The following is a 141,728-nucleotide window of genomic DNA, read 5'->3' on the forward strand; positions in this document are numbered from 1 at the left end:
AGTTACTTCTCAGCCCTTCCTGGTCTCAGATTTCCTGCTTAATGTTACACATTATGCGGTTAGCTTTTTACAATTTGCGGTTGTTCTCTAGATTGCCTTTCTTTGGTAATACACGGATAAGCTTTGCTTAACACAAAGGAAGTAATCTTTCTAAAATTGCTGACCAGATCATTAAACGACTAGCCAGATTTCACAAGCCGAATGCTGCGAGGAGACGTGCGTCGTTTAAAGGCTTGGAAAAGAGCCGCAACTCTGCACAGCAAACTCCTGATAATTGGGGATTTAACGAGGCTGCAGATTGCGAGATTTATTTCCGTACAGTCATAAAGCATTTTTTTTTTAATACTATGAGATAAGGTCTAAGAAGGGAGGATTCTCTGGATTAAGATGGGGTATACAGAAGTAGCGAAGTTGATTTTGCCATGGGTCGTAAGAACTTGAAATATTCTGTTTTCCAAACTAGAAAAAAGTTTACTTGGATATTCTGATTACTATCGGGGAATTACACACACAGTTCGGTTGTTTTTATTGTGCACCATGTAATACCTTATTTCACCCACTTTAAGGGAGGATATTAGCGAAGGGAATGAGGATGTCGAGTCCATATGGGTTGAAATTCATGGAGGGAAAAATGGTAACAAAATTCTCATTGGGGTCTGTTACAAACCCCCAAATATAACAGAAAGCATGGAAAGTCTACTTCTAAAGCAGATAGATGAAGCTGCAACCCATAATGAGGTCCTGGTTATGGGGGACTTTAACTACCCGGATATTAACTGGGAAACAGAAACCTGTGAAACCCATAAAGGCAACAGGTTTCTGCTAATAACCAAGAAAAATTATCTTTCACAATTGGTGCAGAATCCAACCAGAGGAGCAGCACTTTTAGACCTAATACTATCTAATAGACCTGACAGAATAACAAATCTGCAGGTGGTCGGGCATCTAGGAAATAGCGACCACAATATTGTGCAGTTTCACCTGTCTTTCACTAGGGGGACTTGTCAGGGAGTCACAAAAACATTGAACTTTAGGAAGGCAAAGTTTGAACAGCTTAGAGATGCCCTTAATCTGGTAGACTGGGACAATATCCTCAGAAATGAGAATACAGATAATAAATGGGAAATGTTTAAGAACATCCTAAATAGGCAGTGTAAGCGGTTTATACCTTGTGGGAATAAAAGGACTAGAAATAGGAAAAACCCAATGTGGCTAAACAAAGAAGTAAGACAGGCAATTAACAGTAAAAAGAAAGCATTTGCACTACTAAAGCAGGATGGCACCATTGAAGCTCTAAAAAACTATAGGGAGAAAAATACTTTATCTAAAAAACTAATTAAAGCTGCCAAAAAGGAAACAGAGAAGCACATTGCTAAGGAGAGTAAAACTAATCCCAAACTGTTCTTCAACTATATCAATAGTAAAAGAATAAAAACTGAAAATGTAGGCCCCTTAAAAAATAGTGAGGAAAGAATGGTTGTAGATGACGAGGAAAAAGCTAACATATTAAACACCTTCTTCTCCACGGTATTCACGGTGGAAAATGAAATGCTAGGTGAAATCCCAAGAAACAATGAAAACCCTATATTAAGGGTCACCAATCTAACCCACGAAGAGGTGCAAAACCGGCTAAATAAGATTAAAATAGATAAATCTCCGGGTCCGGATGGCATACACCCACGAGTACTAAGAGAACTAAGTAATGTAATAGATAAACCATTATTTCTTATTTTTAGTGACTCTATAGCGACAGGGTCTGTTCCGCAGGACTGGCGCATAGCAAATGTGGTGCCAATATTCAAAAAGGGCTCTAAAAGTGAACCTGGAAATTATAGGCCAGTAAGTCTAACCTCTATTGTTGGTAAAATATTTGAAGGGTTTCTGAGGGATGTTATTCTGGATTATCTCAATGAGAATAACTGTTTAACTCCATATCAGCATGGGTTTATGAGAAATCGCTCCTGTCAAACCAATCTAATCAGTTTTTATGAAGAGGTAAGCTATAGACTGGACCACGGTGAGTCATTGGACGTGGTATATCTCGATTTTTCCAAAGCGTTTGATACCGTGCCGCACAAGAGGTTGGTACACAAAATGAGAATGCTTGGTCTGGGGGAAAATGTGTGTAAATGGGTTAGTAACTGGCTTAGTGATAGAAAGCAGAGGGTGGTTATAAATGGTATAGTCTCTAACTGGGTCGCTGTGACCAGTGGGGTACCGCAGGGGTCAGTATTGGGACCTGTTCTCTTCAACATATTCATTAATGATCTGGTAGAAGGTTTACACAGTAAAATATCGATATTTGCAGATGATACAAAACTATGTAAAGCAGTTAATACAAGAGAAGATAGTATTCTGCTACAGATGGATCTGGATAAGTTGGAAACTTGGGCTGAAAGGTGGCAGATGAGGTTTAACAATGATAAATGTAAGGTTATACACATGGGAAGAGGGAATCAATATCACCATTACACACTGAACGGGAAACCACTGGGTAAATCTGACAGGGAGAAGGACTTGGGGATCCTAGTTAATGATAAACTTACCTGGAGCAGCCAGTGCCAGGCAGCAGCTGCCAAGGCAAACAGGATCATGGGGTTCATTAAAAGAGGTCTGGATACACATGATGAGAGCATTATACTGCCTCTGTACAAATCCCTAGTTAGACCGCACATGGAGTACTGTGTCCAGTTTTGGGCACCGGTGCTCAGGAAGGATATAATGGAACTAGAGAGAGTACAAAGGAGGGCAACAAAATTAATAAAGGGGATGGGAGAACTACAATACCCAGATAGATTAGCGAAATTAGGATTATTTAGTCTAGAAAAAAGACGACTGAGGGGCGATCTAATAACCATGTATAAGTATATAAGGGGACAATACAAATATCTCGCTGAGGATCTGTTTATACCAAGGAAGGTGACGGGCACAAGGGGGCATTCTTTGCGTCTGGAGGAGAGAAGGTTTTTCCACCAACATAGAAGAGGATTCTTTACTGTTAGGGCAGTGAGAATCTGGAATTGCTTGGCTGAGGAGGTGGTGATGGCGAACTCAGTCGAGGGGTTCAAGAGAGGCCTGGATGTCTTCCTGGAGCAGAACAATATTGTATCATACAATTATTAGGTTCTGTAGAAGGACGTAGATCTGGGGATTTATTATGATGGAATATAGGCTGAACTGGATGGACAAATGTCTTTTTTTCGGCCTTACTAACTATGTTACTATGTTACCTGCAGAAGTGCTGCAGCAAAACTGTAGGCTTGATAGTGGCTTTCCTTGAATATTGCAGCTGATTATTGTTGATCTCAACTGCAAGAGAGCTTGTAATAAGCATATTTTTAAGGGATTTTATAACAAAAAGGCATTGCCAACTTGGCGAACTCCTTTTAGAGTATTTTAAGGGTTTTTCTCCACATTTGCCTGGCTCAAATGGATGTTTTTAAAGGAAAGGTGCTCTTTGAACCTAAGGTGCTCCAGTGCCGCCTCTTTGGAGGACTCCACCAACCCAACAAATTACTTGACCTTGGATTCCAAGAGTGGTCTTCAATAATACATAAAACACCATCAAAACAATAAAAGATCATTTTTCAACACTTGTTATCATCTACCCTCACATTGATCTTAGGGCTTATTCAATGCTAAGCACCAGAATTAAAGTTGTCACTTGGAGAACAGTAGTAATCCTCCATAAGGACCTTCCATCTCCCATAATCACAAGAGAAGTCATTCTCCGCACTTTACACATCGACATCAGATCCTCGACAGAGGTCATCTAACAGCAGCAGATAAGGACAAGTGTGGGAAACGAGACTGCACTCTTCCTGGCCTTTATATACCATCGCTCATAGGAAGAGAAGATCTTGAGTCCTTTTACTTCCTCCCTCATCTTATCTGTAAAGCAGACATTACACTATAGAACATAATTCAGTGCTACAAGTGCATCATAGTGTTAATAAAAGATCATCATTTCAAGTGAGAAAATATTGCTATACAGTGGCAGCATTATAATATATTATAGTATTGTATATTAGGGCAGTATTATAGTAGTTATATTCTTGTACATAGGGGCAGTATTATAGTAGTTATATTCTTGTACATAGGGAGCAGTATTATAGTAGTTATATTCTTGCACATAGGGAGCAGTATTATAGTAGTTATATTCTTGCACATAGGGGCAGTATTATAGTAGTTATATTCTTGCACATAGGGGCAGTATTATAGTAGTTATATTCTTGTACATAGGGGCAGTATTATAGTAGTTATATTCTTGTACATAGAGGCAGTATTATAGTAGTTATATTCTTGCACATAGGGAGCAGTATTATAGTAGTTATATTCTTGTACATAGGGGGCAGTATTATAGTAGTTATATTCTTGCACATAGGGAGCAGTATTATAGTAGTTATATTCTTGCACATAGGAGCAGTATTATAGTAGTTATATTCTTGCACATAGGAGCAGTATTATAGTAGTTATATTCTTGCACATAGGAGCAGTATTATAGTAGTTATATTCTTGCACATAGGAGCAGTATTATAGTAGTTATATTCTTGCACATAGGAGCAGTATTATAGTAGTTATATTCTTGCACATAGGAGCAGTATTATAGTAGTTATATTCTTGCACATAGGAGCAGTATTATAGTAGTTATATTCTTGCACATAGGAGCAGTATTATAGTAGTTATATTCTTGCACATAGGGAGCAGTATTATAGTAGTTATATTCTTGTACATAGGGAGCAGTATTATAGTAGTTATATTCTTGTACATAGGGAGCAGTATTATAGTAGTTATATTCTTGCACATAGGAGCAGTATTATAGTAGTTATATTCTTGTATATAGGAGCAGTATTATAGTAGTTATAGTCTTGTACATAGGGGGCAGTATTATAGTAGTTATATTCTTGTATATTATTATTATAATTATTTATTATTATAGCGCCATTTATTCCATGGCGCTTTACATGTGAGGAGGGGTATACATAATAAACAAGTACAATAATCTTGAACAATACAAGTCACAACTGTTACAGGAGGAGAGAGGACCCTGCCCGCGAGGGCTCACAATCTACAAGGGATGGGTGAGGATACAGTAGGTAGGGAGTATATAGGAGCAGTATTATAGTAGCTATATATCTGTACATAGGGCAGTATTATAGTAGGTATATTCTTGTACATAGGGGGCAGTATTATAGTAGTTATATTCTTGTATATAGGAGCAGTATTATAGTAGCTATATTTCTGTACATAGGGGTAGTATTATAGTAGTTATATTATTGTACATAGGGAGTAGTATTATAGTATATTCTTGTACATATGAGGCAGTATTATAGTAGTTATATTCTTGTACATAGGAGCAGTATTATAGTAGCTATATTTCTGTACATAGGAGCAGTATTATAGTAGTTATATTCTTGTACATAGGGGGCAGTATTAGTTATATTCTTGTACATAGGAGCAGCATTATAGTAGTTATATTCTTGTACATAGGAGCAGTATTATAGTAGGTATATTCTTGTACATAGGGGGCAGTATTATAGTAGTTATATTCTTGTATATAGGAGCAGTATTATAGTAGCTATATTTCTGTACATAGGGCAGTATTATAGTAGTTATATTCTTGTACATAGTAGTATTATAGTAGTTATATTCTTGTACACAGGGAGTAGTATTATAGTATATTCTTGTACATATGAGGCAGTATTATAGTAGTTATATTCTTGTACATAGGAGCAGTATTATAGTAGTTATATTCTTGTACATAGGAGTATTATAGTATTTATATTCCTGTACATAGGGGCAGTATTATAGTACTTATATTCTTGTACATAGGAGCAGTATTATAGTAGTTATATTCTTGTACACAGGGAGCAGTATTATAGTAGTTATATTCCTGTACATAGGGGCAGTATTATAGTAGTTATATTCTTGTACATAGGGGCAGGGCAGTATTATAGTAGTTATGTTCTTGTACATAGGAGCAGTATTATAGTAGTTATATTCTTGTACATAGGAGCAGTATTATAGTATTTATATTCCTGTACATAGGGGCAGTATTATAGTAGTTATATTCTTGTACATAGGGAGCAGTGTTATAGTAGTTATATTCCTGTACATAGGGGCAGTATTATAGTAGTTATATTCCTGTACATAGAGGCAGTATTATAGTAGTTATATTCTTGCACATAGGGAGCAGTATTATAGTAGTTATATTCCTGTACATAGGGGCAGTATTATAGTAGTTATATTCTTGTACATAAGAGCAATATTATAGTAGTTATATTCTTGTACATAGAAGCAGTATTATAGTAGTTATATTCTTGTACATAGGGGCAGTATTATAGTAGTTATATTCTTGTACATAAGAGCAATATTATAGTAGTTATATTCTTGTACATAGGAGCAGTATTATAGTAGTTATATTCTTGTACATAAGAGCAGTATTATAGTAGTTATATTCTTGTACATAGGGGCAGTATTATAGTAGTTATATTCTTGTACATAGGGGGCAGTATTATAGTAGTTATATTCTTGTACATAGGGAGCAGTATTATAGTAGTTATATTCTTGTACATAAGAGCAGTATTATAGTAGTTATATTCTTGTACATAGGGGCAGTATTATAGTAGTTATATTCTTGTACATAAGAGCAATATTATAGTAGTTATATTCTTGTACATAGGGAGCAGTATTATAGTAGTTATATTCTTGTACATAAGAGCAGTATTATAGTAGTTATATTCTTGTACATAGGGGCAGTATTATAGTAGTTATATTCTTGTACATAGGGGGCAGTATTATAGTAGTTATATTCTTGTACATAGGGAGCAGTATTATAGTATTTATATTCCTGTACATAGGAGCAGTATTATAGTAGTTATATTCTTGTACATAGGAGCAGTATTATAGTAGTTATATTCCTGTGCATAGGGGCAGTATTATAGTAGTTATATTCTTGTACATAGGGGCATTATTATAGTAGTTATATTCTTGTACACATGGAGCAGTATTATAGTAGTTATATTCTTGCACATAAGAGCAATATTATAGTAGTTATATTCTTGTACATAAGAGCAGTATTATAGTAGTTATATTCTTGTACATAGGGGCAGTATTATAGTAGTTATATTCTTGTACATAGGGGGCAGTATTATAGTAGTTATATTCTTGTACATAGGGAGCAGTATTATAGTAGTTATATTCTTGTACATAAGAGCAGTATTATAGTAGTTATATTCTTGTACATAGGGGCAGTATTATAGTAGTTATATTCTTGTACATAAGAGCAATATTATAGTAGTTATATTCTTGTACATAGGGAGCAGTATTATAGTAGTTATATTCTTGTACATAAGAGCAGTATTATAGTAGTTATATTCTTGTACATAGGGGCAGTATTATAGTAGTTATATTCTTGTACATAGGGGGCAGTATTATAGTAGTTATATTCTTGTACATAGGGAGCAGTATTATAGTATTTATATTCCTGTACATAGGAGCAGTATTATAGTAGTTATATTCTTGTACATAGGAGCAGTATTATAGTAGTTATATTCCTGTGCATAGGGGCAGTATTATAGTAGTTATATTCTCGTACATAGGGGCAGTATTATAGTAGTTATATTCCTGTACATAGGAGCAGTATTATAGTAGTTATATTCCTGTGCATAGGGGCAGTATTATAGTAGTTATATTCTTGTACATAGGGGCAGTATTATAGTAGTTATATTCCTGTACATAGAGGCAGTATTATAGTAGTTATATTCTTGTACATAGGGAGCAGTATTATAGTAGTTATATTCTTGTACATAGGAGCAGTATTATAGTATTTATATTCCTGTACATAGGGGCAGTATTATAGTAGTTATAGTCCTGTACATAGGGGCATTATTATAGTAGTTATATTCTTGTACACATGGAGCAGTATTATAGTAGTTATATTCTTGTACATAAGAGCAATATTATAGTAGTTATATTCTTGTACATAGGGAGCAGTATTATAGTAGTTATATTCTTGTACATAAGAGCAGTATTATAGTAGTTATATTCTTGTATATAGGAGCAGTATTATAGTATTTATATTCCTGTACATAGGAGCAGTATTATAGTAGTTATATTCTTGTACATAGGAGCAGTATTATAGTAGTTATATTCTTGCAAATAGGGGGCAGTATTATAGTGTATTCTTTTTAAATGGTGGCTTAATTAATGGAGTTATCCTGTACTTTTATAATGTTCATCTATTCTGAGATTAGATCAATGGAAGATGGATGGGATCAAACACCCCACCGGTCAGCTGTTATCACCCCTGGAGGCGGATGGTATAGTGTACGGAGCAGCACACCACAGCTCCGTATACACTTTAGCGGCTGCTTCTCAGTACGAGCAGATCTACATTGCTCAGCAGTGGCCACTGATCAGTGCATGGAGCGCTGCGGTCTTCCGTTCACATGCAGGAGCCGATCAGTTGGGGTGTGGTGTGTTGGACCTCCATCTATCTTCTACTGATGACTTATCTTGTGGATTGATCATAAGTAGTGATGGGCGAGCATGTTCACCTCTCGATCAGGGTGCTTGGGTACACGTCGAGTATCGCAGGTGCTCTAGTGCTATGCTGGAGTCCCCGCCCAACGTTTCGCAGCTGTCGGACCGCCAATAAACATGCAGGGATTGCCCGCCCGCCATACACGGTAATGCCGTAGTTATGTTTATTGTCGGTCTAACCCCACAAAACACTACAGTCAGCCTCCTGCTTGATAACAGGGAGCAATAGACTTATTACTTTTGATTCAGGGTTAAACTTTTAATGGATCATATCACACACATAGTAGCAACGCGTCAATGCAAAGCACAGTGGCCCAGCCTCGAAGGTGCAGCAATGCTCCCCCACAAGGTACCAATTGTAAAGCGTGGCAGCCTTTGATAAAAGCAGGTCAAGCTGTTTTCTGTTCTTCTAACCTTGGAGAGACGTTCGCGAAAGCCAAGTAGTTACTTTCAAGCAGGATAATTTGAAGCACAGCAGCGGGAATCTGTTTCAAGCCCGGCCAGGCCCTCCGCTCTCTGCCAGGAAGAGTATAGACGTTTTCTACACCTCTACCGCACAAGGTGATGCCCGCGAGTGTATTACCCCCATCTTCTAACCGGCTGTGGAAGGGAAAGACGCGGACATTGAGGCTAAAAAAAACACACAAACTCCGCGAGCGCTGGCACCGGGGGGATCACTACTATTGGGCAGCCGCCATTATTTTGACTGCACAAAACATTTTGGAAAAATAAAATTGAAAAATTAGATATTTTGAAAAATATTTCGGGATTCGAGACACTTCCAGTTCGAAAAAAAAAAACTTGATTGCGTTGTTTCTGCTTGCATATATATATATTTTATAAAAGGTATTTGTGTAATGTCAGAAAGGTTATGCATTCACAGAATGAAGAGTTTGTTGGTGTCGGATGCGGAGAGATAAGGGTTTTATCTTCAGCTCTCCGGAGTTATCTGTCGGAATCACTTTCGCTATCTTCCTTTTTGGCCCGGGGTTTCGGCTTTACGCTCGCCTCTCCATCGCTGTCCTTGTCCCAGTCCTTCATGGACGCCCCCATCATGAAGTCATCGCGGAGAATATTCCATTCTGATGCCTTTTCTGTTTTCACAGAAGCCTGAAATGAGAAAAGAAATGGAAATTTATGTCAAAGTGCAGAAAAGTAGGCATCACATTACAAAAATATACAAATACAGTGATAAAAAGGCATTTTGCATTTAGCGGTGTGATGTAAGAGCTGTGCTCATCGAACAGCGGCAATACGTCTGTCTATGCAGCTCTCTCTCCCCTCTCACAGCGCGCAGTCTCAGACACAAATACTGCAGCTGCATCTCACTCCTCCCTGCGTAATATTTACTGTATCACCATAAAGACTGTTTTTATGATGAAGAAAGTTTCTGAACATCTACAGAAAACAAACTGGGAAGGAAAGAAGGACCACAGACTGACAGAAGGTAAGGAAGATGCCATGTTGCTCTAAAACTGAAATGTTTAATGTGTAAATTACTTTTTTAAAATCCTTTTTTCCATATCATATTTTGCATTACAAATAATAAAAAAAAAAATCTTGCATTTCTCAATTTCTCACCCTGACCACTGGGAGCCGTTTTAGACTCTTTCCTGTTCTTTCAGGAAACAACACATGAATATGAGCCGCAATGAACAGACTGGCCCTATCTTATGTATAGAAGCATCTAATGAGAGTGTGCAAAGGATCTTGTGCAGGAAAGGGGAGGAGGTGAGCTGTGACATTGCCTGTTTTGCGATTGGTGGATCCTGTGTTATCAGCTGTATATTAGGTATTAAATGTTAGTCAAGCCTGCTTCTGCTGATAAAGGAGACTGCTGAAATGCTTCCTGAAAAAAAGAGGAAGTCTCAAAAAAAAAAAAAGCCTCAGGGGCTAGTTTGAAAATTGTAAAATTTCTATTTTTTATTAATAAAGAAAGTGATATGGAAGAAAATAAATTACCAAAAGTTTTTGAAACGTTGAAGCAACACAAGAGTCTGATTTCTAACCTTCTGATGATAGTTTACCTTTATATGCCAATTTACAATTATGGGTTCAAATCCCACCAAGGACAACATCTGCAAGGAGTTTGTATGTTCTCCCCGTGTTTGCGTGGGTTTCCTCCGGGTTCTCCGGTTTCCTCCCACATTCCAAAGACATACTGATAGGGAATGTAGATTGTGAGCCCCGATGGGGACAGTGATGATAATCTATGTAAAGCGCTATGGAATATAAGCAAAGCACAATAATGAGAGGCAGTCCTAAGGCCGCTATAGACAGGATGATGCAGGCCATTAAGCGACCGCCGGTCGGCTATGTACAATATCGACAAACATTCTATGTGCACAAAACTATCGTTAATACGATTATCTTCTGCACATAAGAGTATAATGTTCTCGGCAGCACATCACCAGTTTACACGGAACATGTGCGGCCAAGGATTTGTATACCGACATAAAAATAGGGAATTTAAATTGTGAGCCCCATTGGGGACAGTGATGATAATGTGTCCAAACTGTAAAGCGCTGCGGAATATGTTAGCGCTATATAAAAATAAAGATTATTATTATTATTATTATTATTAAAGTGATGCCTTGACGGGTAAGGTATGCATCCCGAAACCTCATACTGTAATACAGGCATTAAAGGGAACCTGTCACCCCGTTTTTTGAGATTGAGCTATAAATACTGTTAAATAGGGCCTGCGCTGTGTGTTCCTATAGTGTATGTAGTGTACCCCGATTCCCCATGTATGCTGAGAAATAACTTACCAAAGTCGCCGTTTTCGCCTGTCAATCAGGCTGGTCAGGTCGGGAGGGCGTGGTGACATCGGTGGTTCTTCCTCAGCTTTACGTTGGTGGCGTAGTGGTGAAGACACAGCGCGCGATCTGCGCTGTAATCCCTTGCATCGGTGGGGGCGGCCATCTTCCTGGGGCCGCGCGTGCGCAGATCGAGTGCTCTGCTGCACGGGGCTTCAGGAAAATGGCCGCGGGATGCCGCGCGTGCGCATTAGAGATCGCGGCGGCCATTTTCCCAAAGCCGAGATGCAAACTCGGCTTTGGGAAAATGGCCGCCGCGATCTCTAATGCGCACGCGCGGCATCCCGCGGCCATTTTCCTGAAGCCCCGTGCAGCAGAGCACTCGATCTGCGCACGCGCGGCCCCAGGAAGATGGCCGCCCCCACCGATGCAAGGGATTACAGCGCAGATCGCGCGCTGTGTCTTCACCACTACGCCACTACGCCACCAACGTAAAGCTGAGGAAGAACCACCGATGTCACCACGCCCTCCCGACCTGACCAGCCTGATTGACAGGCGAAAACGGCGACTTTGGTAAGTTATTTCTCAGCATACATGGGGAATCGGGGTACACTACATACACTATAGGAACACACAGCGCAGGCCCTATTTAACAGTATTTATAGCTCAATCTCAAAAAACGGGGTGACAGGTTCCCTTTAATCAATTTTATTCATGGATGAGAAACACATGTGTATATACCATGTTCAGAAACCACATCAGTCACTAAAAGCTATCTGGAGTAAAACAGTAAATAGCAGAGAGGGAGGAGGGAGATGCAGCTGCAGTTTTGCTTGGTGAAGTGAGTGAATATAGGGAGATATCTTATTGGCTCAGACTTTTAAAGCATTATACCAGAAATCCCAGCCATCCAACTGGTGCATGTGAAAAGAATCACCATAAATGCATACGTTATGCACCCAATGTGGCTGCGCTCCATTTACTGTACTAATGAATAAATGCTCTGTAAATGACCATCAGTAGTACCACAGAACTATGTTAATATCATGGATTTTGGTGAATTGTTTTTCTTATACCGTTGCTTCGTTCTGCTCCCTCTTTTATTCGTCCTGAAAATTGACAACTGGGTGTTACCGTTCCTTTTGGCAACATGGGGTGCCAGATCGTCTGACCCGGACAGCAGTGTCTGGTCGGTGCGTAGTGAGAAAACTGAATTAGAAGGAAAAGAGTAACCAACACCAGGTCGTCAATCGATTCAATAATTTCCAGGAAGGATAACAGAGGAACAGCAAAATGCAGAATTCTAAAAAAAAAAAAAAAGATGCCCTTAAACTGGTATTTTATGGGGTTTATAAGTATTTCCTAACGCAGCCGTGCCATGAGAGCGCTGTCATCAGGAGCTCGGCATTTATTAGAGGCGCCACCAGGCACTCTCCACTGCCGCACAAATAACACAATAGTATTATGTACGGCCGGCGTTAACAGCAATTTCAGATTTCACCTCCATTTTTTCCTACTGTCCAGGGATCGGGAAGCGCTTGACCTGCACACATAGTAGCATTCCTATGCTCTTCCATAAAGATATTTCCAATGACCTATGTTTAAAGAATAAATAGAATTTGCCAAGAAAGTGTTAACGGGAGCGAGAATCCCGCCAATGTGATACCACAGCGCCATCGTGTGGTCAATGAGCCAAGCATTCCACCACACGGCCGGCAACACCATATCTCAGAATGACCGATACATGTTGTGAGCCACACAAATCTCCATTCCTAGATCTACACAGACTGACCCACGACCCCTCAAACCCCTTAGGTCTACCCCCCACATAATATCCTGGGCTCCTCTAAAGACGCTCTGGTATTTGCTTGTAAATAGTCAAAATCCAAAAAGGGGTCAACATGTGTAAAAGCTGTTCCCCTTCTTTGCACAGCCTTGTCATTGCCGGCCTATAAAACACACAAGGTCGTCTATTGTCTTCTCCTGCCCTTCTTCACAAGTGGAAGATAAAGATCCCCATCAGTGTGTGGATTTAGCGTCCTGCACCTGGTGGACATTCCATCATCGAGGCTCACTCCCATGTTCCCAGTGCAAATAATGGAAAGCTAAACTCCGACCATCCAGATTGGACAGATATTCTTTAACCAACAATGGTGTAAAATATCACAACCAAAAATTAGGTCTTCAGAAATAAATCTTCTCAAGATGACGGATTAATTTATCTTCATGCTACATCCACCAAGAGAAGATTCTGCAACCTTTGTCATGCCCAGCCAGATGACTAGCAGTCACATTCTGTGTGTACGTGGTAAAAGTGGTTTGTAGGAAATCCACTTTGGACTTTGGTCAAAGAACGCCAAAACACTTTTCTAAAAGAACAATTCACCGACTATCTTTGATTCACGAGAGGAAAGAAACCTAAATATCAGCATGTGCGACTACGTTCCGTTTTAGTCTGTGCCCATAACTGTACTGAACGGCGCACAGAATGTGAACTCTACAATGTGGTGGCAGTAGAGAACTACACACGTGGACTGGAGCTAGGGTCACCATTTTCTGCCATGACAAGTCCATGAATTGAGACGTTGGCGTGAACTTAGTCAATTCTGAGCGAACAAAAAGAGGTTCCCGTGATCAGCACGCTTACTTGCCTTTTAGAACAGAGAGGCTATAAAGAAAGATCCTTGCTCTAGAAGGCCAAAAACATCCATGGGCAGACCATTGATGTTCCTCACCCCCTGGCTGCTGTTCGGTAATTGATCACATAATGGGTTCCCTTTTGAAAGGATACCTTTTTTAACCAAATGGTTAAACGTGGCCTTTAGATCAGGTAGAAGCTTCCATCCAAAGCATTATCCTGGTTTGGGTACATAATGAGGACACCCAGGACTTTGGGAAAGGCAACCATGCTGGAGTGGATGACCATGACCATCAGCAACAATCACAGAAAGCATGAGCACAACTCTGAGAAGACTTAAAACCCAAGGAGATAAAGACCCAACGTCCGAAAGAATCTCATCCTGTGGTCATCGGGAGTCCAACAAAACTTCACTCACTTGAGCACTATTTTAGGAGGACACTTCGGTATTTTTATGTTTAATTAGCTGTGTCAATTTGCTGGAGCCTAAAGGGAGGCATTCAAGGAAAGAATATATTGTCCTGTGTACACAAGCCAGATAATGAAGGTAATCCCTGACTATGCAGAACAGAAGGCAAGAGGAATCTCTGTTTACATGAAATGTGAAGAAGTAACATGCTACACTGTCTCCAGACCTCCTCACCTATAAAACCAGTAATGAGGGAGACAATGAGAAGGGTAGACCACCCAGAGACAGACTGGACAATGTGGATTCCAATTACATGGATAATCTGGAATTTCTTCAGACTTTAAAATGATAGAAACCTTGTTTTAGTTTCGGTTAAGGGGCAAGAAGATAAGAAAACGTTCACCTTGTAAAGAAAAAATGCAAAAAAACTCAAAAACAACCAACCCAACATTTTTTCTTTAATTATCAATATACGCATCTCAATTTGGTGCAAATGTCCTCTTCCTAAACATTAGGACTAAAGGTACCGTTACACTAATCGACTTACCAACGATCACGACCAGCGATACGACCTGGCCGTGATCGTTGGTAAGTCGTTGTGTGGTCGCTGGGGAGCTGTCACACAGAAAGCTCTCCAGCGAGCAACGATGCCGAAGTCCCCGGGTAACCAGGGTAAACATCGGGTTACTAAGTGCAGGGCCGCGCTTAGTAACCCGATTTAAAAAAAGGTCTTGATCATTCCCCAACGACCAACGATCTCCCAGCAGGGGCCTGATCGTTGGTCGCTGTCACACATAACGAGATCGTTAGCGGGATCGTTGCTACGTCACAAAAAGCGTGACGTTGCAACGATATCGTTAACAAAATTGTTATCTGTGAAGGTACCTTTAGGTTGGATTCCGACATCAGGGTACAAACTGCGATGCACGGACCAGCTGCAGGTCTCCTGACCTGAAATTGACAGCCACATATGTGCCTGTGAGGATTTTAAGGTCGGGTTTGGAAACACTCAGGCCATGACACAAGGATGGAGAAGGTGGATCTATGGGACCGAGAGACAGAGCAGAGCATTAATTGACTATGGGACTACCCAACTGATGACGTATGGGTATGTCATGGCGATCGTGCGTGGCATAGGAGCTTTGCCCCGAAAATAGGTATTTTTGTGTACTCACCGTAAAATCCTTTTCTCCAAGCCATTCATTTGGGGACACATACCGTGGGTGTATGCTGCTGCAACTAGGAGGCTGACACTAAGTGATACAAAAAAAGTTAGCTCATCCCCTGCAGTATACACCCTCCTGCTGGCTCTCAGCTAACCAGTTTGATGCAGAAGCAGAAGGAGATCAATTACAGTATATGAGCGTATAGCATGTCACATTATATATGAGAGTATAGCATGTCAAATTATAAAACAAGGTCAAGCTAATAATAGGGTGGGAGCTGTGTCCCCCAATGAATCGCTCGGAGAAAAGGATTTTACGGTGAGTACACAAAAATCCCTATTTCTCCTTCGCCTTATTGGGGGACACAGACCGTGGGACGTCCCAAAGCAGTCCCTGGGTGGGGACAACATCAGATCAGGCCCTGTGTAACCACTACTTACAAGTGCGACACCGCGGCCTGCAGAGTCCGCCTGCCCAGACTCACATCTGTGGAAGTGTGGGAATTATCGTGCTTCAAGAAAGCATGCGTACTGGACGAATCCACCAGCTTGCAGGCGTGCTTTGCCGACGCCAGGTGTCTAGAACCCTCGATAGACAGGGGAATAGGCTGACATCTAACACGGAAGGACTCCTGGATGGTGAAACTAATCCACCAGGCTAACATGGCCGATGAAACGGCTAAACTCTTCCTGTAAACGACAGGAAGCCTTCCTCTTACCGTCAGGAAGCCCAAATAAAGCGTCCAACCTTCGGAAGGACGCCGTCCTCGTCACGTACCTACTCAGGGCACTCACTTCATCCAGAATATGGGGAACTCATTCCATTTTGTGGACTGGTGCCGAAAGAGATGAGGGAAGAACGATGGCCTCATAACAATGGAAATACAATACCACCTTGGTAACAAGGGACGAGGATGGCCTGAGGACAACCTTGCCTTGAAGGTAATAAGGGAAAAAAGTCTGAAAGAACAGAACAGCTAGCTCCGAAGACTCATCAGGAGGAGGATATCGCAGAGAAATAAGGGCGACCTTCCCTGATAGTAAAGTCTGTCCGGATCAAAAGGAGTCTACCGCAAAGGTACCGTCACATTAAGCGACGCTGCAGCGATATAGGCAACAATGCCGATCGCTGCAGCATCGCTGTTTCGTCTCTGTGTGGTCGCTGGAGAGCTGTCACACAGACAGCTCTCCAGCGACCAACGATGCCGAAGTCCCCTGGTAACCAGGGTAAACATCGGGTTACTAAGCCCAGGGCCGCGCTTAGTAACCCGATGTTTACCCTGGTTACCATTGTAAATGTAAAAAAAAAAAAAACAGTACATACTTACATTCCGGTGTCTGTCCCCCGGCCTCAGCTTCCTGCACTGTCTCAGCGCCGGCCGGCCGTAAAGCAGAGCTGTGACGTCACCGCTGTGCTTTACGGCCGGCCGGCGCTCACAGTCAGTGCGGGAAGCTGACGGCGAGGGGACAGACACTGGAATGTAAGTATGTACTGTTTGTTTTTGACATTGACATTCCGAATGTCAATGGATGCCAGAAACTCCACCTTTTTCTGTTGAAGTAATGCCTGAGCGGGGGAACTCCATCTGAAGAAGGGAGGACCTTGTCAATGGTTGTTAGAAGTTTGAGGTCCAGGATCGGTCTTACTTTTCGTTCCCCTTTTTGGAATCAAGATCCCTTAGATCTAGACTGTCCTGGAGAACCCTTCCACTGCTGGTTGGGTCTGTAGGAAACATACGATCCTTTGTTAGTCTCCCGCTCAAAAGATCTGATTGGCCAGTAATACTGTCTTTGGGAAAAGGTTACTGGTGTGAATCAAAGTAGTTAAGGTCTCCAGCCAGGAGACCATTGCTCTAGCAATCCATGCGGAGGCTAGGAAGGGTAGAGTGCTGAAGCCGCAAGACGGAACGAACCAGATTTGCTATCTGACAGTCCGTGGTATTTATAATTGATGATACATGGGGCAGGGATACTGGTAGGTATACCACAGGAGATTCTACCCAGTTAATCTGCCAAGTGGCAGAATGCGCGGCTGCATCCAGCAGGTCATAGTCTCTTGCCATCTCCTCTTTTCACGGTGCAGAGTTAAAAATTAGGAACCCCGATCCACCATCCTCTTAACAGGGAAGTGGAGAGGGATCGTCCGCCTCCTTGCATCATCTGCTAAATAGTGGTGATGCAGAGGGGGGTGCTCGGATGCCAAAAAGGGTGCCTCTGTACATCCACAGAGTTCAGGTCTCTGGGTGGACAGGACAGGTTGTCTGGTGTTAGGCCTGGATGCAGAAGAGGATACATGGAGGTGACACTCCGTGTGCTCGTCTGTTGATGGTGTGGGGAGTTTGGTGCCCTTTAAAGGACCCGTCGCCCTTAAAAATCAGACGAGGCATGGAATCCCACGTAGAGGCTTCTGTCCAGTGAATCGCTTTTCTGGACTGAATGGCAAATGCTCTACGTGGGAGTTTAGTCTCCTTATGAGGGACACTGCGTAGTCTAGAGCAGAACCAGAGTCCTTGTCAATGTACAGAGATTGGTTGATGGTATAAATAGGCGAGTCCATCCTTTACTGAAGCTCTGGCAAGTCCAGGTCCAAGGCAATATCCGATCCATATTCAGAGCCTTGTTCTCAGCAAATCCTTGGGGAGAGATTAGGAAATGAAAACTTCCGTTTCCTAGATGCCTGTACTTTTCTAGACGCCTGTACGTTTCCAGAATACTCGCGGCCCCTGCTAGCTGACGGCTCCCATGTAGGAGAGGGACCATGTTTATCGGTCCTGCGAGCACTTCGAGCCAAAGAGGGATCACAGAGGGATTCAATCTCTTGGTCAGAAAAACCATGGATTGCGGTCAGTGACGAAGTCCACTGAGGGAACTAGGTACTCTGGGATAAACTGGGATTAGCGGTGGAGGGCTCCTGAGCTCATTTAGGGTGACCGGCTTTGGATTGGTCATGTGCTGTTAAAACCAGGGAATACTGGTCACGTGCCTTTAAGACCAGGGAATACTGGTCGTGTGCCTTTAAGACCAGGGAATACTGGTCATGTGCCTTTAAGACCAGGGAATACTGGTCATGTGCCTTTTAGACCAGGGAATACTGGTCATGTCCCTTCAAGACCAGGGAATACTGGTCAAGTGCTTTTAAGACAAGGGAATACTGGTCATGTGCCTTTAAGACCAGGGAATACTGGTCATGTTGCAGAGCCGTTGTGCCCCTTTAATGCAAAGTCGTCGCCCCTGTGTGAGCCGGCCGGGTGGACCAAGATGGCCACCGGGAATTGCAGAGGTGATAAAATCTCGCAGAGAGCGAGAAGCGCCAATTCGGGGGGTGGAGCCACTAGACTTCCATGAATAGGCCCAAGCCGGGGCCTAAATTTCTGCAGCCAGCGGGAGCGATACCAGCAGCAGTAGTGAGGGCGTTGTAGTGGCCGAGAAAAACTGAGCGCTTCCGTGCCAGGCGAGAAGCGCCAGAACGGCGGGCAGAGCCGCCTTAGGGCGCCATAGTGCGGGTGCGGCTTCCGGGGTGCGGCCTACACATCAGCCGAAGCCGGGGGCTAAATTTTTGCAGGCGGCCGGAGCGTTACCTCAGGGATGTGGAAATACAAAAGACAAGAAAAAGCACAGGCCAAGAAATGGGGGATCACCAAGATATAATGCAAATACACAGCTTTATTAAAGGTACAACATGGAACAAAGGACCATTAAAAACATTTAAAAACACACATAGTGTGTAGGCCGGGTTGGATCCCTTTTTGGATATACTGTGGTGCCCCCATATCTTTGTATTATACCTCAGGGATGTGGGCCACAGGGAAGTCTGAGACTGCCTGTGAGCATGTGAATATCCCGCTGCAGAGGTCCATCGCTGACAGGATCCACCCACCATCAGTGCGCGTCCCGGCATGGAGCCGCCGTGGATGACTGAGTTTGTTCTGCTGCAGGTCGGGTATTGCAGCATGGACGGTGCAGGGATAGAGGGATAAACCTCAATCCATCACCCCTTTGTAAGGCTACGTTCACATTAGCGTTGCGCCGCCGTGCGTCGGCGACGCAACGCGCGACGCGCGCAAAAACGCGCGCGTTTTGCAACGCGTGCGTCGTTTTCCGACGAAAATCGGACGCACAGAAAATGCTACATGTAGCGTTTTCTTGCGTCCGACGCTAGCGTCGGAAACGACGCACGTGGCGAAAAACGCCACCAAAACGACGCACGCGTCCCCTATGTTAAACATAGGGGCGCGTCGCCGCTGCGTCGCCGGCGCAACAGCGACGCACATTGGCGGGACGCCAATGTGAACGTAGCCTTAGGGAGGTGGAGAGGAACCGCCCGTCTCTTTGTGCCATCTGCTTTCACAGAGGTGGGACAGTGGGGGCTGCTCGGACGCCATAGAGAGGGGCCTCTGTACATCCACGGAGTTCAGCCCCCGGGTGGACAGGGCCAGTTGTCCGGCTATAGGCCTGGCTGCAGAAGAGGGTACGTGGAGGCAACACTCCATGTGGTCGCCTGCTGCTGGTGTGGGGAGATCGGTGCCCTTGAAGGAACCGTCGCCCCTAGAATCAGCCCAGGCATGGCTTCCCACGTCGCAGGAGAGGGTACGGAGAGGAGACACTCTCCGTGCTCGCCTGTTGATGGTTCGGGGAGATCGGAATCTTGAAAGGATCCGTCGCCCCATTCGTCCGTGGAAAAAATAAAATCAAAAATGTAAAAGGTAAAAATAAAATAAGAAAGAGTTTTGGGTCTGAATAGCAGACCCGTCCGTGTGCCTCCTGCAGACACTAATCAAGAACTGGTTAGCTGAGAGCCAGCAGGAGGGTGTATACTGCAGGGGAGGAGCTGAGAGCCAGCAGGAGGGTGTATACTGCAGGGGAGGAGCTGAGAGCCAGCAGGAGGGTGTATACTGCAGGGGAGGAGCTGAGAGCCAGCAGGAGGGTGTATACTGCAGGGGAGGAGCTGAGAGCCAGCAGGAGGGTGTATACTGCAGGGGAGGAGCTGAGAGCCAGCAGGAGGGTGTATACTGCAGGGGAGGAGCAGAGAGCCAGCAGGAGGGTGTATACTGCAGGGGAGGAGCTGACAGCCAGCAGGAGGGTGTATACTGCAGGGGAGGAGCAGAGAGCCAGCAGGAGGGTGTATACTGCAGGGGAGGAGCTGACAGCCAGCAGGAGGGTGTATACTGCAGGGGAGGAGCAGAGAGCCAGCAGGAGGGTGTATACTGCAGGGGAGGAGCTGAGAGCCAGCAGGAGGGTGTATACTGCAGGGGAGGAGCTGAGAGCCGGCAGGAGGGTGTATACTGCAGGGGAGGAGCTGAGAGCCAGCAGGAGGGTGTATACTGCAGGGGAGGAGCTGAGAGCCAGCAGGAGGGTGTATACTGCAGGGGAGGAGCAGAGAGCCAGCAGGAGGGTGTATACTGCAGGGGAGGAGCTGAGAGCCAGCAGGAGGTGTATACTGCAGGGGAGGAGCCGAGAGCCAGCAGGAGGGTGTATACTGCAGGGGAGGAGCCGAGAGCCGGCAGGAGGGTGTATACTGCAGGGGAGGAGCCGAGAGCCAGCAGGAGGGTGTATACTGCAGGGGAGGAGCCGAGAGCCGGCAGGAGGGTGTATACTGCAGGGGAGGAGCCGAGAGCCAGCAGGAGGGTGTATACTGCAGGGGAGGAGCCGAGAGCCAGCAGGAGGGTGTATACTGCAGGGGAGGAGCAGAGAGCCAGCAGGAGGGTGTATACTGCAGGGGAGGAGCTGAGAGCCAGCATGAGGTGTATACTGCAGGGGAGGAGCTGAGAGCCAGCAGGAGGGTGTATACTGCAGGGGAGGAGCTGAGAGCCGGCAGGAGGGTGTATACTGCAGGGGAGGAGCCGAGAGCCAGCAGGAGGGTGTATACTGCAGGGGAGGAGCTGAGAGCCGGCAGGAGGGTGTATACTGCAGGGGAGGAGCTGAGAGCCGGCAGGAGGGTGTATACTGCAGGGGAGGAGCTGACAGCCAGCAGGAGGGTGTATACTGCAGGGGAGGAGCTGAGAGCCGGCAGGAGGGTGTATACTGCAGGGGAGGAGCTGAGAGCCAGCAGGAGGGTGTATACTGCAGGGGAGGAGCTGAGAGCCAGCAGGAGGTGTATACTGCAGGGGAGGAGCTGAGAGCCAGCAGGAGGGTGTATACTGCAGGGGAGGAGCTGAGAGCCGGCAGGAGGGTGTATACTGCAGGGGAGGAGCCGAGAGCCAGCAGGAGGGTGTATACTGCAGGGGAGGAGCTGAGAGCCGGCAGGAGGGTGTATACTGCAGGGGAGGAGCTGAGAGCCGGCAGGAGGGTGTATACTGCAGGGGAGGAGCTGAGAGCCAGCAGGAGGTGTATACTGCAGGGGAGGAGCTGAGAGCCAGCAGGAGGGTGTATACTGCAGGGGAGGAGCTGAGAGCCAACAGGAGGGTGTATACTGCAGGGGAGGAGCTAGGAGCCGGCAGGAGGGTGTACACTGCAGGGGAGGAGCTGAGAGCCAGCAGGAGGGAGTATACTGCAGGGGAGGAGCTGAGAGCCAGCAGGAGGGTGTATACTGCAGGGGAGGAGCTGAGAGCCAGCAGGAGGGTGTATACTGCAGGGAAGGAGCTGAGAGCCAACAGGAGGGTGTATACTGCAGGGGAGGAGCTAGGAGCCGGCAGGAGGGTGTATACTGCAGGGGAGGAGCTGAGAGCCAACAGGAGGGTGTATACTGCAGGGGAGGAGCTGAGAGCCAACAGGAGGGTGTATACTGCAGGGGAGGAGCTAGGAGCCGGCAGGAGGGTGTACACTGCAGGGGAGGAGCTGAGAGCCAGCAGGAGGGTGTATACTGCAGGGGAGGAGCTGAGAGCCAGCAGGAGGGTGTACACTGCAGGGGAGGAGCTGAGAGCCAGCAGGAGGGTGTATACTGCAGGGGAGGAGAGAACTTTCTTTGTATCACTTAGTGTCGCCTCCTAGTGGCAGCAGCATACATCCACGGGCTGTGTCCCCCAATGAGGCGAAGGAGAAAATTACAAAGTAATAAAAAAATAAATAAAAAATGATACCCATAAAAACAAATATTTAGGTAAAAAAACAAAACAATACACATATTTGGCATCACCGAGTCAATTAAAACAAGTACCCATACAGCTCCATCAGCGGAAAAACAAAAAAGCTACGGTAAGTTCAGAGAAGAGCGACCAGGATGGTGAGCGGACTGCAAACTATGTCCTACGAGGAACAGTTACAGGATCTGGGAATATTTAGCTTGCAAAAAAGGAGGCTAAGAGACTTAATAGCGGTCTAAAAATATCTGTAGGGCTGTCACAGTGTAGGGAGATCATCATTATGCTCATTTGCACACGGAAACTGAATGGGAGGAGACACATTAGATATTTGACAAACTTTTTGTCAGTGATGGTGGTCAATGAGTGGAACAGGCGGCCATGAGAGGTGGTGAGTTCTCCTTCAATGGAGATCAATGGAGGTTGGACACGATGACCCTGGAGGTCCTGTCCAACTCTAACATGCTAAGCTTATTGTTTTTGCCCATAGAAAGTGATGTTACGTTTGCTGAAAGCAGCGGTCTTTTTCATATCCTGTGTCTTAGCACAGCCGGCCGGACCGCTAAGGACACCAGACAATCACAATACAGACTTAGGACTCATCTCGTGATGTACTGAAGCTTCCGTGGAAAATCTAGAAGCTATGGAAAAACCACAAAAGATGATCCACACTAAGTAGAGTGGACTTCGGTGTGTAGATTTGCTCACGTGGACTGCCCTAAAACCACCTCGTCTCACTCCATGGCTTGATAAGCCTGCTCACCAACTACTCTACATACACAATGCCTCCAGATATCATGTACTTTGGCTGTAGCCACGGGAAGGGAATATATTATTTTTGTCTCAGGCTTACAGGAAAAATGTTCTTGTTCTGAGCTCATGGATTTTGCTGCAAATTTTGTCTTCCCTAAAGAACTCAATCGGCAAAATATTCAACAATGCAACAAAAACGGACATACTGCACCATTAATGTGCCGCTGTAATCCATTGCCGAATTTTCGGCCTGAAAATCCGGACAGAAAATTAGATCGACTTCAGTTCATGAGAATTTACTGTTCAGGTCTCACATGGAGAAAAATATGTGCCCCCTCCAAGTGACACTTCCAGGAGCTTTTCTGACCTACCAATCTACATCCATGGATGGTAATAAGGAGATGGTGCCTCTGCGGATATAATGGCTCCTGCTCTTCAGGGAAGGATTTCTACAAGATTCTGGAATTTTTGCTCCTTCATCCAGAAGAGTACTCGGGAGGTCAGACCGTGATGTTGGGGGAGAGGCCGGGCTCACAATCTCCGGTCTAGTTCATCCCGAAGCTGTTGGATGGGGTGAAGGTCAGGGCTATTTGTGACCGGTCATGTTGTTCCAAACCAACCCTATCTGAATGGACCTTGTGAACTGGGGACAGTCATGGGGAACAGAAAAGGATCTTCTCCAAACTGCCCCAACAAAGCTGAAGCTACAATTGTCCACAAAATCTTGTGCTGAAGATTTCCCAACACTGAAGTGAAGAAGCCTCGGCCGCCCACTGAAAACCAAGGCGATCGCATTATCCTCCTCCACCATCTGTACAGGGGGGTACAATGCAGTCAGGGGGTAACGTCCTCCTGGGATCACCAAACCCAGACTCCTCCATCAGACGCAGAACATGTCTCCTCCAGAATCCAGTGGTGGTGGCTTTACGTCACTCCATCGGACGCTCGGTAAAACGACATGCAACGCAATTTGCAGGCATTCTTAAAGACAAAAAACTGGCACAAAAGTCTTCATAAATCCCGCAAAAATTGTTAGGGGGAAAAAAAAAGCCAACAATAGGTTAAATATTCCCATCTTCTGGCACCTAACTTTACTTAACCTCAAGAAAACGATGAGCCGTCAGCAGGAGGAATTGACTAAACATCTAACATTTCCAGTAGCCAAGAAGCAAGTCATCAAGAACACGAGCAACATGAGACCGGGGTAGTATAAAACAAAACCAACGCATGACATGAAAACGATCAGATAGATGTATTACCCTCTTAGATGGAAGTGACTTCATATACCCCCCAAATACGGTTTCTGGAGCAGAGATCTTGGCCAGCAAGAACGTGCGTGTTTGATCTGATTCATTCTTCCCCAAAGGGCCACAAATAAATTAAGTGCCGAGAACCAAAAAAAAAACCCCACAGAACACAGTAAAGACCCCGGGAAAGACAATGACAAAAAAAAAGCAATAGGTTGTATGAGGATAACGAAATGTCTTTATAAAAAGACAGGATGATCTGAAAGGGGGAGCGCTGGCCCCAGTCCCAAATATAATGAACACCATATGGGCACTGCGCTCGTGGGTGAAGGGGCAAAGAACATAAAGCAGATATTCATCAGATGCTGAAAATATAAACGGGGTGTAAACAGCACTTCTGGTAAAGAAGCACAAAGGAGATCGACAGAGGCAAGATGGGCAGAGCTGGGGGGAGACTCCTTGGGAGTTTTGCAGCTTTATTTCCCCTCCGCGTCTGGCGCCTCAGCCCAGCAGGCGCGATTATGTCATTATAATGCGCACACTGTACCAATGCGCAGAGGAATGGCAGAAGTGAGTATTTTTTTTTTTTTAATGTGGGGCCATAATACTGTATGGAGCACTGTGGGGGCGCATTATACTCTATGGAGCACTATGTGGGCCCATTGTACTGTATGGAGCACTATGTGGGCCCATTATACTATAGGGAGCACTATGTGGGCCCATTATACTATAGGGAGCACTATGTGGGCCCATTATACTATAGGGAGCACTATGTGGGCCCATTATACTATAAGGAGCACTTTGCAGGGCCATTATACTGTATGGAGCACTATGCGGGGCCATTATACTGTATGGAGCACTGTGGGGGTGCATTATACTGTACTAGATGGTGGCCCGATTCTAACGTATCGGGTATTCTAGAATATGTAGGTAGTATATAGCACAGGATACGTACTATATTGCACAGTGATGTAGTATATAACACAACCGACATAGTATATAAGAGAGCTACATAGTATATAACACAGCCACGTAGTATATTGTAGAGGCACGTAGTATATTGCACAGCCACGTAGTATATTGCCCAGTGACGTAGTATATAACAGAGGCACGTAGTATATTGTAGAGGCACGTAGTATATTGCATAGCCACGTAGTATATTGCCCAGTGACGTAGTATATAACAGAGCCACGTAGTCTACTGCACAGCCACGTAGTATATAACAGAGCCACGTAGTATATTGCATAGTCGACGTAGTATATAACACAGAGCACGTAGTATATTGGACAGTCACGTTGTATATTACCCAGCTACATAGTATATAGCACAGAGATGTAGTATATAACAGAGCCCACGCAGTATGTAACACAGCCCACATAGTATATAGGAATGTGAGCACTATATGAGTGGTTAAAAAAGACTTAAAATAAAAAAATAAACATATACTCACCTTCCGAAGGCCCGTTGTAGACCTGGCGCCTGTGTGCGGTGCACGCGGCAGCTTCCAGTCCCAGGGTTGGTATGAGCGCAGGACCTGTGATGACATCGCGGTCACATGACCGTGACATCATGGCAGGTCCTTCTCGCATAGCATCCTTGGCACTGGAACCTGCTGCTTGCACTGCCAAGGACAGCGCACCATATTGGAGGGTGAGAATCAGCTTTTTTTTATTATTATTATTATTATTATTTTTAACATTAGATCTTTTTACTATTGATTCTGCATAGGCAGCATCAATAGTAAAAAGTTGGTCACACAGGGTTAATAGCTGCGTTAATGGAGTGCGTTACACCGCGGTCCATTAACCCTGGGTGAGCGCTCAGCGCTGACTGCAGGGCACTAAAAGACTATGGCCGTTGCTGATTGGTCGTGGCAATGGTCGACTTGGATTTCCATGACAGACAGAGGCCGCGACCAATGAATATCCGTGACAGACAGGCAGACAGAAAGACGGAAGTGACCCTTTGACAATTATATAGTAGATGGAGCAGTATGTGGTCCCATTGCACTGTATGGAACACTATGCGGGGCCATTATAGTGTATGGAGCACTATCTGGGGCCATTATAGTGTATGGAGCACTATCTGGGGCCATTATACTGTATGGAGCACTATCTGGGGCCATTATAGTGTATGGAGCACTATCCGGGGCCATTATAGTGTATGGAGCACTATCCGGGGCCATTATACTGTATGGAGCACTATCCGGGGCCATTATACTGTATGGAGCACTATCCGGGGCCATTATAGTGTATGGAGCACTATCCGGGGCCATTATAGTGTATGGAGCACTATCTGGGGCCATTATAGTGTATGGAGCACTATCTGGGGCCATTATAGTGTATGGAGCACTATCTGGGGCCATTATAGTGTATGGAGCACTATCTGGGGCCATTATAGTGTATGGAGCACTATGTGGAGCCATTATAGTGTATGGAGCACTATGTGGAGCCATTATAGTGTATGGAGCACTATCCGGGGCCATTATAGTGTATGGAGCACTATCTGGAGCCATTATAGTGTATGGAGCACTATCTGGGGCCATTATAGTGTATGGAGCACTATCCGGGGCCATTATAGTGTATGGAGCACTATCCGGGGCCATTATAGTGTATGGAGCACTATGTGGAGCCATTATAGTGTATGGAGCACTATGTGGAGCCATTATAGTGTATGGAGCACTATCTGGAGCCATTATAGTGTATGGAGCACTATCTGGGGCCATTATAGTGTATGGAGCACTATCTGGGGCCATTATACTGTATGGAGCACTATCTGGTGCAATTATACTGTATGGAGCACTATCTGGGGCCATTATAGTGTATGGAGCACTATGTGGAGCCATTATAGTGTATGGAGCACTATCTGGAGCCATTATAGTGTATGGAGCACTATCCGGGGCCATTATAGTGTATGGCGCACTATGTGGAGCCATTATAGTGTATGGAGCACTATCTGGGGCCATTATAGTGTATGGAGCACTATCTGGGGCCATTATACTGTATGGAGCACTATCTGGTGCCATTATAGTGTATGAAGCACTATCTGGGGCCATTATAGTGTATGGAGCACTATCTGGGGCCATTATAGTGAATGGAGCACTATCTGGTGCCATTATACTGTATGGAGAACTATGTGGAGCCATTATACTGTATGGAGCACTATGTGGGGCCATTATAGTGTATGGAGCACTATGTGGAGCCATTATACTGTATGGAGGGCTGTGTGGGGAATACCGTGTTTGGGAGCACTTTTGTTTGCATCATAATTTAGTATCTGTATTAGTAAAGGTTTTTTATCCTTTGTTATATTAGGCCATTACCTTTTTACTGCTCTTACATTCCACATTATATTATTCCAATATTTTATTAAAATATTTATTAATTAAAATATACTTTGTGTTTTTTTGGGACAAAGCTTGTTTAAATAAGAAAAAGTTCATCGTTGTATTTAATAAAGGAAAACTTCCTCAATTGTAGACATTTTTTTAAATAAATATCAAGGTTGGCCGGCGACTTTGTCCGAGCTTTTAATTTTGGCTCTCTATGTATACGAGTTTGACATCCCTGATTTAGTGGATACAAACCACAGGCATAAAGGAAAGGCTGGAGAACATTTTGTGACTTTTTAAAAAGTTGCATTTGATGAAGCAGCTGAAAATATCTGGAAACCTGAAACCCTACCCACAATGATGGACAAAAAAAAAAAAAGTGAAAAAAACAAACAAACAGGCTAAGGCGTATAAAAGGCTTAAAAAAGGTGCAAATTAAAAAAGTAAAGTGCAAATGAAAGATAGGTGAAAAACACCAACAAATATATTAAAAAGAAAAACAGGAGCAAACGCCGTAATGATTTGGGCCTCGGATGTTTCACGCTTTCTTTTTTTGCCCACCATGGTGCCCATTTATACCGCCAGATGTGACTACTCTATTCCCATACAGTTTGTGTATTGTTGCAGATTTGTAAACTTCCGTTACTGATCTGTTGGGGCCAATGATGGGGAACAAGCGTTCTTCCAAAAAGTGGCGTTGCATAACAAACTGCGGCCACTACAGAGTTAATAATTTGGTGGCCCCAGAAGCAGAGCGGGTTCTCCCGGCTACTGCGGTGAAGTGCAGCTCTTGGAGCCACATAAACCATCGCTGCAATACCTAGAACATGAAACGGCTGCCACCGCCATTGTACAAATTAACAGAAGTGCTGTGTGATGTGGAGGCGCGGTCACGGTAATGTACTCCTGATGAACACGCCGTCCGGCTCTCTTGGCTCTAGATGTGAAGCGCGGATCATAGAAGCCATAAAGTTAATGAAATCCAAAGCTCGAGACGGCACAATCCGTAATAAACTCTTTCAAGGTGTACTGGGAACAGGCGCAGATAACGCTGGAGCCGCCGCTCGCTCATTATGCAGGAAACTACTTTCCTTCAGGGTTTCACGTAAAAGCAAAGAAAGCTCTGCTGCAACTTCCAGATAGAAGACACGATCAGATATTCTGTGCACTCTGATGGATGTCAGCGACAAACAGTGCTGGCCATAACAGAGGCTGCAAATGGGGAACTCACCCAGCAGAGGCTGCAAATGGGGAACTCACCCAGCGGAGGCTGCAAATGGGGAACTCACCCAGCAGAGGCTGCAAATGGGGAACTCACCCAGCAGAGGCTGCAAATGGGGAACTCACCCAGCAGAGGCTGCAAATGGGGAACTCACCCAGCAGAGGCTGCAAATGGGGAACTCACCCAGCAGAGGCTGCAAATGAGGAACTCACCCAGCAGAGGCTGCAAATGGGGAACTCACCCAGCAGAGGCTGCAAATGGGGAACTCACACAGCAGAGGCTGCAAATGGGGAACTCACCCAGCAGAGGCTGCAAATGGGGAACTCACCCAGCAGAGGCTGCAAATGGGGAACTCACCCAGCAGAGGCTGCAAATGGGGAACTCACCCAGCAGAGGCTGCAAATGGGGAACTCACCCAGCAGAGGCTGCAAATGGGGAACTCACACAGCAGAGGCTGCAAATGGGGAACTCACCCAGCAGACTCTGCAAATGGGGAACTCACCCAGCAGAGGCTGCAAATGGGGAACTCACCCAGCAGAGGCTGCAAATGGGGAACTCACACAGCAGAGGCTGCAAATGGGGAACTCACCCAGCAGAGGCTGCAAATGGGGAACTCACCCAGCAGAGGCTGCAAATGGGGAACTCACCCAGCAGAGGCTGCAAATGGGGAACTCACACAGCAGAGGCTGCAAATGGGGAACTCACCCAGCAGAGGCTGCAAATGGGGAACTCACCCAGCAGAGGCTGCAAATGGGGAACTCACCCAGCAGAGGCTGCAAATGGGGAACTCACCCAGCAGAGGCTGCAAATGGGGAACTCACACAGCAGAGGCTGCAAATGGGGAACTCACCCAGCAGAGGCTGCAAATGGGGAACTCACCCAGCAGAGGCTGCAAATGGGGAACTCACCCAGCAGAGGCTGCAAATGGGGAACTCACCCAGCAGAGGCTGCAAATGGGGAACTCACCCAGCAGAGGCTGCAAATGGGGAACTCACACAGCAGAGGCTGCAAATGGGGAACTCACACAGCAGAGGCTGCAAATGGGGAACTCACACAGCAGAGGCTGCAAATGGGGAACTCACACAGCAGAGGCTGCAAATGGGGAACTCACACAGCAGAGGCTGCAAATGGGGAACTCACACAGAAGAGGCTGCAAATGGGGAACTCACACAGCAGAGGCTGCAAATGGAGAACTCATAGGGAACCGTCCACAGATTTCTCAGGACCGGACACAGACTGTCCACTGAGGAGTCACGGGATGCAAGATCCGAGAGGCCAGTAGAGAGGGACAGAGGAAAGGCCTTACACAGGGCATATTCACAGATATGCAGAATAGTGAGTGCAGCTCTTTGGTATAATACAGGATGTAGCTCAGGATCAGTAATGTAATGTATGTACACAGTGACTGCACCAGCAGAATAGTGAGTGCAGCTCTGGAGTATAATACAGGTTGTAACTCAGGATCAGTAATGTAATGTATGTACACAGTGACTGCACCAGCAGAATAGTGAGTGCAGCTCTGGGGTATAATACAGGATATAACTCAGGATCAGTAATATAATGTATGTACACAGTGACTGCACCAGCAGAATAGTGAGTGCAGCTCTGGGGTATAATACAGGATGTAACTCAGGATCAGTAATGTAATGTATGTATACAGTGACTGCACAAGCAGAATAGTGAGTACAGCTCTGGGGTATAATACAGGATATAACTCAGGATCAGTAATGTAATGTATGTACACAGTGACTGCACCAGCAGAATAGTGAGTGCAGCTCTGGAGTATAATACAGGATCAGTAATGTAATGTATGTAAACAGTGACTGCACCAGCAGAATAGTGAGTGGAGTAGTTAAAAAAACGGGACCCCCATTAAAAGCTAATAGCTTGTCAGCAGCCGTGGCCAGTGGACGGATCTGTGAGACCCCTTCTGTATCAGGCGTGTTTGAGTATCTATTCCTCAGTAATTTTCAGGGGACCACACAAACAGAAACCATATGACACAATGTTTCTGTGGTAATTGGATCACGCACGGCTCCCTGGCATCTGAAAAGCACTTAGATGAAGTAACGCCAACCCCACAGAGGTGTAAGAGGGGCCAAGTGCAGCCCCCGAGTCTATGGATCACACAGTGTACCCATCAGCGCTCGGTGACCGCCGCGCCACCGGGGAACGGTCATGCAGATCTGGTCTTTGTACCGAGCATTCTCCCGGACTTGTGTAGGATCTGCAGCGGAGATCGGAGGGAGCAGAGCTGCGGCCATTATCAGAAGCGTTCGCTCACGGGAGGCGCCGCTCGCTGCCAAGGGGAATGTACGGAAAATCCCGGTGACTACTCGGCACTTGTCAAAAGGGCGATCATGACACGTTCTGGTCAGTGCTGTAAAGTGAAGGAACAGGGAGAGATGAGACGGAGCCTTGTGTTGGCAGTGCCCACCCGAGGAGGACAAGCTGGGCTTCGTCATAGTTGGTGCTTAAAGGGGTATTACATAGACATCACCGATCAGTGTAGCGCTCATGTGCATGGGGCAGTCGGGAGAAACAGTCATCTGCATCTGAACGTGAACGGGGAGCTACCGATGGTGGTCGTTCTACCCCCACTGCTCCGCTGCGGTGCTCAGCCGGTCCCATAGACAATGAGTGGAGAGGAGATTGAGCATTGTGCACTGCGCTATGGCCTGCTGCTGGGACAACTGGGATCCTCGCGGCATCCACTGTCCTGCTTAAAGGGATTGTTGAGTTACAGGAGAGATCAATATCTGTATGGGATGGGTGGGAGTCCAACATCCGGAGCTATTAACAGCCGATTGGTGTCGGACCCCCACAGACCTCCTGCAGACAGGTCATCATACGGTGTGAGCAGACAAGCCCTTACTTCCCAGCGATGTGCACGGTCCGGAGCCGTGCTATGTATTTCACCAGGCGGTACGCACCTTCTTCAGACTCGGGCGCTCCACTGTTTCGCCTTTGCTCTCCTTCCCTCTCAGGACGTCAATAAAGTCTCTCTTGGTTACAGACATCATCAGTTTACTCTTCTTCCTCTCCGAAGGGCCGGCTTCTTTTACCTTCTCTTTCACGTTACTCTGATGGGTTTTTACAGCGTTGAATAACTGTACGACACCTCTGTGGGGACAGAACAGGAAAATAGTCAATGGAAGAGGCCAGAAAGGTCTGGGGGCAGAAGAACCCTTTAATTAAATATAATTGGGGCACAAGATCAGGGAGCTGCAGTCCTCCGAGAGGGGCTGCGAAACGGGGCCTGCCGAGAGGGGCTGCGTAATGGGGCCGCTGAGAGGGGCTGCGAAACGGGCTGCCGAGAGGGGCTGCAAAACGGGGCCGCCGAGAGGGGCTGCAAAACGGGCCCGCCGAGAGGGGCTGCAAAACGGGCCGCCGAGAGGGGCTGCAAAACGGGCCGCCGAAAGGGGCTGCAAAACGGGGCCGCCGAAAGGGGCTGCAAAACGGGCCGCCGAGAGGGGCTGCAAAACGGGGCCGCCGAGAGGGGCTGCAAAACGGGGCCGCCGAGAGGGGCTGCAAAACGGGGCCGCCGAGAGGGGCTGCAAAACGGGGCCGCCGAGAGGGGCTGCAAAACGGGGCCGCCGAGAGGGGCTGCAAAACGGGGCCGCCGAGAGGGGCTGCAAAACGGGGCCGCCGAGAGGGGCTGCAAAACGGGGCCGCCGAGAGGGGCTGCAAAACGGGGCCGCCGAGAGGGGCTGCAAAACGGGCCGCCGAGAGGGGCTGCAAAACGGGGCCGCCGAAAGGGGATGTGAAACGGGGCCGCAGAGTAGGGCTGCGAAACGAGGCCGCAGAGTAGGGCTGCGAAACGAGGCTGCAGAGTAGAGGTGCGAAACGGGGCCGTTGAGTAAGGCTGCGAAACGGGGCCGCCGAGAGGGGCTGCGAAACGGGCCGTCGAGTCACACACACACACGAGAGCCTGCTGTGACTACTGGGGAACCTGCGAACTTTTACACCTGGCTCAGATATTTCTAGACACGACAGATACATAGAAATGAGCACATTTTATCTTTTCCTATTAGACCCTTTGTTCGGTGTCTTCTCCATAAATCTTTCGGCTCCTCTGTGGCGAATGTGAAAAAAAAAGAAAACTCTTATTGGATCCAGATTGTGCTTCATGTATAAACCTTCATTATTAGTTTGGGGGAAAAAAACGAATCTGTAATGGAAGTAAAGCGCTGGCGCTCGGTTACCGTGTGGCGATCCTCTGCAGGCTGCGCTCGGCTTCCCGATCTTTCACCACGTCCGTCTTGACTCGGCACATCATCTCCCACTGACGCTTTTTATCAATCTGCGATACAAAAGTGAAGGTGAGAGAAGGAAGGGGGCAACGCAGGAGACGACTGAACTGGCCGACAATGAGGGGGCAGCGCTGCGATCTCTCCTCCCGTTCGTTACGAGGAACCACAAACGACAAACATCAGGTGTCCGAATGAAAAAAAAAAGGAAAATATTCAGAACTTCCCTGTACTAAGGAATATTTCGATTCCTAGTGCCTGTGACTTGCCATACTCTTTCTTTTGACCAGGGAGATTTCTCTTGGACATTCTGCCTGCACTATAGGTGCTGGAACTTCCCTGTTTCTTATTAAGTATTTCTCCTGCCATTGTCCAATCACTATTTTTTGTCCTGATCTCATGGCGCACGCCTCTATGCCATGAAGTTTGACAAATGGCGTAAAACGATGGAGAAAAAAAAATGTGATTCCACCATTATCATTTTGGTTTAGTTTTCACTTTAGTTTTATATATTTCAGTTACTTTTTATGTTGATGGAGCTGGGTGAAGACTTTTTTTTTTTTGCTTGTCATTATTGCCACCATTTCGAGGGCATATGCGGCTTCTTATTGCATTTTTGGGGCTAAATGTGGCCACCGAAAGAACGTTAATTCTGGCATGTCAAATTTTTTTTGTTATGCTTTACAGTGTTTATTATAAGGGTTAAATAACTTTCTTATGTTGATAGATTAGTCTTTAAGAGACGCACAACACCTAATACGTTTTTTTTTATTATACATTTTATTCAATTAGGAAAAGTTGGGTGATTTAATCCGTTAACATTATTAATCATTTAACGTTTTAATAATAATATAAAATAATAGTTTTATAATAAATTTAATTGATTACATTTTTATTTTATTTTATTAAACTTCCACTCACTTTTCTACCTAGGGGGCGATGGTATACAGTAAAAATATTGATCTCATAAAACGACGAGCCACAGGCCGGGATCAGAGTGACGCCGACTGATTGCACCAGGCAAAAGCTGCAGCCAGAATTGACTATGGCATTTAAAGGAGCCGTGCACAACTACGACAAGCCCTTCTCAATCAACTGTTTTCACCAAGTAAAATAATGACACAACCTACACTCGCCTCCGATGCCATCCCAGCGGGTGTCAGCAGTGACATAATGCTCTGCGAGCCTTGGGAGGCTCAATGCAGGCAGCACCGGAGTGGCGCATAGATGTATTACAAGGGAAAACAGTGATGGGGAAGACGTTGCCTGAGTAGTGGGCTACCTCTATAAAAGTTAAAACAGCGATCAGAAATTGCCCCAATCAATGTTAATAGCAAATACTGACTGTAAACCAGAGTTGGGCGCGGGCTCAACTACCGAGTCTGCTCCATACATCTATACAGGATCTATTATTACATCCTATACTGGGAGAGGGTTAAAGGGGTCGTCCACAACTCAGACAACTCCTATAAGCCCCAAAATAACATCCCCTGTCACCTTCTGCACCGCTGCACAGTTCCAGTGTGGATGGCGCCAGGTGTCTGGAGACATTATGCCACGTGAGCCCTGGGGCCAATTAACATAGTAACATAGTTAGTAAGGCCGAAAAAAGACATTTGTCCATCCAGTTCAGCCTATATTCCATCATAATAAATCCCCAGATCTACGTCCTTCTACAGAACCTAATAATTGTATGATACAATATTGTTCTGCTCCAGGAAGACATCCAGGCCTCTCTTGAACCCCTCGACTGAGTTCGCCATCACCACCTCCTCAGGCAAGCAATTCCAGATTCTCACTGCCCTAACAGTAAAGAATCCTCTTCTATGTTGGTGGAAAAACCTTCTCTCCTCCAGACTCAAAGAATGCCCCCTTGTGCCCGTCACCTTCCTTGGTATAAACAGATCCTCAGCGAGATATTTGTATTGTCCCCTTATATACTTATACATGGTTATTAGATCGCCCCTCAGTCGTCTTTTTTCTAGCGGCCACTTCCTTCAGACGAACCTTGGACGTCCAGCGGAGGTATGAGAACTGCAGCCCATTAGTGACTGCCGATTGGCTGCAGTGGTCACGTGGCATCATATCCCGCGATCCTCAGGAGACCAGGTGCCGACATTGCTGGTACGAGAGGTTTATCTTACCAGAGAGAATATAGCATTTAAGAAGGGGGTTGCCCCAAGTAGTGGACAACCCCTTTAAGGGATTTCCCCGAAGGAATAACTATAAAGTCTTTATATCCGCTTCTGTGAGGCGCCAAAAGAAAGGTTAAAAATCTGTTCACTATTTTAGTTATTTCTCCAGTCCTAGAAAAGCAAGTGACAACCAACATGTCCAGACGAATGTTCCCGCCAGCGCCATCCACCTTTCCCAGGTTTCTGAATGGTAAATCAGTCATTACCCCCGGATATGAGAACGCGGGGTGTGACTGCACAATTGGGAACACTGCATGGTCCGGGACAGTGGGACGACCCTGGCAGCCCGGATCTATGTATTACTTGGCCATTTCTAGGAGTCGCCATGTAATACCACATTTGGCCTGCAGTGGCCGCTGCTGGCTGTGATTTCTCGCTCTGCGCCGATCAGATGATTTCCCTACTGTAATACAGATGCTGAAAAATAAGGAAAACTAAAAACTTCACCGAACTGATGGAAGAGGGGAACTCAGGGGCTTCTAGTCTACTGGTCTCACCTCCCCCCCACAGGGGGCAGCCACATCTCCCGCTCGTTACTCACCTGCTCCTTTTTCTCCAGCCACTCCTGTGGTCTCACCTCCCCCCCCCCCCCACAGGGGGCAGCCACATCTCCCGCTCATTACTCACCTGCTCCTTTTTCTCCAGCCACTCCTGTGGTCTCACCTCCCCCCCAGAGGGGGCAGCCACACATCCCGCTCGTTACTCACCTGCTCCTTTTTCTCCAGCCACTCCTGTGGTCTCACCTCCCCCCACAGGGGGCAGCCACATCTCCCGCTCGTTACTCACCTGCTCCTTTTTCTCCAGCCACTCCTGTGGTCTCACCTCCCCCCACAGGGGGCAGCCACATCTCCCGCTCGTTACTCACCTGCTCCTTTTTCTCCAGCCACTCCTGTGGTCTCACCTCCCCCCACAGGGGGCAGCCACACCTCCCGCTCGTTACTCACCTGCTCCTTTTTCTCCAGCCACTCCTGTGGTCTCACCTCCCCCCCCCCCCCACAGGGGGCAGCCACATCTCCCGCTCATTACTCACCTGCTCCTTTTTCTCCAGCCACTCCTGTGGTCTCACCTCCCCCCCAGAGGGGGCAGCCACACATCCCGCTCGTTACTCACCTGCTCCTTTTTCTCCAGCCACTCCTGTGGTCTCACCTCCCCCCACAGGGGGCAGCCACATCTCCCGCTCGTTACTCACCTGCTCCTTTTTCTCCAGCCACTCCTGTGGTCTCACCTCCCCCCACAGGGGGCAGCCACATCTCCCGCTCGTTACTCACCTGCTCCTTTTTCTCCAGCCACTCCTGTGGTCTCACCTCCCCCCACAGGGGGCAGCCACACCTCCCGCTCGTTACTCACCTGCTCCTTTTTCTCCAGCCACTCCTGTGGTCTCACCTCCCCCCCCCCCACAGGGGGCAGCCACATCTCCCGCTCGTTACTCACCTGCTCCTTTTTCTCCAGCCACTCCTGTGGTCTCACCTCCCCCCACAGGGGGCAGCCACACCTCCCGCTCGTTACTCACCTGCTCCTTTTTCTCCAGCCACTCCTGTGGTCTCACCTCCCCCCCCCCCAGAGGGGGCAGCCACATCTCCCGCTCGTTACTCACCTGCTCCTTTTTCTCCAGCCACTCCTGTGGTCTCACCTCCCCCCCCCCCAGAGGGGGCAGCCACATCTCCCGCTCGTTACTCACCTGCTCCTTTTTCTCCAGCCACTCCTGTGGTCTCACCTCCCCCCAGAGGGGGCAGCCACACCTCCCGCTCGTTACTCACCTGCTCCTTTTTCTCCAGCCACTCCTGTGGTCTCACCTCCCCCCACAGGGGGCAGCCACATCTCCCGCTCGTTACTCACCTGCTCCTTTTTCTCCAGCCACTCCTGTGGTCTCACCTCCCCCCACAGGGGGCAGCCACACCTCCCGCTCGTTACTCACCTGCTCCTTTTTCTCCAGCCACTCCTGTGGTCTCACCTCCCCCCCCCCACAGGGGGCAGCCACATCTCCCGCTCGTTACTCACCTGCTCCTTTTTCTCCAGCCACTCCTGTGGTCTCACCTCCCCCCAGAGGGGGCAGCCACACCTCCCGCTCGTTACTCACCTGCTCCTTTTTCTCCAGCCACTCCTGTGGTCTCACCTCCCCCCACAGGGGGCAGCCACATCTCCCGCTCGTTACTCACCTGCTCCTTTTTCTCCAGCCACTCCTGTGGTCTCACCTCCCCCCACAGGGGGCAGCCACACCTCCCGCTCGTTACTCACCTGCTCCTTTTTCTCCAGCCACTCCTGTGGTCTCACCTCCCCCCCCCCCACAGGGGGCAGCCACATCTCCCGCTCGTTACTCACCTGCTCCTTTTTCTCCAGCCACTCCTGTGGTCTCACCTCCCCCCAGAGGGGGCAGCCACATCTCCCGCTCGTTACTCACCTGCTCCTTTTTCTCCAGCCACTCCTGTGGTCTCACCTCCCCCCCCCCCACAGGGGGCAGCCACATCTCCCGCTCGTTACTCACCTGCTCCTTTTTCTCCAGCCACTCCTGTGGTCTCACCTCCCCCCACAGGGGGCAGCCACATCTCCCGCTCGTTACTCACCAGCTCCTTTTTCTCCAGCCACTCCTGCTTCTCTTTTTCCTTCTCCTTTTTCAGCTTCTTGCTCTTCACCAGGATGGTGCTGGCCTTATCCGAGGGGACTTTCTTGTTGAGGATTTTGGCCATTGCGTCCGCCCAGCCTTTATTAGGGTCGTCGGACTCCGCCTGGTCTTCGGATTCATGGTCGGACGCATCGCACTCCTCTCCTCCATCGGAAGGAAAACTGCCATCTCCAAAATCGGAGTCCTCGGAACCTGAAAGGACATTTCATAGTAATAGATAAATGGAGATTTTAGGGGTAGAGATACAAATGTACTGTAGCAGAGGATGCTGGGAGCTTTGCTTCCGCCATAGAAGTGCTATAAGTCAGCAATGGAGCAACAGTGACCTCTGGTGGACGCTCGGAACCATGCAGCATCACGTTGATACATTGTATCAATCTATTAGAACAGGGAAGAAGAGAAGTGTGCGGACGCTACTTATGTATCACTGGTCAAACTGGAAAACTTTCTGGGCTGTGAGAAGAACCCGGCCTCAAAGTAGAGACAAGAACCAAGCAAATGCAGACATTAGGTACGCAAAATGGCGCCCCGGCTCACCGACGGATGATACCGATAAATTAGTATAGCAATTAGCAGGATTTATCCGGGTCACTTGGGCATTAAACTATTTGCCTGCTGTTGGTGCCTCCAATAGGGGGCGCCCTCTGTAATCTGTACAATATCCATTACTAGTTACATTATCTGGATCTTCCCGTTTAGATTGAGTTTATTTTTCTAATTTCTATTTTTTTTTGGGGGGGGAGGTGGGGGGATTTTTTTTTTTAAATAATATAATAAAAGTTAAATTGTAATAGGTATTTATTTTGGCTTTTTTTTGCCCAGAAGATTTAGCCCAATTCAAAGTTGTCAAAAAAATGTATTGAAAAGATTGTGTGACGTTATATAATTATTAAAAATAGCAAAAAATAAATAAATAAAAATTAAATTTGAGTCAAATTCAAACGATGAGCGCCCTTTGGATTTAGTTGAGCAGCGGAAAAAATAAATAAAAGACGGAAAAATGAAGCAAATATCGAACCTGCATCTTCCAGTGATCACTAGAACAGGGGAGCCTCATCCGCCCCTCTAGTGACAGGGACTAGTTGTGCAGGGCAGACACTGAGCACACGTGTAACCCTTTCCATTCAGGATTATCAGGGATCATTATTAGTGATCAGAGAACGTGCTGGGATAAGGTGTTATCTCAGCATGCTCGGGTGCTAACCGAATGACTCGTATAATATGCTCAAGTCACCGCGTCTGCATGTCTCATGTCTGTTAGACAACAGCAAACAGATAATTCCTGCATGTGTTGCGGCTGTCGATCAACTGCGGGGACTAAAACGTGTTTTTTCGAGCACGCTGAAGACCCTCGGTTAGCACCCGAGCATGCTCAGATAACACCTTATCCCAGCACGTTCGCTCATCACTAATCTCGAGCCATGGCAACTTGATGAACACTCTAGGAAGATCGATGTTGCGGAAGCCTAGATCGGTCCAACAGGGTCTCACAGCAGTTTCCACATCCCCCATAAGCTCAGATGAAGCTCTCCATGCCCATGCTGCAGTCATCACCAGAAGATGTAATGGCCGCAGCCATCCTGGTGCGAACACAGCTGAAAAATAAGAGCAGGCTGACTGCAGTCTCATCTACTGCAGGAACAGCTGCTGCTCAGTAAGCTGGAAGCTATGGTGGGGGCGTGTTCTTCTCTCCTGTGACTGTTGCTGCCTGCTTATGATTGGTCAGCATCCTACAGGGAGAAGAAGGACACGCCCCCAATGAAAACGGTCTTAGGCTGTGTTCACACATTGCGTTTTTTTCACGGTTTTTCCCGATAAAAATGCTATAAAACCGCAAAAAAAAAAACGCATACAATAAGCATCCCATCATTTAGAATGAATTCCGCATGTTTTGTGCACATGATGCGTTTTTTTCTGCAAAAAAAACGCATACCGCACAAAATCCGGACATGCTCTATCTTTTTGCATTTTTTGTGCGGATTTCCCACTCCAAAATGCATTGGGAAGTGTCCGGAAAAAACCGCGGCAAAAATGCGTCAAAACCGCGGCAAAAACGCATGCGGTTTTCTTGCAGAAAATGTCCGGAATTCTCAGGAATTTTCGGCAAGAAATCCTGAACATGTGCACATAGCCTTAAGGTGACCTGAAAATTGGGCTCAAAGGACTCTCCCCCACAGCCAGTGCCCGCTTCCTGCGTCTACCTGGTACTTGGTATGAGGAAAAGCAGCGGAATTAGGGGCCGGTGCCCCCTCTGACACCCAGTGGCCTTCCCACAATATGATTATACAGTGCAAACGGCAGGGTCGTCACAGACCCCGGAGTTAGAAGGGGCCCTCACCCAGTCCCCCTCCAGTCATGTGACCGCTGCAGACAATCACTACATGGACATTTGGAGTGTGTGTATATATATGTCACGATATGGTATGAAATATCATAAGTAGTTCTCTTGCTCAAGGCTGTGGGCTAACAAGCCCCCCTTCCCTTTCATTCAGCCAAGAGCTGCTGTGCCCCTGCACTGGGGGAAGTTTTATGGCCGAGAGGAATTTACGGCCAGGGTAGAATCTCGCTCCAGCTAGAACAGGAAAATGGCTCCAAAAATCCATGAAAGATTCTTTGTTTAGTTTTTGTTAGATATTAGGCAAACGATTTAAGCTAGAAATACGAAAATATATATTCGTAGTCCCACTCGGTGTAGCTACACATCTCATGACACTCGGGTTTCTAACTCCATCTGGTAAAGAAGTAGGGTTTTCTCTGTAAATATGTATCCCAGATAGGACATATTTGATCTCATTAGAATGCTCACGTTAATCTGAGATAAATGATGAGCTTTTTATGACTCTGTCATGTTTTGTAGTGAAGTTATAGAAATTAGAGAGAATAGTTTAAAGTTTAGGCAGAATGTAGAGAGAGGAGGGTCTGGATAAGCCAGCCTTTCTGTGATGTCACAGCCTTAATGTTTTAAGTGTCTGGCAGGCTCTGAGGAGTCACTTTTTGCTGATTTCTCCTTCTGGACTGCTTTGTCCTATTGTCCTGGAAGAGCTGGTACATCCCATGGACTGGGATGTATGGAAACTGCACTAGCCGGGTTGCTTGTCATGCTTTAAACATGTAAGTGTTGCTTTTCTCATTTATTCCCTTTATGTTATAATTACCCATGTACATATTTGCAATTGTCTCATTTATAACCTCTTTATAAACTATTTTTGATAAAGCATTGCCTAATTATTTTTAATGGGATATACTATTATATATTAGTTCGTTCTCCTGCTCTAAACCGTACCCTAAGTCTCTTGAAAGGAAAATACGCTACTGTTACTGTTGTGTTGGGTTAGCTTCGGACCCGTTTCATCGAAGCTGGTGGCAGCGAAAGTGTGCTGACGGTTGGATTCTGCTGAAGCAACTGCGGGTTTGATAATTATTGTTCCTGCCTGTGTGGGAGTAGTTATCGCGTCGCTGCAGCGTGCCCAATAGCCAGTTCATAGCAGGCAGCCTTTCTGGCGACTAATTACCCAGGGTGCAGTACCTAATCTGACCTGAGAGTAAGGGGGCGCCAGAGAGCTGCAAGTGTTAAGTGGAACTGTAAGCGGGATATACATAAATCCCTGCAGTTCGTGGTATATAGAAAAGCAGTGGGATACCTAGAATAAGCCCCTGCTGTAAACTAAGAGGTCAATAGCCTTGTGTGTGGTTTTTCATCACATTGTTAGCAGTGGAGGGATAACTAAGATAAGCCCCCCTGCACATGTGATAGCCGTCTGTTGGCCTAAAGTCACCCTGATCCGTGACGTAGGGGTGACGGTCACGGTGTGAATCCTGACCCAGTGGTGACAGCGGTCAGGGGAATCGTGACAATTGGTGGCAAGGCGGTGGGATATCTTAGAGCATTAGTGATTTGGTTTGAGTAATCATTCCTCTCACTAAAAACTTGCAGAAAGTTCTTGCGAGGACTCTGCGCAAATAAGTTTGGAGAACGAACTCAGTGCTTTTTAGTTGTGAGACAATTGCGTACTGGTAATTATCCCCTCCCTTTCTCTTCGTTTTTCTATCCTATCTTTTATTTGGCAACCATGGTTGTGCTGGGAGAAACCTTCTATGAGCAGCAGACCAGAGACACCCTTGTTGCCTTATGCAAGACACAGCACATTGACTTTGCAAGCAAAAACAAAGCCCAACTGGTCGCAGATCTGGTGCAATGGGAAGCCGCTCGAGACCAATCTCAGAGCTCAGAGGCCGCAGAAGCCAGCACCAGCGAACATGGTGCTGCAGCAGAGGTCCAACCACTGAATGCTGGCCCTGTTAGTAATCCGGGCGAATTGGACCCCCACCTGCAGGCGGCCTTGAAAGAATTCCCCATTGACGACCATGAGGGACGTCGGCAGCTGATTCAGCAATACCGGCAGGAGGCCCAGGCAGCCGAGAGAGAGGCCCGAGCTGAGAGAGAGGCCCAGCGAGCCGAGCGGCAAGCTGAGCGGGAGTACCAGCTGCAGATGGCCCGGCTGCAAATGCAGGGGTCGTCCCAGTCCAGCCGTGAGCACAGCAGCGCTCAGATACCTAAGCCCCGACCCGATCACTTTCCTGTTATGGAGAAGGACGGGGACTTGGACACTTTTCTGCGGGCCTTTGAGAAAGCCTGCAGACAGTACCGGCTGCCTACAGATGAATGGGCCCGATACCTGACACCAGGGCTGAAAGGTAAAGCTCTGGAGGCGTTTGCTGCCCTCCCTCAAGAACAAGATGGAGACTATGAGGCCATCAAGCAGGCTCTGATAGCCAAGTACCAGCTTACACCCGAGGTGTACCGTAGAAAGTTCCGGACCCTCCAACGTGGCCCACACGACAGTTACAGTGATGTGGTGCATGGACTGGGGACCCACTTTGACCAGTGGACCCAAGGACTGTCAGTGACCACCTTTGCACAGCTGCGAGACCTGATGATCAAAGACCAGTTTTTTCATCTTTGCCCAGCTGAGGTGCGACAGTTCGTGATGGACAGAGAACCCAAAGACGTGACGAAAGCAGCGCAGATTGCCGATGCCTATGAGGCCAACCGTAGATCGGAAGTGCGGAAGCCAGTCACCACCAGCTGGAGAGGGGGTAAGCCTGCAACCAACGCCAGTACCCCTGCCAGCCAGCACACCCGAGGTCCTGGCCCTGTGGCCAACAGCACCAGACCTACCACCGAACCTCGCACGTGTCACACCTGCAAGCGGCCTGGGCATATCAGTACCTTCTGTCCAGACAGGCCGAAGAACCCCCCAGCCAAGGCCCCAGGGCCTAATGCAGCAGTTCTTTTGGTGGGTGGTGTGGTTGGGAGGGTGTGTGACAACGTACAGCACGTCACTGTGGGAGGCCATGTTGCTACAGGCCTCAAGGACACCGGGGCTGAACGAACCCTCATCCGACCCGAACTGGCGGCCCCTGAAGAAATCATTCCGGGGAAAACCCTAACTGTCACTGGGATTGGGGGCATTAGCTGTCCCTTACCGATGGCCCGGGTTTTTATTGATTGGGGTGCTGGGAGCGGGGTGAAGGAAGTGGGGCTGTCGGATAATCTGCCCACTGATGTTTTGTTGGGAACTGATTTGGGGAGGATGTTTGCATACTACGTCCCTGACACCCCTCCCCAATCTACTAATAAGGGTAACGTTAACCCTGATGATGATGATGATGATGGGAAATTGCATGTGTTACCTGACCATGCTTTATCTTGTAATGATGCATCTAATAACCATTTTTTCCCTAGGATTGATGGTGAAAATGTTGTACCTGTGCCAGCAGAACCTGATAATGATTTTTCTGTGAAGGTTAATGTGTCCATAGGTACAGGTGTGCCCAGCCACGTCGCTCTGCGGAGTGAGACGGCTGAGGAACCCCTAACAGGGGCAAGTGTCGGTGCTACAGGAAATGGGGAGATGCATGGGAACCGTGAGGAAGGTGACGCCATGAAAGTGACCAGTGCCACCGAGGAAGGTAACTGGCCCATAAGTAGCACAGCCCCTGGAGTGTTGGGGGTGGATGGGGAGGTAGAGCCCATAGCAGCGCCGGCTGATGGGCCTGTAGAAACCCCCGGGGAGACAGCCTATGTAGCTGCTGTCACCCGCAGTCAGAGTGCCCGGAACGCAGATAACTGTCTGCCTTCCGGACCCTCCTCAGTCATCACTGTGACTGAACCAGAGGTGGACCCAGAGCAGGTCCAAGAGGGTTCCCGTGGGGAAGGGACCCTGACGTCGCTTTTGGCTTCCCCTAGCCAGGAGTTTCAGGCCGCTCTGCACACAGATGCGAGCCTAGAGAGTTTGAGACAACTCGCCGAGACGCCCACCTCCGTGACTGATAAGGAGAGGGTGTTCTGGGAACAAGGAAGGTTATACCGGGAGACAGTACCCGGAGAATCACAAAAGGAGTGGTTGAGGGAAAGACAGCTGGTCGTCCCGCAGCAATTCCGGGGTGAGTTGTTGCGGATTGCCCATGAGATCCCGCTAGCTGGACACTTGGGGATCAGCAAAACTAAGGCCCGGCTGTCTCAACACTTCTATTGGCCTAAGATGGGGACAGATGTGTCAAACTACTGCCGCTCCTGTGTCACCTGTCAAAGAGTGGGGAAGGCGGGGCCTGCTCTTAAGGCTCCCCTGATCCCTTTGCCAGTGATAGAGGAGCCTTTCCAGAGGATCGCGGTGGACATTGTGGGCCCGCTGGCCGTCCCCAGCAGCTCTGGAAAGCAATACATCCTTACTGTGGTAGACTACGCTACCCGGTACCCAGAGGCAGTAGCTCTGTCCTCAACTAGGGCAGATAAGGTGGCAGATGCCCTGTTGGCCATCTTTTCACGTGTAGGATTTCCCAGGGAAATGCTTACTGATCAAGGGACCCAATTTATGTCTCGCCTAATGGAGGCTCTCTGTAAGAAAATGCAGGTGAAGCACCTGGTATCGAGTGCGTACCACCCACAGACCAATGGCTTGTGTGAACGCTTCAATGGTACCCTCAAACAGATGCTACGCATGCTGGTTGAGACTCAAGGGCGCGACTGGGAGCGGTCCCTCCCACACCTGCTGTTCGCTTACCGAGAGGTTCCGCAGGCCTCGACGGGGTTCTCCCCCTTCGAGCTCCTGTACGGCAGGCGAGTTCGGGGACCCCTTGGGTTGGTAAGAGAATCCTGGGAAGAGGAGCCGAACCCTTCTGAAGTGTCCATAGTGGAGTATGTCATGCGCTTCCGTGACAAGATGCAGACCTTGACGCAGTTGGTGCATGACAACATGACGCAGGCTCAGGCTGATCAGAAGCACTGGTACGACCAGAACGCCCGGGAGCGGACCTACCACGTGGGTCAAAAGGTGTGGGTGCTGGTCCCCGTACCAACGGATAAGCTTCAGGCAGCCTGGGAGGGCCCGTACGTCGTCCACCAACAGCTCAACCCGGTCACGTACGTGGTCACGCTTGACCACGCTCGGGGTAGGCGAAAGGCCTTTCACGTCAACATGATGAAGGCTCATCACGAACGTGAACCTTTCGTCCTACCGGTCTGCAGCTTGCCCGAAGACGGTGAGGAAGACACCCTCCTGGACTTGCTGGCCCAAGCCAAGGCCAATGGGTCCATCGAGGATGTGGAGGTAAGCGCCTCGTTAACTGAACCCCAGCGGGTGCAGTTGCAAACCACCCTGGAACCTTTCCGGGTCGTGTTCTCCAACCGACCTGGGAGGACTGAGTTAGCAGTCCACGAGGTGGACACCGGGAATCACGCCCCACTACGGCGAACACCCTATCGAATCTCTGACCAGGTGCAGCAGACTATGCGCCAAGAGATCGATGAGATGTTACAGCTGGGGGTGATTCGACGGTCAAAGAGCGCGTGGGCATCGCCTGTAGTTCTCGTGCCAAAGAAGGACCGGACCACACGGTTCTGCGTGGACTACAGGGGGCTCAACGCCATCACAGCCTCGGATGCGCACCCAATGCCGCGCATCGAGGAGCTGCTTGAGAAGTTAGCTGGCGCAAAATACCTGACAATAATGGATTTGAGTAGAGGATACTGGCAGATTCCCCTGAGCCCCGAGGCGCAGGAGAAGTCTGCCTTTATCACACCCTTTGGACTGTACGAGTCCACGGTCATGCCCTTCGGCATGAAGAATGCCCCTGCCACTTTCCAGCGGATGGTCAACCGCCTGCTTCAGGGACTGGAGACGTACGCCGTGGCGTACTTGGATGACATTGCCATCTTCAGTCCCTCCTGGAAGGAACACCTGCAGCATCTCGAGGAGGTGCTCAGGCGGATTCACCAAGCAGGACTGACTATCAAGCCGGGGAAGTGTCAGATGGGCAAGAGGGAGGTTCACTACCTAGGACACCGGGTAGGCGGAGGCACCCTGAAGCCAGAGCCGGAGAAAGTGGGCGCGATCGTGAACTGGCCCACTCCCGTGACCAAGAAACAGGTGATGTCCTTCTTGGGCACTGCAGGGTACTATAGGCGCTTCGTACAGCACTATAGTAGCCTGGCAAAACCTTTGACGGACCTCACCAGGAAGAAGCTACCCCACATCGTCAACTGGACAGATGGCTGTGAGGGGGCTTTCAAGGCGTTGAAAACCGCACTGTGCAACGCCCCTGTGTTGAAAGCAGTCGACAGCAGTCGACCGTTCTTGGTGCAGACCGACGCCAGCGAGTTTGGCCTTGGTGCTGTACTCAGCCAGGTTGACTCGGAGGACCAAGAGCACCCCGTGTTATACCTGAGTCGGAAACTTTTGCCGAGGGAAGTGGCCTACTCCACCATCGAGAAGGAGTGCCTGGCCATAGTCTGGGCCCTGCAGCGCTTGCAGCCCTACTTGTACGGTCACACCTTCACTGTGGTGACCGACCACAACCCTCTGCGCTGGCTAAACGCCATGTGTGGAACCAACGGCAGGTTGCTACGCTGGAGCCTTGCCCTTCAGCAGTTTGACTTCACCATTGAACATAAAACGGGCAAAGAGCATGGGAATGCAGATGGACTCTCCCGCCAGGGTGAACCTACTGAGGTGCCCATGGAGGCATACCGTGGGGTACTGCCTCCCTAGCGCACACCAAAAGGGGGAGGTGTCACGATATGGTATGAAATATCATAAGTAGTTCTCTTGCTCAAGGCTGTGGGCTAACAAGCCCCCCTTCCCTTTCATTCAGCCAAGAGCTGCTGTGCCCCTGCACTGGGGGAAGTTTTATGGCCGAGAGGAATTTACGGCCAGGGTAGAATCTCGCTCCAGCTAGAACAGGAAAATGGCTCCAAAAATCCATGAAAGATTCTTTGTTTAGTTTTTGTTAGATATTAGGCAAACGATTTAAGCTAGAAATACGAAAATATATATTCGTAGTCCCACTCGGTGTAGCTACACATCTCATGACACTCGGGTTTCTAACTCCATCTGGTAAAGAAGTAGGGTTTTCTCTGTAAATATGTATCCCAGATAGGACATATTTGATCTCATTAGAATGCTCACGTTAATCTGAGATGAATGATGAGCTTTTTATGACTCTGTCATGTTTTGTAGTGAAGTTATAGAAATTAGAGAGAATAGTTTAAAGTTTAGGCAGAATGTAGAGAGAGGAGGGTCTGGATAAGCCAGCCTTTCTGTGATGTCACAGCCTTAATGTTTTAAGTGTCTGGCAGGCTCTGAGGAGTCACTTTTTGCTGATTTCTCCTTCTGGACTGCTTTGTCCTATTGTCCTGGAAGAGCTGGTACATCCCATGGACTGGGATGTATGGAAACTGCACTAGCCGGGTTGCTTGTCATGCTTTAAACATGTAAGTGTTGCTTTTCTCATTTATTCCCTTTATGTTATAATTACCCATGTACATATTTGCAATTGTCTCATTTATAACCTCTTTATAAACTATTTTTGATAAAGCATTGCCTAATTATTTTTAATGGGATATACTATTATATATTAGTTCGTTCTCCTGCTCTAAACCGTACCCTAAGTCTCTTGAAGGGAAAATACGCTACTGTTACTGTTGTGTTGGGTTAGCTTCGGACCCGTTTCATCGAAGCTGGTGGCAGCGAAAGTGTGCTGACGGTTGGATTCTGCTGAAGCAACTGCGGGTTTGATAATTATTGTTCCTGCCTGTGTGGGAGTAGTTATCGCGTCGCTGCAGCGTGCCCAATAGCCAGTACATAGCAGGCAGCCTTTCTGGCGACTAATTACCCAGGGTGCAGTACCTAATCTGACCTGAGAGTAAGGGGGCGCCAGAGAGCTGCAAGTGTTAAGTGGAACTGTAAGCGGGATATACATAAATCCCTGCAGTTCGTGGTATATAGAAAAGCAGTGGGATACCTAGAATAAGCCCCTGCTGTAAACTAAGAGGTCAATAGCCTTGTGTGTGGTTTTTCATCACATTGTTAGCAGTGGAGGGATAACTAAGATAAGCCCCCCTGCACATGTGATAGCCGTCTGTTGGCCTAAAGTCACCCTGATCCGTGACGTAGGGGTGACGGTCACGGTGTGAATCCTGACCCAGTGGTGACAGCGGTCAGGGGAATCGTGACAATTGGTGGCAAGGCGGTGGGATATCTTAGAGCATTAGTGATTTGGTTTGAGTAATCATTCCTCTCACTAAAAACTTGCAGAAAGTTCTTGCGAGGACTCTGCGCAAATAAGTTTGGAGAACGAACTCAGTGCTTTTTAGTTGTGAGACAATTGCGTACTGGTAATTATCCCCTCCCTTTCTCTTCGTTTTTCTATCCTATCTTTTATTTGGCAACCATGGTTGTGCTGGGAGAAACCTTCTATGAGCAGCAGACCAGAGACACCCTTGTTGCCTTATGCAAGACACAGCACATTGACTTTGCAAGCAAAAACAAAGCCCAACTGGTCGCAGATCTGGTGCAATGGGAAGCCGCTCGAGACCAATCTCAGAGCTCAGAGGCCGCAGAAGCCAGCACCAGCGAACATGGTGCTGCAGCAGAGGTCCAACCACTGAATGCTGGCCCTGTTAGTAATCCGGGCGAATTGGACCCCCACCTGCAGGCGGCCTTGAAAGAATTCCCCATTGACGACCATGAGGGACGTCGGCAGCTGATTCAGCAATACCGGCAGGAGGCCCAGGCAGCCGAGAGAGAGGCCCGAGCTGAGAGAGAGGCCCAGCGAGCCGAGCGGCAAGCTGAGCGGGAGTACCAGCTGCAGATGGCCCGGCTGCAAATGCAGGGGTCGTCCCAGTCCAGCCGTGAGCACAGCAGCGCTCAGATACCTAAGCCCCGACCCGATCACTTTCCTGTTATGGAGAAGGACGGGGACTTGGACACTTTTCTGCGGGCCTTTGAGAAAGCCTGCAGACAGTACCGGCTGCCTACAGATGAATGGGCCCGATACCTGACACCAGGGCTGAAAGGTAAAGCTCTGGAGGCGTTTGCTGCCCTCCCTCAAGAACAAGATGGAGACTATGAGGCCATCAAGCAGGCTCTGATAGCCAAGTACCAGCTTACACCCGAGGTGTACCGTAGAAAGTTCCGGACCCTCCAACGTGGCCCACACGACAGTTACAGTGATGTGGTGCATGGACTGGGGACCCACTTTGACCAGTGGACCCAAGGACTGTCAGTGACCACCTTTGCACAGCTGCGAGACCTGATGATCAAAGACCAGTTTTTTCATCTTTGCCCAGCTGAGGTGCGACAGTTCGTGATGGACAGAGAACCCAAAGACGTGACGAAAGCAGCGCAGATTGCCGATGCCTATGAGGCCAACCGTAGATCGGAAGTGCGGAAGCCAGTCACCACCAGCTGGAGAGGGGGTAAGCCTGCAACCAACGCCAGTACCCCTGCCAGCCAGCACACCCGAGGTCCTGGCCCTGTGGCCAACAGCACCAGACCTACCACCGAACCTCGCACGTGTCACACCTGCAAGCGGCCTGGGCATATCAGTACCTTCTGTCCAGACAGGCCGAAGAACCCCCCAGCCAAGGCCCCAGGGCCTAATGCAGCAGTTCTTTTGGTGGGTGGTGTGGTTGGGAGGGTGTGTGACAACGTACAGCACGTCACTGTGGGAGGCCATGTTGCTACAGGCCTCAAGGACACCGGGGCTGAACGAACCCTCATCCGACCCGAACTGGCGGCCCCTGAAGAAATCATTCCGGGGAAAACCCTAACTGTCACTGGGATTGGGGGCATTAGCTGTCCCTTACCGATGGCCCGGGTTTTTATTGATTGGGGTGCTGGGAGCGGGGTGAAGGAAGTGGGGCTGTCGGATAATCTGCCCACTGATGTTTTGTTGGGAACTGATTTGGGGAGGATGTTTGCATACTACGTCCCTGACACCCCTCCCCAATCTACTAATAAGGGTAACGTTAACCCTGATGATGATGATGATGATGGGAAATTGCATGTGTTACCTGACCATGCTTTATCTTGTAATGATGCATCTAATAACCATTTTTTCCCTAGGATTGATGGTGAAAATGTTGTACCTGTGCCAGCAGAACCTGATAATGATTTTTCTGTGAAGGTTAATGTGTCCATAGGTACAGGTGTGCCCAGCCACGTCGCTCTGCGGAGTGAGACGGCTGAGGAACCCCTAACAGGGGCAAGTGTCGGTGCTACAGGAAATGGGGAGATGCATGGGAACCGTGAGGAAGGTGACGCCATGAAAGTGACCAGTGCCACCGAGGAAGGTAACTGGCCCATAAGTAGCACAGCCCCTGGAGTGTTGGGGGTGGATGGGGAGGTAGAGCCCATAGCAGCGCCGGCTGATGGGCCTGTAGAAACCCCCGGGGAGACAGCCTATGTAGCTGCTGTCACCCGCAGTCAGAGTGCCCGGAACGCAGATAACTGTCTGCCTTCCGGACCCTCCTCAGTCATCACTGTGACTGAACCAGAGGTGGACCCAGAGCAGGTCCAAGAGGGTTCCCGTGGGGAAGGGACCCTGACGTCGCTTTTGGCTTCCCCTAGCCAGGAGTTTCAGGCCGCTCTGCACACAGATGCGAGCCTAGAGAGTTTGAGACAACTCGCCGAGACGCCCACCTCCGTGACTGATAAGGAGAGGGTGTTCTGGGAACAAGGAAGGTTATACCGGGAGACAGTACCCGGAGAATCACAAAAGGAGTGGTTGAGGGAAAGACAGCTGGTCGTCCCGCAGCAATTCCGGGGTGAGTTGTTGCGGATTGCCCATGAGATCCCGCTAGCTGGACACTTGGGGATCAGCAAAACTAAGGCCCGGCTGTCTCAACACTTCTATTGGCCTAAGATGGGGACAGATGTGTCAAACTACTGCCGCTCCTGTGTCACCTGTCAAAGAGTGGGGAAGGCGGGGCCTGCTCTTAAGGCTCCCCTGATCCCTTTGCCAGTGATAGAGGAGCCTTTCCAGAGGATCGCGGTGGACATTGTGGGCCCGCTGGCCGTCCCCAGCAGCTCTGGAAAGCAATACATCCTTACTGTGGTAGACTACGCTACCCGGTACCCAGAGGCAGTAGCTCTGTCCTCAACTAGGGCAGATAAGGTGGCAGATGCCCTGTTGGCCATCTTTTCACGTGTAGGATTTCCCAGGGAAATGCTTACTGATCAAGGGACCCAATTTATGTCTCGCCTAATGGAGGCTCTCTGTAAGAAAATGCAGGTGAAGCACCTGGTATCGAGTGCGTACCACCCACAGACCAATGGCTTGTGTGAACGCTTCAATGGTACCCTCAAACAGATGCTACGCATGCTGGTTGAGACTCAAGGGCGCGACTGGGAGCGGTCCCTCCCACACCTGCTGTTCGCTTACCGAGAGGTTCCGCAGGCCTCGACGGGGTTCTCCCCCTTCGAGCTCCTGTACGGCAGGCGAGTTCGGGGACCCCTTGGGTTGGTAAGAGAATCCTGGGAAGAGGAGCCGAACCCTTCTGAAGTGTCCATAGTGGAGTATGTCATGCGCTTCCGTGACAAGATGCAGACCTTGACGCAGTTGGTGCATGACAACATGACGCAGGCTCAGGCTGATCAGAAGCACTGGTACGACCAGAACGCCCGGGAGCGGACCTACCACGTGGGTCAAAAGGTGTGGGTGCTGGTCCCCGTACCAACGGATAAGCTTCAGGCAGCCTGGGAGGGCCCGTACGTCGTCCACCAACAGCTCAACCCGGTCACGTACGTGGTCACGCTTGACCACGCTCGGGGTAGGCGAAAGGCCTTTCACGTCAACATGATGAAGGCTCATCACGAACGTGAACCTTTCGTCCTACCGGTCTGCAGCTTGCCCGAAGACGGTGAGGAAGACACCCTCCTGGACTTGCTGGCCCAAGCCAAGGCCAATGGGTCCATCGAGGATGTGGAGGTAAGCGCCTCGTTAACTGAACCCCAGCGGGTGCAGTTGCAAACCACCCTGGAACCTTTCCGGGTCGTGTTCTCCAACCGACCTGGGAGGACTGAGTTAGCAGTCCACGAGGTGGACACCGGGAATCACGCCCCACTACGGCGAACACCCTATCGAATCTCTGACCAGGTGCAGCAGACTATGCGCCAAGAGATCGATGAGATGTTACAGCTGGGGGTGATTCGACGGTCAAAGAGCGCGTGGGCATCGCCTGTAGTTCTCGTGCCAAAGAAGGACCGGACCACACGGTTCTGCGTGGACTACAGGGGGCTCAACGCCATCACAGCCTCGGATGCGCACCCAATGCCGCGCATCGAGGAGCTGCTTGAGAAGTTAGCTGGCGCAAAATACCTGACAATAATGGATTTGAGTAGAGGATACTGGCAGATTCCCCTGAGCCCCGAGGCGCAGGAGAAGTCTGCCTTTATCACACCCTTTGGACTGTACGAGTCCACGGTCATGCCCTTCGGCATGAAGAATGCCCCTGCCACTTTCCAGCGGATGGTCAACCGCCTGCTTCAGGGACTGGAGACGTACGCCGTGGCGTACTTGGATGACATTGCCATCTTCAGTCCCTCCTGGAAGGAACACCTGCAGCATCTCGAGGAGGTGCTCAGGCGGATTCACCAAGCAGGACTGACTATCAAGCCGGGGAAGTGTCAGATGGGCAAGAGGGAGGTTCACTACCTAGGACACCGGGTAGGCGGAGGCACCCTGAAGCCAGAGCCGGAGAAAGTGGGCGCGATCGTGAACTGGCCCACTCCCGTGACCAAGAAACAGGTGATGTCCTTCTTGGGCACTGCAGGGTACTATAGGCGCTTCGTACAGCACTATAGTAGCCTGGCAAAACCTTTGACGGACCTCACCAGGAAGAAGCTACCCCACATCGTCAACTGGACAGATGGCTGTGAGGGGGCTTTCAAGGCGTTGAAAACCGCACTGTGCAACGCCCCTGTGTTGAAAGCAGTCGACAGCAGTCGACCGTTCTTGGTGCAGACCGACGCCAGCGAGTTTGGCCTTGGTGCTGTACTCAGCCAGGTTGACTCGGAGGACCAAGAGCACCCCGTGTTATACCTGAGTCGGAAACTTTTGCCGAGGGAAGTGGCCTACTCCACCATCGAGAAGGAGTGCCTGGCCATAGTCTGGGCCCTGCAGCGCTTGCAGCCCTACTTGTACGGTCACACCTTCACTGTGGTGACCGACCACAACCCTCTGCGCTGGCTAAACGCCATGTGTGGAACCAACGGCAGGTTGCTACGCTGGAGCCTTGCCCTTCAGCAGTTTGACTTCACCATTGAACATAAAACGGGCAAAGAGCATGGGAATGCAGATGGACTCTCCCGCCAGGGTGAACCTACTGAGGTGCCCATGGAGGCATACCGTGGGGTACTGCCTCCCTAGCGCACACCAAAAGGGGGAGGTGTCACGATATGGTATGAAATATCATAAGTAGTTCTCTTGCTCAAGGCTGTGGGCTAACAAGCCCCCCTTCCCTTTCATTCAGCCAAGAGCTGCTGTGCCCCTGCACTGGGGGAAGTTTTATGGCCGAGAGGAATTTACGGCCAGGGTAGAATCTCGCTCCAGCTAGAACAGGAAAATGGCTCCAAAAATCCATGAAAGATTCTTTGTTTAGTTTTTGTTAGATATTAGGCAAACGATTTAAGCTAGAAATACGAAAATATATATTCGTAGTCCCACTCGGTGTAGCTACACATCTCATGACACTCGGGTTTCTAACTCCATCTGGTAAAGAAGTAGGGTTTTCTCTGTAAATATGTATCCCAGATAGGACATATTTGATCTCATTAGAATGCTCACGTTAATCTGAGATGAATGATGAGCTTTTTATGACTCTGTCATGTTTTGTAGTGAAGTTATAGAAATTAGAGAGAATAGTTTAAAGTTTAGGCAGAATGTAGAGAGAGGAGGGTCTGGATAAGCCAGCCTTTCTGTGATGTCACAGCCTTAATGTTTTAAGTGTCTGGCAGGCTCTGAGGAGTCACTTTTTGCTGATTTCTCCTTCTGGACTGCTTTGTCCTATTGTCCTGGAAGAGCTGGTACATCCCATGGACTGGGATGTATGGAAACTGCACTAGCCTGGTTGCTTGTCATGCTTTAAACATGTAAGTGTTGCTTTTCTCATTTATTCCCTTTATGTTATAATTACCCATGTACATATTTGCAATTGTCTCATTTATAACCTCTTTATAAACTATTTTTGATAAAGCATTGCCTAATTATTTTTAATGGGATATACTATTATATATTAGTTCGTTCTCCTGCTCTAAACCGTACCCTAAGTCTCTTGAAGGGAAAATACGCTACTGTTACTGTTGTGTTGGGTTAGCTTCGGACCCGTTTAATCGAAGCTGGTGGCAGCGAAAGTGTGCTGACGGTTGGATTATGCTGAAGCAACTGCGGGTTTGATAATTATTGTTCCTGCCTGTGTGGGAGTAGTTATCGCGTCGCTGCAGCGTGCCCAATAGCCAGTACATAGCAGGCAGCCTTTCTGGCGACTAATTACCCAGGGTGCAGTACCTAATCTGACCTGAGAGTAAGGGGGCGCCAGAGAGCTGCAAGTGTTAAGTGGAACTGTAAGCGGGATATACATAAATCCCTGCAGTTCGTGGTATATAGAAAAGCAGTGGGATACCTAGAATAAGCCCCTGCTGTAAACTAAGAGGTCAATAGCCTTGTGTGTGGTTTTTCATCACATTGTTAGCAGTGGAGGGATAACTAAGATAAGCCCCCCTGCACATGTGATAGCCGTCTGTTGGCCTAAAGTCACCCTGATCCGTGACGTAGGGGTGACGGTCACGGTGTGAATCCTGACCCAGTGGTGACAGCGGTCAGGGGAATCGTGACAATATATATATATATATATATATATATATATATATATATATATATATATATATATATATATATATATACGTGATCGCCGCACATACCGGCAACTCCGCTCTGCTCCACTTCCATCGCTGCCCAGGGACACACACACACGTGTTAGGAGAACTGCTTCCGGTTACAGTGTGGGCAGTCCGGGCTGACTTCCGGTAGCTGGGAGGCTCGCGTCGCCATGTCTGAGGCGGGCAGCCTGACTTCTTCCGCTCTATCGCCATCTGGTGGTGAGTAGATGCCAGTGTGCGCTCTGTGGTCGGGCAGGAGTCTGCGCATTGCTACTGTCTCTCTTCTCTTTTGTTAGATTTTGTTATTATTGGATTTTTCAGGCCTTTCTTGCACTTCTGTCAGTGAACAGATTATCAGAAGCTGCAGAATGTATAACGTAAGTAATGGCGGTGTAATTCTGCTGCACAGCTGTGTGCACAGTGTAATACTGCCCCCATAACAGTGCCAGCTACTGTGCCCCATAATTGTGTAATACTGCCCCCATAACAGTGCCAGCTACTGTGCCCCATAATAGTGTAATACTGCCCCCATAACAGTGCCAGCTACTGTGCCCCATAATAGTGTAATACTGCCCCCATAACAGTGCCAGCTACTGTGCCCCGTAATTGTGTAATACTGCCCCAATAGCAATGCCTCCTACTGTGCCCCATAGTAGTGTAATACTGCCCCCATAACAGTGCCAGCTACTGTGCCCCATAATAGTGTAATACTGCCCCCATAACAGTGCCAGCTACTGTGCCCCATAATAGTGTAATACTGCCCTCATAACAGTGCCAGCTACTGTGCCCCATAATAGTGTAATACTGCCCCCATAACAGTGCCGGCTACTGTGCCCCGTAATTGTGTAATACTGCCCCCATAACAGTGCCGGCTACTGTGCCCTATAGTAGTGTAATACTGCCCCCATAACAGTGCCAGCTACTGTGCCCCATAATAGTGTAATACTGCCCCCATAACAGTGCCAGCTACTGTGCCCCATAATAGTGTAATACTGCCCCCATAACAGTGCCAGCTACTGTGCCCCATAATAGTGTAATACTGCCCCCATAACAGTGCCAGCTACTGTGCCCTATAGTAGTGTAATACTGCCCTCATAACAGTGCCGGCTACTGTGCCCCGTAATTGTGTAATACTGCCCTCATAACAGTGCCAGCTACTGTGCCGGGTAATAGTGTAATACTGCCCCCATAACAGTGCCGGCTACTGTGCCCCATAATAGTGTAATACTGCCCCCATAACAGTGCCAGCTACTGTGCCCCATAATAGTGTAATACTGCCCCCATAACAGTGCCAGCTACTGTGCCCTATAGTAGTGTAATACTGCCCTCATAACAGTGCCGGCTACTGTGCCCCGTAATTGTGTAATACTGCCCCCATAACAGTGCCGGCTACTGTGCCCCATAATAGTGTAATACTGCCCCCATAACAGTGCCAGCTACTGTGCCCCATAATAGTGTAATACTGCCCCCATAACAGTGCCAGCTACTGTGCCCTATAGTAGTGTAATACTGCCCTCATAACAGTGCCGGCTACTGTGCCCCGTAATTGTGTAATACTGCCCTCATAACAGTGCCAGCTACTGTGCCGGGTAATAGTGTAATACTGCCCCCATAACAGTGCCAGCTACTGTGCCCCATAGTAGTGTAATACTGCCCCCATAACAGTGCCAGCTACTGTGCCCCATAATAGTGTAATACTGCCCCCATAACAGTGCCAGCTACTGTGCCCTATAGTAGTGTAATACTGCCCTCATAACAGTGCCAGCTACTGTGCCCCGTAATTGTGTAATACTGCCCCCATAACAGTGCCAGCTACTGTGCCCCATAATAGTGTAATACTGCCCCCATAACAGTGCCAGCTACTGTGCCCTATAGTAGTGTAATACTGCCCTCATAACAGTGCCGGCTACTGTGCCCCATAATAGTGTAATACTGCCCCCATAACAGTGCCAGCTACTGTGCCCCATAATAGTGTAATACTGCCCCCATAACAGTGCCAGCTACTGTGCCCTATAGTAGTGTAATACTGCCCTCATAACAGTGCCAGCTACTGTGCCCCGTAATTGTGTAATACTGCCCCCATAACAGTGCCAGCTACTGTGCCCCATAATAGTGTAATACTGCCCCCATAACAGTGCCAGCTACTGTGCCCCATAATAGTGTAATACTGCCCCCATAACAGTGCCAGCTACTGTGCCCTATAGTAGTGTAATACTGCCCTCATAACAGTGCCAGCTACTGTGCCCCATAATAGTGTAATACTGCCCCCATAACAGTGCCAGCTACTGTGCCCCATAATAGTGTAATACTGCCCTCATAACAGTGCCAGCTACTGTGCCCCGTAATTGTGTAATACTGCCCCAATAGCAATGCCTCCTACTGTGCCCCATAGTAGTGTAATACTGCCCCCATAACAGTGCCAGCTACTGTGCCCCATAATAGTGTAATACTGCCCCCATAACAGTGCCAGCTACTGTGCCCCATAATAGTGTAATACTGCCCCCATAACAGTGCCAGCTACTGTGCCCCGTAATTGTGTAATACTGCCCCCATAACAGTGCCAGCTACTGTGCCCCGTAATAGTGTAATACTGCCCCCATTACAGTGCCAGCTACTGTGCCCCATAATAGTGTAATACTGCCCCCATAACAGTGCCAGCTACTGTGCCCCATAATAGTGTAATACTGCCCCCATAACAGTGCCAGCTACTGTGCCCTATAGTAGTGTAATACTGCCCTCATAACAGTGCCAGCTACTGTGCCCCATAATAGTGTAATACTGCCCCCATAACAGTGCCAGCTACTGTGCCCCGTAATAGTGTAATACTGCCCTAATAACAGTGCCAGCTACTGTGCCCCATAATAGTGTAATACTGCCCCCATAACAGTGCCAGCTACTGTGCCCTATAGTAGTGTAATACTGCCCTCATAACAGTGCCAGCTACTGTGCCCCATAATAGTGTAATACTGCCCCCATAACAGTGCCAGCTACTGTGCCCCGTAATAGTGTAATACTGCCCTAATAACAGTGCCAGCTACTGTGCCCCATAATAGTGTAATACTGCCCCCATAACAGTGCCAGCTACTGTGCCCTATAGTAGTGTAATACTGCCCTCATAACAGTGCCAGCTACTGTGCCCCATAATAGTGTAATACTGCCCTCATAACAGTGCCAGCTACTGTGCCCCGTAATTGTGTAATACTGCCCCAATAGCAATGCCTCCTACTGTGCCCCATAGTAGTGTAATACTGCCCCCATAACAGTGCCAGCTACTGTGCCCCATAATAGTGTAATACTGCCCCCATAACAGTGCCAGCTACTGTGCCCCGTAATTGTGTAATACTGCCCCCATAACAGTGCTAGCTACTGTGCCCCGTAATAGTGTAATACTGCCCCCATAACAGTGCCAGCTACTGTGCCGGGTAATAGTGTAATACTGCCCTAATAACAGTGCCAGCTACTGTGCCCCATAATAGTGTAATACTGCCCCCATAACAGTGCCAGCTACTGTGCCCCGTAATAGTGTAATACTGCCCCCATAACAGTGCCAGCTACTGTGCCGGGTAATAGTGTAATACTGCCCTAATAACAGTGCCAGCTACTGTGCCCCATAATAGTGTAATACTGCCCCCATAACAGTGCCAGCTACTGTGCCCCGTAATAGTGTAATACTGCCCTAATAACAGTGCCAGCTACTGTGCCCCATAATAGTGTAATACTGCCCCCATAACAGTGCCAGCTACTGTGCCCCATAATAGTGTAATACTGCCCCCATAACAGTGCCGGCTACTGTGCCCTATAGTAGTGTAATACTGCCCCCATAACAGTGCCGGCTACTGTGCCCCATAGTAGTGTAATACTGCCCCCATAACAGTGCCGGCTACTGTGCCCCATAATAGTGTAATACTGCCCCCATAACAGTGCCAGCTACTGTGCCCCATAGTAGTGTAATACTGCCCCCATAACAGTGCCAGCTACTGTGCCCCATAATAGTGTAATACTGCCCCCATAACAGTGCCAGCTACTGTGCCCCATAATAGTGTAATACTGCCCCCATAACAGTGCCAGCTACTGTGCCCCATAATAGTGTAATACTGCCCCCATAACAGTGCCAGCTACTGTGCCCCATATTAGTGTAATACTGCCCCCATAACAGTGCCGGCTACTGTGCCCCATAGTAGTGTAATACTGCCCCCATAACAGTGCCGGCTACTGCGCCCCATAATAGTGTAATACTGCCCCCATAACAGTGCCACCTACTGTGCCGGGTAATAGTGTAATACTGCCCCCATAATAGTGCCAGCTACTGTGCCCCGTAATTGTGTAATACTGCCCCCATAACAGTGCCGGCTACTGTGCCCCATAGGAGTGTAATACTGCCCCAATAGCAATGCCTCCTGTGTGGAATAATAGTGTAATACTGCCCCCATAACAGTGCCGGCTACTGTGCCCCGTAATAGTGTAATACTGCCCCCATAACAGTGCCAGCTACTGTGCCCTATAGTAGTGTAATACTGCCCTCATAACAGTGCCAGCTACTGTGTGGAATAATAGTGTAATACTGCCCCCATAACAGTGCCAGCTACTGTGCCCCATAATAGTGTAATACTGCCCCCATAACAGTGCCGGCTACTGTGCCCTATAGTAGTGTAATACTGCCCCCATAACAGTGCCGGCTACTGTGCCCCATAGTAGTGTAATACTGCCCCCATAACAGTGCCGGCTACTGTGCCCCATAATAGTGTAATACTGCCCCCATAACAGTGCCAGCTACTGTGCCCCATAGTAGTGTAATACTGCCCCCATAACAGTGCCAGCTACTGTGCCCCATAATAGTGTAATACTGCCCCCATAACAGTGCCAGCTACTGTGCCCCATAATAGTGTAATACTGCCCCCATAACAGTGCCAGCTACTGTGCCCCATAATAGTGTAATACTGCCCCCATAACAGTGCCAGCTACTGTGCCCCATATTAGTGTAATACTGCCCCCATAACAGTGCCGGCTACTGTGCCCCATAGTAGTGTAATACTGCCCCCATAACAGTGCCGGCTACTGCGCCCCATAATAGTGTAATACTGCCCCCATAACAGTGCCACCTACTGTGCCGGGTAATAGTGTAATACTGCCCCCATAATAGTGCCAGCTACTGTGCCCCGTAATTGTGTAATACTGCCCCCATAACAGTGCCGGCTACTGTGCCCCATAGGAGTGTAATACTGCCCCAATAGCAATGCCTCCTGTGTGGAATAATAGTGTAATACTGCCCCCATAACAGTGCCGGCTACTGTGCCCCGTAATAGTGTAATACTGCCCCCATAACAGTGCCAGCTACTGTGCCCTATAGTAGTGTAATACTGCCCTCATAACAGTGCCAGCTACTGTGTGGAATAATAGTGTAATACTGCCCCCATAACAGTGCCAGCTACTGTGCCCCATAGTAGTGTAATACTGCCCCCATAACAGTGCCAGCTACTGTGCCCCATAGTAGTGTAATACTGCCCCCATAACAGTGCCAGCTACTGTACCCCGTAATTGTGTAATACTGCCCCCATAACAGTGCCAGCTACTGTACCCCGTAATTGTGTAATACTGCCCCCATAACAGTGCCAGCTACTGTGCCGGGTAATAGTGTAATACTGCCCCCATTACAGTGCCGGCTACTGTGCCCCATAATAGTGTAATACAGCCCCCATAACAGTGCCAGCTACTGTGCCCCATAATAGTGTAATACTGCCCCAATAACAGTGCCAGCTACTGTGCCCCATAGTGTAATACTGCCCCAATAGCAATGCCTCCTACTGTGTAGAATAATAGTCTAAAACTGCCCCCATAACAGTGCCGGCTACTGTGCCCCATAGTAGTGTAATACTGCCCCAATAGCAATGCCTCCTACTGTGCCCCATAATAGTGTAATACTGCCCCAATAGCAATGCCTCCTACTGTGCCCCATAATAGTGTAATACTGCCCCCATAACAGTGCCAGCTACTGTGCCCCATAGTAGAGTAATACTGCCCCCATAACAGTGCCGGCTACTGTGCCCCATAGTAGAGTAATACTGCCCCAATAGCAATGCCTCCTACTGTGTAGAATAATAGTGTAATACTGCCCCCATAACAGTGCCAGCTACTGTGCCCCATAGTAGAGTAATACTGCCCCCATAACAGTGCCGGCTACTGTGCCCCATAGTAGAGTAATACTGCCCCAATAGCAATGCCTCCTACTGTGTAGAATAATAGTGTAATAGTGCCCCCATTACAGTGTCGGGTACTGTGAAGATGACGAATTGGAAGACGACGTGGTCGATGATGAGGCCACTGATCCATCCTGGCACGGTGACATGCCTAACGAGCACCGCAGTGCAGACAGGCAGGGGCGGACATACCGCCGGTTCAACCGGTGCAACCGCACCGGGGCCCACAGCGGGTGGGGGCCCGACCCGACGGACATACACGGCACGTCGGCAATCGGCATTGTTGTGACTGTTGCAGCCTGCCGCTGCGTGGATCATCCTGTAATGAGCGCCGGGCCGGCGCCGCGGTACCCAGCGAGTGACATGACCGCTGGTGAAGAAGCTCAGAAGCTGCCATGCCCGGCGCCCGCCACTGCCCGGAGTCTGCGGAGACCATCTGTCCACAGTCCGGGTCTGGAAGAAGGAGCCAGGAGCAGGTGAGTATCATATTTACCTGTCCACGATCCACGCGCCGGGCGCCGCTCCATCTTCCCGGCGTCGCTCCATCTTCCCGTCTCTGCGCTCTGACTGTTCAGGTCAGAGGGCGCGATGACGTATAGTGTGCGCGGCGCCCTCTGCCTGATCAGTCAGTGCGGAGAGACGGGACGGTGAGGACCAGCGGGCGGGCAGAGACGAAAGTCGAGCCGAGGTGAGTGTGTCTTTTTTTTTTTATTGCATGGCACAGTTCATGTCCAGATGCCTTTCCCAAGACCCTCGCGTGAAACACATTTTGTCCACCTTGAAATTCTGGCTGTGCACCTTTCTTGACCAGCGGTACAAGGAAAAATTTCCTTCTCTCATGTCAGAGGCAGACGTGCCATTTTCAGTGCATGTTTGCCAGAGGGCCATTGTGGAAGACTTGCTAAAAAGATTACCCTCAGACAACACTGCTGGCAGAGGTACCAGCTCTTTTCACCCACACGGATTACAGGGGAGGGCCACGCGCACCTCCGGCGCAACTCAGGTGGGGGGGATGTCCACCAATTGGGCCACTTTTATGAAACCATCAAATCAGCAATGGCTATCTGTGGGTGTAACTATGGTAAGGGGGAACAAGTTGACCAAGATAGTGAAGGACTTAAGTGACTATACCAGCGTCCTTGCTGAATCTTCAGTGCCCTTTAACTATTGGTTGTCCAAGCTGCACACTTGGCCCGGCCTCTACTTGTACGCTTTGGAGGTGCTACCATGCCCTGCCGCAAGTGTGTTGTCTGAGCTGGTTTTTAGTTTGGCTGGTGCAATAACGGATAGGCGCACACGGCTGTCAATGGAAAATGCAGACAGGCTGACTCTTCTAAAATTGAACAAGGGCTGGATTTCCTCCGACTTTGTAAGCCCTACGGATGACAGCAACCTAATGTAAATGCAGCCCAAATGCTTTTTGGGGAAGTTGTCTTAACATCCATTCCTTACCATCCAAACACATTTTGTGTTTGGATGGTAAGGAATACGGGGGTGTATATTACCTGACGCCCCCGGAAGAAGCTGGCGGCGAAACGCACGTCGGGGTGAAGGGACGCCTGGGAGAAGCAGCGCGGCAGGTAATATACACCCGTTAGTTTATTTCTATTTTGTCCCCCCTTTTTCTATTGAGGCAGTTTAGTCCTTTAGATTGGCCCATTGTGGCAAGTATAATTGCATTGGGGAAGTACAATATTGGTCGGGAGACCCTTGTCTCGGGTGATTTCTATTATATGCCGCTCAGCTTCTCAGACATATGGGCACTGGTATTAGCCAAAACAAAAAGAGAGAAGCCAGCGCTGCTTGTGGTCAGAACGCAATTTGAAAAGCGCAAATGCGCATATTAAATTCTGACTGTATATCAAAATGAGATATTTAGCAAACAATTGATCAATTCTTTGAGCCACCCCGCCACGAGGCTGCTGTACACACTTACAGCAGCCCTGCCCTGCCCGGGCTCTGTTTTAATTAGTGCACCTGTGCCTGGGCCTGTCTCTCTCTTTAAGCCATGGTGCTGGTCAGGCATTGTGGAGGTCAGATCTGACATGTCCATGCTTGGACCTGGTCGACCGTTATTGTCGCATACCCTTTCTGGCGCCATGGGAGTGATTCGGAAAAGCTACAGGTACGGTTTGCATTCAATATGGTCCCGCTTTTAACACATTTAGGAGGCCGTAATGGCACAGTGAGTAAAACATAAAAAAACTTACAGCGGGACTAATGTGGTCTTTCTCCCAGCATATTAAGGAGGCCGTAATGGCACAGCGAATATAAAAATCGTAGAGCAGGACTGCCCCAAGAGATTGCCGTGACGTGGTGGGATGGCTCAAAGAATTGATCAATTGTTTGCTAAATATCTCATTTTGATATACAGTCAGAATTTAATATGCGCATGCATGTGGTCTATGCAGATGGTTGTTGCATATATGTGTTATGACCTGGTGGTCACGACAATTATGGACCTGGTGGCTAAGAGCACACGGAATGACCCGATAGTCACTGATAATAAGGACGAGCTCTGGGACGTGGGAACTCTGCTGACCGCAATCCCTAAACCTATCAAACACACTAGAAATAGCCGTGGATTGCGCCTAACGCTCCCTATGCAACTCGGCACAGCCTAAGAAACTAGCTAGCCCTGAAGATAGAAAAATAAAGCCTACCTTGCCTCAGAGAAATTCCCCAAAGGAAAAGGCAGCCCCCACATATAATGACTGTGAGTAAAGATGAAAATACAAACACAGAGATGAAATAGATTTAGCAAAGTGAGGCCCGACTTACTGAACAGACCGAGGGTAGGAAAGGTTACTTTGCGGTCAGCACAAAAACCTACAAAAAGACCACGCAGAGGGCGCAAAAAGACCCTCCGCACCGACTCACGGTGCGGAGGTGCTCCCTCTGCGTCCCAGAGCTTCCAGCAAGCAAGACAAAAAATTAAATAGCAAGCTGGACAGAAAAATAGCAAACCAAAGAAATACAAGCTGGAACTTAGCTTCTGATGGGAAGACAGGTCACAAGAACGATCCAGGAGAGAACTAGACCAATACTGGAACATTGACAGGTGGCATGGAGCAAAGATCTAAGTGGAGTTAAATAGAGCAGCAGCTAACGAATTAACCTCGTCACCTGTGAAACTCAGAAACACCCACCAGAGGAAGTCCATGGACAGAACCAGCAGAAGTACCATTCATGACCACAGGAGGGAGCCCGACAACAGAATTCACAACAGTACCCCCCCCCCCCCCCTTGAGGAGGGGTCACCGAACCCTCACCAGAGCCCCCAGGCCGACCAGGATGAGCCAAATGAAAGGCACGAACCAGATCGGCAGCATGAACATCAGAGGCAAAAACCCAGGAATTATCTTCCTTACCATAACCCTTCCACTTGACCAGGTACTGGAGTTTCCATCTCGAAACACGAGAATCCAAAATCTTCTCCACCACATACTCCAACTCCCCCTCAACTAACACCGGGGCAGGAGGATCAACGGATGGAACCACAGGCGCCACGTATCTCCGCAACAACGACCTATGGAACACATTATGGATGGCAAAAGAAGCAGGAAGGGCCAAACGAAATGACACAGGATTAGTGTTGAGCATTCCGATACCGCAAGTATCGGGTATCGGCCGATACTTGCGGTATCGGAATTCCGATACCGAGATCCGATACTTTTGTGGTATCGGGTATCGGTATCGGATACATAGAGATGTGTAAAATAAAGAATTAAAATAAAAAATATTGATATATTTACCTCTCCGGCGGCCCCTGGACTCAGCGCGGGTAACCGGCAGGCTTCGTTGTTCAAAATCAGCGCTTTTAGGACCTGAGAATCACGTCCCGGCTTCTGATTGGTCGCGGGCCGCCCATGTGACCGCCACGCGACCAATCACAAGCCGCGACGTCACCGCAAGCTATTAACGCGCTCATTTTTAAAAATGAGCGCGTTAATGGCTTTCAAAGACGTAGCGGCTTGTGATTGGTCGCGGCCACGCGACCAATCACAAGCCGCGACGTCACCGCAAGCTATTAACGCGCTCATTTTTAAAAATGAGCGCGGTAATGACTTTCAAAGACGTAGCGGCTTGTGATTGGTCGCGGCCACGCGACCAATCACAAGCCGCGACGTCACCGCAAGCTATTAACGCGCTACGTCTTTGAAAGCCATTAACGCGCTCATTTTTAAAAATGAGCGCGTTAATAGCTTGCGGTGACGTCGCGGCTTGTGATTGGTCGCGTGGCGGTCACATGGGTGGCCCGCGACCAATCAGAAGCCGGGACGTGATTCTCAGGTCCTAAAAGCGCTGATTTTGAACAACGAAGCCTGCCGGTTACCCGCGCTGAGTTCAGGGGCCGCCGGAGAGGTAAATATATCAATATTTTTTATTTTAATTCTTTATTTTACACATCCCTATGGATCCCAGGGCCTGAAGGAGAGTTTCCTCTCCTTCAGACCCTGGGAACCATGAGAATACCTTCCGATACTTGATGTCCCATTGACTTGTATTGGTATCGGATATCGGTATCGGCGATATCCGATATTTTTCGGGTATCGGCCGATACTATCCGATACCGATACTTTCAAGTATCGGACGGTATCGCTCAACACTACACAGGATTGATAACCTCAGAAATCTTATACGGACCAATGAAACGAGGCTTAAACTTAGGAGAGGAAACCTTCATAGGAACATAACGAGACGACAACCAAACCAAATCCCCAACACGAAGTCGGGGACCCTGTTGTGAATTCTGTGGCAGAGCTCCCTCCTGTGGTCACAAGTGGTACTTCGGCTGATTCTCTCTGTGAGCTTCTGTTGGTGGAGGGAAGTGGTACTGCGGCTTCTGAGTTTCCTTCCTCAGGTGATCTGGTGAGGTCGTTAGGTGCTTCTCTACTTAACTCCACCTAATGCTTTGATCCTGGCTTCCTGTCAATGTTCCAGTGTTGGACTTGCTTTTCCCTGGATCATTCCTGTGGCCTGCTGCTCTGCATAGCTAAGTTCTTCTTTGCTATTTGCTATTTTTTCTGTCCAGCTTGTCTAATTTGTTGCTGGAAGCTCTGGGACGCAAAGGGTGTACCTCCGTGCCGTTAGTTCGGTCTTTTTGCCCCCTTTGCGTGGTTTTCTTTAGGGTTTTGTGTAGACCGCAAAGTTACCTTTTCTATCCTCGATCTGTTAAGAAAGTCGGGCCTCACTTTGCTGAATCTATTTCATCTCTACGTTTGTATTTTCATCTTAACTCACATTCATTATATGTGGGGGGCTGCCTTTCCTTTGGGGTATTTCTCTGAGGCAAGGTAGGCTTATTTTCTATATTCAGGCTAGTTAGTTTCTCAGGCTGTGCCGAGTTGCATAGGCAGAGTTAGGCGCAATCCACGGCTGCCTCTAGTGTTGTTTGGAGAGGATTAGGGATTGCGGTCTGCAGAGTTCCCACGTCTCAGAGCTCGTTCTATGATTTTGGGTTATTGTCCGATCACTGCATGTGCTCTGACCGCTATGTCCATTGTAGTACTGAATTGCCTTTCATAACAGGACCCACACAGCGCCGGCGGGTAGCGAAACGTTGAGCCTTCTCCTGGGACAATGTCAAATTGTCCACCACATGAGTCCAAATCTGCTGCAACCTATCCACCACCGTATCCACACCAGGACAGTCTGAAGACTCAACCTGCCCTGAAGAGAAACGAGGATGGAAACCAGAATTGCAGAAAAACGGCAAAACCAAAGTAGCCGAGCTGGCCCGATTATTAAGGGCGAACTCAGCCAACGGCAAAAAGGACACCCAATCATCCTGATCAGCAGAAACAAAGCATCTCAGATATGTTTCCAAAGTTTGATTAGTTTGTTCGGTTTGGCCATTTGTCTGAGGATGGAAAACCGAGGAAAAAGACAAATCAATGCCCATCCTAGCACAAAAGGATCGCCAAAACCTTGAAACAAACTGGGAACCTCTGTCAGAAACGATGTTCTCCGGGATACCATGTAAACGAACCACATGCTGGAAAAATAATGGCACCAAATCAGAGGAGGAAGGCAATTTAGACAAAGGTACCAAATGGACCATCTTAGAAAAGCGATCACAAACCACCCAAATGACCGACATCTTTTGAGAGACGGGGAGATCCGAAATAAAATCCATAGAAATATGCGTCCAGGGCCTCTTCGGGACCGGCAAGGGTAAAAGCAACCCACTGGCACGAGAACAGCAGGGCTTAGCCCCAGCACAAGTCCCACAGGACTGCACAAAAGAACGCACATCCCGCGACAAAGACGGCCACCAGAAGGATCTAGCCACCAAATCTCTGGTACCAAAGATTCCAGGATGCCCAGGCAACACTGAACAATGAATCTCAGAGATAACTCTACTAGTCCATCTATCAGGAACAAACAGTTTCTCCGCTGGGCAACGGTCAGGTCTATCAGCCTGAAATTTTTGCAGCACCCGCCGCAAATCAGGGGAGATGGCAGACAAAATTACCCCCTCTTTGAGAATACCCGCCGGCTCAGGAACACCCGGAGAGTCAGGCACAAAACTCCTTGACAGGGCATCAGCCTTCACATTATTAGAGCCCGGAAGGTACGAAACCACAAAATCAAAACAGGAGAAAAATAACGACCATCGAGCCTGTCTCGGATTCAACCGTTTGGCAGACTCAAGATAAGTCAAATTCTTGTGATCTGTCAAGACCACCACGCGAAGCTTGGCCCTTCCAGCCAATGACGCCACTCCTCGAATGCCCACTTCATGGCCAACAATTCACGATTACCAACATCATAGTTACGCTCAGCAGGCGAAAACTTTCTAGAAAAGAAAGCACATGGCTTCATCACCGAGCCATCAGAACTTCTTTGCGACAAAACAGCCCCTGCTCCAATCTCAGAAGCATCAACCTCAACCTGAAACGGAAGCGAAACATCTGGCTGGCACAACACAGGGGCAGAAGAAAAACGACGCTTCAACTCCTGAAAAGCCTCTACAGCCGCAGAAGACCAATTGACCACATCAGCACCCTTCTTGGTCAAATCAGTCAATGGTTTAGCAACAGTAGAAAAATTAGCGATGAAGCGCCGATAAAAATTAGCAAAGCCCAGGAACTTTTGCAGGCTCTTCACAGATGTCGGCTGAGTCCAATCGTAAATGGCCTGGACTTTAACAGGGTCCATCTCGATAGTAGAAGGGGAAAAAATGAAACCCAAAAATGAAACCTTCTGAACTCCAAAGAGACACTTTGACCCCTTCACAAACAAGGAATTCGCACGAAGGACCTGGAACACCATTCTGACCTGCTTCACATGAGACTCCCAATCATCCGAAAAGACCAAAATATCATCCAAATATACAATCAGGAATTTATCCAGGTACTCTCGGAAGATGTCATGCATAAAGGACTGAAATACTGATGGAGCATTGGAAAGCCCGAATGGCATAACCAGGTACTCAAAATGGCCCTCGGGCGTATTAAATGCTGTTTTCCATTCATCGCCTTGTTTAATACGCACAAGATTATACGCCCCTCGAAGATCTATCTTGGTGAACCAACTAGCCCCCTTAATCCGAGCAAACAAATCAGACAGCAGCCGCAAAGGATACTGAAATTTGACTGTAATTTTATTAAGAAGGCGGTAATCAATACAAGGTCTCAAAGAACCATCCTTCTTGGCCACAAAAAAAACCCTGCTCCTAACGATGATGACGACGGGCGAATATGGCCTTTCTCCAAGGATTCCTTTATATAACTCCGCATAGCGGCATGTTCTGGCACAGATAAATTGAACAATCGGCCCTTAGGAAACTTACTACCAGGAATCAAATTAATTGCACAATCACAATCCCTATGAGGAGGTAGGGCACTGGCTTTGGGCTCATCAAATACATCCTGATAATCCGACAAAAACTCTGGAACTTCAGAAGGAGTGGAAGACGAAATAGACAAAAATGGAACATCACCATGTGCCCCCTGGCAACCACAGCTGGACACAGACATAGATTTCCAGTCCAATACTGGATTATGAACCTGTAGCCATGGCAACCCCAAAACGAACACATCATGCAGATTATGCAACACCAGAAAGCTGATATCCTCCTGATGTGCAGGAGCCATGCACATGGTCAATTGGGTCCAATACTGAGGCTTATTCTTGGCCAAAGGCGTAGCATCAATTCCTCTCAATGGAATAGGATACTGCAAGGGCTCCAAAAAAAAAACACAGCGCCTAGCATACTCCAAGTCCATCAAATTCAGGGCAGCGCCTGAATCCACAAATGCCATAACAGAATAGGATGACAAAGAGCAAATCAGAGTAACAGACAATAGAAATTTAGACTGTACCGTACCAATGGTGGCAGACCTAGCGAACCGCTTAGTGCGCTTAGGACAATCGGAGATAGCATGATTGGAATCACCACAGTAAAAACATAGCCCATTCCGACGTCTGTGTTCTTGCCGTTCAGCTCTGGTCAAAGTCCTATCACATTGCATAGGCTCAGGCCCATGCTCAGATAGTACCGCCAAATGGTGCACAGCTTTACGCTCACGCAAGCGTCGATCGATCTGAATGGCCAAGGACATAGACTCATTCAGACCAGCAGGCATGGGAAACCCCACCATGACATCCTTAAGGGCTTCAGAGAGACCCTTTCTGAAGATTGCTGCCAGGGCACATTCATTCCACTGAGTGAGCACAGACCACTTTCTAAACTTCTGACAATATATCTCTACCTCATCCTGACCCTGACACAGAGCCAGCAAGATTTTCTCTGCCTGATCCACTGAATTAGGTTCGTCATAAAGTAATCCAAGCGCCAGGAAAAACGCATCTATATCACGCAATGCCAGATCTCCTGGCGCAAGGGAAAATGCCCAGTCTTGAGGGTCACCACGTAACAAAGAAATAATGATCTTTACTTGTTGAACAGGGTCACCTGAGGAGCGAGGTTTCAAGGCAAGAAACAATTTACAATTATTTTTGAAATTCAAGAACTTAGATCTATCACCAACAAACAAATCAGGAATTGGAATCCTAGGCTCTGACATCGGATTCTGAACCACAAAATCTTGAATGTTTTGTACCCTTGTAGTGAGATTATCCATCCAAGAGGACAGACCTTGAATGTCCATGTTTACACCAGTGTCCTGAACCACCCAGAGGTAAAAGGAAAAATAGAGACAAAACACGCTGCAAAGAAAAAAAAATGGTCTCAGAACTTCTCTTATCCCTCTATTGAGATGCATTAGTACTTTGGGCCACCTGTACTGTTATGACCTGGTGGTCAGGACAATAATGGACCTGGTGGTTAAGAGCACACGGAATGACCTGATAGTTACTGATAATAAGGACGAGCTCTGGGACGTGGGAACTCTGCTGACCGCAATCCCTAAACCTATCACACACACTAGAAATAGCCGTGGATTGCGCCTAACGCTCCCTATGCAACTTGGCACACCCTAAGAAACTAGCTAGCTCTGAAGATAGAAAAATAAAGCCTACCTTGCCTCAGAGAAATTCCCCAAAGGAAAAGGCAGCCCCCACATATAATGACTGTGAGTAAAGATGAAAATACAAACACAGAGATGAAATAGATTTAGCAAAGTGAGGCCCAACTTACTGAACAGATCGAGGATAGGAAAGGTTACTTTGCGGTCAGCACAAAAACCTACAAAAAGACCCTCCGCACCGACTCACGGTGCGGAGGTGCTCCCTCTGCGTCCCAGAGCTTCCAGCAAGCAAGACAAAAAATTAAATAGCAAGCTGGACAGAAAAATAGCAAACCAAAGAAATACAAGCTGGAACTTAGCTTCTGATGGGAAGACAGGTCACAAGAGCGATCCAGGAGAGAACTAGACCAATACTGGAACATTGACAGGTGGCATGGAGCAAAGATCTAAGTGGAGTTAAATAGTGCAGCAGCTAACGAATTAACCTCGTCACCTGTGAAACTCAGAAACACCCACCAGAGGAAGTCTATGGACAGAACCAGCAGAAGTACCATTCATGACCACAGGAGGGAGCCCGACAACAGAATTCACAACATATATGTGCCCATAGTTACTATATTTTGTTGGCGTCCCTTAGTACGGTATTGTGTTTATTTTGGATTTATTCTCTGTCTTTTTATATTTATTTACCAATAAAAATGATTTTACATTTTAATTGTGGGATCTCTTCTTGGTTCCATTAAGATTGATATGGGACTTTGTGTCTTATTTTTTTTACCAGTAATAGACATTTTTTATGATTTTTTTATATCGACTTTATGAGACACGCCAACAGCAGACTCAGGGGAATTACTGGTAAATAGTGACTATTCCGTATCTCAGCAGGTTTTGCGCCAACTGCAAGAGACATATTAGGTATTTAAGCAATAGAAGAATATTATTTATCAATTAGCTTTTAAAGTGGATGTTACTGTATACTGACACTAAGGAATATTATTTTGTGGTAAAAATAAAAACAAAATATAGGCTGCTACATAGGAATATTATGTAGCTCCCAAAATGTTTTTGTATATGCTGTTACTACCTAGTATTATTTACCTCTACAGATAGCTGATTTTTATATTTTGTTAGTGGATGAAACCCTATTTCACCCTAATCCCACAGTGTGTTCCTAATAATAACTATACGGCACAGTGGAAAATAGCTGAAATCTGCAGCATGTACTTGCAATGATGAGAACACCCAGGTGCCTGCTTTTTACTTTCCCACCTATTAAATCTCTCCCTACGCTATCCCCACCTAACACAGAACTAATCTTCAGCTCTTAAAGGAGCTTTTTGGAATGAATAGCGCTCCCTATAAGCTCCTATCACTCTCCCTACGCTCACACTACACTCTCCCTACGCTGTTTCCGGCTGCAATATGCGCAAGATGGCGCCGGCAATCTTTAAATATCCCCTATGACGCTGTACGGCCAGCCAATGACAGTAATGCCACACCAAAGATGGTGCCAGCTGTTATGGCTGGCAATCAGGCAACACAGCGTGCAGTAATCAGCGCACATACAGAGATCTGGCAATAACCCAAAACAATAGGACGAGCTCTGAGACGTGGAATCTCTGTAGACTGCAGTACCTGATCTATCCTCACACAACTGGAAGCAGCAGTGGATTGCGCCTATCAACTACCTATGCAACTCGGCACTGCCTGAGGAGCTGACTAGCCTGAAGATAGAAATACAAGCCTGACTTACCTCAGAGAAATACCCCAAAGGAATAGGCAGCCCCCACATATAATGACTGTTAGCAAGATGAAAAGACAAACGTAGGAATGAAATAGATTCAGCAAAGTGAGGCCCGATATTCTAGACAGAGCGAGGATAGCAAAGAGAACTATGCAGTCTACAAAAAACCCTAAAACGAAAACCACGCAAAGGGGCAAAAAGACCCACCGTGCCGAACTAACAGCACGGCGGTGCACCCCTTTGCTTCTCAGAGCTTCCAGCAAAAGATAATAACAAGCTGGACAGAAAAAACAGAAAACAAACTAGAAGCACTTATCTAGCAGAGCAGCAGGCCCAAGGAAAGATGCAGTAGCTCAGATCCAACACTGGAACATTGACAAGGAGCAAGGAAGACAGACTCAGGTGGAGCTAAATAGCAAGGCAGCCAACGAGCTCACCAAAACACCTGAGGGAGGAAGCCCAGAGACTGCAATACCACTTGTGACCACAGAAGTGAACTCAGCCACAGAATTCACAACAGTACCCCCCCCCTTGAGGAGGGGTCACCGAACCCTCACCAGAACCCCCAGGCCGACCAGGATGAGCCACATGAAAGGCACGAACAAGATCTGGGGCATGGACATCAGAGGCAAAAACCCAGGAATTATCTTCCTGAGCATAACCCTTCCATTTGACCAGATACTGGAGTTTCCGTCTAGAGACACGAGAATCCAAAATCTTCTCCACAATATACTCCAATTCCCCCTCCACCAAAACAGGGGCAGGAGGCTCCACAGATGGAACCATAGGTGCCACGTATCTCCTCAACAACGACCTATGGAATACATTATGTATGGAAAAGGAGTCTGGGAGGGTCAGACGAAAAGACACCGGATTGAGAATCTCAGAAATCCTATACGGACCAATAAAACGAGGTTTAAATTTAGGAGAGGAAACCTTCATAGGTATATGACGAGAAGATAACCAAACCAGATCCCCAACACGAAGTCGGGGTCCCACTTGGCGTCTGCGATTAGCGAAAAGCTGAGCCTTCTCCTGGGACAAGGTCAAATTGTCCACTACCTGAGTCCAGATCTGCTGCAACCTGTCCACCACATAATCCACACCAGGACAGTCCGAAGACTCAACCTGTCCTGAAGAGAAACGAGGATGGAACCCAGAATTGCAGAAAAATGGAGAGACCAAGGTAGCCGAGCTGGCCCGATTATTAAGGGCGAACTCAGCCAACGGCAAAAATGACACCCAATCATCCTGGTCAGCGGAAACAAAACATCTCAGATATGTTTCCAAGGTCTGATTGGTTCGTTCGGTCTGGCCATTAGTCTGAGGATGGAAGGCCGAGGAAAAAGATAGGTCAATGCCCATCCTACCACAAAAGGCTCGCCAGAACCTCGAGACAAACTGGGAACCTCTGTCAGAAACAATATTCTCAGGAATGCCATGTAAACGAACCACATGCTGGAAGAACAAAGGCACCAAATCAGAGGAGGACGGCAATTTAACCAAGGGCACCAGATGGACCATTTTAGAAAAGCGATCACAGACCACCCAAATGACAGACATCTTTTGAGAAACGGGAAGGTCAGAAATGAAATCCATCGAAATATGTGTCCAAGGCCTCTTCGGGACCGGCAAGGGCAAAAGCAACCCACTGGCACGTGAACAGCAGGGCTTAGCCCTAGCACAAATTCCACAGGACTGCACAAAAGCACGCACATCCCGTGACAGAGATGGCCACCAGAAGGATCTAGCAACCAACTCCCTGGTACCAAAGATTCCTGGATGACCGGCCAGCACCGAACAATGAAGTTCAGAGATAACTTTACTAGTCCACCTATCAGGGACGAACAGTTTCTCGGCCGGACAACGATCAGGTTTATTAGCCTGAAATTTCTGCAACACTCTCCGCAAATCAGGGGAGATGGCAGACACAATGACTCCTTCCTTGAGGATACTCGCCGGCTCAGATAACCCCGGAGAGTCGGGCACAAAACTCCTAGACAGAGCATCCGCCTTCACATTTTTAGAGCCCGGAAGGTATGAAATCACAAAATCAAAACGAGCAAAAAATAACGACCAACGGGCCTGTCTAGGATTCAAGCGCTTGGCAGACTCAAGATAAGTAAGGTTCTTATGATCAGTCAAAACCACCACGCGATGCTTAGCACCCTCAAGCCAATGACGCCACTCCTCGAATGCCCACTTCATGGCCAGCAACTCTCGGTTGCCCACATCATAATTACGCTCAGCAGCAGAAAATTTCCTGGAAAAGAAAGCACATGGTTTGAACACTGAGCAACCAGAACCTCTCTGTGACAAAACCGCCCCTGCACCAATCTCAGAAGCATCAACCTCGACCTGGAACGGAAGAGAAACATCAGGTTGACACAACACAGGGGCACAGCAAAAACGACGCTTCAACTCCTGAAAAGCTTCCACGGCAGCAGAAGACCAATTAACCAAATCAGCACCCTTCTTGGTCAAATCGGTCAATGGTCTGGCAATGCTAGAAAAATTACAGATGAAGCGACGATAAAAATTAGCAAAGCCCAGGAATTTCTGCAAACTTTTTAGAGATGTCGGCTGAGTCCAATCCTGGATGGCCTGAACCTTAACCGGATCCATCTCGATAGTAGAAGGGGAAAAGATGAACCCCAAAAATGAAACTTTCTGCACACCGAAGAGACACTTTGATCCCTTCACGAACAAGGAATTAACACGCAGTACCTGGAAAACCATTCTGACTTGCTTCACATGAGACTCCCAATCATCTGAGAAGATCAAAATGTCATCCAAGTAAACAATCAAGAATTTATCCAGATACTCACGGAAAATGTCATGCATAAAAGACTGAAAAACAGATGGAGCATTGGCAAGTCCGAACGGCATCACCAGATACTCAAAATGACCCTCGGGCGTATTAAATGCCGTTTTCCATTCATCTCCCTGCCTGATTCTCACCAGATTATACGCACCACGAAGATCAATCTTAGTAAACCAACTAGCCCCCTTAATCCGAGCAAACAAGTCAGAAATCAATGGCAAGGGATACTGAAACTTAACAGTGATCTTATTAAGAAGGCGGTAATCAATACACGGTCTTAGCGAACCATCCTTCTTGGCTACAAAAAAGAACCCTGCTCCCAATGGTGACGACGATGGGCGAATATGTCCCTTCTCCAGGGACTCCTTCACATAACTGCGCATAGCGGTGTGTTCAGGTACGGACAAATTAAATAAACGACCCTTAGGGAATTTACTACCAGGAATCAAATCGATAGCACAATCACAATTCCTATGCGGAGGAAGGGCATCAGACTTGGACTCTTCAAATACATCCTGAAAGTCCGACAAGAACTCTGGGATGTCAGAAGGAATGGATGACGAAATAGACAAAAATGGAACATCACCATGTACTCCCTGACAACCCCAGCTGGTTACCGACATAGAGTTCCAATCCAATACTGGATTATGGGTTTGTAGCCATGGCAACCCCAACACGACCACATCATGCAAATTATGCAGTACCAAAAAGCGAATAACTTCCTGATGTGCAGGAGCCATGCACATGGTCAGCTGGGCCCAGTACTGAGGCTTATTCTTGGCCAGAGGTGTAGCATCAATTCCTCTCAACGGAATAGGACATCGCAAAGGCTCCAAGAAAAATCCACAACGTTTAGCATAATCCAAATCCATCAGATTCAGGGCAGCGCCTGAATCCACAAACGCCATGACAGAATATGATGACAAAGAGCACATTAAGGTAATGGACAAAAGGAATTTGGACTGTACAGTACCAATAACGGCAGAGCTATCGAACCGCCTAGTGCGTTTAGGACAATTAGAAATAGCATGAGTAGAATCACCACAATAGAAACACAGTCTGTTCAGACGTCTGTGTTCGTGCCGTTCTACTTTAGTCATAGTCCTGTCGCACTGCATAGGCTCAGGCTTACTCTCAGACAATACCGCCAGATGGTGCACAGATTTACGCTCGCGCAAGCGACGACCGATCTGAATGGCCAAGGACATAGACTCATTCAAACCAGCAGGCATAGGAAATCCCACCATTACATCCTTAAGAGCTTCAGAGAGACCCTTTCTGAACAAAGCCGCTAGTGCAGATTCATTCCACAGAGTGAGTACTGACCATTTTCTAAATTTCTGACAATATACTTCTACATCATCCTGACCCTGGCATAAAGCCAGCAGATTTTTCTCAGCTTGATCCACTGAATTAGGCTCATCGTAAAGCAATCCCAGCGCCTGGAAAAATGCATCAACATTACTCAATGCAGAATCTCCTGGTGCAAGAGAAAACGCCCAGTCCTGTGGGTCGCCGCGCAAAAAAGAAATAATAATCAAAACCTGTTGAATAGGATTACCAGAAGAATGAGGTTTCAAGGCCAAAAATAGCTTACAATTATTTCTGAAGCTCAGGAACTTAGTTCTGTCACCAAAAAACAAATCAGGAATCGGAATTCTTGGTTCTAGCATCGATTTCTGATCAATAGTATCTTGAATCTTTTGTACATTTACAACGAGATTATCCATTGAGGAGCACAGAGCCTGAATATCCATGTCCACAGCTGTGTCCTGAAGCACTCTAATGTCTAGGGGAAAAAAAAGACTGAAGACAGAGCTAAGAAAAAAAAATGATGTCAGGATTTCTTTTTTCCCTCTATTGGAAATCATTGAATGGCTCCTTGTACTGTTATGGCTGGCAATCAGGCAACACAGCGTGCAGTAATCAGCGCACATACAAAGATCTGGCAATAACCCAAAACAATAGGACGAGCTCTGAGACGTGGAATCTCTGTAGACTGCAGTACCTGATCTATCCTCACACAACTGGAAGCAGCAGTGGATTGCGCCTATCAACTACCTATGCAACTCGGCACTGCCTGAGGAGCTGACTAGCCTGAAGATAGAAATACAAGCCTGACTTACCTCAGAGAAATACCCCAAAGGAATAGGCAGCCCCCACATATAATGACTGTTAGCAAGATGAAAAGACAAACGTAGGAATGAAATAGATTCAGCAAAGTGAGGCCCGATATTCTAGACAGAGCGAGGATAGCAAAGAGAACTATGCAGTCTACAAAAAACCCTAAAACGAAAACCACGCAAAGGGGCAAAAAGACCCACCGTGCCGAACTAACAGCACGGCGGTGCACCCCTTTGCTTCTCAGAGCTTCCAGCAAAAGATAATAACAAGCTGGACAGAAAAAAACAGAAAACAAACTAGAAGCACTTATCTAGCAGAGCAGCAGGCCCAAGGAAAGATGCAATAGCTCAGATCCAACACTGGAACATTGACAAGGAGCAAGGAAGACAGACTCAGGTGGAGCTAAATAGCAAGGCAGCCAACGAGCTCACCAAAACACCTGAGGGAGGAAGCCCAGAGACTGCAATACCACTTGTGACCACAGAAGTGAACTCAGCCACAGAATTCACAACAGCCAGCATAACTATGATTGGCAAGCCAGACCAGCATGTTCATTGGCTGCAAATACAGTGCCAAACACGCTGGTCGGGTCACTCGAATATACCGAGGCGAATACCGAATAACTCGCCGAGTAACGAATAGCCTATATACTATACTATTCATGCGAGTAACGAATAGTGCCGAATGTATTCGCTCATCACTACTCATCAATATCAAAGGCACGGAAAACCTCTTTAAGCCTTAACGGAACCTAACAAATAGTTACAATCTTGAGAAGGATCGCACCATCCAGCGCTTTCAGCATTCGCCCCGCGAAGTGCGCGGCGCTGTTACGCGTCTCGAATCTTCGGCTCGTTGATAAGCGGCCAGTTCAATAATCGTCCTGTATAACTTGTGCTTGTTAACCTTTCAGGTCAACTAGTTTGAACATACGTTAAATGAAATCCCCGGTGCCAGGATTTATAATACCGCCGCCTGAATGTTAAATTGGACAATTTACATAAGCAGGACGTTAACCTTCCGAGCAGTAAGTAGCATTTTAGCACTTAGCCGCTGGGGACAATAAGGGGATGTGTTCTATATATTTGTGATTAGCCGGCCCGGAATCTCTCATGATGACCAATTGGCTTAGCGACTTTAGCGGCATCATTAAATGAATGGACTCGGCGTAAGTAAATTATCCGCTCTGTGTACGGTTTATCATTACGGCTCGGGAAGATCTGCATAATTTAGTCTCACATTTGCTCATTTGTCAGTGTTGAGCGAGTATGGAGACAATTCCATTTGTTGTTTTAAATGGGATATTTGATTAAGAGCCGCCGGGGTGATTAAGCTCGGACCGGCCGACCGGCGCAGCGGAAGGTTTCCCTAATGTGCTGGGAGCGAGGCAGGATATAGGGAGCGGACATGGGTAGCACAGGAAAGGAAGAAGAATCTCAGCCTACGGGCACACTGCGATTTGGAGCATGGACGGTAACATTCTTGACACCAAAGGTCAACAGATCTTCGACAGATCCCATTACAGCAAAAGAAAGTTTGTAAGCGACTGGTGGGATAATCAGTTCGGTCCGGACATTTTGGATCTGATCTATCATCACAATTTGGCGCGAACACCTCTTCATTTGCGATAAATTCATCAAAGATTTTCATCTTTTTTTAGTTGTTGTTTGTTGTGTAGTTAATTTTCCGATTGTTACTTGTGGATCTTCCAGATGTTTTTTGAGTGATTCATCAGATCCGTAAATGTCCTACAGACTCCCCTCGAAGTGGGTTTTCTTTTTGTAATTTTTGTTAACATTTTGCTAAAAAGTACAACTTCTTTTTTATTCTAAAAAAAAGCGCAAAAAAAAAAAAGTTACAGATCTCGTGTTAAATTTGCGCCAGATTTATGGACCACGTGCTTCATTTTGAAGAAAAAGAAAAATGACTTAATTAAAAAAAATGCAAATGATGAATCCGGACTCTTAGATATTAATGGCATTTACTACAGGCAGCAATAGCGACCCTACAACGCCAATATGAAGAACGCTGAGGTCTTATAGAAACCTATGTCCCCCCTCAGGCTGCCACAGCTTTATTCCTGTATTCCAAAATCATTCTTTGTGTCCCGGAGTTACATTTGAATGTGTACAAAAATAAATTATATTACTGTCTCATATGCTAATTATAGCCCTCCGATGTGTGATTGACCCAACTGACTGCCGGGCAAGACTCAGCGTCACTATCAGTGTCAGACTGGGATGCCAAGGGCCCACCAGTAACATTGACTCTGGTGGCCCACTGTTCAGCTATATCACATTACCATCACTCACCAATGTGCCTATATTTCTATGTAATAATAAACGGGGTGGTTTGTTAAATGAAGGTTGAGATGATGCCATTTTCAAATCTATTGTGCCAACTACTACTCATATAGGTGACGTGAAGAGCCCATTTCTGCACGGGGGCCCACCAGAACATTCTCCTGTGGACCAGTCCGATCCTGGTTACTATGCTTTCCCACCATGCACAGGGAAACATTCTACTTTCTCCAGCTTCATCAGGGTACTGTTGATACAACAACACCTCTATATACAGCTGATAAAACAAGATCCACCATTCACAGTAGGTGATATCTCAGCACACCTCCTCCTCCTCTTGTACAATGACTGATAACACCTCTATATACAGTAGATAACACAGGATCCACCATTCACAATAGGGGATGTCACAGCTCACCTCCTCCTGTACAAAGACTGATAACACCTCTATATACAGTAGATAACACAGGATCCACCATTCACAATAGGTGATATCACAGCTCACCTCCTCCTCCTGTACAATGACTGATAACACCTCTATATACAGTAGATAACACAGGATCCACCATTCACAATAGATGATATCACAGCTCACCTCCTCCTCCTGTACAATGACTGATAACACCTCTATATACAGTAGATAACACAGGATCCACTATTCACAATAGGTGATGTCACAGCTCACCTCCTCCTCCTGTATAATGACTGATAACTCCTCTATATACAGTAGATAACACAGGATCCACCATTCACAATAGGTGATGTCACAGCTCACCTCCTCCTCCTGTATAATGACTGATAACTCCTCTATATACAGTAGATAACACATGATCCACCATTCACAATAGATGATATCACAGCTCACCTCCTCCTCCTGTACAATGACTGATAACACCTCTATATACAGTAGATAACACAGGATCCACCATTCACAATAGGTGATGTCACAGCTCACCTCCTCCTCCTGTATAATGACTGATAACTCCTCTATATACAGTAGATAACACAGGATCCACCATACACAATAGGTGATGTCACAGCTCACCTCCTCCTGTACAATGACTGATAACACCTCTATATACAGTAGATAACACAGGATCCACCATTCACAATAGGTGGTGTCACAGCTCACCTCCTCCTGTACAATGACTGATAACACCTCTATATACAGTAGATAACACAGGATCCACCATTCACGATAGGTGATGTCACAGCTCACCTCCTCCTCCTGTACAATGACTGATAATACTTCTATATACAGTAGATAATACAGGATCCACCACTCACCATAAGAGATGTCACAGCTCACCTCCTCCTCCTGTACAATGACTGATAACACCTCTATATACAGTAGATAACACAGGATCCACCATTCACAATAGATGATATCACAGCTCACCTCCTCCTCCTGTACAATGACTGATAACACCTCTATATACAGTAGATAACACAGGATCCACCATTCACAATAGGTGATGTCACAGCTCTCCTCCTCCTGTATAATGACTGATAACTCCTCTATATACAGTAGATAACACAGGATCCACCATACACAATAGGTGATGTCACAGCTCACCTCCTCCTGTACAATGACTGATAACACCTCTATATACAGTAGATAACACAGGATCCACCATTCACAATAGGTGATGTCACAGCTCACCTCCTCCTCCTGTATAATGACTGATAACTCCTCTATATACAGTAGATAACACAGGATCCACCATACACAATAGGTGATGTCACAGCTCACCTCCTCCTGTACAATGACTGATAACACCTCTATATACAGTAGATAACACAGGATCCACCATTCACAATAGGTGGTGTCACAGCTCACCTCCTCCATCTGTATAATGACTGATAACACCTCTATATACAGTAGATAACACAGGATCCACCATTCACGATAGGTGATGTCACAGCTCACCTCCTCCTCCTGTACAATGACTGATAATACTTCTATATACAGTAGATAATACAGGATCCACCACTCACCATAAGAGATGTCACAGCTCACCTCCTCCTCCTGTACAATGACTGATAACACCTCTATATACAGTAGATAACACAGGATCCACCATTCACAATAGGTGATGGCACAGCTCACCTCCTCCTCCTGTACAATGACTGATAACACCTCTATATACAGTAGATAACACAGGATCCACCATTCACAATAGGTGATATCACAGCTCACCTCCTCCTCCTGTACAATGACTGATAACCTCTATATACAGTAGATAACACAGGATCCACCACTCACCATAAGAGATGTCACAGCTCATCTCCTTCTCCTCTCTTCAAAACAACTTTTGCCAGATTAATGATTATGATTATTCTTTTATACATACAGATCGGGTCAGAGTCAGTCTTTTGCTCCTAATGCTCATACAGTATGACAATCAGAAATTCCAGAGTCTAATATTATGCCTAGGATATATTAGTTTAAATATAGATAGGATTTGACGCATGTAAAATCTGTACCAAATCTGCACCTGAGGTCACTGGCAGGTCACCTGCATTTTTTATGCGTTTTTCATGCGGATTTGTGTGTTTTTGTAAGCTCAATAAAGATATACAAAAAAATAAGAATTGTGATGTCATTTCTTGCCTAACCTCTTCATTTACACACCCCATTGAAGAATATACACACACAGCTGGATAGATAGATAGATAGATACGTTAGATGGATACAATAGATAAATAGATACGATATTTATTTATCGTATCTATCATATCTATCTATGGATCTATATATCATATTTATCTATGGTATCTATCTATTGATATATCTATTATCTACCGGTATATCTATCTATAAATATAATGAAAAGAAAAATGATGCAGCACTCACCCTTGCGCTTCTTCCAAGTGTGCTCTTTATTCAGCAAAACATACTATACATAGTATGAACCGGCATACGCAGTGATCTGTGAGGGAGCGGGAGTGAGGAGAGACCGGACGACGGCCGTTTCGCGCTACCCGTAGAAGCGCCGTAGCGCGAAACGGCCGTCGTCCGGTCTCTCCTCACTCCCGCTCCCTCACAGATCACTGCGTATGCCGGTTCATACTATGTATAGTATGTTTTGCTGAATAAAGAGCACACTTGGAAGAAGCGCAAGGGTGAGTGCTGCATCATTTTTCTTTTCATTATATGGTCTTGTACAAAACTCTGACGATTGCATAGCACCACCCGCAGCTCACAGTAAGGGAGACCTCATCTGTCCTTCTGAAACAGATCGTTTAAGCGAATCTCCAATTGCGCTATAGTGAAGCTCTGTGCCGATCATCTTTCTGTTTCTTGGTATAACGAAGTTGTTCATTCTATCTATAAATATATCTATATATAGATATATCGATAGATAGATATATTGATTAATAGATAACACTGGGGAACATAATTTTTTAGGAGTTAGGTCAGACAACTGTTCTTAACTAATTTTTGGATGTTGAATCCAGAAATGATCTCAGTTTTTCTCTATCACGTCAAGTTTTTGAACTATAGGATTTTTGTCTTCTCAAAAATACGTAAACTACTGTACCTAAAAAGTGTTGTTTTTTTTTAAATAGTACAAATAGGCATTTACGACGAGAGGAAGAAGGAGCAGACATGATCTGAAACAAAGGAAATATGTACATTATGTAAATAAAACACTGAGATGGAAAGTTACCACCTTTGAAAACTAACAAAGAAAAAAATCATAAAAGATATATAAATTACAACTAAGCGCCCAATGTAAAGAGAAAAGCTATCACAAATCCTATTTATTCCTACTATGATAAATTTTTTGTGTAAAGATATTGATAATTATGACGTATTGGGAGCTGCACACACCTCTCACCACACTGTCTCAGTTGTGACTACTCTTACAAGTTGCCACGTAGCTCTATATGAGTCGAATCGTAATCAGATAACAAGTCTCATTACAGATATCAGTGCAATTGTGCTTCTCTGGCAGGTAAGTTGTGGAGGAAAAACTTGACGTGCTAGAAAATAACTGACTACATTTTTGGAATCAGCATGCCAATTTTAGTATAAATCAGCTCAAAAATCTAACTCAACAGAAATTTGTTTTCAAATTGTTCCCCAGTGTAATAGATAGATTAGATAGAGATAGATATATAGATATGATAGATAGATATCTATCATAGCTATCTATTGTATCCATCTATCGTATCTATATATCTATAGATATATCGATAGATAGATATATCGATAGATAATAGGTAGATAATAGATAGATAGATACAATAGATAGATTATAGATAAACATGATTGATGGATACGATAGACGGATCACACAAGCGAGAAACTCGGACGAGTCTCACATCTTAATATCCAGCACTGCCGCTGGCACTCAGGAGCGTAGTGTGCAGCTGTATGTATTTCTATGCAGCTGCACGCTTCACTCCCGGGTGCCGGCGCCAGTGTCTGGTATTAAGATGTGAGACTCGTCCGAGTATCTCGCATGTATGATCCCGGCCTTAAATAAAGACACACACACGAAATCTGCGTTAGGCCGGGGTCATACTTGCGAGAAACTCACACAAGTCTCTCGCTTCAATACCCGGCACTGCCACCGGCGCTCGGGAGCGGGGCATGCGGCTGCATGTATTTCTATGCAGCTGAACGCTCCGGTCCCGAGTGCCCGCAGAAGTGCCGGGTATTGACGCTGGCCTTAAACGCAATATGTTTAATTATAAAAAAAAATGTGAAAAAAAAATGGCGTGGGCTCCCGCCTAAATGTTCTGCGCCAGAGAGGGAAAGCCAACTCCCGGGGGGCCGATGTTTGTAGCCTGGGAAGGGGTTAATACCCATGGAGCTTCCCAGGCTATGAATATCAGCCCGCAGCTGTCTGCGTAGCCTTTACTGGCTATAAAAATAGGGGGACCCCCCAAAAATGACGTGAGGACCCTCTATATTTTATAGCCAGAAAGGCTATGCAGACAGCTGTGGGCTGATATTCATAGCCTAGAGAGGGGCCATGGATATTGGCCCCCCCCCGGCTACAAATACCAGCCCGCAGCCGCCCCAGAAATGGCACATCTGTAAGATGCGCCAATTCCGTCACTTAGCCCCTCTCTTCCCACTCCCCTGTAGTGATGGGATACGGGGTAATAAGGGGTTAATGTCACCTTGCTAATAAGCTGACATAAAGCCCGGTTAATAATGGAGAGGTGTCAATAAGACTCCTATCCATTACTAATCCTATTTTAGTCAAAGTTTAAAAGAAAAAAAATTAAGACACAGCCAGAAAAAAGTATTTTATTATTCTTTATTTCACCATATTTACCTTACTTGAGCGCCTGCAAAAAAAAAAAGTAAAAATAATAAACCAACCGTATACTTACTTTCTGCCGTAGTCCAATTAATAACGAGTGTCCCACGATGATCTCCCCTATAGAACAGTGACATCGGGTGATGTAACTGCTCTATAGGACCCTCAGTGACACAGACAGGACACAATGGCTCCTGCAGTGAATCACTGAGGTTACCTTAGTTCAGAGTATCACTTTATGGCAAAGCTGTGTGGGAATTTTCCCACACAGCAGTGCCACAAGTGATACTAGGGACTGTTTTCTCACAGGGACGGAGGAATACATTGTGGGGAATACATTGTGGAAGGATACCTTCCATCATTGTATTCCTGGAGCAGCTGATGTGGCTGCTCTCCATGGGAGATCGTCATGGGACACTTGTTTTAATTGGATATCTGCGGATCAGGGAGTATAGTGTTTGTTTATTATTTCATTATTTGTTACAGGTGACAATGGCTTCGGGGATCAAGGTGATGGTGAGTATGTACTCTATGTTTAATGTACTGAAAGTCTATATGTATGTAATGAATGTTGCATGTTCTGTATGTATGTACAGTATGTTGTATGTAGCATGTCGCATGTGGTATGTTGTATATCACATGTTGCACGTCGCATGCAGCATGTTGCATGACACGTGACATGTTGCATGTCATATGTTGCACGTCACATGTTGTATGTTGCATTTTGTATGTTGCATGTCGAATGTCGCATGTTGTATGATGCATGTCGCATTGTACATGCTGTATGTCGCATGGTGCATGTTGTATGTCGCATGGTGCATGTTGTATGTTGCATGTCGCATGGTGCATGTTGTATGTTGCATAGTGTATGTTGTGTGTTGTATGTTAAACACATCCACAGATACACCACAACACTGTATACTTATATATTGACCCCCTGACGAAGGACTCTGATCCGAAACGCGCGTCGGGGTGCGCTCTCACAAGAGCCCGGACTGATTCTCAGTATTTTAGTATAAGGTATGGTGCGCCTCCCTATCATTTACACTATCTGCACTTTGTGGTGTGACACCTGTTGCTTCATTTCGCTCATAGCTGTGTGTGGCGCTCCAGCGGAGCTCTTTGCTGACACCTGCATACACTTTGGTTGAATCCCATTTGAGGCATGGTGTGTTCCTCTTTTTTTATTATATTATTTTGCACCGTGTGATAGCACTTCCTTTGCAGTCTTATCTGATTCATTGCTGTGTGTAGCGTTCTGGTAGATTCCCTGCTGACACCAATATATATTTTTGATTGGATCTGACTAAAAAGCCCAGTGTGTGTCTTTTTTATATTTTTTTATTTTTGCACTATGTGACTGCACTTTCCCTGCAGCCTTATCTGGCTATTAGCCGATTAGCTATTGACATCAGGTTATGCTTCTTGGCCAGATGGCTTAGTTGTGGTTTTATGTACCGCCATTGTGTGCACTCTTTTTGCTGCTTTGCACTTAATTATCTTGTTTCATACAACCCTGTGTTACTGATTATATATATTTTTATTTAATATTGCTGATTTTGCACGCTGTTTATGTGCACCTTATATATTTAATATTATTTTATTGTCACATAGCACTTTAGATAGGGCGGTTGTTTCCCATATACTACTTCTGGAATCCTTTTTTCTTTTTATACCTTTCCCCATTTTTTAATTGCGGCTTTTAAATATTTTTAATATTTCCATATTTTTGGCATTCATATTTTTTGCCACCTTTATGCGTGAATCTTGATATATTTATGGTTATTGTGTGGCTATTTTTAGTGGTCGCTCCTGCCTTTATATAAATATTTTTTTTTTTTGGGTCAGTCCGTACAATATTTCATCTTCCATTATATATATATATATATTGATTTTATATTGTTTGTTAATAATAATAAATAATTCCCTTTGTCTTGTTGTGCGCACAAATTATGTTTTGTTAAAATATATTTATTTGCCAATCATATGTAATAAAGGCATTTTATATCTATTCTCTGCCTGGTGTCTTACCTGGTACTGATCTATACCTTGGTCGTGGGTGCTCTTGTGTGTTGTATGTGTACACAGTCTAGACGTGTCCAGCTCTGCTACATCAGAATGCCTGAGATCCAGATGTAGCAGAGCCGGTAGATGATCTCCGGAGATGACTCTCCAGCGATCACCTACACAATCAGCTGTTTGCGAGAACCAGACTAGTGACCGGAGATAACTCCCGGTCACGTGCACGGCAGTTCTCGCGATAACATAAGTTATCGCGAGAACTGCAGTGGACGAGAGACTTCCCGTGGCGGTGGGACAGGTGAGCCGGCAGACATGCGCAGTAAGCTGCATTTACGCAGTTACTACGCATGTGACTAATCATTAGATGAGGTTTTACTGCATCTAATGATAGTCTATGGTAAATATATGGCGCAGCGACGGAGCGTTGCTGCATTGTAAACAGACATGCTACGTTCTGAAAAGATGCGCCGCATATCCATTTACGTGGGTCTGCCACCTGCGTGTTTTACCGCATAGTTGAGACGGGATTTCATGAAATCTTCTCCACTATGCTGTAACATCTGGACGGCTCTACGCAGCGTCAAACACGCACCGTTCCCTGAACGTGGAAACATTCCCTAAAACAGGTAATTTTTCTCATGACCCATTCATGTTACATAGTAACATAGTAACATAGTTAGTAAGGCCGAAAAAAGACATTTGTCCATCCAGTTCAGCCTATATTCCATCATAATAAATACCCAGATCTACGTCCTTCTACAGAACCTAATAATTGTATGATACAATATTGTTCTGCTCCAGGAAGACATCCAGGCCTCTCTTGAACCCCTCGACTGAGTTCGCCATCACCACCTCCTCAGGCAAGCAATTCCAGATTCTCACCGCCCTAACAGTAAAGAATCCTCTTCTATGTTGGTGGAAAAACCTTCTCTCCTCCAGACGCAAAGAATGCCCCCTTGTGCCCGTCACCTTCCTTGGTATAAACAGATCCTCAGCGAGATATTTGTATTGTCCCCTTATATACTTATACATGGTTATTAGATCGCCCCTCAGTCGTCTTTTTTCTAGACTAAATAATCCTAATTTCGCTAATCTATCTGGGTATTGTAGTTCTCCCATCCCCTTTATTAATTTTGTTGCCCTCCTTTGTACTCTCTCTAGTTCCATTATATCCTTCCTGAGCACCGGTGCCCAAAACTGGACACAGTACTCCATGTGCGGTCTAACTAGGGATTTGTACAGAGGCAGTATAATGCTCTCATCATGTGTATCCAGACCTCTTTTAATGCACCCCATGATCCTGTTTGCCTTGGCAGCTGCTGCCTGGCACTGGCTGCTCCAGGTAAGTTTATCATTAACTAGGATCCCCAAGTCCTTCTCCCTGTCAGATTTACCCAGTGGTTTCCCGTTCAGTGTGTAATGGTGATATTGATTCCCTCTTCCCATGTGTATAACCTTACATTTATCATTGTTAAACCTCATCTGCCACCTTTCAGCCCAAGTTTCCAACTTATCCAGATCCATCTGTAGCAGAATACTATCTTCTCTTGTATTAACTGCTTTACATAGTTTTGTATCATCTGCAAATATCGATATTTTACTGTGTAAACCTTCTACCAGATCATTAATGAATATGTTGAAGAGAACAGGTCCCAATACTGACCCCTGCGGTACCCCACTGGTCACAGCGACCCAGTTAGAGACTATACCATTTATAACCACCCTCTGCTTTCTATCTCTAAGCCAGTTACTAACCCATTTACACACATTTTCCCCCAGACCAAGCATTCTCATTTTGTGTACCAACCTCTTGTGCGGCACGGTATCAAACGCTTTGGAAAAATCGAGATATACCACGTCCAATGACTCACCGTGGTCCAGCCTATAGCTTACCTCTTCATAAAAACTGATTAGATTGGTTTGACAGGAGCGATTTCTCATAAACCCATGCTGATATGGAGTTAAACAGTTATTCTCATTGAGATAATCCAGAATAACATCCCTCAGAAACCCTTCAAATATTTTACCAACAATAGAGGTTAGACTTACTGGCCTATAATTTCCAGGTTCACTTTTAGAGCCCTTTTTGAATATTGGCACCACATTTGCTATGCGCCAGTCCTGCGGAACAGACCCTGTCGCTATAGAGTCACTAAAAATAAGAAATAATGGTTTATCTATTACATTACTTAGTTCTCTTAGTACTCGTGGGTGTATGCCATCCGGACCCGGAGATTTATCTATTTTAATCTTATTTAGCCGGTTTCGCACCTCTTCTTGGGTTAGATTGGTGACCCTTAATATAGGGTTTTCATTGTTTCTTGGGATTTCACCTAGCATTTCATTTTCCACCGTGAATACCGTGGAGAAGAAGGTGTTTAATATGTTAGCTTTTTCAATCACATAAAACAACACTTGTCACATACTTGTTATGTCGCCCCCTGCTGTTACGTACTTGTAATGATGACCCCAGCTGCTACATACTTGTCATGGCCCCCCTTGGTGTTAAGTACTTGTTATGGCGCCTCCTGGTGTTACATACTTGTTATGGCGCCTCCTGGTGTTACATACTTGTTATGGCGCCCTCTGGTGTTACATACTTGTTATGGCGCCCCCTGGTGTTACATACTTGTTATGGCGCCTCCTGGTGTTACTTGTTATGGCGCCTCCTGGTGTTACATACTTGCTATGGCACCTCCTAGTGTTACATACTTGCTATGGCACCTCCTAGTGTTACATACTTGTTATGGCGCCTCCTGGCGTTACATACTTGTTATGGCACCTCCTAGTGTTACATACTTGTTATGGTGCCTCCTGGTGTTACTTGTTATGGCGCCTCCTGGTGTTACATACTTGTTATGGCGCCCCCTGGTGTTACATACTTGTTATGGTGCCTCCTGGTGTTACATACTTGTTATGGCGCCTCCTGGTGTTACATACTTGCTATGGTGCCTCCTGGCGTTACATACTTGTTATGGCACCTCCTGGTGTTACATACTTGTTATGGTGCCTCCTGGTGTTACTTGTTATGGCGCCTCCTGGTGTTACATACTTGTTATGGCGCCCCCTGGTGTTACATACTTGTTATGGTGCCTCCTGGTGTTACATACTTGTTATGGCGCCTCCTGGTGTTACTTGTTATGGCGCCTCCTGGTGTTACATACTTGCTATGGTGCCTCCTGGCGTTACATACTTGTTATGGCACCTCCTGGTGTTACATACTTGTTATGGCGCCTCCTGGTGTTACATACTTGTTATGGTGCCTCCTGGTGTTACATACTTGCTATGGCTCCCCATGGTGTTACATACTTGTTATGGCTCCTCCTGGTGTTACATACTTGTTATGGCGCCTCCTGGTGTTACATACTTGTTATGGCGCCTCCTGGTGTTACTTGTTATGGCTCCTCCTGGTGTTACATACTTGTTATGGCGCCTCCTGGTGTTACATACTTGTTATGGCGCCTCCTGGTGTTACATACTTGTTATGGCGCCTCCTGGTGTTACATACTTGTTATGGCTCCCCCTGGTGTTACATACTTGTTATGGCTCCTCCTGGTGTTACATACTTGTTATGGCTCCTCCTGCTGTTACATACTTGTTATGGCGCCTCCTGGTGTTACATACTTGTTATGGCGCCCCCTGCTATTACATACTTGTTATGGCGCCTCCTGGTGTTACGTACTTGTTATGGCGCCCTCTAGTGTTACATACTTGTTATGGCGCCTCCTGGTGTTACTTGTTATGGCGCCTCCTGGTGTTACATACTTGTTATGGCGCCCCCTGGTGTTACATACTTGTTATGGTGCCTCCTGGTGTTACATACTTGTTATGGCGCCTCCTGGTGTTACATACTTGCTATGGTGCCTCCTGGCGTTACATACTTGTTATGGCACCTCCTGGTGTTACATACTTGTTATGGTGCCTCCTGGTGTTACTTGTTATGGCGCCTCCTGGTGTTACATACTTGTTATGGCGCCCCCTGGTGTTACATACTTGTTATGGTGCCTCCTGGTGTTACATACTTGTTATGGCGCCTCCTGGTGTTACTTGTTATGGCGCCTCCTGGTGTTACATACTTGCTATGGTGCCTCCTGGCGTTACATACTTGTTATGGCACCTCCTGGTGTTACATACTTGTTATGGCGCCTCCTGGTGTTACATACTTGTTATGGTGCCTCCTGGTGTTACATACTTGCTATGGCTCCCCATGGTGTTACATACTTGTTATGGCTCCTCCTGGTGTTACATACTTGTTATGGCGCCTCCTGGTGTTACATACTTGTTATGGCGCCTCCTGGTGTTACATACTTGTTATGGCGCCTCCTGGTGTTACTTGTTATGGCTCCTCCTGGTGTTACATACTTGTTATGGCGCCTCCTGGTGTTACATACTTGTTATGGCGCCTCCTGGTGTTACATACTTGTTATGGCGCCTCCTGGTGTTACATACTTGTTATGGCTCCCCCTGGTGTTACATACTTGTTATGGCTCCTCCTGGTGTTACATACTTGTTATGGCTCCTCCTGCTGTTACATACTTGTTATGGCGCCTCCTGGTGTTACATACTTGTTATGGCGCCCCCTGCTATTACATACTTGTTATGGCGCCTCCTGGTGTTACGTACTTGTTATGGCGCCCTCTAGTGTTACATACTTGTTATGGCGCCTCCTGGTGTTACTTGTTATGGCGCCTCCTGGTGTTACATACTTGTTATGGTGCCTCCTGGTGTTACATACTTGTTATGGCGCCTCCTGGTGTTACATACTTGTTATGGCCCCCTGGTGTTACATACTTGTTATGGCTCCCCCTGGTGTTACATACTTGTTATGGCGCCTCCTGGTGTTACTCACTTGTTATGGCGCCTCCTGGCGTTACATACTTGTTATGGCTCCCCCTGGTGTTACATACTTGTTATGGCGCCTCCTGGTGTTACTCACTTGCTATGGCGCCTCCTGGCGTTACATACTTGTTATGGCTCCCCCTGCTGTTACATACTTGTTATGGCCCCCTGGTGTTACATACTTGTTATGGCTCCCCCTGGTGTTACATACTTGTTATGGCGCCTCCTGGTGTTACTCACTTGTTATGGCGCCTCCTGGCGTTACATACTTGTTATGGCTCCCCCTGGTGTTAGATACTTGTTATGGCGCCTCCTGGTGTTACTCACTTGCTATGGCGCCTCCTGGCGTTACATACTTGTTATGGCGCCTCCTGGTGTTACATACTTGTTATGGCGCCTCCTGCTGTTACGTACATGTTATGGCGCCCTCTGGTGTTACATACTTGTTATGGCGCCTCCTGGTGTTACTTGTTATGGCGCCTCCTGGTGTTACATACTTGTTATGGCGCCTCCTGGTGTTACATACTTGTTATGGCGCCTCCTGGTGTTACATACTTGTTATGGCGCCTCCTGGTGTTACGTACATGTTATGGCGCCCTCTAGTGTTACATACTTGTTATGGCGCCTCCTGGTGTTACTTGTTATGGCGCCTCCTGGTGTTACATACTTGTCATGGCCCCCCTTGGTGTTACATAGTCGTTATAGTGCCCCCTGGTGTTACATACTTGTTATAGTGCCCCCTGGTGTTACATACTGGTTTGACAGGAGCGATTTCTCATAAACCCATGCTGATATGGAGTTAAACAGTTATTCTCATTGAGATAATCCAGAATAACATCCCTCAGAAACCCTTCAAATATTTTACCAACAATAGAGGTTAGACTTACTGGCCTATAATTTCCAGGTTCACTTTTAGAGCCCTTTTTGAATATTGGCACCACATTTGCTATGCGCCAGTCCTGCGGAACAGACCCCGTCGCTATAGAGTCCCTAAAAATAAGAAATAATGGTTTATCTATTACATTACTTAGTTCTCTTAGTACTCGTGGGTGTATGCCATCCGGACCCGGAGATTTATCTATTTTAATCTTATTTAGCCGGTTTCGCACCTCTTCTTGGGTTAGATTGGTGACCCTTAATATAGGGTTTTCATTGTTTCTTGGGATTTCACCTAGCATTTCATTTTCCACCGTGAATACCGTGGAGAAGAAGGTGTTTAATATGTTAGCTTTTTCAATCACATAAAACAACACTTGTCACATACTTGTTATGTCGCCCCCTGCTGTTACGTACTTGTAATGATGACCCCAGCTGCTACATACTTGTCATGGCCCCCCTTGGTGTTAAGTACTTGTTATGGTGCCTCCTGGTGTTACTTGTTATGGCGCCTCCTGGTGTTACATACTTGTTATGGCGCCCCCTGGTGTTACATACTTGTTATGGTGCCTCCTGGCGTTACATACTTGTTATGGCGCCCTCTGGTGTTACATACTTGTTATGGCGCCTCCTGGTGTTACATACTTGTTATGGCGCCCTCTGGTGTTACATACTTGTTATGGCGCCTCCTGGTGTTACTTGTTATGGCGCCTCCTGGTGTTACATACTTGCTATGGTGCCTCCTGGCGTTACATACTTGTTATGGCACCTCCTGGTGTTACTTGTTATGGCGCCTCCTGGTGTTACTTGTTATGGTGCCTCCTGGTGTTACTTGTTATGGCGCCTCCTGGTGTTACATACTTGTTATGGCGCCTCCTGGTGTTACATACTTGTTATGGCGCCTCCTGGTGTTACTTGTTATGGCGCCTCCTGGTGTTACATACTTGCTATGGTGCCTCCTGGCGTTACATACTTGTTATGGCACCTCCTGGTGTTACATACTTGTTATGGCGCCTCCTGGTGTTACATACTTGTTATGGTGCCTCCTGGTGTTACATACTTGCTATGGTGCCTCCTGGCGTTACATACTTGTTATGGCTCCCCATGGTGTTACATACTTGTTATGGCTCCTCCTGGTGTTACATACTTGTTATGGCGCCTCCTGGTGTTACATACTTGTTATGGCGCCTCCTGGTGTTACATACTTGTTATGGCGCCCCCTGGTGTTACATACTTGTTATGGCGCCTCCTGGTGTTACATACTTGTTATGGCGCCTCCTGGTGTTACTTGTTATGGCTCCTCCTGGTGTTACATACTTGTTATGGCGCCTCCTGGTGTTACATACTTGTTATGGCGCCTCCTGGTGTTACATACTTGTTATGGCGCCTCCTGGTGTTACATACTTGTTATGGCACCCCCTGGTGTTACATACTTGTTATGGCACCCCCTGCTATTACATACTTGTTATGGCGCCTCCTGGTGTTACGTACTTGTTATGGCCCCCTGGTGTTACATACTTGTTATGGCTCCCCCTGGTGTTACATACTTGTTATGGCGCCTCCTGGTGTTACTCACTTGTTATGGCGCCTCCTGGCGTTACATACTTGTTATGGCTCCCCCTGGTGTTACATACTTGTTATGGCGCCTCCTGGTGTTACTCACTTGTTATGGCGCCTCCTGGCGTTACATACTTGTTATGGCACCCCCTGCTATTACATACTTGTTATGGCGCCTCCTGGTGTTACATACTTGTTATGGCGCCTCCTGGTGTTACTTGTTATGGCTCCTCCTGGTGTTACATACTTGTTATGGCGCCTCCTGGTGTTACATACTTGTTATGGCGCCTCCTGGTGTTACATACTTGTTATGGCGCCTCCTGGTGTTACATACTTGTTATGGCACCCCCTGGTGTTACATACTTGTTATGGCGCCTCCTGGTGTTACGTACTTGTTATGGCCCCCTGGTGTTACATACTTGTTATGGCGCCTCCTGGTGTTACATACTTGTTATGGCGCCTCCTGGTGTTACTTGTTATGGCTCCCCATGGTGTTACATACTTGTTATGGCGCCCCCTGGTGTTACATACTTGTTATGGCGCCTCCTGGCGTTACATACTTGTTATGGCACCCCCTGCTATTACATACTTGTTATGGCGCCTCCTGGTGTTACATACTTGTTATGGCGCCTCCTGGTGTTACTTGTTATGGCTCCTCCTGGTGTTACATACTTGTTATGGCGCCTCCTGGTGTTACATACTTGTTATGGCGCCTCCTGGTGTTACATACTTGTTATGGCGCCTCCTGGTGTTACATACTTGTTATGGCACCCCCTGGTGTTACATACTTGTTATGGCGCCTCCTGGTGTTACGTACTTGTTATGGCCCCCTGGTGTTACATACTTGTTATGGCGCCTCCTGGTGTTACATACTTGTTATGGCGCCTCCTGGTGTTACTTGTTATGGCTCCCCATGGTGTTACATACTTGTTATGGCGCCCCCTGGTGTTACATACTTGTTATGGTGCCTCCTGGCGTTACATACTTGTTATGGCTCCCCATGGTGTTACATACTTGTTATGGCGCCTCCTGGTGTTACATACTTGTTATGGCGCCCTCTGGTGTTACATACTTGTTATGGCGCCTCCTGGTGTTACTTGTTATGGCGCCTCCTGGTGTTACATACTTGCTATGGTGCCTCCTGGCGTTACATACTTGTTATGGCACCTCCTGGTGTTACTTGTTATGGCGCCTCCTGGTGTTACTTGTTATGGTGCCTCCTGGTGTTACTTGTTATGGCGCCTCCTGGTGTTACATACTTGTTATGGCGCCTCCTGGTGTTACATACTTGCTATGGTGCCTCCTGGCGTTACATACTTGTTATGGCACCTCCTGGTGTTACATACTTGTTATGGCGCCTCCTGGTGTTACATACTTGTTATGGTGCCTCCTGGTGTTACATACTTGCTATGGTGCCTCCTGGCGTTACATACTTGTTATGGCTCCCCATGGTGTTACATACTTGTTATGGCTCCTCCTGGTGTTACATACTTGTTATGGCGCCTCCTGGTGTTACATACTTGTTATGGCGCCTCCTGGTGTTACATACTTGTTATGGCGCCCCCTGGTGTTACATACTTGTTATGGCGCCTCCTGGTGTTACATACTTGTTATGGCGCCTCCTGGTGTTACTTGTTATGGCTCCTCCTGGTGTTACATACTTGTTATGGCGCCTCCTGGTGTTACATACTTGTTATGGCGCCTCCTGGTGTTACATACTTGTTATGGCGCCTCCTGGTGTTACATACTTGTTATGGCACCCCCTGGTGTTACATACTTGTTATGGCACCCCCTGCTATTACATACTTGTTATGGCGCCTCCTGGTGTTACGTACTTGTTATGGCCCCCTGGTGTTACATACTTGTTATGGCGCCTCCTGGTGTTACTCACTTGTTATGGCGCCTCCTGGCGTTACATACTTGTTATGGCACCCCCTGCTATTACATACTTGTTATGGCGCCTCCTGGTGTTACATACTTGTTATGGCGCCTCCTGGTGTTACTTGTTATGGCTCCTCCTGGTGTTACATACTTGTTATGGCGCCTCCTGGTGTTACATACTTGTTATGGCGCCTCCTGGTGTTACATACTTGTTATGGCGCCTCCTGGTGTTACATACTTGTTATGGCACCCCCTGGTGTTACATACTTGTTATGGCACCCCCTGCTATTACATACTTGTTATGGCGCCTCCTGGTGTTACGTACTTGTTATGGCCCCCTGGTGTTACATACTTGTTATGGCGCCTCCTGGTGTTACTTGTTATGGCGCCTCCTGGTGTTACTTGTTATGGCTCCTCCTGGTGTTACATACTTGTTATGGCGCCTCCTGGTGTTACATACTTGTTATGGCGCCTCCTGGTGTTACATACTTGTTATGGCACCCCCTGGTGTTACATACTTGTTATGGCACCCCCTGCTATTACATACTTGTTATGGCGCCTCCTGGTGTTACGTACTTGTTATGGCCCCCTGGTGTTACATACTTGTTATGGCGCCTCCTGGTGTTACGTACTTGTTATGGCCCCCTGGTGTTACATACTTGTTATGGCGCCTCCTGGTGTTACTCACTTGTTATGGCGCCTCCTGGCGTTACATACTTGTTATGGCACCCCCTGCTATTACATACTTGTTATGGCGCCTCCTGGTGTTACATACTTGTTATGGCGCCTCCTGGTGTTACTTGTTATGGCTCCTCCTGGTGTTACATACTTGTTATGGCCCCCTGGTGTTACATACTTGTTATGGCGCCTCCTGGTGTTACTCACTTGTTATGGCTCCCCCTGGTGTTACATACTTGTTATGGCACCCCCTGCTATTACATACTTGTTATGGCGCCTCCTGGTGTTACGTACTTGTTATGGCCCCCTGGTGTTACATACTTGTTATGGCTCCCCCTGGTGTTACATACTTGTTAGGCCGGCGTCACACACAGCGTAAAACAATACGGTCCGTATATTACGGCCGTAATACGCTGAAAAGTCCCCAAAAAAATGGTCCGTTGCTCCTCCGTAGGCAGGCTGTGTCAGCGTTTTTTGCGCATGGCATCCTCCGTATGTAATCCGTATGGCATCCGTACTGCGTGGTTTTCTCGCAGGCTTGCAAAACCAACATACCGCTATAGAAGTGATCCATGTGTCCCAAAAAGAAAAGAATATATATATATATATATATATATATATGTCAATAGACACATATATGTATATATATTAATACTTATTCCAGCGCTATACAGCTTGAAAGCCGGTAATTCAATTACCGGCTTTTTCTTTCTCCTTCATAAAACCCGACATGATTTGAGACATGGTTTACATACAGTAAACCATGTCTTCTCTCCATTTTTTTTGCAGATTCCACACTACTAATGTTAGTAGTGTGTATCTGCAAAATTTGGCCGTTCTAGCTCTTAAAATAAAGGGTTAACTGGCGGAAAAAATTGGCGTGGGCTCCCGCGCAATTTTCTCCGCCAGAGTAGTAAAGCCAGTGACTGAGGGCAGATATTAATAGCCTGGAGAGGGTCCACGGTTATTGGCCCCCCCCTGGCTAAAAATATCTGCCCCCAGCCACCCCAGAACAGGCACATCTGGAAGATGCGCCTATTCTGGCACTTGGCCACTCTCTTCCCATTCCCGTGTAGCGGTGGGATATGGGGTAATGAAGGGTTAATGCCACCTTGCTATTGTAAGGTGACATTAAGCCTAATTAATAATGGAGAGGCGTCAATTATGACACCTATCCATTATTAATCCAATTGTAGTGAAGGGTTAAATAAAACACAAACACATTCTTTAAAATTATTTTAATGAAATAAAAACAATGGTTGTTGTAGTATTTTATTCAACGCCCAATCCAGTCACTGAAGACCCTCGTTCTGTGAGTAAAGAAACATAATAAACCAACAATATACTTACCCTCCGCAGATCTGTAACGTCCAACGATGTAAATCCTTCTGAAGGGGTTAAAACATTTTGCAGCAAGGAGCTGTGCTAATGCAGGCTGCTCCTCGCTGCAAAACCCCAGGGAATGAGGCTAAAAATAGATCAATGATCTATATTTAGCATCATTTGCGGTGAGGCGCCCTCTGCTGGCTGTTCATAGATCGTGGGAAATTACCTAGAAAGCTCCCTGGCTCCCTGGCTTTCTAGGTAATTTCCCACGATCTATGAACAGCCAGCAGAGGGCGCCTCACCGCAAATGATGCTAAGTATAGATCATTGATCTATTTTTAGCCTCATTCCCTGGGGTTTTGCAGCGAGGAGCAGCCTGCATTAGCACAGCTCCTTGCTGCAAAATGTTTTAACCCCTTCAGAAGGATTTACATCGTTGGACGTTACAGATCTGCGGAGGGTAAGTATATTGTTGGTTTATTATGTTTCTTTACTCACAGAACGAGGGTCTTCAGTGACTGGATTGGGCGTTGAATAAAATACTACAACAACCATTGTTTTTATTTCATTAAAATAATTTTAAAGAATGTGTTTGTGTTTTATTTAACCCTTCACTACAATTGGATTAATAATGGATAGGTGTCATAATTGACGCCTCTCCATTATTAATTAGGCTTAATGTCACCTTACAATAGCAAGGTGGCATTAACCCTTCATTACCCCATATCCCACCGCTACACGGGAATGGGAAGAGAGTGGCCAAGTGCCAGAATAGGCGCATCTTCCAGATGTGCCTGTTCTGGGGTGGCTGGGGGCAGATATTTTTAGCCAGGGGGGGGCCAATAACCGTGGACCCTCTCCAGGCTATTAATATCTGCCCTCAGTCACTGGCTTTACTACTCTGGCGGAGAAAATTGCGCGGGAGCCCACGCCAATTTTTTCCGCCAGTTAACCCTTTATTTTAAGAGCTAGAACGGCCAAATTTTGCAGATACACACTACTGACATTAGTAGTGTGGAATCTGCAAAAAAAATGGAGAGAAGACATGGTTTACTGTATGTAAACCATGTCTCAAATCATGTCGGGTTTTATGAAGGAGAAAGAAAAAGCCGGTAATTGAATTACCGGCTTTCAAGCTGTATAGCGCTGGAATAAATATTAATATATATACATATATGTGTCTCACTGACATATATATATATATATACCTATTCTATGTGTACACATTTATTATATCTATTGGACTGGAAGCTGTCAGTGTGATTTTACTGTACACCGCACTGAATTACCGGCTTTTCTCTCTAACAGCGCTGCGTATTTCTCGCAAGTCACACTGCTTGTCCGTGTGTAATCCGTATTTTTCACGCTTCCATAGACTTTCATTGGCGTATTTCTTGCGCAGTACGGTGACAAACGCAGCATGCTGCGATTTTGTACGGCCGTAGAAAGCCGTATAATACTGATCAGTAAAATACGGCAAATAGGAGCAGGGGCATAGAGAATAATTGTGCCGTATTTTTTGCGAGTTTTACGGACGTAGATTCTGCGCTCTTACGTCCGTAAAACTCGCATGTGTGACGGCGGCCTTATGGCGCCTCCTGGTGTTACTCACTTGTTATGGCGCCTCCTGGCGTTACATACTTGTTATGGCTCCCCCTGGTGTTACATACTTGTTATGGCGCCTCCTGGTGTTACTCACTTGCTATGGCGCCTCCTGGCGTTACATACTTGTTATGGCGCCTCCTGGTGTTACATACTTGTTATGGCGCCTCCTGCTGTTACGTACATGTTATGGCGCCCTCTGGTGTTACATACTTGTTATGGCGCCCTCTAGTGTTACATACTTGTTATGGCGCCTCCTGGTGTTACTTGTTATGGCGCCTCCTGGTGTTACATACTTGTTATGGCGCCTCCTGGTGTTACGTACTTGTTATGGCGCCCTCTAGTGTTACATACTTGTTATGTCGCCTCCTGCTGTTACGTACTTGTTATGATGACCCCAGCTGCTACATACTTGTCATGGCCCCCCTTGGTGTTACATAGTCGTTATAGTGCCCCCTGGTGTTACATACTTGTTATAGTGCCCTCTGGTGTTACATACTTGTTATAGTGCCCCCTGGTGTTACATACTTGTTATGGTTCCCCCTGGTGTTACGTACTTGTTATAGCGCCACCTGGTTTTACATACTTGTTATGGTGCCCCCTGGTGTTACATACTTGCTATGGCGCCCCCTGGTGTTACATACTTGTTATGGCGCCCCCTGGTATTGCATACTTGTTATGGCGCCACCTGGTGTTACATACTTGTTATGGTGCCCCCTGGTGTTACATACTTGTTATGGCGCCCCCTGGTGTTACATACTTGTTATGGCGCCCCCTGGTATTGCATACTTGTTATAGCGCCACCTGGTGTTACATACTTGTTATGGCGCCCCCTGGTGTTACATACTTGTTATGGCTCCCCATGGTGTTACATACTTGTTATGGCGCCTCCTGGTGTTACGTGCTTGTTATAGCGCCTCCTGGCGTTACATACTTGTTATGGCTCCCCATGGTGTTACATACTTGTTATGGCGCCCCCTGCTGTTACATACTTGTTATGGCGCCCCCTGCTATTACATACTTGTTATGGCGCCCTCTGGTGTTACATACTTGTTATGGCTCCCCATGGTGTTACATACTTGTTATGGCGCCCCCTGGTGTTACATACTTGTTATGGCGCCCCCTGCTGTTACATACTTGTTATGGCTCCCCCTGGTGTTACATACTTGTTATGGTGCCCCCTGGTGTTACATACTTGTTATGGCGCCCCCTGCTGTTACATACTTGTTATGGCTCCCCCTGGTGTTACGTACTTGTTATAGTGCCTCCTGGCGTTACATACTTGTTATGGCGCCCCCTGGTGTTACATACTTGTTATGGTGCCCTCTGGTGTTACATACTTGTTATGGTGCCTCCTGGTGTTACATACTTGTTATGGCGCCTCCTGGTGTTACATACTTGTTATGGCGCCTCCTGGTGTTACATACTTGTTATGGCGCCTCCTGGTGTTACATACTTGTGATGGTGCCCCCTGGTGTTACACACTTGTTATGGCGCCTCCTGGTGTTACATACTTGTTATGGTGCCTCCTGGCGTTACATACTTGTTATGGCGCCCTCTGGTGTTACACACTTGTTATGGCGCCTCCTGGTGTTACATACTTGTTATGGCGCCCCCTGGTGTTACATACTTGTTATGGCGCCCTCTGGTGTTACATACTTGTCATGGTGCCTCCTGGCGTTACATACTTGTTATGGCGCCCTCTGGTGTTACATACTTGTTATGGTGCCTCCTGGCGTTACATACTTGTTATGGCGCCCTCTGGTGTTACATACTTGTTATGGCGCCCTCTGGTGTTACATACTTGTTATGGCGCCCTCTGGTGTTACATACTTGTTATGGCCCCCTGGTGTTACATACTTGTTATGGCGCCCCCTGGTATTGCATACTTGTTATGGCGCCCCCTGCTGTTACATACTTGTTATGGCCCCCTGCTGTTACATACTTGTTATGGCGCCCCCTGGTGTTACATACTTGTTATGTCGCCCCCTGCCGTTACATACTTGTTATGGTGCCCCCTGCTGTTACATACTTGTTATGGTGCCCCCTGGTGTTACGTGCTTGTTATAGCGCCCCCTGCTGTTATATACTTGTTATGTCGCCCCCCTGATGTTTTGATTCCTACCTGGCATTCTGCAAACTACCATTGAACAAGCAGTGATCGGGCCAGTGCAGTCCCATTCTTGTATCACTTTGTCACTGAGGTTTACAAGACATCTGACTGATAGTTCCAGACGTCCTCCCGCCTCGTCTCCAGCTCTTCCGGTTACATATCGATATTTGTAGTGAAAGCCGCTTACTTTCCGTGACATTTCAGCACAGCGTTGCTTTAGGCTTCGTTATAAACTCCCAATATATAAAGTAATGTAACTGAAGTCTCCAACACTCATATTTAATTCCACCGTGTGGTCAGAGTTTCGCTTAGGCGATGACGGACCACCCACTTGGGACCCCTGAAAATGAATAACCGGGCTGCAGCCTTCAGATGAATAATTACATTTCTTACCCCTCTGGGTCCTAATTAACTTGAACTATTTGGACTAAATACATTGAGAAGATGCCGGCGGATGAGCGGCCGCGCGCCGTGTGATTGAATAGTTCGGTAAAAGGTAAATTACTTTGAATCATTCTTTCTCTGCTGACAATTAGCCGGATCCTGTGCTGCTGAGATCTCCAGCTCTAGCGTTTTTTACTATTACTACATGTGGGGCATTTCTACCGTCACTATCTTACCATATAGCCAAGCGGGCGTCGCGGGTGATGCAGCAACGGGTGGGATTCATTGGATTGTGCAGTGCACCAAAATACTGGTGGTCGAATTCTACCATGATACATTTATGAAAAAGTTCTATACAGTGCCCAATAATACTGCCACACACAGAACAATTTGTGGGTCAGATCCAGGAGGACAACAATTTAGGTTATAGATGACGAAGCCACCGTTTTGGCTTTTGAAACTTCAATCAGCTGATATTACCGAAGGAAGCTGAGTTTGCCCCAAAATGCCAAAAATAAAGAAAAAACATCGTCCGCTCCAGGGTGTTCAATTTCAAAGTGTGGTTTATTCCGCTATTGAAGGGAACCTGTCACCCCCAAAATCGAAGGTGAGCTAAGCCCACCAGCATCAGGGGCTTATCTACAGCATTCTCTAATGCATTCTGTAATGCTGTAGATAAGCCCCCAAGTAACCTGAAAGATGAGAAAAAAAGGTTAGATTACACTCACCCGGGGGAGGTCCCGCTGCGGTCCAGTACGATGGGCGTCACTGTCCGGTCTGGGGCCTCCCATCTTTTTACGATGACGTCCTCTTCTTGTCTTCACACTGCGGCTCTGGCGCAGGCGTACTTTGTCTGTCCTGTTGAGGGCAGAGCAAAGTACTGCAGTACGCAGGCGCCGGGAAAGGTCAGAGAGGCCCAGCGCCTGTGCACTGCGGTACTGTGCTCTGCCCTCAACAGGGCAGACAAAGTGTGCCTGGGCCGGAGCCGCTGCGTGAAGACAAGAAGAAGACGTCATCGTAAGAAGATGGGAGGCGCTGGACCGGACCACGACGCCCATCGTACTGGACCGCAGTGGGACCGCCCCTGGGTGAGTATAATCTAACCTCTTTTTCTCATCTTTCAGGATACATCCGGCGCTTATCTACAGCATTCCAGATTGCTGTAGATAAGCCCCTGATGCCGGTGGGCTTAGCTCACCTTCGATTTTGGGGGTGACAGGTTCCCTTTAAAGGAACGACGTTTCAACCCAATGTAGGTCTTTATGAAGTATATGCCCCAACATGTCCAATGGCACATGGATGAGAGAGGAAAGTCCAGAATGGGATATCCATTTCTACGACATCAGAAGACTTGAGTGGCATTTAAGATTGAAAGTTATCCCCTAAAAATCAAAATCACTTAGACACCCACAAATTTCGAGAACTTGGAGCTGAGGAGCCCCATCTGCATGGAGCGGAGGTCCAGCATGCCTACCACCACCGCTCCTTCACAAGTTGTAGTGGGCAAGCTCCACTAGTAGATTGTTGTAGATTGCTACTAAGCGAGAACTCCGCTCCATTCAGACAGCGCTCTGCAGAGCCCCATTCTCGGGATTGATTGGGGGTTCCATCAGTCGAATGTGGGACAATCTCCCGTGGTTTGGGTCTCTCTTAATCTGGTTTGGAGGCCAGAAGCTCCAAGTTGTAAAGGAATTGTGGCGAGTCACAGTTGCTCCAGAGGTCACTGTTTTCCTATTCTCAAGTGGTCCAGTCCTAGTCTGGGTGGGCACATCTGTACCTGTAAAGCTAACATGAGTAACTTCCCTCATTCCGGTCTCTTGAATTAAGGACCTAAAGTGGAGAGACGTTGTAGGGGTAGAAGTAAAACAAAATCTGACTTGCATAGGAAAGAATTACTATTGTGAGCCCGATATGAATTTGTAGCATCCGATGTCATGGAGGAATTGTCTAATTTTTGGAATATATCAGAAAATCTATCCCTATTCATGTCCATCTCAGATCACGTCGATTAAAAATAAAATTAAAAAAACTCATAAAATTGCTTATATTGCAGTTTTGCGCCAAAGCCTTTTTCTCCGTCAGTTGTGAGCGATATTGGATGGGATTTAATTACACCTAAGTGATGGCTCCACTTCATTAATGCGGCACATTACGGTAAAGTGTTGACAGAGCTGTCGGGATGGCGGCTTTAATTTACCAACATGTAACAACATGGGAAACGCGATAGTCAACAAGATGAAGATGAATAAGCGGAGGGGGTCCGGGGGGCATGTTACATTAACGCAAGACAAACTGAACATTTCTTTGTCACTTGTGATAGCCCTCGGCGCTCACGGCAGATCTGGTACCTGTCAAGGTGATTGACATACCAAAGAGACGGGAATGATGATGCCGCCGAATAGCAGAAGGAAACATATAGCTGAAAATGCATATTAAACAGCGCTGGGAGCAGCCGCACCTCAGTATAACACCAGGAGGGAGCGAGCACTGAGATATTGACTGTAAATGATAGCGTACAGTTCTTCTATCTCCCTTAAAATACTCTTACCTTTAATATACTGCTCATTTTCGTGAAATAGTTAGAAACCTTCTGAAATTGAATGTTTTTGGGAAATTACTTTTCTATATAAACGTAAAAATTAGAAATGAGAGCATATTTTAATATTCAAATTTATTGGCTTTTCCAAATTGATTTTCAAAAATTTGATTCGCAGCTAATAAAGTTGCGTGAATCTTAGAAAATACAGTTAATGTGGGGTGAATATGACAGACAGAGAGGACCCGGCTGACCATAAGAGCTTACACTCTACAGGAGAGAGAGGACCTCGCTGACCATAAGAGCGTACACTCTACAGGAGAGAGAGGACCCCACTGACCATAAGAGCTTACACTCTACAGGAGAGAGAGGACCTCGCTGACCATAAGAGCGTACACTCTACAGGAGAGAGAGGACCCCGCTTATCATAAGAGCTTACACTCTACAGGAGAGAGAGGACCCCACTGACCATAGCTTACACTCTACAGGAGAGAGAGGACCTCGCTGACCATAAGAGCTTACACTCTACAGGAGAGAGAGGACCCCACTGACCATAGCTTACACTCTACAGGAGAGAGAGGACCCCGCTGACCATAAGAGCTTACACTCTACAGGAGAGAGAGGACCCCGCTGACCATAAGAGCATACACTCTACAGGAGAGAGAGGACCCCGCTGACCATAAGAGCTTACACTCTACAGGAGAGAGAGAGGACCCCACTGACCATAAGAGCTTACACTCTACAGGAGAGAGAGAGGACCTCGCTGACCATAAGAGCTTACACTCTACAGGAGAGAGAGAGGACCTCGCTGACCATAAGAGCTTACACTCTACAGGAGAGAGAGAGGACCTCGCTGACCATAAGAGCTTACACTCTACAGGAGAGAGAGAGGACCCCGCTGACCATAAGAGCTTACACTCTACAGGAGAGAGAGGACTCCACTGACCATAAGAGCGTACACTCTACAGGAGAGAGAGGACCCCACTGACCATAAGAGCTTACACTCTACAGGAGAGAGAGGACACCACTGACCATAAGAGGGTACACTCTACAGGAGAGAGAGGACCCCACTGACCATAAGAGCTTACACTCTACAGGAGAGAGAGGACCCCACTGACCATAAGAGCTTACACTCTACAGGAGAGAGAGGACCCCGCTGACCATAAGAGCGTACACTCTACAGGAGAGAGAGGACCCCGCTGACCATAAGAGCTTACACTCTACAGGAGAGAGAGGACCCCACTGACCATAAGCGCTTACACTCTACTGGAGAGAGAGGACCCCACTGACCATAAGCGCTTACACTCTACTGGAGAGAGAGGACCCCGCTAATCATAAGAGCTTACACTCTACAGGAGAGAGAGGACCCCACTGACCATAAGAGCTTACACTCTACAGGAGAGAGAGGACCCCGCTGACCATAAGAGCTTACACTCTACAGGAGAGAGAGGACCCCACTGACTATAAGAGCTTACACTCTATAGGAGAGAGAGGACCCCACTGACCATAAGAGCTTACACTCTACAGGAGAGAGAACCCCACTGACCATAAGAGCTTACACTCTACAGGAGAGAGAGGACCCCGCTGATCATAAGAGCTTACACTCTACAGGAGACAGAGGACCCCGCTGATAATAAGAGCTTACAATCTACAGGAGAGAGAGGACCCCGCTGACCATAAGAGCTTACACTCTATAGGAGAGAGAGGACCCCGCTGACCATAAGAGCTTACACTCTACAGGAGAGAGAGGACCCCGCTTATCATAAGAGCTTAAACTCTACAGGAGAGAGAGGACCTCACTGACCATAAGAGCTTATACTCTACAGGAGACAGAGGACCCCGCTGACCATAAGAGCTTACACTCTACAGGAGAGAGAGGACCCCGCTGACCATAAGAGCTTACACTCTACAGGAGAGAGAGGACCCTGGTGACCATAAGAGCTTACACTCTACAGGAGAGAGAGGACCCCAATGACCATAAGAGCTTATACTCTACAGGAGACAGAGGACCCCACTGACCATAAGAGCTTACACTCTACAAGAGAGAAAGGACTCCACTGACCATAAGAGCTTACACTCTACAGGAGAGAGAGGACCCCACTGACCATAAGAGCTTACACTCTACAGGAGAGAGAGGACCCTGCTGACCATAAGAGCTTACACTCTACAGGAGAGAGAGGACCGTACTGACCATAAGAGCTTACACTCTACAGGAGAGAAGGAACCCCGCTGACCATAAGAGCTTACACTCTACAGGAGGGAGAAGACCAAAGGAACCCCAAAACATCTTTGAACCTCCACAATATTTTATTGCAGGTTTTATGTTCTTTTCTTTATAGACCTCATTTCATTTTCAGTAAACAGTAGAATGATGTGCTTTACCAAAAAGCTCTAACTTGGTCTCATCTGTTCACAAGACACTTTTCCAGAAGGATTTTGGCTTACTCGCATACATCTTGGCAAACTGCAATCTAGGTTTTTATGTCTCTGTGTCAGTAGTGGGGACCTCCTGGGTTTCCTGCCATAGAGTTTCAATTCATTAAAACCTCGACGGATAGTTAGCGTTGACACTAATGCACCCTGAGCCTGCAGGACAACTTGAATTTCTTTGGAACTTGATTGGGACTATTAAGCCACCATCCGGACTATCCTGTGTTGCATCATTTCATCAATTTTTCTCTGCTCTCCACGTCCAGGGAGATTAGCTACAGTGCTATGGGTTGTTAACTACTTAATTATGCTGCGCATCATGGACAAAGGAACATCAAGGTCTCTGGAGATGGACTTGTAACCTTGAGATTTTTAATATCTTTCAACAATTTTGGTTCTCAAGTCCTCAGACATTTCTCATCTCCTCTTTCTGTTCTCCATGCTTAGTGTGGCACACACACACAAACGATGCAAAGAGTGAGTCAACTTCTCTTCTTTTTATCTGGTTTCCGGTGTGATTTTCATATTGCTCACACCTGATACTTGCCACAGGTAATAATAAATATTAATAATCTTTATTTATGTAGCGGCAACATATTCCACAGCGCTTTACAGTTTAAGAGTTTCAAATACAACAGTCATAAGTAACAACGTTAACAATACAATAATTAAAGCAAAATAAGACGACCCTGCTGGTGAGAGCTTACAATCTACAATGAGGAGGGGGAGATACAAAGTACAGGTGTGTATTTACAATGATGGTCCAGCCATCTTCAGGGGGTGGGGGATAGATGGAGATAGTGAATGGGCTACACACACAAACATAAAATTACTTTGATTAGTGAACGTGATAGGCCGCTCTGAACAAATGTATTTTGAGCGAGAGCCTAAAACTATGTAAATTGTGGATGGTCCTAATATCTTGGGGTAGAGCATTCCAGAGTATTAGCGCAGCACGGGAGAAGTCTCGGAGTTGGGAGAGGGAGGTACGGATAAGTGCAGAGGTTAGTCGAAAGTCATTTGCAGAGCGCAGTGGTCGGTTAGGCCGATAGACAGAAATGAGGGAGGAGATGTAAGGTGGTGCCGCTCCTAAGAGAGCTTTGTGGGTGAGAACAAGTACTTTGAATTGGATTCTATAATGAATGGGCAGCCAGTGTAATGACTGGCGAAGAGTGGACACGTCTGAATACCAATTAGCTAGATGGACAACCCTGGCTGCTGCATTAAGGATGGACTGGAGAGGGGAAAATCGAGTGAGGGGGAGGCCAATTAATAGAGAATTGCAGTAGTCCAGGCGGGAGTGGATCAGGGCGACAGTGAGGGTTTTTGTTGTTTCCATGGTGAGAAAAGGGTGGATTCTAGAGATAATCTTTAGGTGTAGGTGTGCAGAGGTTAGTCAAAAGTCATTTGCAGAGCGCAGTGGTCTGTTAGGCCGATAGACCGAAATGAGGGAGGAGATGTATGGGGGTGACGCACTGTGGAGAGCTTTGTGGGTCAGAACAAGTACTTTGTAACCTGTAATGAATGGACAGCCAGTGTAACAACTGGTGAAGAACGGACGCTTCCGAGTAACGATTAACTAGATTGACAACCCTGGCTGCTGCTTTAAGGATAGACTGGAGAAGGGAAAGTAGAGTGAGGGGGAGGCCAATTAATAGAGCGCTGCAGTAGTCCAGGCGGTAGTGGATCAAGGCGACAGAGAGGGTTTTTGTTGTTTCCATGGTGAGAAAAGGGCGGATTCTAGAGATGTTCTTTAGGTTTAAGTGGCACAAGCGGGCAAGAGATTGTATATGGGAGGTGAAGGCGAGATCGGAGTCAAACATAACACCCAGACAGCGCGCCTGCTGCCAGGGTGTTATTATGGTGCCACCCACGGAGAGGGAAATGTCAGATTTAGGGAGGTTAGTAGATGGCGAGAGCAGAAGAAGTTCAGTTTTGGAGAGGTTGAGTTTCAGATAGAGAGCAGACATGATGTTGGAGTCTGCAGACAGACAGTCAGTGGCGTTCTGTAGTACAGCGGGGGTAAGGTCAGGGGATGACTTGTATAGTTGTGTGCCATCAGCATAAAGATGCTACTGAAAGCCAAATCTGCTGATGGTCTGTCCAATTGGGGCCGTGTAGAGGGAGAAGAGAAGGGGCCAAGGACTGAGCTCTGAGGTACCCCGACAGCGAGAGGAAGAGGAGATGAAGTGGAGCTATAGAACAGAACACTGAAGAAGCGGTCAGAAAGGTAGGAGGAGAACCAGGAGAGAGCAGTGTCCTTAATGCCAAGTGACTGAAGCCTAGAGAGTAGGAAACGATGGTCAACAGTGTCGAAAGCTGCAGAAAGGTCGAGAAGAATGGGCAGAGAGTGGTCACTATTACATTTTGCTGTCAGATGGTCATTAGTCACTCTGATGAGTGCTGTTTCTGTCAAATGTAGGGGCGGAAATCGGACTGTGAAGGGTCTAGGAAGGAGTGAGTGGAGAGGTAACGGGTAAGGCAGGAGTAGATCAGGCACTCCAAGAGTTTAGAGATGAAGGGGAGATTGGAGACCGGTCTGTAGTTATTTGTGCAGGATTGGTCGAGAGCGGGTTTCTTTAGTAATGGAGTAATGATAGAGTGTTTGAAAGAGGAGGGGAAAATGCCAGAGGAGAGGGAGAGATTAAAGATTGTAGTTAGGTGAGTTGTGGTGACTGGAGAGAGTCACTGGAGGAGGTGTAAGGGAATGGGGTCGGTAGTGCAAGTAGTCGGACGAGAAGAAGAGAGGAGCTTGGAGACTTCTTCTGTGATGGGATCGAATGTGGACAGTGAGCCAGGGGAGATGCAGGGAGGGATGGGAAGCACTTAGTGGCTGGGAGCGGATTTCCTGCTGGATATTATCTATTTTCTCTATGAAGTGATCATCAGCACAAATGTCTGTGATAGGGGCTTGAGCTTTTGGCCTGAGGAGGGAGTAAAAGGTGTCAAAAAGTTTCTTGGGGTTGTTGGATAGTGAGGAGATCAGGGTGGTGAAGTAGATCTGTTTGGCGAAGTGAAGGGCAGAGTTATAGGTCCTTAACATAAGTTTGAAGTGTATGAAGTCTTCTGGTGTGCGTGTTTTCCTTCATAAGCATTCAGAACACCTAGAGCATCTCGAGAAATCGGGTTTGCGATGTGAGCCAGTGCTATTTTACTCTGTGTTTGGAGGTTCTGAGGGTTAGGGGAGTTACTTGGTCAAGGGTGCTTCTAAGAATGTCATTGAAGTGATGTACAGCCAGATCAGGACAGGAAAAAGAGATTGGGGACAATGATGAGTGTAGGGAGTCTGAAAGTGTGTGAGGGTTAATAGCATGTAGATTTCTGACTGAATGGTAGGTAGGAGAGTGCTGGGGTGGGCGAGGATATGTGAGTGTGAAGGATAGAATGTTGTGGTCAGAGAGGGGAAGCGGTGACTTATCTAGGTAGGAGATTGAATAGAGGCGGACAAAGACCAGGTCAAGGGTGTTACCGTTTTTGTGTGTTTCAGAGGTTGAGAGCTGTGAGAGGCATAAAGAAGTGGTTAGTGATAGAAGCTGGAACGCAGATGTGGAAGTGAGGCTGTTAATGGGGATGTTGAAGTCTCTCAGAATAAGGGTTGGTAGTTCTGAGGACATGAAGTGTGGTAGCCAGGCAGAGAAATGGTCAAGGAAGTGGGTGGGTGAGCCAGGGGGCCAGTATTTGACCCTCTCTGAGGGAGAGGGGACGAAAGAGCCTGATGGTGTGGACCTCAAAAGAAGAAAATGAGAGTGATGGAGCTGGGGGAATGACCTGGAAAGTGCATTGTGGGGACAAGAGTATGCCAGCTCCACCACGATGTCTGTTTGTGGGTCTCGGGGACTGTGAGAATTGTAAGCCACCATGGGAAATGGCAGCAGGAAAGACTGTCAGAATTCTGAATCCTGGTTTCTGTGAGGGCCAACAGATTAAGAGTTTTTCAGAAAGTAATTGTGTAGGAAAGGAAGCTTGTTACCTACAGACCGTGGATTCCAAAAGGCACAATTAAAAGATGGAGATGAAGGAGTGCAATTAATATTAGTAAGATTATTAAGGTTTCAATGTGAGGTAGGGTAGGGGTTGAGGTTGGTGGATGGTGGCCCAGGGTTGGGGGAGATGTCCCCTGAAATCAGTAGGAGTAGGAAGATAAACAGCAAGTAGTTTTTGGAATTGTATGAAGTTTATTGTGCATTGTGTTTGGGTATGATGGGCTGAGGTTTTTCAGGAAGGTGAGAAGTGCATGGGAGCAGTACATGGGATAGGGAAGGAGAGAGGAGCTGATGTATATGAGTCGTGATGAGGGGGGGATTGGGCGGTGAATGTGGATTGCAAGGGAACACAGAAGGATAGAAATAAAGCACATGGATAGAAGGGAGAGCAGAGTGTGGGTTACCTGACTCCTGCCCTGACTAACTGCCATGGAATAACTGCTGTATCACAATGTTTATCTTTGTGATGCTTTTCTTCTGGGATGCTCGCGTGCACCCCCACATGCATGCACCCCTGAGGATGTTTCTAAATTTATAGTCCAGAATGCTGGTGAGTTTGAAGGAGCATCACATGCTTGAAACAAAGTTGCTTGCCCACAATTTTGGAAAGATGCCAACAATTATGTCTACCAATAACATTCATGGGATCAGCATAGGATGCCAATAACATTATTTACAAATTGCCTGAGGCAAATTCCTAACTAAAGATCCCTTGGATAAACTTTAACTTTCATTAATTCTTATAATATATAAGATATGTGCTCTATTAAAACCACATATAGTGTTGTGTCCTTAAATTGGCTATTTGATTGCAGGAGATTCACTCCGCCCAGTATCCGAAAGCTGGGTTTGCATCCTAGGTCATGGGTCTTCCAGCAGGACAATGACCCCACACATACTTTAAGAAGCCCCAGGAATGGATGGAAAGAAGTCGCTGGAGAGTTCTGAAGTGGCAGCAATGAGTCCGTAACAAAATCCCATTGATTACCTGTGGAGAGATCTTAAAATTGCTGTTGGGAGAAGGCGCCTTTACATATGAGAGACATGGAGCAGTTTGCAAGAGCAGAGTGGTCCAAAATTCCAATTAAGAGCTGTAAGAAGCTTGTGGATGGTTATAGGAAGCGAATCATTGCAGTTATTTATTCCAAAGGGTGTGCAAGCAAATATTTAGTTGAGGGTTCCAACAATTTTATCCAGACCATTTTGGGGGGTTTGTGTGCAATTATGTCCAATTTGCCTTTTTTCTCAGTTTTGTTCCAATACACACAAAGGAAATAAATATGTATAACAAAACATGTGTAACTCTGCTGCCCGACTAATCCACCTACCTTCCCGCTATTCCCCGGCCTCTCCCCACTATCAATCCCTTCATTCTCTATTGCCCAGAGACTCCAGTTCAAAACCCTAACCATGACATACAAAGCCATCCACAACCTGTCTCCTCCATACATCTGTGACCTCGTATCCTGGTACTTTCCTGCACGCAACCTCCGATCCTCACAAGATCTCCTTCTCTACTCCCCTCTTATCTCCTCTTCCCACAATCGTATACAAGATTTCTCTCGTGCATCCCCCCTACTCTGGAACCCTCTACCACAACATATCAGACTCTCGCCTACCATCGAAACCTTCAAAAAGAACCTGAAGACCCACCTCTTCCGACAAGCCTACAACCTGCAGTAACTACTGATCAACCAAACCGCTGCATGACCATCTCTATCCTCACCTACTGTATCCTCACCCATCCCTTGTAGATTGTGAGCCTTCGCGGGCAGGGTCCTCTCTCCTCCTGTACCAGTTGTGACTTGTATTGTTTAAGATTATTGTACATTTTATTATGTATACCCCTCATCACATGTAAAGCGCCATGGAATAAATGGTGCTATAATAAATAATAATAATAATTGCAGTAATGTTAAAGGAGAAATACTTCATTTTCTGGAACAAGTTCAAGAGTGCCAACCCTTTCGGCCATGACTGTACACTATTTTCTTAAATGCTCCAGTATTTCAGAGAAATTATACTTTAAAGACTAGCCGGCGCTTTCCAGTGCTGTCAATCACCTCTTGGTATCACATAGAACTGTGTGTCCAGATAACATTAGTAATAAAAAAAAAAATTGCAAATTGCAATCAGAAACACAAATGAAGGCGAAGGAAAAATGCACAGGAGAGGCTGGAAACTGCATCTGCGCAGCAACATGCATTGCAGTGTGCAAACTCTAACATACTGCAAGAAGGGGAAGAAGTGATTGGTAAGTGCCTGACATCATTTACAGGAAACACTTTGACAATTCAATAAATTGGTCTTAATCTTATAAAGCCCACCCATACACATTAGTTTTCAGCTAAACCACCCTCTGACAGCTATCTCCCTCGACTCCCCCATAAACAGGAGTGAAAGAGGTGCTGCCAGACTCCAGGTTTCACAACACTGTTGTCGGATGCCCCAGGACCAGAGGCTCCTTCCCTGTTCCTAAGGCTAGGGGGACACCCTAGCTTGCCTTGCTCCCCAGATTACTTCTGATGGTGAAGATGCGGGGCCACATTCCTAGCCTTAGCTCCTGAATCCAACCTCAGTCTTTATCTTTCCCCCATCCAGGGAAGAGGGGAGTAATAGTATGCTGTAGTATACCAACCAGACTAACAAGGTAGTACGAACAGGGATAACAAAAAAGACCAATCATTCAAATATACATACACATATGACAGAGGAATGCATCGAGGACTGGAGGATGAGTTTAAACCAAAGTAGAAGAAATGGAATGATACGCCCAAAACCTAGCAAAAGTCACAGATAAATCCACCAAACACTTTCTCCAATAACAACCACCACCAGCCATGCAGCAAAAGCTAACTCTGACAAAAGTGTCAGCCAGGACTCAGATTATATAGGAAATGGAAGTGGCCAACAGTGCACAGCTGAGAGCCTTAATGTAGGAAAGCTTCCAGGAGCTCTCAACTGAGCAGATTAACCCCTGCACTACTAAAAGAAACAGCACTTAATATGAAGGTGAAATGCTTCTAATCAGTGCAGGAGTAGGAGAAAACAGACGCTGCAGTTTTCTGGCTCCTCTGTGTCTTGATAAACCTGTGACACCAGGGAGAACAAAACTACCAGCTGCTGATCCTTCTCATCCTTGACATTATTTGTCAGAGAAGAGTCAGGAGGCCCCATACACATTAAATTGGTGGGGGGTCCTTAATATTTTAGCAAGACTGAGGGAAAGTAAGATCTAGAATAAAATACAACAGTGCCATCCTACAACATACAGTTAAAGGGTCCATAGGAAAGGTGATAACTTGCTGATTGGTGGGGGTTTGACAGCTGGGACCCCCACAATCCTGAGATTTGCCGTTGCTGGAATAGATTGGTGGCCACTCATACTCACTAACACTTCATTCATCGTCTATAGGTTTTGTACTCGGCCATCTCCGACAGTCCCATAGAGAATGAATAGTGCGAAGATGTTCATGTGCGGCCATTTCTCCATTGCACCAAGACATTTCAGAGCCCCATTCTCAGGATCGGTGGGGTTCCTCATGGCCAGAACAGTGATCACCTGTATTATGGATCGGATACTTCTGATTTTGGGAATAACCCTTTAAGAATTTACATTGATGTCTATTTTTCTGTAGAGTTCCCCTTTAGTAGAAATATCCCTAACAATTTGGAATCTCGACTATAGATAAGATAACCCTTGTTGTACTATGATCCCTTATTGGTGACTATCCTAAATCCCAGCACAGGTCGAAAAAGACTGGCTGGACCATGATTGTAAATACATCATTGTAAATACACAATTGTACTTTGTATCTCCCCCACCTCATTGTAGATTGTAAGCTCTCACGAGCAGGGTCGTCTTATTTTGCTTTAATTATTGTATTGTTAACGTTGTTACTTATGACTTTTGTGTTTGAAACTGTTAAACTGTAAAGCGCTGCGAAATATGTTGGCGCTATATAAATAAAGATTATTATTATTATTATTAAGACTGAGAAATGAGGATATTTTGCATTGTAATGTAACTGCAGTACCAGCTGACCAGCCACTAGGTGGCACTGTTCAATTGAACGTTCTCACTTCCAAACTGTAAGATCATTACTATTGTAATGATTAATCAAAATGGCTGCTTCCGCATTTACAACCTTAACACATGCAGATGAGCACAAATCACTTTTTAGACGTGAGAAACCTTCTCAACCTGCTTTACCGATCGTGTAAAGCGAAAACAAGTAAAAAAAAAAATCAGCGTCCACGTTCCCTTTAAATCAGTTTAAAACTTAAAGACAGAACTTTTATCCAAAATGGTTATAGCCGTCATTTGAATAAAAGAGAGATTTTCGAAGAGGATAGTGCCTATTATCATTACATGTCAGGCTGGAGAGAAGGGGCTGCGTTCACACAGAAGACAAGTGCTCTAAGAAACCAACTCATTAAATCTACCTAAAAGGGCCTCATTTAAGAAGCAATAAAATTTTTAATCATTTTATTATTAAAAGAGTGTTTAATATGTAGCTAATTAAATGCCAAAGGCAGGTTATCTGAGCTTAACCTTCAAAAAGAAAACGATGTATCAGAGTACGAGCGGCATCATACGAGAGAAATGTCACACCTATAATCATCCCGCCACAATTCGCTGGTGGCATTTTCCGCCGCTAGAGTTAAATTACCTGATTAAATTAATAGCCATTTTGGTGTTTTAGGAACTGCTCAGACTTAGAGTAAATGAGAATTGGGTCCATTAGTTCTCTGCAGCCGGCAGAGTCAGACCCTAAAATAAAACCCGTATGCCCATGGTTCGTATTATTTAGGTTGGACAATTAAAAACATTTCCTAAAAGATCACTAATCTTTCCGATTCCACTGATGATCAGGGATAAAAAAAATTAGCACAGTCTATTTCCTCCATATTTATAGTAACGGTCAATTATGGTGAAATAGGAAAGCGGCTCAAACGCTCTGATATTATGATGTGGTTGTGGGAACATTCCCCCCAAAAAATAAAGAAAAAGAAATGATCTGGACGTAACAACCATCACTGGGTCATGTTCAGATCAGCGATGTCAATCCTGGGCAAGGAAAGGTACAAAATAAATCAGATGGAAATGGGCACAGAGGGATATGCCACTGCAGACATCTGTAGGAACCAAGGATCAGGCATGTTAAAATCTGACATGTCCAATCATTTTTTTCCAAAGCATGATCTGGAAGTAACAACCATCACTGGGTCATGTAACGCTGCTCAGGCACCGGCCCGGGGGGGCACATGCATTCCTGCCACCCGGCCCAGTCCGCCCCTGGTCATGTTCAGATTAGGAATCTCAATCCTGGGCAAGGAAAGGTACAAGATGAATAACTCTAATAAAAATGGGTACAGGGAGATATGCTACTAGAAACATCTGTAGGAACCTTGGATCAGGCATGTTGAAATCTGATATGCCCAATCATATCATTATTTTTTTGTAGCAGGGAAGTAACAGCCATCACTGGGTCATGTTCAGATCAGCAATGTCAATCCTGGGGAAGGAAAGGTACAAAATAAATCAGATGGAAATGGGTACAGGGATATAAGCCACTGCAGACATCTGTAGGAAGCAAGGATCAGACATGTTGAAATCTGACATGCCCAATCATTTTTTTCCAAAGCATGATCTGGAAGTAACAACCATCACTGGGTCATGTAACGCTGCTCAGGCACCGGCCCGGGGGTCACATGCATTCCTGCCACCCGGCCCAGTCCGCCCCTGGTCATGTTCAGATTAGGAATCTCAATCCTGGGCAAGGAAAGGTACAAGATGAATAAATCTAATAAAAATGGGTACAGGGAGATATGCTACTAGAGACATCTGTAGGAACCTTGGATCAGGCGTGTTGAAATCTGACATAGTAACATAGTAACATAGTAACATAGTTAGTAAGGCCGAAAAAAGACATTTGTCCATCCAGTTCAGCCTATATTCCATCATAATAAATACCCAGATCTACGTCCTTCTACAGAACCTAATAATTGTATGATACAATATTGTTCTGCTCCAGGAAGACATCCAGGCCTCTCTTGAACCCCTCGACTGAGTTCGCCATCACCACCTCCTCAGGCAAGCAATTCCAGATTCTCACTGCCCTAACAGTAAAGAATCCTCTTCTATGTTGGTGGAAAAACCTTCTCTCCTCCAGACGCAAAGAATGCCCCCTTGTGCCCGTCACCTTCCTTGGTATAAACAGATCCTCAGCGAGATATTTGTATTGTCCCCTTATATACTTATACATGGTTATTAGATCGCCCCTCAGTCGTCTTTTTTCTAGACTAAATAATCCTAATTTCGCTAATCTATCTGGGTATTGTAGTTCTCCCATCCCCTTTATTAATTTTGTTGCCCTCCTTTGTACTCTCTCTAGTTCCATTATATCCTTCCTGAGCACCGGTGCCCAAAACTGGACACAGTACTCCATGTGCGGTCTAACTAGGGATTTGTACAGAGGCAGTATAATGCTCTCATCATGTGTATCCAGACCTCTTTTAATGCACCCCATGATCCTGTTTGCCTTGGCAGCTGCTGCCTGGCACTGGCTGCTCCAGGTAAGTTTATCATTAACTAGGATCCCCAAGTCCTTCTCCCTGTCAGATTTACCCAGTGGTTTCCCGTTCAGTGTGTAATGGTGATATTGATTCCCTCTTCCCATGTGTATAACCTTACATTTATCATTGTTAAACCTCATCTGCCACCTTTCAGCCCAAATTTCCAACTTATCCAGATCCATCTGTAGCAGAATACTATCTTCTCTTGTATTAACTGCTTTACATAGTTTTGTATCATCTGCAAATATCGATATTTTACTGTGTAAACCTTCTACCAGATCATTAATGAATATGTTGAAGAGAACAGGTCCCAATACTGACCCCTGCGGTACCCCACTGGTCACTTCGACCCAGTTAGAGACTATACCATTTATAACCACCCTCTGCTTTCTATCACTAAGCCAGTTACTAACCCATTTACACACAATTTCCCCCAGACCAAGCATTCTCATTTTGTGTACCAACCTCTTGTGCGGCACGGTATCAAACGCTTTGGAAAAATCGAGATATACCACGTCCAATGACTCACCGTGGTCCAGTCTATAGCTTACCTCTTCATAAAAACTGATTAGATTGGTTTGACAGGAGCGATTTCTCATAAACCCATGCTGATATGGAGTTAAACAGTTATTCTCACTGAGATAATCCAGAATAACATCCCTCAGAAACCCTTCAAATATTTTACCAACAATAGAGGTTAGACTTACTGGCCTATAATTTCCAGGTTCACTTTTAGAGCCCTTTTTGAATATTGGCACCACATTTGCTATGCGCCAGTCCTGCGGAACAGACCCTGTTGCTATAGAGTCACTAAAAATAAGAAATAATGGTTTATCTATTACATTACTTAGTTCTCTTAGTACTCGTGGGTGTATGCCATCCGGACCCGGAGATTTGTCTATTTTAATCTTATTTAGCCGGTTTCGCACCTCTTCTTGGGTTAGATTGGTGACCCTTAATATAGGGTTTTCATTGTTTCTTGGGATTTCACCTAGCATTTCATTTTCCACCGTGAATACCGTGGAGAAGAAGGTGTTTAATATGTTAGCTTTTTCCTCGTCATCTACAACCATTCTTTCCTCACTATTTTTTAAGGGGCCTACATTTTCAGTTTTTATTCTTTTACTATTGATATAGTTGAAGAACAGTTTGGGATTAGTTTTACTCTCCTTAGCAATGTGCTTCTCTGTTTCCTTTTTGGCAGCTTTAATCAGTTTTTTAGATAAAGTATTTTTCTCCCTATAGTTTTTTAGAGCTTCAATGGTGCCATCCTGCTTTAGTAGTGCAAATGCTTTCTTTTTACTGTTAATTGCCTGTCTTACTTCTTTGTTTAGCCACATTGGGTTTTTCCTATTTCTAGTCCTTTTATTCCCACAAGGTATAAACCGCTTACACTGCCTATTTAGGATGTTCTTAAACATTTCCCATTTATTATCTGTATTCTCATTTCTGAGGATATTGTCCCAGTCTACCAGATTAAGGGCATCTCTAAGCTGTTCAAACTTTGCCTTCCTAAAGTTCAATGTTTTTGTGACTCCCTGACAAGTCCCCCTAGTGAAAGACAGGTGAAACTGCACAATATTGTGGTCGCTATTTCCTAAATGCCCAACCACCTGCAGATTTGTTATTCTGTCAGGTCTATTAGATAGTATTAGGTCTAAAAGTGCTGCTCCTCTGGTTGGATTCTGCACCAATTGTGAAAGATAATTTTTCTTGGTTATTAGCAGAAACCTGTTGCCTTTATGGGTTTCACAGGTTTCTGTTTCCCAGTTAATATCCGGGTAGTTAAAGTCCCCCATAACCAGGACCTCATTATGGGTTGCAGCTTCATCTATCTGCTTTAGAAGTAGACTTTCCATGGTTTCTGTTATATTTGGGGGTTTGTAACAGACCCCAATGAGAATTTTGTTACCATTTTTCCCTCCATGAATTTCGACCCATATGGACTCGACATCCTCATTCCTTTCGCTAATATCCTCCCTTAAAGTGGACTTTAGACAAGACTTTACATAGAGACAAACCCCTCCTCCTCTCCGATTTTTACGATCCTTTCTAAACAGACTGTAACCCTGTAAGTTAACTGCCCAGTCATAGCTTTCATCTAACCATGTCTCGGTTATTCCCACTATGTCAAAGTTACCTGTAGATATTTCTGCTTCTAGTTCTTCCATCTTGTTTGTCAGGCTTCTGGCGTTTGCGAGCATGCAGTTTAGAGGATTTTGTTTTGTTCCAATCTCCTCACTGTGGATTGTTTTAGAAATGTTCTTACCTCCCTTCTGAGTATGTTTTCCTGGGTCGTCTTTGTTCGAGTCTAATGTTTTTCTTCCCGTCCCCTCTTCTTCTAGTTTAACGCCCTCCTGATGAGTGTAGCGAGTCTTCTGGCGAATGTGTGTTTCCCAGGTTTGTTGAGGTGTAGTCCGTCTCTGGCGAGGAGTCCATCATACCAGTAATTCACACCGTGGTCCAGGAATCCAAATCGTTGTTGTCTGCACCATCGTCTTAGCCAGTTGTTTGCATCAAGGATCCTGTTCCATCTCCTGGTGCCATGCCCGTCTACTGGAAGGATAGAAGAAAAAACTACCTGTGCATCCAGTTCCTTTACTTTCTTCCCCAACTCTTCAAAGTCATTGCAGATTGTCGGTAGGTCCTTCCTTGCCGTGTCATTGGTGCCAACATGTATCAGAAGAAATGGGTGGACGTCCTTGGAGCTGAAGAGCTTTGGTATCCTATCGGTCACATCCTTGATCATCGCACCTGGAAGGCAGCATACTTCTCTTGCAGTTATGTCCGGTCTGCAGATGGCTGCTTCGGTGCCTCTCAGTAGTGAGTCTCCCACCACCACCACTCTTCGTTGCTTCTTGGCTGTACTTTTTGCTGTCACTTGTTGCTGTGTGCCCTTTTCTTTTTTGCTTGCTGGTATTGCTTCATTCTTAGGTGTGCCATCTTCATCCTCTACAAAGATTTGATATCGGTTCTTCAGTTGTGTGGTTGGTGATTTCTCCATGGTCTTCTTGCTTCTTTTGGTCACATGCTTCCACTCATCTGCTTTTGGAGGTTCTCTGACACTTTTTGCACCTTCTGTGACCAGTAGAGATGCTTCTGTTCTGTCTAGAAAGTCTTCATTCTCTTTGATGAGTTTCAAAGTTGCTATTCTTTCTTCCAGACCCCGCACCTTTTCTTCTAAAAGGGCCACTAGTCTACACTTCTGACAGGTGAAATTTAATTCTTCTTCTGGTCGATCTGTGAACATGTAGCACATGCTGCAGCTCACCATGTAGGTTGTCACATCTGCCATGTTGCTCCTAGATCCTGCTGACTTGCTGTGTGTTTTCCTTCTTGTGTAATCTACTCAGCCAAGCTCTCTTGCAATAATGTCCTACAGGCAAAAATTCGCGCGCCGTAAGGCGCGCGGTTTGGTGATGCTTTCGAAGCAGCTGGTCCCGGCTGTACCCAACGATCTTCTAGCTTAGGGAGACTTCGCTTCTCCCAGAAGGCACCTGGAATATGCAAATTAGCCTCCTGAAGCTTGAATCCCTGGTTTGGTGATGCTTTCGAAGCAGCTGGTCCCGGCTGTACCCAACGATCTTCTAGCTTAGGGAGACTTCGCTTCTCCCAGAAGGCACCTGGAATATGCAAATTAGCCTCCTGAAGCTTGAATCCCTGGTTTGGTGATGCTTTCGAAGCAGCTGGTCCCGGCTGTACCCAACGATCTTCTAGCTTAGGGAGACTTCGCGTCTCCCAGAAGGCACCTGGAATATGCAAATTAGCCTCCTGAAGCTTGAATCCCTGGTTTGGTGATGCTTTCGAAGCAGCTGGTCCCGGCTGTACCCAACGATCTTCTAGCTTAGGGAGACTTCGCGTCTCCCAGAAGGCACCTGGAATATGCAAATTAGCCTCCTGAAGCTTGAATCCCTGGTTTGGTGATGCTTTCGAAGCAGCTGGTCCCGGCTGTACCCAACGATCTTCTAGCTTAGGGAGACTTCGCTTCTCCCAGAAGGCACCTGGAATATGCAAATTAGCCTCCTGAAGCTTGAATCCCTGGTTTGGTGATGCTTTCGAAGCAGCTGGTCCCGGCTGTACCCAACGATCTTCTAGCTTAGGGAGACTTCGCTTCTCCCAGAAGGCACCTGGAATATGCAAATTAGCCTCCTGAAGCTTGAATCCCTGGTTTGGTGATGCTTTCGAAGCAGCTGGTCCCGGCTGTACCCAACGATCTTCTAGCTTAGGGAGACTTCGCGTCTCCCAGAAGGCACCTGGAATATGCAAATTAGCCTCCTGAAGCTTGAATCCCTGGTTTGGTGATGCTTTCGAAGCAGCTGGTCCCGGCTGTACCCAACGATCTTCTAGCTTAGGGAGACTTCGCGTCTCCCAGAAGGCACCTGGAATATGCAAATTAGCCTCCTGAAGCTTGAATCCCTGGTTTGGTGATGCTTTCGAAGCAGCTGGTCCCGGCTGTACCCAACGATCTTCTAGCTTAGGGAGACTTCGCTTCTCCCAGAAGGCACCTGGAATATGCAAATTAGCCTCCTGAAGCTTGAATCCCTGGTTTGGTGATGCTTTCGAAGCAGCTGGTCCCGGCTGTACCCAACGATCTTCTAGCTTAGGGAGACTTCGCTTCTCCCAGAAGGCACCTGGAATATGCAAATTAGCCTCCTGAAGCTTGAATCCCTGGTTTGGTGATGCTTTCGAAGCAGCTGGTCCCGGCTGTACCCAACGATCTTCTAGCTTAGGGAGACTTCGCGTCTCCCAGAAGGCACCTGGAATATGCAAATTAGCCTCCTGAAGCTTGAATCCCTGGTTTGGTGATGCTTTCGAAGCAGCTGGTCCCGGCTGTACCCAACGATCTTCTAGCTTAGGGAGACTTCGCGTCTCCCAGAAGGCACCTGGAATATGCAAATTAGCCTCCTGAAGCTTGAATCCCTGGTTTGGTGATGCTTTCGAAGCAGCTGGTCCCGGCTGTACCCAACGATCTTCTAGCTTAGGGAGACTTCGCTTCTCCCAGAAGGCACCTGGAATATGCAAATTAGCCTCCTGAAGCTTGAATCCCTGGTTTGGTGATGCTTTCGAAGCAGCTGGTCCCGGCTGTACCCAACGATCTTCTAGCTTAGGGAGACTTCGCTTCTCCCAGAAGGCACCTGGAATATGCAAATTAGCCTCCTGAAGCTTGAATCCCTGGTTTGGTGATGCTTTCGAAGCAGCTGGTCCCGGCTGTACCCAACGATCTTCTAGCTTAGGGAGACTTCGCGTCTCCCAGAAGGCACCTGGAATATGCAAATTAGCCTCCTGAAGCTTGAATCCCTGGTTTGGTGATGCTTTCGAAGCAGCTGGTCCCGGCTGTACCCAACGATCTTCTAGCTTAGGGAGACTTCGCTTCTCCCAGAAGGCACCTGGAATATGCAAATTAGCCTCCTGAAGCTTGAATCCCTGGTTTGGTGATGCTTTCGAAGCAGCTGGTCCCGGCTGTACCCAACGATCTTCTAGCTTAGGGAGACTTCGCTTCTCCCAGAAGGCACCTGGAATATGCAAATTAGCCTCCTGAAGCTTGAATCCCTGGTTTGGTGATGCTTTCGAAGCAGCTGGTCCCGGCTGTACCCAACGATCTTCTAGCTTAGGGAGACTTCGCTTCTCCCAGAAGGCACCTGGAATATGCAAATTAGCCTCCTGAAGCTTGAATCCCTGGTTTGGTGATGCTTTCGAAGCAGCTGGTCCCGGCTGTACCCAACGATCTTCTAGCTTAGGGAGACTTCGCGTCTCCCAGAAGGCACCTGGAATATGCAAATTAGCCTCCTGAAGCTTGAATCCCTGGTTTGGTGATGCTTTCGAAGCAGCTGGTCCCGGCTGTACCCAACGATCTTCTAGCTTAGGGAGACTTCGCGTCTCCCAGAAGGCACCTGGAATATGCAAATTAGCCTCCTGAAGCTTGAATCCCTGGTTTGGTGATGCTTTCGAAGCAGCTGGTCCCGGCTGTACCCAACGATCTTCTAGCTTAGGGAGACTTCGCGTCTCCCAGAAGGCACCTGGAATATGCAAATTAGCCTCCTGAAGCTTGAATCCCTGGTTTGGTGATGCTTTCGAAGCAGCTGGTCCCGGCTGTACCCAACGATCTTCTAGCTTAGGGAGACTTCGCGTCTCCCAGAAGGCACCTGGAATATGCAAATTAGCCTCCTGAAGCTTGAATCCCTGGTTTGGTGATGCTTTCGAAGCAGCTGGTCCCGGCTGTACCCAACGATCTTCTAGCTTAGGGAGACTTCGCTTCTCCCAGAAGGCACCTGGAATATGCAAATTAGCCTCCTGAAGCTTGAATCCCTGGTTTGGTGATGCTTTCGAAGCAGCTGGTCCCGGCTGTACCCAACGATCTTCTAGCTTAGGGAGACTTCGCTGTCTCCCAGAAGGCACCTGGAATATGCAAATTAGCCTCCTGAAGCTTGAATCCCTGGTTTGGTGATGCTTTCGAAGCAGCTGGTCCCGGCTGTACCCAACGATCTTCTAGCTTAGGGAGACTTCGCTTCTCCCAGAAGGCACCTGGAATATGCAAATTAGCCTCCTGAAGCTTGAATCCCTGGTTTGGTGATGCTTTCGAAGCAGCTGGTCCCGGCTGTACCCAACGATCTTCTAGCTTAGGGAGACTTCGCTTCTCCCAGAAGGCACCTGGAATATGCAAATTAGCCTCCTGAAGCTTGAATCCCTGGTTTGGTGATGCTTTCGAAGCAGCTGGTCCCGGCTGTACCCAACGATCTTCTAGCTTAGGGAGACTTCGCTTCTCCCAGAAGGCACCTGGAATATGCAAATTAGCCTCCTGAAGCTTGAATCCCTGGTTTGGTGATGCTTTCGAAGCAGCTGGTCCCGGCTGTACCCAACGATCTTCTAGCTTAGGGAGACTTCGCTTCTCCCAGAAGGCACCTGGAATATGCAAATTAGCCTCCTGAAGCTTGAATCCCTGGTTTGGTGATGCTTTCGAAGCAGCTGGTCCCGGCTGTACCCAACGATCTTCTAGCTTAGGGAGACTTCGCTTCTCCCAGAAGGCACCTGGAATATGCAAATTAGCCTCCTGAAGCTTGAATCCCTGGTTTGGTGATGCTTTCGAAGCAGCTGGTCCCGGCTGTACCCAACGATCTTCTAGCTTAGGGAGACTTCGCTTCTCCCAGAAGGCACCTGGAATATGCAAATTAGCCTCCTGAAGCTTGAATCCCTGGTTTGGTGATGCTTTCGAAGCAGCTGGTCCCGGCTGTACCCAACGATCTTCTAGCTTAGGGAGACTTCGCTTCTCCCAGAAGGCACCTGGAATATGCAAATTAGCCTCCTGAAGCTTGAATCCCTGGTTTGGTGATGCTTTCGAAGCAGCTGGTCCCGGCTGTACCCAACGATCTTCTAGCTTAGGGAGACTTCGCTTCTCCCAGAAGGCACCTGGAATATGCAAATTAGCCTCCTGAAGCTTGAATCCCTGGTTTGGTGATGCTTTCGAAGCAGCTGGTCCCGGCTGTACCCAACGATCTTCTAGCTTAGGGAGACTTCGCTTCTCCCAGAAGGCACCTGGAATATGCAAATTAGCCTCCTGAAGCTTGAATCCCTGGTTTGGTGATGCTTTCGAAGCAGCTGGTCCCGGCTGTACCCAACGATCTTCTAGCTTAGGGAGACTTCGCTTCTCCCAGAAGGCACCTGGAATATGCAAATTAGCCTCCTGAAGCTTGAATCCCTGGTTTGGTGATGCTTTCGAAGCAGCTGGTCCCGGCTGTACCCAACGATCTTCTAGCTTAGGGAGACTTCGCTTCTCCCAGAAGGCACCTGGAATATGCAAATTAGCCTCCTGAAGCTTGAATCCCTGGTTTGGTGATGCTTTCGAAGCAGCTGGTCCCGGCTGTACCCAACGATCTTCTAGCTTAGGGAGACTTCGCTTCTCCCAGAAGGCACCTGGAATATGCAAATTAGCCTCCTGAAGCTTGAATCCCTGGTTTGGTGATGCTTTCGAAGCAGCTGGTCCCGGCTGTACCCAACGATCTTCTAGCTTAGGGAGACTTCGCTTCTCCCAGAAGGCACCTGGAATATGCAAATTAGCCTCCTGAAGCTTGAATCCCTGGTTTGGTGATGCTTTCGAAGCAGCTGGTCCCGGCTGTACCCAACGATCTTCTAGCTTAGGGAGACTTCGCTTCTCCCAGAAGGCACCTGGAATATGCAAATTAGCCTCCTGAAGCTTGAATCCCTGGTTTGGTGATGCTTTCGAAGCAGCTGGTCCCGGCTGTACCCAACGATCTTCTAGCTTAGGGAGACTTCGCTTCTCCCAGAAGGCACCTGGAATATGCAAATTAGCCTCCTGAAGCTTGAATCCCTGGTTTGGTGATGCTTTCGAAGCAGCTGGTCCCGGCTGTACCCAACGATCTTCTAGCTTAGGGAGACTTCGCTTCTCCCAGAAGGCACCTGGAATATGCAAATTAGCCTCCTGAAGCTTGAATCCCTGGTTTGGTGATGCTTTCGAAGCAGCTGGTCCCGGCTGTACCCAACGATCTTCTAGCTTAGGGAGACTTCGCTTCTCCCAGAAGGCACCTGGAATATGCAAATTAGCCTCCTGAAGCTTGAATCCCTGGTTTGGTGATGCTTTCGAAGCAGCTGGTCCCGGCTGTACCCAACGATCTTCTAGCTTAGGGAGACTTCGCTTCTCCCAGAAGGCACCTGGAATATGCAAATTAGCCTCCTGAAGCTTGAATCCCTGGTTTGGTGATGCTTTCGAAGCAGCTGGTCCCGGCTGTACCCAACGATCTTCTAGCTTAGGGAGACTTCGCTTCTCCCAGAAGGCACCTGGAATATGCAAATTAGCCTCCTGAAGCTTGAATCCCTGGTTTGGTGATGCTTTCGAAGCAGCTGGTCCCGGCTGTACCCAACGATCTTCTAGCTTAGGGAGACTTCGCTTCTCCCAGAAGGCACCTGGAATATGCAAATTAGCCTCCTGAAGCTTGAATCCCTGGTTTGGTGATGCTTTCGAAGCAGCTGGTCCCGGCTGTACCCAACGATCTTCTAGCTTAGGGAGACTTCGCTTCTCCCAGAAGGCACCTGGAATATGCAAATTAGCCTCCTGAAGCTTGAATCCCTGGTTTGGTGATGCTTTCGAAGCAGCTGGTCCCGGCTGTACCCAACGATCTTCTAGCTTAGGGAGACTTCGCTTCTCCCAGAAGGCACCTGGAATATGCAAATTAGCCTCCTGAAGCTTGAATCCCTGGTTTGGTGATGCTTTCGAAGCAGCTGGTCCCGGCTGTACCCAACGATCTTCTAGCTTAGGGAGACTTCGCTTCTCCCAGAAGGCACCTGGAATATGCAAATTAGCCTCCTGAAGCTTGAATCCCTGGTTTGGTGATGCTTTCGAAGCAGCTGGTCCCGGCTGTACCCAACGATCTTCTAGCTTAGGGAGACTTCGCTTCTCCCAGAAGGCACCTGGAATATGCAAATTAGCCTCCTGAAGCTTGAATCCCTGGTTTGGTGATGCTTTCGAAGCAGCTGGTCCCGGCTGTACCCAACGATCTTCTAGCTTAGGGAGACTTCGCTTCTCCCAGAAGGCACCTGGAATATGCAAATTAGCCTCCTGAAGCTTGAATCCCTGGTTTGGTGATGCTTTCGAAGCAGCTGGTCCCGGCTGTACCCAACGATCTTCTAGCTTAGGGAGACTTCGCTTCTCCCAGAAGGCACCTGGAATATGCAAATTAGCCTCCTGAAGCTTGAATCCCTGGTTTGGTGATGCTTTCGAAGCAGCTGGTCCCGGCTGTACCCAACGATCTTCTAGCTTAGGGAGACTTCGCTTCTCCCAGAAGGCACCTGGAATATGCAAATTAGCCTCCTGAAGCTTGAATCCCTGGTTTGGTGATGCTTTCGAAGCAGCTGGTCCCGGCTGTACCCAACGATCTTCTAGCTTAGGGAGACTTCGCTTCTCCCAGAAGGCACCTGGAATATGCAAATTAGCCTCCTGAAGCTTGAATCCCTGGTTTGGTGATGCTTTCGAAGCAGCTGGTCCCGGCTGTACCCAACGATCTTCTAGCTTAGGGAGACTTCGCTTCTCCCAGAAGGCACCTGGAATATGCAAATTAGCCTCCTGAAGCTTGAATCCCTGGTTTGGTGATGCTTTCGAAGCAGCTGGTCCCGGCTGTACCCAACGATCTTCTAGCTTAGGGAGACTTCGCTTCTCCCAGAAGGCACCTGGAATATGCAAATTAGCCTCCTGAAGCTTGAATCCCTGGTTTGGTGATGCTTTCGAAGCAGCTGGTCCCGGCTGTACCCAACGATCTTCTAGCTTAGGGAGACTTCGCTTCTCCCAGAAGGCACCTGGAATATGCAAATTAGCCTCCTGAAGCTTGAATCCCTGGTTTGGTGATGCTTTCGAAGCAGCTGGTCCCGGCTGTACCCAACGATCTTCTAGCTTAGGGAGACTTCGCTTCTCCCAGAAGGCACCTGGAATATGCAAATTAGCCTCCTGAAGCTTGAATCCCTGGTTTGGTGATGCTTTCGAAGCAGCTGGTCCCGGCTGTACCCAACGATCTTCTAGCTTAGGGAGACTTCGCTTCTCCCAGAAGGCACCTGGAATATGCAAATTAGCCTCCTGAAGCTTGAATCCCTGGTTTGGTGATGCTTTCGAAGCAGCTGGTCCCGGCTGTACCCAACGATCTTCTAGCTTAGGGAGACTTCGCTTCTCCCAGAAGGCACCTGGAATATGCAAATTAGCCTCCTGAAGCTTGAATCCCTGGTTTGGTGATGCTTTCGAAGCAGCTGGTCCCGGCTGTACCCAACGATCTTCTAGCTTAGGGAGACTTCGCTTCTCCCAGAAGGCACCTGGAATATGCAAATTAGCCTCCTGAAGCTTGAATCCCTGGTTTGGTGATGCTTTCGAAGCAGCTAGTCCCGGCTGTACCCAACGATCTTCTAGCTTAGGGAGACTTCGCTTCTCCCAGAAGGCACCTGGAATATGCAAATTAGCCTCCTGAAGCTTGAATCCCTGGTTTGGTGATGCTTTCGAAGCAGCTGGTCCCGGCTGTACCCAACGATCTTCTAGCTTAGGGAGACTTCGCTTCTCCCAGAAGGCACCTGGAATATGCAAATTAGCCTCCTGAAGCTTGAATCCCTGGTTTGGTGATGCTTTCGAAGCAGCTGGTCCCGGCTGTACCCAACGATCTTCTAGCTTAGGGAGACTTCGCTTCTCCCAGAAGGCACCTGGAATATGCAAATTAGCCTCCTGAAGCTTGAATCCCTGGTTTGGTGATGCTTTCGAAGCAGCTGGTCCCGGCTGTACCCAACGATCTTCTAGCTTAGGGAGACTTCGCTTCTCCCAGAAGGCACCTGGAATATGCAAATTAGCCTCCTGAAGCTTGAATCCCTGGTTTGGTGATGCTTTCGAAGCAGCTGGTCCCGGCTGTACCCAACGATCTTCTAGCTTAGGGAGACTTCGCTTCTCCCAGAAGGCACCTGGAATATGCAAATTAGCCTCCTGAAGCTTGAATCCCTGGTTTGGTGATGCTTTCGAAGCAGCTGGTCCCGGCTGTACCCAACGATCTTCTAGCTTAGGGAGACTTCGCTTCTCCCAGAAGGCACCTGGAATATGCAAATTAGCCTCCTGAAGCTTGAATCCCTGGTTTGGTGATGCTTTCGAAGCAGCTGGTCCCGGCTGTACCCAACGATCTTCTAGCTTAGGGAGACTTCGCTTCTCCCAGAAGGCACCTGGAATATGCAAATTAGCCTCCTGAAGCTTGAATCCCTGGTTTGGTGATGCTTTCGAAGCAGCTGGTCCCGGCTGTACCCAACGATCTTCTAGCTTAGGGAGACTTCGCTTCTCCCAGAAGGCACCTGGAATATGCAAATTAGCCTCCTGAAGCTTGAATCCCTGGTTTGGTGATGCTTTCGAAGCAGCTGGTCCCGGCTGTACCCAACGATCTTCTAGCTTAGGGAGACTTCGCTTCTCCCAGAAGGCACCTGGAATATGCAAATTAGCCTCCTGAAGCTTGAATCCCTGGTTACTGTTATGTGGTTACGATATGGCGACGAAGCCGACGCGAAAAGCGCGCTGGGGCTGCACGGCGTGGTTCTCCTGTCACTGCGATATGGGTAAGGGGCATCTATGATTGAGCTTATACTTTAGCTGATGGAATACGTATGTAGCGGAGCTGTGTCGTGGATTTGTATGTATGGTACATTAATTAAGAAGCCTCATGGTGTTCCCTTGTCCTATTTACTTATATAGCAGTTTACTTGGTATATTCTGCAGTGGTGGGCGGCCACATGGTTTGTGTCCATCTTGCTTTTTCTTCGCTGAGCATGACATGTGTCTTTGATGTATTATGTATGTAATTTAATTGTTTGATTTATTTTTGGATGTGTACTCCATTTTTTCTGGTTAGACGTGTGGTTACTATATGGCAGTATTTTGTGATTGCTTATTATATGCCCCTCTTTTATAAGCCCCCTTTTCAGTGTTTTCTGGGTACCATATAATATAGGTAAGTGTTCGCTCTATAGTACTATTATGTGGTTACTATATGGCAGTATTTTGTGATTGCTTATTATACGCCCCTCTTTTATAAGCTCCCTTTTCAGTGTTTTCTAGGTACCATATAATATAGGTAAGTGTTCACTCTATAGTACTATTATGTGGTTACTATATGGCAGTATTTTGTGATTGCTTATTATACGCCTCTCTTTTATAAGCCCCTTTCAGCAGTATTTTCTAGGTACTGTATGATGCTACTATGTGCTCACCGCTTAGTACTATTATGTGGCTACTATATGGCAGTATTTTGTGATTGCTTATTATATGCCCCTCTTTTATAAGCCCCTTTCAGCAGTATTTTCTAGGTACTGTATGATGCTACTATGTGCTCACTGTATAGTACTATTATATGGTTACTATATGACAGTATTTTGTGATTGCTTATTATATGCTCTCTTTTATAAGCCCCCTTTTCAGTGTTTTCTAGGTACCATATAATATAGGTAAGTGTTCACTGTATAGTACTATTATGTGGTTACTATATGGCAGTATTTTGATTGCTTATTATATGCCCCTCTTTTATAAGCCCCCTTTCAGCAGTATTTTCTAGGTACTGTATGATGCTACTATGTGCTCACTGCTTAGTACTATTATGTGGTTACTATGGAGCAGTATTTTGTTGATACTGTGTATCTCTTCTCAGTTTACACTATATGGTACTGTTCATTTAAAATCCTTAAAATGTAACAATAGATTAAATTTTTTATATCATATACTGTATCAGTAGTTCATATAAGAAACTTCGTACTATATTTTATCAGAGGAATCTGCTTTTTCTCCTCCTGGACGGATCATTCTTCTTTAATTCATGGGTAAAACCTGTATGCAGTGTAGACGGACTGTCCTGGTAATGAGATAGGAGATGACAGTTGGTGCTTGTAGAATTCTATGGAGAGAAGAGCAAGCGGCAGATCCGGACGTTCTGCTGCAAGTTCTCCTATGTGGGTGCGGCGGCCGCTGTCCTGTGTTTCTGATATTTCCTCACTCTTTAGTACTTTTATGTTGCTACTATATGGCAGTGTTAGTTACCACTCTTTGGTAGTATTTTTAGGCATTTTGTGTACATTTATTTATTACTTTGTGTTTGGACAGGCTTGCTGACTGTTTCCAGTAACTTGTAATGTAATAAATGTTATTATTCAGTGATTGTGTTTACACTTTTCATTTACTTCTACAATGCGGCCACCGGAACATACCGTTTTTACTTTCTTCACGATCACTTGCTTGTACATTCGTCGTCATGACCCAATTTTCCAGGCATCTTCCCCTTCAGCCTCGCTGCGTAGCTGGAGGCAAAGTCGATTTACGCTGCTGCCGCTGCTCCTGTGCAGAAGGGCTCGATAGACTTAAGAAATGAACTCGTCTTCTTCCCGTGATCAATAAAACACGCTTTTAATGAGTTGTCATCTTAGCGGCGCCCCATAAATCAGCCGGGATCACCCTCTACCCAATGCATCATGCAAATAATCATGCGGCCCTCCTCCAGGGGAAAAGCCGCACAATGCCAAGGAAAACAGACAATTTAAGATTTCGCTTTAAATAACGGCTCTCATCCATCAAATAATCCCACGGAAAAGTGCACGGAGGAGAAGGAGCCTCCATTGTATCCAGGGAGGGGGGAACGAGGGGCACAAACATAGAGATCAATAGATTCCTGCATCCGACAACTGCAAGAGAAATCAATATGCCCAGAAGACCCCAGCGACAGTATGTATCACCCCCTGGAGATCATGCACATGGGGTTACTGGATCTCCTCCTGGTGCTCAGCAATGACTCGGATACAGGTTGATACCATCGGGATTCTATGTGATATTCCTGTGATGTTCTCCCAGTTTACTTTTGATTTTTAGTGGCGTGTCTTATTATTCTCGGGTCCTAAATTAAATTAAAACATGAAAAAAATGAATTGACCAGTGTAATTTTTAGTGACGGTCAGATTTGTGAGGTCAGACCCTGGTGTTGGGGAGAGGCCAGGCCCACTCCCTTTGCTCTAGCTGTTGTTTGGGGACAGTGTTATTCTTCCACCAAACTCCCCCCCAATGTTTGTATGGAGCTTGTGCGCTGGGTGCAGTCATGGGGAAACTGTTCCCACAAAGCTGAGGCTACAATTGTCCTTAATGTCTGGAAATTAAGATTTCCCATCACTAGAGCTGAGGGTCCGAGGACGGCCCCTATAACAGCCCATAGTATTATCCTCCTCCACCATCTGTACAGGGGGCACAGTGCAGTCAGGGGGTAACGTTCTCCTGGAATCACCAAACCCAGACTCCTCCATCAGAGAAGTGTGATCCGTCACTGCACAGAACACGTCTCCTCCAGAGTCCAGTGGTGGCGGCTTTACACCTCTCCATCCGATGCTCGGCATTGTGCTTGGTGATGTACGGCTGCATGCAGCTGAAGCTCCCGGCGGGGGCGCAGTGTTTGTGCTGATACAATGGAGGTCTGAACTCTGCAGTTATGGGGGCAGCAGAGCGGTGGTGACTTTTCAGCCCTCTGCCTCTCAGCTCTCGGCCCCCTCGCTCTGTAATGTTATGGGGTCTCCACTTCGTGGCTGAGTTGCTGCGCTTCCTTCCACTTCTCAGTAATATCACGCACAGGAGATATTCCTAGATTTATTCTGCTATTATCAAGAATTGCATGAAAGTCAAACTAGAAGATGCGAGAACGGAGCAGAACTGAGCATTTCCGTGCAGCCTGGGTGACCTGGTGACTGTATGATCGCCCTCACCTCTGCTGCAATACTGACGGCTCTAAACATCCAGCATATCTCTGAGACCATAGAATGTGCAGATCGATTCATCTTCAGTTCATCTAAGACTATTGATTTTCCCAAAGTGAAGCGAACTGTGCATCGATCACAACTGATTGCCCCACATCCCCACAGCAGGAGACATTCGTACACCACCGAGGGTCCTATAGAAGCAGCAGCACGTCCTATATACACCAGCATGCCTTACAAACCACATTTATTCCATAGGTCCTATATAAACATCGTAAGTACTTCATAACAACCGTACGTCCTATACAATCACTATAAATGAAATAAAACACCATCAATCCTATGTGAGCACCATAAGTCCTTTCCAAACACCATAGTTGCTATATAAACACTATAAATTAAATCTACAATATAAACTCCATACATCCTCTATAAAAATATATAAGCGGCGTAGTTAGTACAGTGGTAAAAGACACGTCCTATATTAGATAAATATAAAATGAATACAATATGAACACCAAAAGTCCTATAAAAAAAAACCAGATCCTCTAATATAATCACAAATCAAATCATGGAATAAATGGCGCTCTAACAATAAATAATAATATAAATTAAATCCGAACACTATAGATCATTTATAAACACTGTCCGTCCTATATAAAAACAATAGTTCCTATGTAAACACCTTAAATTAAATAGAAACATTATTTTACACTAGATGGTGGCCCGATTCTAACGCATCGGGTATTCTAGAGTATGCATGTCCACGTAGTATATTGCCCCAGTGATGTAGTATATTGCACAGCCCACGTAGTATATTGCCCAGCCACGTAGTATACAGCACAGAGCCACGTAGTATATTGCCCAGCCACGTAGTATACAGCACAGAGCCACGTAGTATATTGCCCAGCCACGTAGTATACAGCACAGAGCCACGTAGTATATTGCCCAGCCACGTAGTATACAGCACAGAGCCACGTAGTATATTGCACAGTGACGAACTATATTACCGAGCCACGTATGTCACAGGTTAAAAAATAAACATACTCACCTAACGATCCAAGGGCCCCTTGTAGTTGAACATACTCACCATTCTGGTCGCTGCTCCTCTGCGTCCCGTGTCTCCGCCTCCTGGGATCCTGTGCAGTTGGGCACGTGGCTGCCGCCATCTTGCGTTCCCAGGATGCTTTGCAAAATTACCCATATGATTTAGCGGTCTCGCGAGACCGCTAGGTCTTATGGGTAATTTCGCAAAGCATCGCTGGGAAAGGAAGATGGCGGCATGCGCGAGCGGCTCAGCGGACAACGGAGGGTGAGTATAGCAGGTTTTTTGTTTTTGTAATTATTTTTAACATTACTTTCTTTTACTATTGATGCCGCATAGGCAGCATCAATAGTAAAAGGTTGGGGACACAGGGTTAATAGCGGCGGTAACGGAGTGCGTTACCGCCGGCATTAACCCTGTTGTAGCGGTGACCGGAGGGGAGTATGGAGAGAGGGGAGAGGAGCGCCGGGGACACAGTGTGGGGAGCGGAGCGCCGGGGACACAGTGTGGGGAGCGGAGCGCTGGGGACACAGTGCGGGGAGCGGAGCGCCGGGGACAGTGAAGGCAGGGAGCGCAGCTCCGGCGACACTGACTACAGGGAGCGAAGCGCCGGGGACACTGACTGCGAAGAGCGCCGGGGACAGTGACTACGGGGAGCGGAGCGCTGGGGACAGTGACTGCGGGGAGCAGAGCGCCGGGGACACTGACTACGGGGAGCGGAGCGCCGGGGACAGTGACTGCGGGGAGCAGAGCGCCGGGGACACTGACTACGGGGAGCGGAGCGCCGGGGACAGTGACTGCGGGGAGCGGAGCGCCGGGGACAGTGACTGCGGGGAGCGGAGCGCCGGGGACAGTGACTGTGGGTAGCGGAGCGTCGGGGACACTGACTACGGGGAGCGGAGCGCCGGGGACACTGACTGCGAGGAGCGCCGGGGACAGTGACTGCGGGGAGCGGAGCGCCAGGGACACTGACTGCGGGGAGCGGAGCGCCGGGGACAGTGACTGCGGGGAGCGGAGCGCCGGGGACACTGACTGCGGGGAACGGAGCGCCGGGGACACTGACTGCGGGGAGCGGAGCGCCGGGGACACTGACTGCGGGGAGCGGAGCGCCGGGGACAGTGACTGCGGGGAGCGGAGCGCCGGGGACACTGACTACGGGGAGCGGAGCGCCGGGGACACTGACTGCGGGGAGCGGAGCGCCGGGGACACTGACTGCGGGGAGCGGAGCGCCGGGGACACTGACTACGGGGAGCGGAGCGCCGGGGACACTGACTGCGGGGAGCGGAGCGCCGGGGACAGTGACTGCGGGGAGCGGAGCGCCGGGGACACACTACGGGGAGCGGAGCGCCGGGGACACTGACTGCGGGGAGCGGAGCGCCGGGGACACTGACTACGGGGAGCGGAGCGCCGGGGACACTGACTGCGGGGAGCGGAGCGCCGGGGACACTGACTGCGGGGAGCGGAGCGCCGGGGACACTGACTGCGGGGAGCGGAGGGCTGGGGACAGTGACTGCGGGGAGCGGAGCGCCGGGGACACTGACTACGGGGAGCGGAGCGCCGGGGACACTGACTTCGGGGAGCGGGCGCCGGCCACTGACTGCGGGGAGTATGGAGCGGCCATTTTCTTCCGGACTGTGCCCATCGCTGATTGGTCATGGCTGTTTTGTGGCGACCAATCAGCGACTTGGATTTCCATGATAGACAGAGGCCAGGACCAATGAATATCCGTAACAGAAGGACAGACAGACAGACGGAAGTGACCCTTAGACAATTATGTATATAGATAAAAAAATAAAACGATCTAAGTGGTAACATTTCTCTTTGTGGAGAGCGACATGTCAGTGTAAGGAGACTTATAGGCCATGCAATCCCTCTCTGGGAAATTTTAATATGCAATTGTTTCTTTACAGAGGCCTCTTCTCTGAACAGAAAAATAGGATCCTAGGTCCTGTATAAACCTCCTGTCCTTGTTGTGTTCAGGTGCAGCCAGTGTGAAGCCGCCATTACTTTTGGAGAGCGTTTTCTTCATAGCGCGGTGGCGTCTCGTTATCTCTCCTCTGCAGTGGAAGGGACTGGTAAATTCGAGCAATAAACACTGAACTAATAAACTAACATCCGACCATTGAACAAATCCTTCACTCCGGGTCAGGATCAATGACTCTGGAGCGCGAGCCGTGTTGTGGTAACAGCCGACATCACCGAATCGTGAACAGATGGTTAAACCTTATTAACTCCGAGTTCCTAAATCCCAATTAAATGTGTATTAAAATGAACTCAGAGCTGCTGGAATGAAATAATAATAATAATAAAAAAAAAGCAATTTCCATCTTGTAGAATTTTCTATATTATTTAGGGAACATATAACAAATCTTCGTTGAGTGCGAAATGCCGAGAATGAGGAATGTTACTCCTGATGGATGTGCAGCTTTTACAGTAGAGGAAGCATGCGGTATACGAAGAAGAGAGGGGTCGCCAATTGTAAAGTTCAAATTGGGCCCCCCATTTTGGGGCATGGCTTTGCCACACAATATAGATGGGACGAGTGACAGGGAGACCTGCACAGCTTCTTATTCTTCCCACCCAAAAGTAATGGGGATGGCAACCTGTTTCCAAGGACCCCACAACAGCTCCATGCTAAGACCCTATGGTAGTGGAATATAATGCATAGCTACACTAAGAGCAGTGGAGTGCTCCTTGATTTCGCATGCTCAGCAGTATTCATGGCGGGTTTTTTCTTAACCCAAATTCCACAACATTAAAAATGTTGTTTTTTTTCTTTTACCTTTTTTGCACCCTTTATCCCCCAAATTTCTCAAAATAAAAAATATTATTTTGAGGTTTTTTTTTTTTTTTAACCTTTTTTGCGCATTTTATATAAAAACGTCGCGCAATCCTTTAAAATGTGCACGATAGTTTTCAGCTGCTCAAAAATAAGATTACATTTGGTGCTACAGTAGGACATCGGGAAAAGTTTAGCAACATTTTAAAAAGTTGCAGATTGTGAATTAGGCTAAAATATCTGGGTAAGTTCTGTCTTAAGTGATTGCAGATTTTCCCATTTCTGACATAGGATTTGACAGTTGCTGCTCGTAAAGGTCTATGGAGATGGGAGGTGCTAGAATCAAGCACATGCGTTCTGCTGCAAGTTCTCCCGAAACGACAGGTAGACTATGAAGCGTAACTGTTGTTTCTGGAGAACTTGCAGCAGAATTTCTGTGTTAGCCTCTTTCTCCTACCGTTTCATCCACTCTTCCATCTCCATAGAACATTATGAGCAGCAACTGTCCTAGAACTGTGAAAATATTAATTCACTTAAGCCAGGTTCTTTTTTTTTTTTTTTTTTACTGTGAATTGAGAATGAAGGATAAATCCCAGAGAAGAAAGAAGCAGATTTCTCTGATAAGATTTATTACAAAGCTTCTTATTTTCACATGTATTATTGATTCATGGAAAAGGAAATAAAATAAAACAAAGGTTATTCTTAAATGTTGGAATTAAAGATGAACGGTTCATCACCTTATGATTTCACCACTATTGGGCCAGGCCGTCTAGTACAGGAGGTGAAATATAAGTCTTTTACTCACTGAAATTACATGTCTGTCATTTGGTCAAAATGTTCTTGGTGTTCTGTGTCATTCCGGTGGATCTTAGTAAACGTGTGACCTTATGGAATTAAAGATGAACGGTTCATCACCTTATGATTTCACCACTATTGGGCCAGGCCGTCAAGTACAGGAGGTGAAATATAAGTCTTTTACTCACTGAAATTACATGTCTGTCATTTGGTCAAAATGTTCTTGGTGTTCTGTGTCATTCCGGTGGATCTTAGTAAACGTGTGACCTTATGATCTGTGTCTTTGAAGGTTATAACAATTAGATCTGAGCTTAGATTCTTATTAGATTCCAAGTTGAAACCAAGTTATCTTTTTCTTTTAATGGCCTTTGGCTCGAGACCTGGCGAATTGATGGATGAACAATCTGAAGGAAGATCGATCTTGTGCAAACCTAGATAGGATCTCCAAGATCTTCACCACCATTATCTTGATAGTATCAAGCCATCAGGTTGCTGGTCTTCCTCTTCGCCTTGCTCCTTCCATTCTTCCGACCATGATGTCCATCTCCAGTGATCGTTCTCTTCGTATGATGTGTCCAGAGTAGACCAGTCGTAGCTCGGTGATCTTTGCTTCGGTGACATATATGGCTCGATTTGTTCCAAAATTGATTTATTTGTTCTTCTTGCCATCCATGGAATTGATAACGTCCTTCTCCATCACCACATTTTGAAGGCATCGGTTCCACGTTATCTACAGATGTAGCAATTTTTAAACCAACACGCGAAAGATCTTGACGGCGCAGAAAGTTATCGTAACACAACAAACCCATTGAATTTGTATTGTTAGCTGTTGAATTACACTTTTCTGCATCGGGATATTTTTCGCTACATCCGGACTTTAATTTTTCCCATAGAATAAAAGCAGAAGTGAAGTTATTAGTTGAGTTACAGTTACTGAATAGTCCTCTGAGACTCCCATCCTCAGCCTTCAAGTAACCTTTCAATTTCACATGTAATATAGTAGGTGAAATATAAGTTTAGATTCTTAAAAATTACTTCTGACATTGGGGCTGTACTTTCAGCACACTTTGCATGAGTGAATTGAACAAGGAAATATGAGAAATTGTGCAATATATCTTATCAGAGAAATCTGTCACATCCTCATATCATCCTTTATGGAGGGTGAGGAAGTGTGAGAAGAACTGTGAAACACAAAAGGAATCATTCTGAGATTTCTAAAACATATTTCATCTTATCCCAGAGCTGGATTTACAACTACACTGCTCAGTATTTCCCTACAATTCTTTCAATTCTGCTGTTTCTCTGTGTGGTAAAAAAAGGAATGAATAAGACACATTTCCCTCACTCCCAAAACTGTATTCACCACTATGCTGCTCAGTATTCCTCTACAATTCCTTCAATGCTGTGGTTTTTCTCTTGCGTGCTAAAAAAAGAAATGAATAAGACATCTTTAACCTTACCCAAGAGCTGGACTCACCACTACACTGCTCAGTATTCTTCAGCAATTCCTTCAATGTTGCTGTTTCTCTCTGTGTGATAAAAAAAGGAATAAATAAAACATCTCTCACCTTAGCCCAGAGCTGGATTCACAATTACGCTGCTCAGTAATCACCTACACTTCCTTCCATGGTGCTGCTAGTCTCTATGTGTTTAAAAAAAATGGAACAAATAAAAGGAATCCCTCTTTGTGTGCAATGCTGTGCTGTGTCAGGATGACATAGCAGCTAATCCTGACCCCGCTAGCTCAGAGTCAATTACAAATTAAGAGACCGAGCCTGTAGAGGTGAAACTAGTGAAAATGCGGAATACAAGTCGTATAAGGGCTAGATATAGTGTTATTCTTCATGTACGCGCCTGACAGCTTGAAAGTATTGTTACCCTTTAAGCAAATCTAAATAATGGAGTCAAAATTAGATCTGAGCTTGTATATTTATTAGAGGCCAAGTATTGAGGCTCACCTGGTGAGGTGGCACCTCCAAGCTCCAGGTCCAGGCAGGCACCCGGGCCCTGGGTGTCGGCGCAGAAGGCAGGGAAGGAATGCGGGAAGCAATGTCTTCACACATAGGAGACATAGGAGCATAAATACAATTGTAGTGGAAACGAAGCAAGGGTGAATGCATAGACGGCATAAGGAGGGTTAAACTGCCGAGCTCAGTAATAAGACACTAGAGTCTTAATACTAAGATGCAGGAGTGGATCCTAAATAATATTAGGGAGGAAACGTCATTGAGCCACATCGGGCAACCTGCGCAGAGCGGCGCGGAGCACAGCAGAGGGCAGCAGGCCGAGGTGAAGGAAGCGGAGCCCAGGACACCTGGATCACGTGTGTTACACCAAGGTGGTCCCCGAGTTATCTACAGTTCTTTTGTCCTAAATATGTAGGCAAAATTAAAGATATTTGATGTGTTACATTTTGTGAATAACGCTCTGGTGATACCGACAAATCACAACCTTAAAAATCTCCCACCCCGGTCTCTGAGTCATTTTATAATAGTAGATTTGGATAAACATTTGAAAAAAAAATTACTATTTAGCAAAACCCGAATGTGATGAGTAAATTCCTTCATCTTTAGTTTGCAGATGTCATTATATTAGAAACATTAAATTGTGGCGTTTTTTTTTTTTTTTGCAGCCTAAACATTTACAAGTGGTCTCAATCATGGAACATGCTAATTATAGAAAGCTAGAGACGACTAATTAACTCCTCAGCATTTAATTTTAGCGGATCATCATCAACTATGATTCTGAGAGAAGACAATATTTTAATGATGTCTCTACTTATTTAGGGCAGATCATATCAGGGAAATTATGTTTCCTTCCACATGAGTTAACTCTTGATGCAACTTTACCAGTGACTTATATCATGTAAGAAAGTAGAGAATACATGATAAACGGCTTCTTAAAGTGTTCCTGTCATTTCTGGTGGCTGTCCAAAATCTTGTGTTTAGCACTTTCTGGCCATTATATGACTTGTGTCCTGCATGTTTCACCATTTTTGCCTTCTGCAGGCTCCATTTCTAATTTTCAGTTGTCTCTGAGCTGGTGGGTAGAGTCTAGCTGCCATGATGTCTTCCATACACAACACACACAGACAAGAGGGTGGAATTCTTACTGTTCTCTCTCTATGTAGTAAATCTTCAGCAGCAGCAACATGAAGGAGATTATACAACAGTACTGAGCAGTGTAGCTGTGAATCCAGCTAAGGAGTGAGATTAAGCATTTACTGGAAAGCAGTGCCATGGAGGGCATTCTACAAACAGTACTGAGCAGTGTATCTGTGGATACATCTATGGTGCGAGATTAAGAATTTACTAGAAGACATTACCATGGAGGGCATTATAAAGCAGTACTGAGCAGTATAGCTGTGATTCCAGCTATGGGGTGAGATTAAACATTTATTAGAAAACAATAGCATGGAGAGCATTATATAACAGTACTGAGCAGTGTATCTGTGGATACAGCTATGGTGCGAGATTAAGAATTTACTAGAAGACATTTCCATGGAGGGCATTATACAGCAGTACTGAGCAGTATAGCTGTGATTCCAGCTATGGGGTGAGATTAAGCATTTATTAGAAAACAGTAGCATGAAGGACAGTATACAACAGTGAAGCTGTGGATCCAGCTATGGGGTGAGAGTAATAATTTACTAGACGGACTTAGCATGGAGGGCATTATACAGCAGTACTAAGCAGTGTATATGTGAGTCCAGCACTGGTATGAGGTAAACTAACACTCATTAGAAGTCTGCAACACAAGCAGGTTCTTGGCCTGTCACTCTTTCCTTCCACCTCCT

General features: G+C 46.8%; 1 protein-coding gene across 1 annotated transcript; it reads right to left on the reverse strand.

Moving 5' to 3' along the window:
* Positions 1–8,775: 8,775 nt before the first annotated feature.
* Positions 8,776–55,495, reverse strand: RRP15 (ribosomal RNA processing 15 homolog). The gene is made up of 5 exons (XM_069768486.1): positions 55,411–55,495; positions 38,091–38,341; positions 33,290–33,387; positions 32,018–32,207; positions 8,776–9,654 (listed from the first exon to the last, which is right to left on the reverse strand). The coding sequence occupies exons 1-5, from the start codon at positions 55,436–55,438 to the stop codon at positions 9,490–9,492; spliced, it is 732 nt and encodes a 243-aa protein (XP_069624587.1). The 5' UTR covers positions 55,439–55,495; the 3' UTR covers positions 8,776–9,489.
* Between the last annotated feature and the right edge of the window lie 86,233 nt (positions 55,496–141,728).

This window comes from Ranitomeya imitator, chromosome 5 (assembly GCF_032444005.1).
Source record: "Ranitomeya imitator isolate aRanImi1 chromosome 5, aRanImi1.pri, whole genome shotgun sequence".
Taxonomy (NCBI): Eukaryota; Metazoa; Chordata; class Amphibia; order Anura; family Dendrobatidae; genus Ranitomeya; species Ranitomeya imitator.

Coding starts and splice junctions, on each gene's coding strand:
- RRP15 (XM_069768486.1), bottom strand. CDS start 55,438: ATGGAAGTGGAGCAGAGCGGAGTTGCCG. Junction 33,388..38,090: donor GGCTGGAGAAAAAGGAGCTG/GTGAGTAACGAG, acceptor TTTGTATCGCAG/ATTGATAAAAAGCGTCAGTG. Junction 9,655..32,017: donor AGCGCCCGAGTCTGAAGAAG/GTGCGTACCGCC, acceptor TTCTCATTTCAG/GCTTCTGTGAAAACAGAAAA.